The 103,203-nt window shown below is 47.0% G+C and overlaps 5 protein-coding genes across 9 annotated transcripts; 2 read left to right on the top strand and 3 right to left on the bottom strand.

Annotated features, from left to right (window-relative positions):
* The first annotated feature begins 11,958 nt into the window (after positions 1–11,958).
* On the top strand, positions 11,959–22,511 carry Slc16a5 (solute carrier family 16 member 5). 2 transcript variants are annotated; one of them, XM_034508112.2, is made up of 4 exons: positions 11,959–12,421; positions 15,264–15,407; positions 18,000–18,809; positions 20,627–22,511. In XM_034508112.2, exons 1-4 carry the CDS (start codon positions 12,223–12,225, stop codon positions 20,890–20,892), a joined length of 1,419 nt encoding a protein of 472 aa, XP_034364003.1. In that variant the 5' UTR covers positions 11,959–12,222; the 3' UTR covers positions 20,893–22,511. The 2 variants fall into 2 exon arrangements, with proteins under 2 accessions (XP_034364003.1, XP_076791596.1); XM_076935481.1 differs by lacking the exon at positions 18,000–18,809 and having other exon boundaries at positions 11,978–12,421; positions 20,627–22,501.
* A 1,092-nt stretch (positions 22,512–23,603) lies between these two features.
* On the top strand, positions 23,604–37,619 carry Armc7 (armadillo repeat containing 7). Of its 2 annotated transcripts, none has more exons than XM_076935483.1 (3): positions 23,604–23,996; positions 24,088–24,231; positions 24,564–25,132. In XM_076935483.1, exons 1-3 carry the CDS (start codon positions 23,906–23,908, stop codon positions 24,575–24,577), a joined length of 249 nt encoding a protein of 82 aa, XP_076791598.1. In that variant the 5' UTR covers positions 23,604–23,905; the 3' UTR covers positions 24,578–25,132. The 2 variants fall into 2 exon arrangements, with proteins under 2 accessions (XP_076791598.1, XP_034363510.1); XM_034507619.2 differs by lacking the exon at positions 24,564–25,132 and adding an exon at positions 35,857–37,619 and having other exon boundaries at positions 23,607–23,996.
* Positions 37,568–38,987, bottom strand: Nt5c (5', 3'-nucleotidase, cytosolic). 2 transcript variants are annotated; one of them, XM_034507618.2, is made up of 5 exons: positions 38,724–38,986; positions 38,424–38,524; positions 38,291–38,351; positions 38,004–38,118; positions 37,568–37,903 (listed from the first exon to the last, which is right to left on the bottom strand). In XM_034507618.2, exons 1-5 carry the CDS (start codon positions 38,901–38,903, stop codon positions 37,758–37,760), a joined length of 603 nt encoding a protein of 200 aa, XP_034363509.1. In that variant the 5' UTR covers positions 38,904–38,986; the 3' UTR covers positions 37,568–37,757. The 2 variants fall into 2 exon arrangements, with proteins under 2 accessions (XP_034363509.1, XP_076791597.1); XM_076935482.1 differs by having other exon boundaries at positions 37,761–37,929; positions 38,724–38,987.
* A 3,791-nt stretch (positions 38,988–42,778) lies between these two features.
* On the bottom strand, positions 42,779–59,890 carry Jpt1 (Jupiter microtubule associated homolog 1). Of its 2 annotated transcripts, XM_034508018.2 has the most exons (5): positions 59,701–59,888; positions 48,614–48,756; positions 47,739–47,836; positions 46,548–46,566; positions 42,779–43,712 (listed from the first exon to the last, which is right to left on the bottom strand). In XM_034508018.2, exons 1-5 carry the CDS (start codon positions 59,754–59,756, stop codon positions 43,564–43,566), a joined length of 465 nt encoding a protein of 154 aa, XP_034363909.1. In that variant the 5' UTR covers positions 59,757–59,888; the 3' UTR covers positions 42,779–43,563. The 2 variants fall into 2 exon arrangements, with proteins under 2 accessions (XP_034363909.1, XP_034363911.1); XM_034508020.2 differs by lacking the exon at positions 46,548–46,566 and having other exon boundaries at positions 59,701–59,890.
* A 7,579-nt stretch (positions 59,891–67,469) lies between these two features.
* Positions 67,470–80,240, bottom strand: Sumo2 (small ubiquitin like modifier 2). The gene is made up of 4 exons (XM_034507665.1): positions 80,058–80,240; positions 78,533–78,664; positions 74,765–74,836; positions 67,470–68,137 (listed from the first exon to the last, which is right to left on the bottom strand). Exons 1-4 carry the CDS (start codon positions 80,076–80,078, stop codon positions 68,075–68,077), a joined length of 288 nt encoding a protein of 95 aa, XP_034363556.1. The 5' UTR covers positions 80,079–80,240; the 3' UTR covers positions 67,470–68,074.
* Between the last annotated feature and the right edge of the window lie 22,963 nt (positions 80,241–103,203).

Raw genomic sequence — 103,203 nt, 5'->3', positions numbered from 1 at the left:
GCAGAGGCAGGCAGATCTCTGAGTTCGAGGCCAGCCCGGTCTACAGAGTGAGTTCCAGAACAGCTACACAGAGAAACCCTGTCTCGAAAATATAAATAAATAAATAAATAAATAAATAAATAAATAAATAAATAAATGGAAGGAGAGAACGTTTATCTGGGTGTGGAGGCACACACCCTTAATGCCAGCATTTGAGAGTAAGAGGCAGGTGGATTTCTGAGTTTGAGGTTAGCCCGGTCTATAGAGTGAGTTCCAGGCTACCCAGATCTACAGAATTAGACCTTGTTTTTTAAAAAGGGGGGAGGAGGAGGAAGAGGATGAGAGAGAGAGAGACAGAGACAGAGAGAGACAGAGACAGAGAGAGACAGAGAGACAGAGAAGAGAGAAAAATGTTAGCAACAATATAGCACAAAAAGGTCCCATCATTTGTCTCAATTATCCCATTGAAACAGCAACATTGGATATGGATGAGTGTAGCCTGTCTGGTCCTCCACAAGCCACCCAGCCATCCCTAGCTACCACCTGTGGACACTCTGGAGCTCCCATGGAGCAGCGGTGTACCTCCTGACCCCAGTAGGCTAGGCAAGGCAGGCTTGTCCTTGCCTGACTGGCAGGAATGGAAAATATTTGTGTGCCCTTGCTCAATGCACCTGCTGCTCAAGCTGGCTTCCCAGCTTGGTGCCAGGACTGTGACCCTTGCCTCTCCATTAGCTACACCTGATTGCAAACAAAAGCCCTGGGCTGGAGAGCCACTCTCCGGCACCTAGGAATTCTCTCTCTGGGAGAAGTGTACACAGTGGTTGCTTACTCCAAGGACATGGCTGATCCTTGTCACCTGCACTGTGGTGTCATGCACTCCTTCATTCACATTGGTGGCGTTCAGTTGCTCTGGCTTTGATACCTTCCAAAGACTCACAAGCACATGTCTGGGTGTCAGTCTCTAGGAACTCTGCCCCAGTCCTGCTGCGTTTGGTTTTAAGTGACTGAGACGGGTCACCTGCTTCAGCACCTTTCAACCTAATTGACACGCTAGCCTATGTCATTCCGATCTCCCAGAGCCACTGTTAGGAAGACAATGTTTCACCAGAGAGCTCGGCAAAGCCCCCATCCCAACCCAGAGGTCCCTGCTTGTCTTAGCCAGTGTTCTGCAGAATAACAGAATTTACAGAATGAATCTCACTTAAATAGATAAAAGGCGGATATATTAGAATGACGTATTGGCTGCAGACCAGCTAATACAACTGTGCTGTCTCGTCTTATGTCAACTAGACACACAAACTACAGGTATCTGAAAGAGGGGGATCTTAATTGAGAAAATACCTCCGTAAGATCTGGCCAGAAAGTATTTTCTTAATTAGTGATTGATGGGGGAGGGCCCAGCCCATTGTGGGTGGGGCCACCCCGGTGGTCCTGGGTTCTGTAAGAAAGCATGAGTAAGCCATGGGAGCAAGCCAGTAAGCAGCACCCTCCATGGCCTCTGCATCAGCTCCTGCCTCCAGGTCCCTGTCCTGCTTGATTGAGTTCCTGTCCTGACTTCCTTCAATGATAAGCAGTGATGTGGAAGTGTAAGCCGAATACACTCACTCTTTCCTTCTCAGTTTGTTTTTTAGTCATGGTGCTTTGTCACAGCAATAGAAACCCTAACAACGACAACCACAATGGCTGGCTGTGAACAGAGAGTCCACGAGTCCAGTAGTTGTTCAGTCCACAAGACTGGATGTCTCAGCTGGTCCTCAGCATACTCCAGCATCCTGATGCTGTAGGCTCTAAGGCGGTGGATCTCAAGCTCCCGGATGCTGTGAACCTTTAATACAGTTTCTCATGCTATGGTGCCCTCCAACCTTACAATTATTTCATTGATGCTTCATAACTAACTTTGCTACTGTTATGAATTGTAATGTAAATATCTGATATGCAGGATATCTGGTATTTCACCCCCAAAGGGATTAAGACCCACAGGTTGAGAACCGATGCTCTAATGCCAATGGAGGAGTGAGTGGACCTGCTAACAAGTCAAGGACAAACAGGCAAAGAGCAAAAGACCCTCTCTTTTGTCCATGTCCTTTGTCCTTTTCTAGGCTTTCAGAAGGGGACATGGCCCAGATTAAAGGCATATCTTCCCAGCACAAGATCCAGATTAAAGATATGTCTTTTTCCCAACTCAAAAGATCTGGATCAAAGATGTGTCTTTCTCTACACGCCCCAACCCCCCAAGATCCAGATTAGAAATGGATCTTCCTACTTCAAATTAAGCAAAAAGCCTTCAAGGGTGTGCCCTTTTTTTTTTTTTTTTTTTTTTTTTTTTGGATTTTGGTTAATTTAAGATGTAGTCAAGTTGACAACCAAGGATAGCCATCACACTGCTAAACTAACTTTAAAGATGTTTTTAGATTTACTGATTGAATGTGCATGAATGTTTTATCTGCATGTGTTTATGTGTACCACGAGGGTGCAGTAACTGTGAAGGCCAGAAGAGGGCACTGAGTCATGCAGAACTGAAGTCACAGTTGTGAATCACCACATGGGTGCTGGGAACTTGAACCCCAGTCCTCTGAAAGAGCGGCTAGTGCTCTTAACCACTAAGCCATCTCTGCAGACCCCAAACGACCTGAATTAACTTTTCCATAATTGTCATGTGAGCACAGTCCTATCTGGCCCAGTGAACTGAACATCACACGCTGCCTCTTCTTCTACCATTGTCTCCCAGTCCCTGGCATTCGTGGGGACCTCAGCTTTCAATAACCTACTTCTCCCAAGCCAGCCCATCAGAGAATTTCTTCATATTGCCCGAGTTTCTACAACCATTGTCTCAAGAAAGGATGGGTGGTTCTACCACCCAGTTCCTTTGCTTCTGCGCACTCAGCCTGAGTCCCCCAAACCCTTAGTCCACAACCTCACGCTTGAGGCTGTAAGATCTTTTCTGTTTACATACCTTCCTCAATCCCAGCAGTTTGCCATTGAGTGTTTCCTGCCATTAGTTGAGATCTCTGCCCACATGGTGAACCATGGATTTTTCTCCCCCCTCCTCTATTAAAGGTTGGACCTGAGAAGCATCTTCTACCACTTTTATTTTGTTTTTCCCTCCTCATTGTCTGACTCTTCCCATGGGTTCTGAGTTTTGTGTATGTGCATGTGCGTTCTTTTCTATATGCACACTATATAAGTGCAATGCCTGTGGAGGCCAGAAGAGGGTGTCAGACCCACAGGGGCTAGACTATACACGTGGTTGTGAGCCACCAATGAGTCGCTTGGAACCAAACTCAGGTCCTCTGTAAGAGCAGCAAATATTCTTAACCCCCAAGCTATCTCTCCAGCCTCAATAAATGTAATTTTTTAAAGTTAAAGTGGCTGCCATGCAGACAGAAGTCTGAGAGGAAGGGCCTCATTAACTCCAGGAGAAAGGACAAAGAAATACCCCCTGGGACAGGTGCAGAAGGGAGAGGTATACACATAAGGAATCACCCCTGAACCAGCCTCACCAAAGCCCAGACAGGCTGTGTTTCTGTTGTCTCAATAGAGGGTACTCTGAGCGAACTGGCGGTGGCGCAGCGACTAAAGCGTCAGCGTGCAGAGGGCAAGGCCCTCTGCCGTCTCTCTCTGTCTGCCCGAGCCAAGCGTTCGAATCCCGCTCCGTCCCGTTTGTCTCCGCCCCCGTCTCATGGGGTGGGGGGCGGGAATAGAGGGTACTCTGGATGCACCAGGAACTTCAGAGTCACAGAGGCTGTGAGCTGGGCTGACAAGCACAGAGGCAAGGAGCCCACCTGAGGTTTTCAAGTAACTAGAACATTTCCAAAGGACTTCAGGACCAAGGAATCCATCAGCCACCTGAAGAGACAGAACTCCGTTTTCTACCCCACCCATAAGCCAGAATGTACCTAGCCCTAGCACAGAACTCAGCTCCTGGTCCTTGTTACTGTCAGCCTCAATCCGGAGAGGCATCTTAGTTCAGGATAGGGAGAAGGCTGTCCAGAACTCTAGCCACTTCATCTTGATTAAAAGGAGGTTAAAGTTCAGGGTGGGGCTCCTCAGAGGACCTGGGTATCCTGAGAAAGCTGTAATTTTCCTGTAATTACAGCCTCCAGTCTCTGCTATATCTTCTATGGGACTAATAGGACCATTGGGCAAATCTTACTGAGAGTCCCATCTCTTCCTCTTAGCCATGTATCTGAGGAACCTCAGGGTAAGCTGGCTTTCGTCATATGAGAGCGGTCACAGTTAAAGATGAGGCAACATTACTGGCTTGGGAATTGTTGGCAAAACAAGAAAGCATGAGCCCCGAGGTGACCTCTAAGTAACAGTCTGCAGGCTGCATAAGGACAGCGACTCCCAGTCATCCAAAGCAAAGCTACCCCACTGGTGTGACACACCCCGCTAGTGTGACTTTAGCTAGCCCCCTGGTGTGAAGTTACCCCCACTGGTGTGACATTAGTGTCATTATAACTAGCCCCCTGGGGTGGAGCTACCCCTGCTGGTGTGAAGCTACACACTGCTGGTGTGAAGTGATGTCTTTTTGTGGGTTGGTTCATTTTTTTGTTTGTTTGTTTTTTCTTTGATGACTAAGGAGGATGAACATCTTTCTAAGCCTTTGTGGGACACTAATGTTGCTTCCGATGGCTCTCCACTCAAGTCTGAGGCCCTTTCTTTTGCTTCTTTGTTTCTTCCAGAGCTGAAGTTGTTAAGCCAGTGCTCCCAGAGCTAGGAGTGGGCCACCACATCTGCTTTGTCTCGTTTTTAAATAGGGCTATCTGTTTTTCTTCTACTGAGTTGGGAGAGTTCTTCATGTTTGTGAGTTTTGTTGAATTACTTCACTAATGTCTGTGTGCACGTTTGTGCATGCAGGTACAATATTCACATGTACCCCACATGTGGAGACCGGAGGTCAACTTTGGGTGCTCCTCAGAAATCACCCTTCTTTTGTGGAGTTTGTTTTTTCAAGATTTACTTTGGTGTGTATGTGTCTGTGTGTCTGTGTCTGTGTGTGTGTGTCTGTGTGCGTATGTGTGTTTGTGTGTGTTTGCGAGTGCGCAAGCCTGAGGAAGCTAGAAGAGGGTGTTGGTTGTCCTGGAGCTGTTGTGATGGATAGTTCTGAGCTGCCCAATGTCAATGCTGGGAACCAAACGAGTCCTCCGGAAGAGCAGCATGTGTCGGAGTTACAGAACAAGTTTGGGAAACAGTTCTCACTTCTCAGACCTGAGGTCGCAGGGTTCCCGTGTCAGACCTAAGAACGGAAGTTAGGTCAGCAGGCTAAGCAGCGCATTTTACCCTTGGAGCCATCTTAGCAGCCCAGAGAGCTATCGCTTCAGGGCTTTTCTCACTCTTACTCCTTGAGCCCCAAAGCCAGAAGAGAGAGACAAACAGAAGCCAAAGATGGTGCCTCCGGGGTATGTAAATTATATTGATATGCAAATGTGCTTGAATTGGACAGTCAACGTTACCTGGCTATTGCCCCCAAATCCCCATTAGACCAAATCTCCTCCAGAGAATCCCATCTGGACTTCCTGGGGTGGTTGGAAGGTAAATTCCATGCACTATAACATGTAGTCTGTCCTCCGCAGCAGGAGTCTCTGCCTGGCCCAGCCTCGTCAAAGGACTCTCCTTGCCTAACCCTCCACATAACTGATGTCCCTTCAGCAAGAGGGTGGGGCAGCTGGCAACAGGTTTACAGGAAGTGGAGCTGCCTCTAGTCTCCTTAAGCCTTAGGAGGGGTGAGTAGTGGAGGGTGAGTACTCTGCCTCCTGAGTATCCCTCCTACCTCGTAGAAAGTGGCTATCCCTGATAGTACAGTTGCAGGGGCCCTGCTGGTGGGTCTACAGAGTCCCTGCTTGACGTTGGAGACTTCAATAGAGGCAAAGAGTCTGGAAAGCCTTCTCCTAGGTCTGGCTTCCAAAGCCTGGGGTGCTTTGAGAACTGTAGCACTTTGAGAAGAGTATTCTCAAAGCAAGTCCCTGATCTCTGGGGATAAATAGTAAGGCGGGGCCTGCCTAGGATTGCAGAGCTGTACCCAGTGGAAATTCTGACCAGGTAAGAATATGCAGTAGAGGGCTGGAGAGATGGCTCAGCGATTAAGAGCACTGACTGCTCTTCCAGAGATCCTGAGTTCAAATCCCAGCAACCACATGGTAGCTTACAACTGTGACACCCTCACACTCAGACAAACACGCAGGCAAAACACCAATGCATGTGAAGCAAAAATAAAAGAATAAATTATTTTTAAAAATATGCAGTAGAAACCCCATTCTCCTGGAACAGCAGGAGAGGCCAGAAAGAGAGAAGGTCATGAAGTTGGGTGTGACGGCCATATTGTATGATACAGTGGCTTGAGCCTGGGCCTTGTCCTGGGGCACACCCGTTACACAAAGCATCATTTGTCTTCACTGTGAATGGCAGTACAGAGGCAGGAGGACTCTGCACCTCGCCTCTCACACACAGATGCCATCATCTACCTAGCACCACCCTGAGGAGCAAAGTAAAAAAAAAAAAATTATCTAAGTAGATGGAGGTGGGAAATAGCGCAGTGGGTAAAGTGCTTTCTGAGCAAGCACGAGGACCACAGTTCGAATCCCCAGAAACCCAGATAAATCCCAGGTTATCCTGGTGGCAACACCTGTAAGTATCCCCAAATATCCCCCGGGGGCAAGCTGGCCACCAAGAGTAACCTTATCAGTGAGCTCTGGGCCTGCTAAGCAGAGCCTGTCCCAGTGAATAAGGTGGAAAAGCCATAATCCTGACCTCACCCTCAGGCCTCCACACCACGTGTGCACCGGTACAAGTGCACCCAACACAAGTGTGCACTCACATGTAGAAAACGTGCATACAAACACGCACATCCTCCAGTAGCTCTAGCCCCTGGGGTTCTGGCATGGCTCTGAGGCCAGTGTCAGGCATCCCTGAGCGCTGATATTGACAACTCCCTCAGGCCAACCCTGTCCACACTTAAAGACAGTGAAAACAGGAGTCTTGATTCTGTTTCCCCAATTTTCCAGAGAGTATTCACCAGAGAGAGCCCATGATCTGTGAACATGAAAGGAAACCAGATCACCTTAAATCTCGGGCTCTTTTGTCCTGGAAAACACAGGTGGGCCACATTAATACTCTCTCTGTGCTCAGCCTAGGGCTTGTGGGGGGAAAGACACAGCCCCCCCCCCATGTTTAGATGGGGGTGGGAGGGGCAAGAGGAGCTAAAGAATGGGAGAATGACCCTTTCCAGTCAGGCAGGAAAACTGCTAATTTTTATTTTAAATTTATTTATTTATTCATTATTTGGGGAGGGTACACGTGTGTGTCCATGGCAGGAGGGTGGTAGTCGGACAGTTTTCAGGAGTCAATTCTTCCTTCTGTGGGGATCAAGCTCACGTGATCAGGTTTTTGCAGCAAACACTTTGTCCTACTGAGCCATCTAGCCAGCCGAAGACTGCTATTAGAGAGTATAACTGAGAAGAAGGGCTAGCCTAGGGTAGTGTTCAAAGTGCCCCCTAATGGTGTTGGCTGGAGTAAATCTTGAAAAACTGGTCAGAGTGGCTGGAGAGATGGCTTTGTCGGTTAAGAGATAATCCTTGTCACTGACAGATCTGAGGAAGGTGGGAACAGAATAAAGGTCACAGGCACCTGTACAAAGTCCCCCAATAAGGCCATCAAGGCATGAGAAGGACACTGAAACTGACTTCTCTACCTAGAAAGCTGGTCGAAGAAGAGCAAGAAGGAACAGGAACAAGTCAGTGAGGAGAGGGAACCGTGGAGAAAGGAAGGGTGTGAGAAAGGCCATATGCTAGGGAGAGAGCAGATCCGAAGGCTTGAAAGCTGGGTGATTTGAGGAGGCGGGGCTGGCCTTGGGGGAGGGTCTAGAAACCTGACCATGAGCAGATGGGATCCAGAAACACCCATGGCTTTTCTTTTTGTTTGTTTGGTTTTTTGTTTGTTTGTTTGTTTTTTGTTTTTCAAGACAGGGTTTCTCTGTGTAGTCCTGGCTGTCCTAGAACTCACTCTGTAGACCAGGCTGGCCTCGAACTCAGAAATCCGCCTGCCTCTGCCTCCCAAGTGCTGGGATTAAAGGCGTGCGCCACCACCGCCCGGCCACCCATGGCTTTTCTATTGGCTGTAAGAACTGAACTGAGAGAGGTCAGAACCAGTCTCCCGAGACAGTGGCCATCTAAGGTTCTCCCACCTCTGGGGCCAAGAGAAAGATAGACCAGGGACAACATTCATGCTAAATATCCCATACAGGGGTAGAGGAAGGAAGGAAGAGAAGCCTTCATCCTGCACAGAGCTTCACACACTCACCTGTACATCCTGAGCCCGTAATGGGTAGGATACCCATCTTGGCAGAGCCTCTGGGGTTCTCTGTGTAGGGAGGAGGTTTGGAGCCTGGAGGGAGACAGCTTAGGGCAGGTCCAGTTTAGGTTCATCATGAGCTGTTTCATCATGAGCTGTTGTGCTGTTGACATGGACCAATGTGTTTGCGTCTTCCCACATTGTCAGAAGGACACTACTATCAGCAGATTCACAAGCAGCACCAGTGTCACTGACTACTGCTGGTGGCACCTGGAGTCTAGACCATGCCCACTGTAAGTTCATCACACTTCTGCTTTTGAACTGGCTTGGGGACTACACACACACACACACACACACACACACACACGCGCGCGCTCAAGTGGGTGTTACAGGACAACTTGTAGGAGTCAGACCTTGCCCTCTGTTTTGTTTCGAGACAGAATCTCTCTTGTCATTTCTTCTGCTTCTCCACATGGTTCAGGTTAGCCGGTCCCCAAGCTTCTGCTTCTCACATCTGGTGCCAGCTTGAGTGCTGGGGTTACAGGTGTGTGCTGTCGGCTGGCATTTCAGTCCCATTGATTTATTTGTGTGTGTGTGCTTGGCAGAGATAACTTTTGAGAGTTCGTTCTCTGTTCGCTCCTTCTTCCGTATAGGTCCCAGGGGATTGAAGTCATTGCTATTGGCCACGAGTGCCTGTTACCCACTGAGCCATCTCATGGGGCCCAACATTCAGCTTTTTAGCTTTCTATGTGGCTTCTGTGGATCCAACCTCAGGTCATCCAGTTTGCATAGCAAACACCACACCCTCTGAGCCACCACCTCAATCCATGCCAGTCTATCGCTACCTGTAAGACTCCAATTAGGAGTCTTTAATCCCAGCACTTGGGAGCCAGAGGCAGGCAGATCTCTGAGTTCGAGGCTAGCCTGGTCCATAAATCGAGTTCCAGGACAGGGCTGCATGGAGACACCCTGTCTCAAGAAACAAAACCAAAAGACTCACGTTAGGGTGTGGGGAGAGGACTCAGCAGGTAAGAGCACTGGCTGCTCTTGCAGAGGACCCACATCAGGCAGCTCACAACTGTCTGTAACTCAAGCTCCAGGGAACCCAGTGCCTCCGGCCTCTATGTATATATACACATACTTAAAAAGCATGCAAAGAGGTCTTTTTTTTGGGGGGGGGGGACTCAAGTTGCACAGCATATTTTATATAGCACACAGGTCACAGACGGTATTGAAGAGAGAGAGTACACAGGGATCAGGAGTCACGGCACATAGCCAATAAAGCGGGGCAATGTACCAAGGATAAGGTTATTGCAGGCAATCAGCTATTGAGTCAGCAAATAGAGACAGAAAGGCAGAGTCTCTCTCTCTCTCTCTCTCTCTCTCTCTCTCTCTCTCTCTCTCTCTCTCACACACACACACACACACACACACACACAAGTGGGCATGGTAATGGAGTAATCAATGGTTGTCGGTTGTCAGGGGGACAGGTGACAGGCTGAGCTTAGTCACGGACAATCAGAGTTGGCCACCTGGCAATCTCTTGGGCAGAGGCTGTGAGATGCCCCTCAGAGGGTAAGTGAGAAGCTGTGTCCATGTCACACTTTCAGCCTGTTGCTCTCTTTAGGTGTCTTTGATGAGGCAGTTATACCATTCCTCGGTCTGGTGTGCCCAGGACTCCCAGAAGGTCACTTGTTGTGAGTAAGTCACTTAGGACCCCGTGCCTTACAGCGGTACTGGGCATAGATGAAAGTGTTCATGTGCGTCCGTGAGAGGCCTGAGCTGGGGAGCTCAGCGTGTGGGACACCAAGGCCAACATGGGCTACACAGTGAATTCTGGGTTATCCTGAGGTACAGAATAAGATCTTCTTCTACAATATAAACAAACAAGCAAACAAACAACAAAGCCAGGTGTGGTGATGCACACCTTTAATCCCAGCACTTGGGATGTAGAGGCAAATGGATCTCTGAGAGTCTGAGGCCAGCCTGGTCTTCAAAGCAAGTTCCAGACCAGTGAGGGATACTTAGTAGGATCTGTCTCAAAATGTAAAAAAGGGAGAAAAAAAAGAAACGAAAGAGACCTGGAGAGATGTCTCAGCAGTTAAGAGCACTGGCTGCTCTTTTAGAGAAGACAGGTTCAATTTCCAGTATTCACATGGTACCACACAACCTACTAGAACTCTAGCTCCAGGGGTTCAGACACCATCTTCCAGCCTTCAAGGGCAACCAGCGTGCAAGTGGTATGTGGACATACCCATAGGCAAAACACCCCACACACATAAAATAAAAATAAATTTTAGTAAGAGACCAAAAACAATGGCATACACAGACGCCAGCTCTGACCAGGGTGCTGAGTCATCCCAGCTTGGCGTTTTTTTTAGAAATCCTGCAGGTGCTGGTGACTGTGCCCAGAGCCTCATGCTGCCAGGCACATGCTGAACCCCTGAACTGTATCTCATCTCCAGACCCCACGTAGCAGTTTTACTCCAATTTTTGGTTCTATGCAAAACACAGAGCTCAGAGCAGGGCATGGTTTACATCTCTGTTTTAAAACTCCGGGGCCAGCTGGCACCCTGATGGTACGTGAGGCTGAGGTGGAAGGGTGTTCTTGAACAGGAAGTCCATAGCAACATAGCCAGACCCCAACACAAGAAAGAAAGAAAGAAAGAAAGAAAGAAAGAAAGAAGGAAAGAGAGAAAGAAAGAGAAAGAGGGATGGCTAGAGCCAAGGCAACAGAGGAAGAGAAAGAGACAGTTTCCTATTTCTTCAGTTTTTGAAGTTCCCAGATTCCAAAAATAAAAAGGGAGGGAGGGGTCTTCTGGGAACAGCAGCTGATGTGGTCTGTTGCTTAAACCTAGACAGTCTCTTTCCACTCACACCTGCCTACCACCCAGAGTTTGAAAGGCCAGGGAAACCTGGGAGCAGGAGAGTCAGAAAAGGAATGTCACTGGGGGCCGTGAGGGGGGACTTGAAACTGCTGAGGCTGCTGCATCAGCGGCTGGGTATGGGGTCTGGGTGGTGATATATCAAACTGAGATAGGCCTGGCTGTATCTGTATATATGTTGTGTGATTTCTGGGGGGTGGGGGGGTGTGGTAGATTGTGTGTGTGTGTGTGTGTGTGTGTGTGTGTGTGTGTTTGCGCGTGCGTGCGCATCAGTGAGGTGTATGTCTGTGTGTACTTTGGAATGAGTCTGTATGCCAGTGTGGGACTGTATATGTATCCATGCCTGTCTCCATATCTGTGTAAGTGTGTGGGGTGCTCAGAAAAAGTCCCTTGCAGCCAGCAGGATTCAGCATAACTGCGGAGCCCGACTCTTAATCTTCAACACCTTGTAAAAGGAGTGTTGTAAGGTGGTTTCAAAGAGCTCTTTCTGCAAGTCTGCAGGTCAGCTGTCCTTGCTGAGTTGGCGTGTGTGCCCTCTGCACCAGCTTGCTTGCTAGTGGTAAACTTAGCTTGATCTCCTGGTGTCAAGAAAGTTGGTGCTGGTATGCAGGCAGCTCATAATGGAAATTTGCAAACAGATCCATATCCACTTTGGGAGACACCAGAACTTTACAGGCCCATGGTCCGATCCTCCTGAAACAGTTATCAAGTGGTTTAGAAGGTTTTTGTCAGGTGATGCAATCACTACAGAGAGAATTCTGCTGCCCTACCTGTACCATTGGTCACTGCCCGCCCCACCCCTGCCACCTCCAGTCAGGCTGACCCTGAAAAGTGTAGTAAAGAAATGCCAAGGCCACTGTGAAGGCTTCTTGTCACCTCCCAGGGGGTGGTACCCCTCCTTGATACTTAGGGTTGGAGCATAAGGAAGAAGCAGTTTCAGTCACCCAGGCAGAGCGGCAGGTGAGCCGGAGGAGGGCTGGCAGCCCGCCAACCACAAGGGGCATTCTCTTCCCTTCCATGCTGCAGTCACAAAGTACCAGTAAGGCTGTGGCAATACCAGTAGCTGAGAATGCCCCGGGCCCTTGAACAAGCGGATGGCAGATGGGCCTGGGTAGTCCTGATAGCCTCCCTGGTGACCCAGGCCCTCACTGTGAGCTTCCCTTCCTGTGTCGGTGTCTTCTTCACTGATCTTCAGCGTGAGTTCCAGGCCAGCAACAGTGAGACCTCATGGTTTCCCTCCATCATGGGGGCCATGATCCATGGTGGGGGTGAGTAGCTTGAAGAGGGGGTGAGGGAAGAAGGGTCTGTTGGGGGGCTAGGGAGGGGCACAATCTTCCTGATCTTCCTGACTTTCCATGTCCCTCTCTCTGAGGCCATAGGCTTCACCTGGATGCAGTCCTAGGATTTACATAATTTGAGCAGGGCCCAGCCTACCTAGCTAGAATCCCAACTTCACTGAGTCCTGTCTGGAGGGGGGCTGTTTTGCATTAGGGATGGGAGACGGAGGGCCACCTGAGGCACAAAGCCAGTCCATGATCTCAGAGTACTCTTGGTGACTGAGCTGGAGCAGAGGCATTCAATAACACTCTTAGTGACAGCTTGAGTACTGGGACCGGCAGACCCGGGCTGGGCCATCTCCCAGGACTTTCTATCCTACACTAAGGAGGTAACAGCAAGCACCCTGTCCAGCTCCCGTGTTATATGGTGACAGGGACCTCATGGGTCTTGGAACTAGGAGGAGCTAGGAAATATATGGGCCTGCCAATTATTAGTATATTATGGATCTCCACCGTGGCTGGCTTCAGAATAGAAAAGGACAAGCCCAAAAGAGGGGACACAGGAAAAGCTCCATCTCCCCCTAAGGGTCCTCCACAGAGTCTGGAGCTCAGAGAGAAGCCAGATCTCATCCTGCCTTCTCCTTGTTGTCTACTACACCAGCTGGCTGGCACCAGCAAGCCCAATGATCAGAGGTCCAGGTCTGTGCCCTGAGTTGACAAATGACCTCTCCTTAGCACCTGGGAGATGACTCAGTTGACAGAGACCACAGATGGGGATCAATAAGAGAATAAGAGCCAGGAGCCAGAGCCAACTATCCGAAGGCCACACACACACACACACACACACACACACACACACACACACGCTTCTTTGGCTTGGCTGATCCCATTGACGAAGTTACTTTTGTACCATTCCCTAGTAGCATATTCCAGATACTTCTCTCACACCAGGAAAAAGGAAACTTGGGGGGAGGAGGATTGTCAGCCTCCATGGTGACCCAGGAATTGACCACCGGAAGTGTGGACTTAGGGTAAGAAGAAAAAGCCAAGCCTGGCTCAGAACGCGTGGCCTCTTGGTCTTCAGGGCTAGAGTACAGTGGGACTCTCAGAAGGAGCTGTCTCAGTGACCTACTGGAGACTAGGCATCCTGTAGAAACCCCAACTTACCAGGCAGCTTCGGGCTCACTACCCTGTTGTAGCGTTGTGAACATGTTTGGCCCACTGCTCACTGTTGGAGAGGGGAGGCCAGCAAGCACCAAGTGCAGCGCCCGCAGAGTCCCGGGAGGGGACTGAAGGCAGAGGGCACAGGTGGCTCAAGATCCCCACCCCAACTCCACTCCCTCCCTGTGACTCAGAGCTCTTCCCAAGGTCACCTTCCTGAGGTAGCTGAAGTCTCAGGGGTGGGGAAGTTGGCAGTCACACCCAACCAAAGGCTCCTTTCACTCTGCAGTAGCAAGAGCAGTGTTGGCAAGACTGCGTGTGTGCACCCGACAGTTATTCTCTTTCCCTTTGTTGTTCTCAGATCTACACTGGCTCACACACAGGGATCACACAGCACTTCCTCCCATCGAAGATATACATGCCCGCATGCTGTGTGTGCACACACTTTCTCTTCCCTCTGGCAAAATTACCCTGGGGAAACTCCATTGTATGTGTTTCCTGTGGCCAGGATGCTCACCCGTGAATGTGAGCCTGTGAGATATCTAGGAGCAGCTGGCCAGTCTGACTGGTTTCTACTTGCCAGAATATAAGGCTAGTGAGTAAGCCATTGGGGTGAGACAGGCCCTTCTCGACTCGGAGCCAAATGTTTAAGTATGGATTCAGGAAGCTTCAGGTTGGATTGCTTTGGTCATCTCCTTCCTTCCTTCCTTCCTTCCTTCCTTCCTTCCTTCCTTCCTTCCTTCCTTCCTTCCTTCTTTTTTCTCTGTTTTCTCCCCTCTGTATCTTTCAGACTCTCCCTCTTCCAGCCTCTGTCTCTGTATTTCTTACTCCCTCTCAGAATCTCTCTCTGTTGGATTCTTTCTCCCTCTCCCAATCTCTGTCACTCCTCTTAATCTGTCTCTCTCTCTGTGTGTCTCTGTCTCTGTCTCTGTCTCTCTCTGTCTCTGTCTCTCTCTGTCTCTGTCTCTCTGTCTCTCTGTCTCTCTGTCTCTCTGTCTCTCTCTCTCTCTCTCTCTCTCTCTCTCTCTCTCTCCAAAAGAGCCAAAGACCTAGGCCTAGCCTACATGCTGAACACACTCTCTACACCTAAGCTCCGTCTCCAATCCTAGGCGCAAGGATTGGGTGGTGGCTAGAACCAGCGAGCGAGGGAGCGGACACCCAGTCTGATGTTCTCCCTAACGCTCCAAAGGACAGAGCGAGGAGGTGATGAGTGGTCCAGGACCCAGGTCAAATGTGTGAGGTTGGAAGATTGTGGGGTGGGTAGAAGGGAGGGCTGAGATCAAATGTTCTAGGAGGTTCTCTCTGGAGCAAACCCCAAGCACCCGTGTGATGTTCACACAGATCGTGATCCCAAACTGCAATTGTTCTCAGCTTAGGTTAGTGAAGGGCTTGCTATGCCCTCCAGATGTCCTTATTATGGCTCTGCCACACGACAGCTAGTCCAACCATTCATTCTGTAGCAGAGGAAACTGAGGCAGAAATGAACATGAAGCTTGAAGCTTTGCTGGGACCACGTGGCCAGACTGTGGCAAGGTGGTGACCAGAAGCCATGCTAGCAGACTTGATATTCCTTAACCCCAACCCCCAACTAGTTCCTACGAGCACCCCTCCCCCACCCTACTGTGCCCTGACTCCACACCTCCTCACCCACTGCTACCTTTCTTGCCTACAGGACCCCTGTGCGGCTTCCTGGTCAAACGTTTCGGCTGCCGAGTGACCGTAATGCTGGGGGGTGTGCTGGCCAGCCTGGGCATGGTGGCCAGCACCTTCTCTGGCTCGCTCACCCAGCTCTTCCTCACCGCAGGACTGATCACAGGTAACCATCACTCTCTCCAAAGTGCCGGCTAGGTGGGACCGCTTATAGTCTAGAGAAGTTAGCCAGGTATATAAGAATGTTTAAATACTTGAGAGTATATGAGAGGCCAGGGCTGGGGATGTGACAGCCTTCGGCCCGAGAGAATGTCAACAGGTGTGAAAGGAGCCTTGAAGAGAGCTGCTCAGGGCTACATAATGAGGTCCTGTCTTGAGGATCCTTGTGAGTTGGAGGCCAGACTGGACTCCATGAGTTCCAAACCAGCTTGAGCTGTAAAATGAAACCCCGGCTCCAACAAACAAGCCAATGAGAAAGGCCTACTCACTGCATGGCCAGGGAGCAAGAGAGAGAAAAAACAGAGGGTCCCAATAGCCCTTGGAGGACATTGAGGATGTACACCACTGCCCCAAAGATCTCCCATTAAGCCTCAACTCTCTTTTATTTAATTAAAATACATATTTATTTTCATTTCATGTGTACCAGTATGTACGTCTGTACACCACCATGCAGGTGCTGGGGCTTGAGCCCAAGGCCTCTGGAAGAGCAGTTGGCGCTCTTAACCACTGAGTAATATCTCCAGTCCCTAGGCCCCATGCCTTAAAGTTTTCTCCCTGCCAATAGCTCTGTGCTAGGGACCAAGACTTCGCTATGAGACCTTCTGGTTGGTTGGTTGGTTGGGTTTTTTGTCTTTTTGTTTGATTGGTTGATTGGATGGATTCCTTGTTTGTTTGTTTGTTTGTTTGGTTTGTTCATTGGTTTGGTTTTGGGGGTTTTCAAGTCAGGGTTTCTCTGTGTAGCTCTATAGAACAGGCTGGCTTCAACTCAGAGATCCACTTGCCTCTGCTTGCCAGGTGCTGGGATTCAAGACATTTGCCACCATACCCAGGTACCATGAGAGCTTTTTAGAGAGACTTATTTAAAAACCACAGCAAACAAAACCTCTGGCGGGGACAGAATGAGGCTCTCCAAGGAAGAGTGGTCCGGGTGGAGGACATGGCACCCCTCACTGCTGGTTTGGAACTGGTTATGTAAACCAGGCTGGCCTCACATTCACAGAGCTGTGCCTGAATGGCCTCCTGGGTTCATTCGCCACCACAAAGCGCGTCCCAGGGAGAAAGTGCAGAGGGAGGCTTGAGGAGACAGACTGAAGGCCAGGAATAAGAAGTCGACCCCTGAAGGCATGGGTGGGCCACTGTCCTGATGGACGGCTGAGGGAGGAGTGAGGAAGGAGGTGTTGCAAAAGCCTAAGTGGACACCTCGAGGGCAGGGGAGTGACTGAACATACTGTAGTAGCTTAGAAGTGGGACACACACACAGGGGTGGGGTGGACAGGTGGGGACAGGGACACAGGACTCTTTGTTGGGAGTTTTTTCTCCAGCACTGACCACTGTGGGGCACAGAAGGCAAAGAAGACCCCTGTGAGACCCCTCTGGGGAGGTGGCATCTCAGCTAAGCATATTCCAGAGAGAAGACATGGCTCTGGTAAAAGTCACAAAGTATAAAGGCAGCTTGCTGTCCAGAGAAGGAGTTGATAGGACTTGATCCTGGTGATTGGCAAGGAGTGGACTGAGCCGGATTCCAGAGCTCAGGCCAAAGCCCGACCACAGTCTTACGGGTGTAGACAACACTTAGGATGTTTTTCAAATGTGACAGGAAGTCTTTGAGAGGCATTAGGATGATGTGTAAAATGTCAGTGTGAAGACCGAGATGGCTCACTGGCTCAGTGTGCACTGCTCTTGCAGAGGATCTGAGTTTGGTTCTTAGAACCCATGTAAAGTGGTTCACAACCACGGGTCAATCCAGCTCAGAGGCTCTGATTGCCTCTGACCTCTGAAGGCACTGAACTCGGGTGTATACACACACACACACACACACACACACACACATGTATACACACACATGCACATACACCTATGTGTACACACATATACACATGCATAGCTACATACACACACATAATTACAAATAAAAATAAATCTAGGGTCAGCAGTTAAGAGCACTTGTTGTTGCAAGAGGACCTGGGTTCAATTCCTGAGACCCACATGGTGGCTCACAACTATCTGCAACTCGAGTTCTAGAAGATCCTATGACTTCTTCTGATCTCCACGGGTATCAGATATGAACATGGTGCAAATACATACATGCAGGTGAAACACTTATACACATAAAATGAATAACTCTAAAAAAATCTTCTGAGACAAGTTCTCACTATGTAGCCCTGGCCGGCTTGGAACTCACTAGGAAGACCTGGGCTTGAATTATAGGCCTCTGCCCCCTGAGTTCTGGGATTACAGTCATTCAGCACCAGGCTCTAAGAGAGAGAGAGAAAGAGAGAGAGAGAGAGAGAGAGAGAGAGAGAGAGAGAGAGAGAGAGAGAGAGAGAGAAGGATTAAGATCTGTAGTGCTTGCAGAGGGAAGCCGGGAGGCAGACCTGGGTGAGACACTTACAGGGAGGTGCTCAGGTACCTTCCATCATGGAAACTTGGAAGTGTGTCTGTCCTGGAGCCGAAGGAGACATAAGCCAAGACCCCTACTCCATGTGGAGGAGGAAAGTCCTACAAAGTCCCTGAGCTGATATCCCCTCTCGCACTGCAGGCCTGGGCATGTGTTTCAGCTTCCAGTCAAGTATCACAGCAGTGGGCTTGTATTTTGTCCGCCACCGGCCACTAGCCAACGCATTGGCCTCCATAGGAATCTCCGTGGGCGTCACCCTCTGGCCGCTGCTGGCCCGATACCTTCTGGAAACCCTTGGCTGGAGGGGCGCCTTCCTCATCTTCGGTGGCATCTTTCTCCACTGTTGTGTATGTGGAGCCATCCTGAGGCCTGTTGCCACCAATGCGGTCCCTGAGCCCAAAGAAGATCCCCTTCTACCTCCCAAGACACCTAAACGCAGCTGCCTGGCAACGTGTGTCTCAACCATCCAGTACCACCTGGCCTTTGACATCCTTCGGCACAATATGGACTTCTGCATATACGTCACGGGCACGACATGGATGATCCTGGGTTTTCCACTGCCGCATATCTTTCTGGTGCCGTACGCTATGCATCATGGGGTGGATGAATATTGGGCAGCCATGCTCATGTCCACTGTCGGCTTCTGCAACATCTTCTTGCGGCCAGCGGCAGGACTGCTGGCAGGCAGGAAGAGCTTGGCTGCCTACCGGAAGTACCTGTTTGCCTTGATGATCCTCGTCAATGGGCTCACCAATCTAATTTGCACAGTGTCAGCAGACTTCCGGGTGCTCCTGGGCTATTCCCTGGTGTACAGCCTGTCCATGTGTGGAAATGGAATCCTCATCTTCCAGGTTCTAATGGACATTGTCCCGATGGATCGTTTCCCCAGTGCCCTGGGCCTCTTCACCATCCTGTGTGGTGTGGCTTCTCTCGTCTCTCCACCATTGGCTGGTGAGAGCCTGGAAGGGAAGGCAGCCAGGCATGCCCAAGAGGGGCCTATATAGGTTGGGCAAAGGAGACCATCTGGACAGATTTAAGCCCAGTATACTGTTGTCACAAGGGACTTGGAATCCCTGATCCTTCTCTTTCCCCCAACAGCTCAGTGACCATGCTACAGTGTGTTATTTGCCTGGCTCTCAAGGTATAAAAATATAAGCTTGGCCAGGCATGGAGGTACATGCCTGTAATTCAGCCAGTTGGGAAATGAAGGCAGGAAGCTCTTTGCCTACAAAGCAAGTTGGGAGCCAACCTGGGCTATATGAGACCCTGTCTCACTCTTGCCATCAGAGAGAAAGAGACAGAGGACACAGGCTCATTCCCAGTACCCACATGGTGGTTCACAACTGTTCACCACTCCAGCTCCCTGGAATATAACACTCTCTTCAGGCCTTCACAGTACACTTACCTACATGCAGGCAAATCGTATAAATAGAATAAATAAATCTTGTTTTAAGGGAGGGAGGGAGGGACTGGAGAGGTGGCTCAGAGGTTAATAGAACGCTTGCTCTTACAGAGGACCTGAGTTCAGTTCCTAACACCCACAGAGTGGCTCACAGCCATCTGTAACTCCAGTTTTAGAGGCACCGATGGCCACCTCTGGTCTCCGAGGGTACCACATACATGAAGATAAAAGACTCATACACTTAAGAATAAGATTTTTTTAAAGGCATGGGGGTGGGGAGGGAAGGAAGGAGAGAAAGAGAGAAAAGGTTCGCACTCCAGGCTACACAAATGTGTCAACTCCCTGTCGGGATCTCTGCTCCTGTCAGAGAAGCATGGTGGTAGGACACATTGGCCTTGTTGTGAGGATCTCAAGCAAAGAGCATGACTTGTGACAAGAGTTCTACCCGTGTTCACTGTAATCAACACTCTGACTCTCCTGCGAGTCCCAGGAAACTCACTATTCTTCCCTGAGCAAGAATGCCAACTGCAACATGCAGTAGAAAGCATGCAGTGTAACAATGCCCCCTCTCCACCCCCCCCCAGGCCAGTTACTGAGTGCATGCCACCAAAACTACACTGTTGAGGCTTACCTTCAGTGGGGTGGGGGTGGGGATGGATTTGTGCTAGGAAGGAAACAAGCAGAATTTGTAAGACCTGTAGGGGAAAGGCTACTGCATAGCAGAGAGAGGGACCTCCAGAGTGGGTGGGAGGAGTCTGGTGCTAGTGGGTGGTCAACAAGTAAGTGCTGTGGTGGTCACTCTGGTCAGACCTTGAAGCTCAGCTGTATGAGGGTTTGTTTGCTTGGTTGGTTGGTTTTTCAAGACAGGGTTTCTCTGTATAGACTAGGCTGTCCTCGAACTCATCAATCCACAGGCATCTGTCTCCTGAGTGCTGAGATTAAAGGTGTGCCCTCTCCCCTCAAATCTGTGAGCCTTCTTCCTAAATTTGGAGTTCCAGTTTCCAAGGAAACCCTGCAGACAAATGAGTCTCAAATTGTCCAGAAAGAGATAGGGTTAGGCCCTGAGGCAGGGTTAGGGTTGAGCAGACTGCTTGGATTCCACTAGCCCTTGTGTCTGTTTCCCCTGCCTCTAAGGGTAACAGGCTCTTAGGCTCTTTCCTGGGGAAGACATATGCCTAGGCCAGCAGCCAAATGTCTCCTCCCTCCTTTCACCCCACAAATATCTGTTGTGCACTTCCCAAGGGCCAGCCACAAGTTCCTACTGAGTGGAGATGAAACTAAAATCTCCGCCCTCCTCGAGTGCACAAGCTAGTTGGAGGAGCCCTTAGAGCTTGCACGGTGGGCTAACTTGTTCTCTGTCCTCCAGGTCTGCTGCTGGACAAGACCAACAACTTCAGCTATGTTTTCTACATGTCGAGCGGCTTCCTCGTCTCAGGCTCCCTTTTCTTGGGTGTGGGCTTCTATGCCGCAGAGAAGAAGAAGAAGAAGAAGTTGAAGTTGAAGCAAGATGGGCAAGCCAAGATGGAGGATGCCACCTCAGAAATTACCTCAATGCACGGTCTTACCTCAGAAGACAAGGACAGTGCCAAGAAGCAACCATACCCTGAAACCATCTATGTGACCAGTGTCTGAACTCCAGAGATCACATGTGACCTGCCTCTGAGCTCTGAAGTCAGCAGGGAAAACCTTCCTTCCAGGAAGCAGGATGTAGAAGTGGGCCTTCCTTGGGTCCCAAGAAGATTGGCCTGAGTCTTGCATGAAGCAGTCATTGCTAGCTACTCAGGGCTGGTTCCTCCCAGTTGTTCCTACAACCCAACACTCGGGCTGCTCATCCAGCCTTCCCATGTCAACTGTCTTTGTCCTTCTTGGCCTCAGACAATTTTGAAGAGTTTACCTTTTCTCCAAGAACTTACGCCTCTTCTCTTCCCAAATAACCAACCCTGATCCCCCTCAGGTCAGGAAGGTTAAGGGTGCTGATTCAAGAAGCCGAGTCTCATGCTAACTGGAGCCATAGCAGAGGCACAGATGAAGAACTGGGTTGAGAAGTTGACCTTGGTACAAGATTGGGACTAATCGGATGTTTGGGGGAATACTGGTCCGACACCTCTGCAGAGAGCAGGGAAAGAAACTTCTCTGCTGTCCTGGAAGGAGCCCTCTTTCTTGAGTCTCAGAAGTTATAAAGTCTGAAGAGTCTTCAGCCATTGAGCAGGGCCTGAGCCAGAGTCTTCCCTTTTACCTGACTCTGTATCCACACAGGGGAAGGAAGACCTTTGACTAACCAGGAGACAAGAAGACCAAGTAGGTAACTTAAGGAACATTATAAAAACTGGGCCTATATATGCAAACCATAGTCTCTGCTCTTGGCCTCCGAGGTTCCCCTTTCTCCAGGACCTGTTGGAGGTATCAACCCTGAGGCAGTAACTGGCTAAGTCAGCAGCTCCTGCTAGCCTGAGCCCATGGGCTGGAGCTATGTGTACATACACACTTCTGGTGTTGGACTCTGAGGTCATCACTTAAGGCTAGCTGTCATCAGCCCAGGCTTGTCCCAGCAGGGTACTCCAGGGAACGGGAAAGCAGTCTGTTTGAATTATATACAAAAACATTCCCTGCCACGGGTCATGAACTCTGGACTAATAAAAGAGGAAAACAGACCTGAGTAAATTTCCTCCATTCCCCCAGCCTGGCAGGAACTTCTTGGGCTTGTTTGTTGGTTCAGGCGCAACCAGGCTCCAGCAAGAAAGCCTTATCAGGAAAGAAATGATTTTATTTTCATGACTGACGCCAGCCTTCCTCCTCCACAAGACCATCTGGCATGAATAAGCATCATTTAGGATTATTCCTTCTAAGGTGCTGTCACGACTGCCCCCTAATGGTCAAAGGAAGTACTGCAGCAGTGCTTTTGGCTTTATGTTCACTGTCTCTAGACCTTGGGTGGAGATGGCTGAGTAGGTAAAGGTGCTTGTTGCCATGCCAACAACTTGAATTTGATTCCTGGGACTCACATGGAGGAGAGGTCCCAGTACCACAAGTTGTTCTGTGGCATACGTGCGTGCGCACACACACACACACACACACAAATAAATAAATGTAATTTTTAAAAAATTGGCCTGTATGAGACATCGTCTTCCAATTGAAAAGTCTTCCTCTATGTCTAATGTTCCCCACTTTTTTCCTTATCTCAACTCAGTACTGAGCTTAACCACCAGGCATAGTTTCTACTCTGAAGGGCAAATGCCAGGACCTAGTTTTCCTTTTAATGGAAAACAGAGTTGAGGCTAGCTAACAAGCCTACTTCCAGGAAAGACTCCAGGAAAAATAGAATCTGTGAACCTCCAGCTAGGGAATTTTCATCACACTTGCTCATTGGTAATAATGGCATTAATCTATAGACAACAAGTAATGAAGAAATGAGGGTCAGAATCTCCAGCCCCACCTATGCCCAGGAGTGCTGTAATCCCAGCTCTCTGGAGCCTCAGACTTGGCGACAACATGAAAGCAAGGTCTACCCCATTTGTGGCCCGGAACTGCTTTGGACCATCCCTGGAAGATTTTGAAGGGAATTCACAAAGTGTTTGTTCTGGAATCTCAAAGGTCTCCAGGTCTAGTCAAGTGCTTGACCATCTTAGCTGAGATGTAAGAAGCCAGGATAGAGAGGCTTCGTACAAGACCTAAAGGGCACAGAGTTCTCACAGAGCAACCTCGGTACTCAAGCATCTAAACCAAGGTTAAAACTCTTGCTCCGGGTTGATACTAGGCATGGATTAATCACAGGGACTTGAACCCTAGAGGTGGGGGCCAGGGAAAAGTGAAGTCCATAAACCATTCTGCTGTAATTCAAGCCCCTGATACCAAACATAGAGCTAAGTACATGACCCTTGACCCTTGCCCTAAAAAAACCCTTACTGCCTATATCCTCCATCTCCATGACAACATGGCAAAGCCGCCTCCCTCCCTGATGCTTAAGACCTTAAGATTTTGTTTTGGGTTTGACGGATGTTCTGTTTTGTTGACGGGGCCTTGTCATGTAGCGGTGGCTTGCCTTGTAGACTAGGCAGTTCTTATAAACTCCAAATTCTGGGATTAAATTATCACCATGTCTAGATGACCTTAAGATCCATCTGCCCTGCTGTCACTCCATCCATCTTTCTCTCCCTCCCTTTCTCCTCTTCCCCTCCTCTCTCCCTTCCTGAGTCCTTCCACACATCCCCGCGGCGGCGGCTGCGCGGTTAATGCCCAAAGCCTCCAGCTCTAGAAATCGGGAGGGGGGGGGCCCAGGAGGCGCCCAGTAACCACGCCCAATCCCGTCCTGGTCCTGCCCACTTTGTTTCCTGGGGCGGGGCTAGAGCGACTTCCTCCCAGAACCCGGAAGCGGTGTGGAGAGCACCGTGAGGGGTGTGCCTTCGGTTCCAAAATGCCACGGCTTGTCACCCAGGTTGAATTTTGGTTTCAAACCCGGCTCTGACAGGATCCTGAGACACCCTGGCCATCCCCACTGCGCATCCCCAGCCGCCACGCACTGCAGACTCGGATCTCAGGACAAGACTGAGTTTGCTGTCACTCTGTCGCCGCCCGGACAGGTCAGGATCCAGGCGAGGGTTTCGGCCTTGTGGCCTCTACCCGACCTCCCAACTCCGCCGCCCCAGCCATGGCACAGAAACCCAAGATAGACCCCCACGTCGGGCGGCTAGGCTACCTGCAGGCGCTGGTCACGGAGTTCCAGGAGACCGAGAGCCAAGGTGAGAGGTGTGGGGTGGGCACGAGGGACCGGGCAGGGCTCTGACGGCAGCAGCCGCACAGGCCCGACCCCAGCGCCGTTTCTCATTGCAGACGCCAAAGAGCAAGTCCTCGCCAACCTTGCCAACTTCGCTTATGACCCTGGCAACTATCAGTACCTACGGCAACTGCAAGTCCTGGACTTATTCCTCGATTCTCTGTCAGAAGAGAATGAAACCCTAATCAAGTTTGCTATCGGTAAGAGTTAGGCTCCCCCTCCATCCCCCACCCCCCCGCCGATATGGACTAGAGCGACTTAGAGAGTCAGGCATGATGCCATTCGCTTGTAAAACCAGCAATACGGAATGCTGAAACAGGAGGATTGCTGCGACTTGGGGGCCAGCCTGGGACACAGAGTAAGACACTGTCACTAACAAACTAGTCTTTGGGATGGGATCTCATCTGCTAGAGCAGACCTCCTGTGTGTGGACCACCTCCTCCTCCACACATTGTCCTGCTCACAGCTCATTCTGAACAAGTCTAGAAGTCTCTGCTAGCTTTTCTTTCCTTCTCTCTTTCGTTCCTCTTAGAAATGACATTATAATCAAGGAAATGGGCTGAAACCACTTTGAAAGAAGTTTGGAGCTTGCTCTTGTATCGTTTACTGTCGAGTGACGCAAAGGCGACTTGGAATCTGTAGCCTAGGACTTCTGCAACTGGATTATTTTTAAGGCCGTTTGAATTATTCAAGATAGATTCTTTTAAATTTGCTGTGTATGCGTGTGCTGGCGCGTGTGTGAGAATGAGTGTGAGCATGCACGTGCACCATGCTGTATGCATGAAGTTTTTCAAAAGTCAGTTCTCACTGAGTGGTACAGCGTGACACAAGCCTTTTATCCCAGCACTCGGAAGACAGAGGTAGGTGGAGCTTTCTGAGTTCCAGGCCAGCCTAGAGTAAGTACTGAGTTCTAGGCCATCTAGGGCTCCACAGTAAGATGCTGTCTCCAAAAAATAAAGTAGTAGTAATAGTTGTTGTTGTTGTGTTCTCCCCTTCCAGTTGCTAAGGCGAGATGTCTTGTGTCTTCAGAGGAGGGCATTGTACTCCATAGCTGGCCCATGAGCTTCCAGCTGATCCAATGTCCCATCTCTCCTAAGAGTGCTGGGGTTCCAGATGCTCACCGCTGCAACTGGTTTTCTTTCTTTATTTATTTATTTATTTATTTTTTTTTTTTTTTTTTTTTGGTTTTTCGAGACAGGGTTTCTCTGTGTAGCCCTTGGCTGTCCTGGAACTCACTCTGTAGACCAGGCTGGCCTCAAACTCAGAAATCCGCCTGCCTCTGCCTCCCAAGTGCTGGAATTAAAGGCCTGCGCCACCACCGCCCGGCGGGAAGAAGTTTAGAATTTAAGAACAAACTAATTCTTTCAGCACATATCTTTAAAAACTTTCCCCATATAGTAAGAAAGAAGCCCTAGGTACACTGAAAAAGAAACAGTCTGTAAGGATGACTTTAGGGCAGGAATGCAGCTCTGTGATGGGGTACCTGTGTTATGGTGCGTGTACCCCATGCCTAAGGCTCTGTGGGTCAGTCCTCAGCACTGGAAGAAGAGAATTCCAGTATCGTTTAATGTTTAGTTATGCAAATTTTCCTAACAATACCCTAAAAAACATTCTTTTTTATTAATGGGGAAGGACAGGGCATTTGAGGTCTCACAATGTAGCCCTGGCTGGTCTGAAACTTGTCTGCCTCGTGGGTGCTGGGATTAAAGGTTGTTCCACCATCCCTGGCTTTCAGAGGATAATTTGTAGAGTAAGTTCCTGTACCCTGTGGCTCCTAAGGATGGAATTCAAGTCATGAAGTTTGATGGCAAGTGCCTTTACCCATTGAACCATCTTGCAGGCCCAAAAGGACATTTTTTTGGTCATTGGTTTGTAACTATGATCCAATCCAGGACCTGCATATTTCATCTGACTATGTTCCTTAGAGAGACCTCTTTAGGAAGGTTTGTCTTAGTCAGGGTTTGTATTCCTGCACAAACATCATGACCAAGAAGCAAGTTGGGGAGAAAAGGGTTTATTCAGCTTACACTTCCACATTGCTGTTCATCACCAAAGGAAGTCAGGACTGGAACTCAAGCAGGGCAGGAAGCAGGAGCTGATACAGAGGCCATGGAGGGATGATACTTACTGGCTTGCTTCCCCTGGCTTGCTCAGCCTGCTTTATTATAGAACCCAGGACTACCAGCCCAGGATGGCACCACCCACAATGGGCCCTCTCTCCTTGATCACTAATTGAGAAAATGCCTTACAGCTGGATCTCATGGAGGCATTTTCTCCAGGGAGACTCCTTTCTCTGTGATAACTCCAGCTTGTGTCAAGTTGACACAAAACCAGCCAGAACAATGTTCCAAATAGACTTTTTGTTTTCTAACAAGTTGAGAAAACTTGAAGAGACTGGGAGTATGACTCAGTTAAGTGTGTGGTGGCCCGTGCCTGTAGTCCCAGCACGCAGGAGGGAGGGACAGGAGGACAAGGAGCTGGAGAGCACCTTCAGCCGAGGAGCTGATTCAAGCCTGAGCCACTCAAAACTTGTTCTCAGCAAAGAAGAAAAAAAAAACGAGAAAGTTCCAAAAATAAAGAGGTCCCACCCATTCACACTTTTTCCTATTCTTAACTCCTTGCGTTCTCTGCTTCACTGTAATTAATGAGCTGGTATGATAGGTCATCATTAACTCGTCTTTATATTATTCTTATGACCTTCATTTTTTTGTCCTAATACACTTTTTCTGGCCCAAGATCCCACATGACATACCTGGCTTGATCATCAGGCCTTATTTGGGTGTTTTTGTTGTTTCTGAGACAGGGTCTCACTGTAGCTCTGACTAACCTGAACTCATGTTAGGAACATTCAGTGCCAGTGTGACATATTTCTCTCGATTCTCCTTCATGACCTGGCTGAGCAATTGTTTGTCAGACATCTCCGTTATGAAGCTGCCCTCTCCCCTTCCATAGTATACTCTTGGGACAGAGTTTATTACATAAATTATCTTAAATCTCTTGAAACTTTTTTCACATTTGTTTAGTCTGTGTCTCTGTGTGTATTGTGTGTCTGTTATGTGTGTGTGATGACAGGAACATGGAGGCCTGGGTCAGCATGCAGGGGTTGGTTCTCTCCTTCACCATGTGGGATCAAGGAAGGAAGCTCAGGTTGTCGGACTCGGCAGCAAGGGTCCTTCCCCGTGAGCCTTCTCTGCAGCCCCTTCCATCTCCTTTAATCCTTATGTTTGGGAGATTCTGTGCCAGGAGAGATGTAAGCAAATATCTGCCTTCCCTGTAGGGCGTCAGCAGCAACCAGACTTAGATCCTACCAGAGTATATCTGTGTAACACTGATTTTATTGGGCCTGCTTACAGAACATAGCAGCTATACCACTAAAAAGCCTTGCCCCGTCACAAAGGGTGATTTTCCTCTAGTGGCATAGATGGAGCCCCTACCTTCCCCACCCCCACCCCAGTAACTTTTCACCAGTAAAACTGCAGCACCTCCATGGCCACAAGCAGTTAGTGCATGGTCATATACAACAACTGAGGTGCGGGGGGGTTGGAGGGGGTGTCCCCAGGAATCCAGAGAGGTCTGATGGCTCTCCTACCTCCTCCTGAGAGAGCATCAATAGTCAGCAAGTACAGTGGGCATGTCTCACTGTACTGATGAAAATGACAGCTCCGTGTGGTGTCATATGTCTTCAATCCCAGCGCTCAGGAGGCAAAAAGAAAATGTCGGCACGCTGTGCTGTGTGGAAGGTAATGATTACAGTCCCTTCATAGATGATCCATTGCTCCATAACGCTGATCACACCACATGGTCTACACCACAGCTGTAGGATGTCCCTCCTTCCTGTATGTCTCCTTGCTCTTAAAGGTATCACTTAGCTCAGGGCTTCTTAAACCTTTCTCACTCAGGAGCCTTTTTTGCATAAGAATAAAAATTGGCGGGGGTGGGGATGGGGGGGAATATAAAACAGGGTTTCTCTATGTAGCCCTAGCTGTCCTGAGATTCTCAGTGTAGACCAAGCTAGCATCAAACTTACAGAGATCCACCTGCTTCTATCCCAAGTACTGGGATTAAAGGTCTGTGCCACCACTACTTTCTGCCTGAGAAAACTGGACACACACACATAGCTATAAGTACACAAGTCAAACATAACAAGCCACAAATACAGCTCTGGCATTTAGGAGGTAGAGACAAGAGAGCCAAGACTCTTGGGTGATTTTCAACTGAGTAACAACTTTGAGACCAGCCTGAGTTACACCTCCCTGTCCAAGGGGGCAGGGATCTGGTATAGGTATAATTTTTCTGTTTATTAAGGACAGTACGTGTATTAATAAGACTGATTGTTCATTTTTCACACGCTCAAACCTGGCTGAATGTTTGATACTGTGGGGCATAGAAAGACCCTCCTCTGCCTTTCAGAGTTCTGATGGCTTTGATGTTACAAGTGCTGAGAACCCTGATTCACAGATACAAAGTAACAATGGTAGGTGTATGTTTAGGTTGGGTTTAAAGCTGTGCATGCACACCCAACTGGCCAGGTTTCAGGACCTCCGCCTGTGTTATAACCTCATGTATGATTTAGCTTGTCCTTCTGTCTCCTCCATTTCCTGTAACATAGAGACTCAGTTGAACAGCCTAACAGTTCAGTGACACTTTTTATCCCTGGATACATCACAGTTCGATTTAGAATTCTAAGAGACGCCCAGCTCTTCTCAATGTTCCTGGAATACAGGACTGGAATACAGAGCCTCCCATCTTTTCTCACAGTGAAGCAGCTCTGAGACCCATGGAAATCCTGGCTATGGCTGAGGGGCCAAGGCTTTAATTCTAGCACTTGGGAGATAGAGACAGGTGGATCTCTATGAGTTCAAGGCCAGCCAGGGCTGCATGGAGAAACCCTGTCTTGAAAAACCAAAAAGAAAAAGAAAAAATTCCAGTCTCCTCACCCTCCACAAGCAGCTGCTCTATTAAGTGCAGTGGTGAGGGAATTCACTGTAGGAGTCAGAACCCAGAAGAGGCTAGTGCCGCTGCAGGCTGAGGGATGGAGCCTCACGTGCAGGGGGAATGGTGGGGGCTGGGTGGGATCTAGGGGTCTTCAGAACATCCCTATGGGGCCCTCTATACCTGGGCTGAGGTTGGAGCCCAGTTGTCTAGATCTTACTGCCTGTAGCCTGTATCTCTGCTCTTCGAGAAGCATGTTATACTAGATAATCTAAAAAGTCTAAAAATTGGTCTTAGATTAGGATCATGAGTTCAAGGTCAACTTCAGCTATATAATGAGTTTAAAGTAAGCCTCAGTTTACAGGACCCTGTCTTAAAACCCTCTACAAGTGCATACCATTGGTCCCAACACTCAGGATGTAGAGCCAGAGGGATCTCTGTAAGTTCCAGGCTAGCTAGAGTCTACATAGTGAGTACTTTGTCTTTTTGTTGTTGTTGTTTGTTTGTTTGTTTTGTTGTTGTTGTTTTGTTTTGTTTTTCGAGACAGGGTTCCTCTGTGTAGCCCTGGCTGTCCTGGAACTCACTCTGTAGACCAGGCTGGCCTCGAACTCAGAAATCTGCCTGCCTCTGCCTCCAAGTGCTAGGATTAAAGGTGTGCGGCACCACTGCCCGGCGAGTACTTTGTCTTAAAAAAATAAAAAATAGGGGGCTGGAGAAATGGCTCAGCAGTTAAGAGCACTAACTGCTCTTTCAGAGGTCCTGAGTTCAATTCCCAGCAACCACATGGTGGCTCACAACCATCTGTAATGGAATCCAGTACCCTCTTCTGGTGTGTCTGAAGACAGCTACAGTGTACTCATATACATTAAATAAATTAATTAAATAAATAAAATAGCCAGATGGTTGTAGCATATGCCTTTATTCCTAGCACCTGGGAAACAGAAGCAGTCGGATTTTTGTGAGTTTGAGGCCAGCCTAGCCTACAGAGTGAGTTCCAGGACAGCCAAGGAAAACTCCTGTCTTAAAAAACCAAGTCTGCCCCAGTGTTTCCTTTTTCCTGTCCTGTCTTCACACAGTCTAAGTCTCTGGGGCATAGTGTTGATGTGATTGCTCTTGTATTTATCTTATGCAACTTAACAGGTCCCAGTGGGACCTAGATGCAGATTCGATGGCCACTGTCATTTCCCGACCTTGGACTGCCTCTGGCACTAAGAGGGGAGCACTGCCACACACCCGCTCTGCTGCTGAAAGCACTGGCCGCCTTGGAGCGTCTAGTCCTTGTGCCTGGTAGGGGTACTTAAGGGGGTGTCCCTGAGAAGCAGCCTGGCTGTGCCCATTTCTGCAGTTAGGAGCTTGCCTGTTGCACCTGGTGGTGCCCAAACCCAGGGTCATATTTACTCACAGAAGAACCAGCAGGCACTGGGCAGCCTCTTAGTCACGAGAAAGCTGTCCATGATGTGACTTTGGCTGAAAAGTGGATGGATTAGGAGGCACCGGCTCTAAAGCCAGGATCTCAGTAATACTCAATATCGAGTGAACAATAGTTAAAACATCCCGTGCACCTGTCATCCCAGGGCAACATGGAGATGCAGGGAGACCACAGGAGGACTTTGCTTCTCTGAAAACTGATTCTTAGGATGCCACTGGGCACTTGGCAGTTTTGTTGCTAAAGCAGGATCTGTTCCTCTGAGAAGTCAGGTTTAATTGGCTTCCTAGATCCTATAATACATATAACTGCCACCAGGTGGCAGCAGGGCTCAATGGCTAAGTCCCTACAGCCTCTTTGGAAAGCAGCAGTGTATTTCTCTTGTAATTAATGTCTTTGACATTTGATTTTCTTTTATTTATTGATTTATTTTATTTTTGTTTTATGTACATTGGTGTTTTTCCTACATGTACATCTGTGTGAAGGTGTTGGATCTCCCGGAACTGGAATTATAGACAGTTGTGAACTGCCATGTAGGTGCTGAATTGAACCGGGGTCCCCTTAAAGATCATCCAGTGCTCTTAAACCTCTGAGGCACCTCTCCAGCCCTGTCTTTTTTCTTTTCCAGTAAAGTATAGCACCATGGGTTCACAGTCCCAGCCACTTGGGAGTCCTAGGCAGAGTGTCTTCTAGCTTGATGTCAAGCAGGGTTATTTTAGGTATAACAGTTATGTGTGTTTTAATTATGTGACACACAGCTGACCAGTGTCACAGGATTACAGAATTCAAGAGAGAGATCCCAAAATGGTGGCTCATGATGTAATCCCAGCACTGAGAGACAGAGGCACAAGGATCTCCAGAAGTTCAAGACCAGCCTAGTCTACATGGGGGAATTCTATGCTCAAAAGCTACATGACAAGGAAGGCCTTGTCATGTGCATACATGCATACATACATGTATATTTTCCTCTTACTCATAGCTAGTGACAGCATTTTCAGGGTGCTGAAGTAAAACCCAAGAACAAATTAGTGCCCAGTGAAGCTTTTTGTGTATATTTTTTATTATAAAAAATGTATTACATTATGATTGTGCATGTGATGTGGAAGGGGTGTGTACACATGCATCCGGGGTCAGAGGACAACTTCATGGAATCAGCACTCTCCTCCCGCCCTTACGTGGGGTCCTGTGGTTGGACTTTGGTCACCAGGCATGCTCAGGTACCTTTACCTGCAATCTCACTGACATGTTTTTATTTTTGTTTTCATTTTCTTGTCTCTCTGTGTAGCCCTGCTTGTCCTGGAACTCACTCTGTAGACCAGGCTGGCCTTGAACTCAGAGATCTGTCTCCCAAGTGCTGGGATGAAAGTCATGCACTACCACCGCCTGACCTGTCCACCTTTTTTAACCCCCAGGAAATCCCTTTGAGAACCCTTGCCAGCACCAGCTCCTCCTTTGTGACTCCACGTCACCTGTTTCTCCAAGTCCGGTTCTTTCATCTCAGGTTCCATCTTTCAGGGGTTTCTATGGTTACTGGTATCCAGCAGAGCCCTGCCTTTGACTCTTGCCTCTAGCTCTTCAGCCCCCGACCCCCCCCATCTTTGTCTGTTCAAAGCAAATTCTTTAGCTAGTCAGGACTTGCTCTTCTCTCTTCTTTCTTTTTCGGTGGCACTAGGAATGAGCCCAGGAGCCTGCGCAGGCACCCACCACAGCCACGCCCAGTTCACCCTTTCTGTTTTGTAATGATCTTGTAAGTGGAGCATGATGGATGTACAGTAGACTGCACACAGTGGAGCATGATGGATGTACAGTAGACTGCACACAGTGGAGCATGATGGATGTACAGTAGACTGCACACAGTGGAGCATGATGGATGTACAGTAGACTGCACACAAGTGGCAGTCTAGTTAGTCCTTAGATTTGTTAAGATATGACCCCTACCTGTACCAGCAGCTCCTTGGTCAAGATGTGTCTTGTTTCTCCCACATGCCCCAGGCAAGCACGGCTCTTACCTTTGTTCCTATGGACTGCTTTTACCTGGTCTTGGTCTTTATTTAAGTGAGATCATGTAAGATCCATCCTAAAGCTAGCTTTTTAAAATAATTTTTTTAACTATTTATTTATTATATGTAAGTACACTGTCACTGTCTTCAGACACCCATAAGAGGGCATCAGATCTCATTACAGATGGTTGTGAGCCACCATGTGGTTGCTGGGATTTGAACTCATGACCTCTGGAAGAGCAGTCAGTGCTCTTAACCACTGAGCCATCTTACCAGCCCTTTAAAATACATTTTAAAATTTTAAAAATTCTTCTTTTATATATTCTCATCCCTAAGGCAGTTTTCGCTCCCTCCCCTCTCCCCTCTGTCCTCTCACCTTCCCACCACCCTTCTCTCCCTCCCCCTCCTGAGTCTGTCCCTCCCACCCTCTCTCCCAGATCTATCCCCCTCTATGCCTCCCTTCAGAAAAGAGCAGGCCTCCTAGGGACATCAACCAAACCTACAAACATAACACTGTATAACCAGCTACAGTAAGACCAGGCACGTAACATCACATCAAAGCTGGACAAAACAGCCAGCAGCAGGAAAAGGGTCCCGCAAGCAGGCAAGAGAGTCAGGGACAGCCCTGCTTCCACAGCTGGGATTCCCACAAGGACACCAAGCTACTCAGCCATAATATCTGCAAAGGACCTAGGTCAGACCTCTGTAGGCTCCCTAATGTCTACTCCCTCATGAGTCCTGGTCAGTTGATTCTGTGAGCCATGGTCTCCTGGCGTGCCCCTGAGCTCCACCTAATGTTCGGCTATGGGACCCTGCATCTGTTCCCTTCAGTTGCCAGATGAAGTCTCCTTGGTCTCTTTGATGGTGATTCCGCTAGGCTCCTGTCCCAGAGCATGCAGCAGGCAGGACAAACTGAAGGTTGAAGGTTTGGTGGCTGGGTTGGTGTCCCAGTCCCTCTCCTTGAGGCCTTGCCTGGTTACAGAAGTCAGGCTCTGTGTTGAGGAGACTTCGCCGCTAGGTTTCTCACCTAAATCCCTGAACTTCCCATAGCATTATATTTCCACCTTGCCCCTGAAATACCCTCCTCCAATTTCAGTCCTTTCTCCCAGTAGTTTCTCTCCTTCCATCCCCACTAAATCTGGATGTAGGGAGGCACGGTGGCAGAGGCATTTGGGAGGCAGAGGCAGATGAATCTCTATGAGCTCAAGGGCAGCCTGGTCTACATAGCAAGTTCCAGACCAGCTAGAGCTACCAGTGAGACCCTATCACCTACACCCACACACACAAATTAATTCTTTCTATGTGTGTTCTCGAGCATGGAGGCCAGGGGTGAATGCTGAGGGTTATCTTCTGTGGTTCTCCACTGTAGGTTTTAAAGATGGGGTCTCTCATTGAATCTGGGGCTCACCAAACACCCACACACTCCTGTCTCTCCCTGACAATGAACAAGTTACAGACCCACACAGTTATGTCAGGCTTATTTATATTGGTGCTAGGATCAAACTCAGCCAAGCACTTTAACAACTGAGCCATTTCCCAAACTCCAAAATTTATATTTTTGTTTTCTTTATCTTTAGAATTTCTAAAATATTTATTTTATGTATGTGTGTGTGTTTGTGTGTGGTGGAGGAGTGTGTGGGTCCATGTGGACACAGGTGCTGATGAAGGCCAGCAAAGGAAGAACAGTATGTGCCAAGCCTTCTCTCCAGTCCTCGTGGCTTTGTGTTTATTCATGTACCAGTCTGTCTGCGCGCGCGCACACACACACACACACACACACACGCACACGCACGCACGCACGCACGCACGCATGCGCACACATGCTCACGCCCCCTCCCCATGCCCACACATGCTTGAATGCAGATGTACACAGAAGCCAGAAGGGGGTTTAGTATCCCCTGAAGCTGGAATTCATGCTACCCACTGGGGGTCCCGAGGATCAAACTCAGGTCCTCTGCAAGGGCAGTACACACTCTTAGCTGTTGAGCCATTTTTCTAGCCTGGAGACATTATGTTTAAAGCTCTATATGACATTTTTCATCCAATAGGCTTGCTGTAATTTACTTATTGGATGGTTTGCTACTTACATTTAGCATGCCATGAAGCTTCTGGTTTCTCTTTCTTACTATCCTTTTGGGGGAGGGAGGATGCTGGGGATAGAAGTCAGGGTGGCTCGCACGCTGGGCAAGCGTTCTTCCACTGAGTAACCCTCAGTCCTGTGTTACTTTCCTCCACAGCTCTTCTCATTTAGGGGCGGACTGTTGGTTGGTTGGGTGGTTTGTTTTAGGTTTTGTTGTTGTTTTGAAACAGGGTTTCTCTGTGTAGCCCAGGCTGGCCTTGAACTCAGACATCTGCCTGCCTTTGCCTCCTGAGTGCTAAGATCAAAGGTGTTTGCCACCACTGCCCAGCTCCACAGCCCTTAGCTCTTCACAGCAGGCAGGCTCAGGGAGGTGGACTGAGGCAGGGACTCCGATGGGTCTGGTACTTGGTCTTGGTGCCCAGCCCATTCTTCTTGTCTTAGAAACTCTCTGTCCTTCTCCTGGGCCCTTACCCTATTTTTCATCTCCAATTGATGCTGTCAGCTAAGCAGAGGGGCCTAGAGCCCTGATGGCCAGAAACCAAGTCAGTGAGTACAGGAAGTAGTCTTCCTGCATTGAGGAGCCAGAGCGAAGCAGAGGGTTCCTCTTAGAAAAGGCCTAGGCTGGAGAAATGGCTCAGTGGTTAAGAGCTCTGACTGCTCTTCCAGAGGTCCTGAGTTCAATTCCCAGCAATCACATGGTGGCTCACAACCATCTGTAATGAGATCTGATGCCCTCTTCTGGTGTGTCTGAAGACAGCTACAGTGTGCTCATAGAAATAAAGTAAATAAATCTGAAAGCAAGAAAGAGCGAGCCTATAGGTCAGTGAGTTGAGGGGACCTAACCTGGAAGGATGGAGGGAGGGGTCTTACTCATCCTCCCTGTGCAGATGCAGGCTTTGGTTCTGGTGTCAGTGTTCTTGCCTGCATGTATGGACATGCACTACATGCATGCCTGACAGCCATGGAGACAAGAGGGCATTGGCACCCCTGGAACTGGAGTCCCAGGTTATTGTGAGGCACCCTGTGGGTGCTGGGAACAGAACTCAGGTCCTCTGGAGGAGCACCCAAAGCTCTTGCCCTCTGAGCTAGCTCGTGACAGTTCAGAGCCCTGGTCTCTTACTCTAGACTGTCCTCTCCAGAATTCTAGTAACATAGTAACAGTGAAGCATGGTGTTGTGTCCTTCCACTTGAAGATACAAATAGTGGTGGGCTGGACTTTGGAAGCCTTGGCCGAGGACTGGGGCTTGGTGACCTTGCAGTCCTTGTCCATGGGCAAACTTCTCCCCAGGTCTGAGTGTTTCCTCAACTCACTAGCCAGAGAGAAGCTGGGAGGGGGATGAGAGGAAGCTGGGACCCAAGCAGCCAGCTCATCTTTGCCTTTCTCCAGGGGGCCTCTGCAACCTGTGTCCTGACAAGGCCAACAAGGAGCACATCCTGCAGGCAGGAGGCATCCCACTCATCATCAACTGCCTGTCCAGTCCTAACGAGGAGACGGTGTTATCCGCTGTCACCACACTCATGTATCTCAACTCACCAGGCACCCGTGCCCATCCTGAACTGACCTCTCTGCCCGTGGTCCAGTGCATGCTGCGCTTTTCTCTCTCAGCCAACACAAGGCTCCGGAACCTGGCCCAGATATTCCTAGAGGACTTCTGCTCCCCAAGCCAGGTGGCTGAGGCCCACAGCCAGCAGGCCCATTCTGCCCTGGGCATCCCACTGCCAAAGACTGAGGCCCCACAGCAGCCCTGATCCAAAGATTCTTCAAGATCCTGCCACTTTCTGCCGAAGACTAGCCCTGGCACAGGCACAGGCAGCAGAAGGCCGATGGCATGCGGAGCCCATCCTGCCCACGTGGTGCCTGTTCAGCTGCACGCAGGTTGGCATGACAGGCATTTACATCTAGGAAAAGCAGCAGGCGTGACGAAGCCAGACTTGAGATGCTTAGAGAAAGCTGGTATGGCTTCCATGGACTGGCTCTCAATGAACTACTGACAGAGGACCACCTCTGGTGCCCCCAGTGCCCAGCTAATACCCTCATGTAAGAAGCTGTGCACCTGGGAGAGTGGCCAGTACCATAAGTGTCCAGAGTCATTTTGATGGCTAGAGATCAGTCAGCCTTCTTATCTGGGAAAATGCCGTGGGTTAACTCCTCCAGTGTTGAGGCTGAGTATCTGGGCATGGTAGCATTGACTCGGATAGCTCTGCAGACCCGAAACGACTGTCTGCACCACCCTGCTCTCTGCTAGGCTCCCTATGAGGGATGCAGAGGTGAAGTCTCTTCCCATGGGTGTCGCAGTTTAATGAGTGTTAACGAAAGGCCACTGGGCATCAGGAGCAAGGCCCTGCAGTGTGAGAGCTGAGTGTTCAGGGGCACACCTCGTCTCTCTGGGGAGGCCTACAGAGAGGATCCTGGGATATGGTTTGCCGGGCTGTGGACCTCTCATGTACCAGCTGCCAAGTATGGCCCCCTGTCCCTTCAGAAGAGTTGCTCTGGCCCCCTTTGCCTGTGAGTCGAATCTTCTGACACTTGGGTGGGTGCCCTGGACATGAACCCTTCATGGGCTATCCCAATCTACTTCTGCCATTCTCTCAGGAGCCAGGAACCTCCAGTAGGTGCTGTCAACCCCTTAGGACTTAGATACAGACCTTCAGTAAAGATACCTAGAAACCAGATGCCCGAGAACCTCTAATCTGATCCCTTGAGAGACAGAAGCAGGAGGATGGCAATGAGTCTGGTCCAGCCCACCTAGTGAGTTCCTGGCCAACTTGGGCCATGGAGTAAGATCCTGTCACAAAGGTCCTGTAACTGGTGATCCCGCCCTCCTCTGCCAATGAAAAGGGGGAAAAAAATGAAACTAGGGAAAAAGTGCAAAGAGTAGGCCTGATGAGAAGTTGGGGTTTAGGAAAAATGGGGGCCCTGATACTCAACATTGTCCTCCCTCAGAGAAGCAAGAGGGATGAGATCTTCAAGGACTGGAGGGGCTGGCTGTGCAGCCACGGGATGAAGGAAGGGGGGAGCCTCTATCACTGCGGCTGTCTCTCCCCCAGGAACTAGCCCTCTCCTGTCCCAGGAAAAGGGGCTTCAAAGAACCAAAGCCTTGTGTTTGGTTTTTATTTTTATTAAAAATCTCTTGATTTTTCTCACTGTTATCTATGTGTTAGCCTCGTTCCTTCTGGGTGCAGGCTTCACGGGAGGGGCCGGAAGGCAATTTGTTCAAGTGGCAGCTACAGTGGCTCCCTGAAAGTCACCTGTCCAGGCAGGGTCCTGCTGACCCACCTCAGGGTCCTTCACAGGCTGGCTCGCTTACTGTCTATGATTCCCCTCCAATTGTCACTCCAGGATAGCAGCCGTCTTCTTGTGGGGGGCAGGGCCAGGTGCTGATTGTGGCAGCAGGTGAATAAGATGTGCTCCCAGCTTGGGGTCTCCTCTAGACCTGGGGCAGCAAGGACAGCAGGCGCTCTGTAATCTGGTTATTTTTACTCCTCCCCCTTAATCCCAGCATGCCTGGAGGTTGTCAAGGTTACTGGCCCAACCTTGAATGTCGTCTTTGTCGTCAATAAGCAGGTCTCCCATGACCACGGTCTTGTCCCTAGTCAGGATAATCCGCTCCACAAACTGTGGCCCCAGGTTCTGCTCCACCCAGCGGTACTGTACAGGTGGGGAAAAAAGGTCAGCGGAGCTAGCTAGGCTCAGAATGCAAGATATAAGGCATGGGGGCTGAGCCCTCAAACGCACGGGACCGCCTTCACCCAGCCCCCATTTTCTGAAGCTTATTTTCTAAATCAAAATTGGAAAGCCAAATCTGCGCAGGCGCCAGCACCTTCTCGCCCACACAGTGGTCGTACTTCCGCAATGGGGTGGTACAGATGAAGACCTCGGTGCTGCGGAGAAGGGATGCAGTTAGGTCTGGGCACTGGCCGTCTTCCTGCCCGCCCCCTCCTCACCCTCCTTACTCTTGCATGTCGTTCATCTCTCGCAAAGCGTCCACGGCCCCGGGGATGGGTTCCAAGTTTAGGAAAAAGCCTGGAGCTTCATACACACTGACCAGTTTTTCCTGAAAGAGAGAGATCCGTGGTCCCGCTCCTGCCTTCCAGCAGGGGGAGCCCCAGAAAAGACCCACAAAAAAGATTCTGCAGGAGACCCTTTTCAGGCTTTCTGGTTTGAGGGTGAACTGTGGATTCACACAGCTTGGCGGCCTAGAAGAGAACACAAACTAGAACTCAAGACTAGAGGTTCCCCATCGGGTCTCCTACCTCCAGGTCCGGCCGCAGGGCTCGGTACTGCTCTTCGGCGAAGAAGCCGCGGCGCTGTTCCAGCGGCACGTGCGGGTCCCCGGGGAAGCGGCGGCGGAAACCCTGTAGGAGGGCAGACTCGAAGTCAGCTAGCACGCCGTCCATGTCCACCAGCACGCGCACCGGCCGCTTCGCTGCCATTGCCACGCCCGGGGTCTCCGAGGAACAAGGCGGCAGCAAGCACAGAGAATGCCAGACCCGGAAACTAGCTTCCGGGACAGGGGAAGGGGCGGGCCCGACTCTGTCATTTGCTTAGAGTGGCCAACGAGGTGCCCAGGATGGCGTTTCGTCCCTTATGGGGCTGCCCTCTCCTGTGCAGCATCAGAATCCCTCTCCCATGACCTCCAAGACCTGAAACACTTTGCAGTGGGGGACCCGCTTCGCTTGCTGCATGCATACTCTGCCTCTCCCATGCTTGTCCAGGCTGGAGGCTGACAGGATCAGGAGTCTCCCAGTTCAAGACATGAGAAGGACCCAACTGTGTGCGTGAGCTGGAGTCCCAAGAGACAGGACTCATAAGCCTGAGTAGGTTTGAAACAGTTTTGTTTCCAATCTGAGTCCACTACTTTTTCCCCATGGAACCGAGATCTCCCGTAGAATCGAAAGCTTTTATTTCCTTCTAGAAAATGTTAAACCTTGACACACACACAAACCTGTTCTTGTAGATGTCAGAGTCCATGGAAACATCACATCAATTTACCAACCTATAAATACAGATTTGAGTGAGTGAGCCCTCTTGCTGGCTAGTCTTCCCTATGTAATGACTCTTTTTTTTTTCTGGCTCGGGGTTTCTCCACGTATCCCTGGCTATCCTGAAACTGACTATGTGAACCAGGCTGGCTTCAAACTCCCAGAGATTTGCCTGCTTCTGCCTTCCACGTGCTGGGTTTAAAGGTGGACGCCGCTACATCCCGATATGACATAACTTCTAAACCATGACAGAAGTATGTCAAAATGGAGGCTGACACCTCTCACTTGAAGAAAAGCCAGTTTAAAACAAAGGAGTATACGGTGGCCCACATCTTTAATCCTAACACTTAGGAGGCAGAGGCAGGCAGACCTCTGAGTTCCAAGACAGCCAGAGCTACGTAGTGAAGACCCTATCTTAAATTTTAAAAACACAAAAAAAGCAAACAAAACCGGTAAAACAAACAACAAAAACATATCCTGGTAAGTTCTTACTTAGGGGCTGAATTTTCACTAAGCCAAGATAATTTTTACATAAACTGAGTAAAAAGGTTCATTTGCTGGTTTTTCTCTCCTGCCCTTTCAGTAACTTTTAAGAATATTTTGAGAATCCCATACATGTATACAATGTATTTTTACCCTATTTACCCCAGACTTCCCCCAACATCTACTGGACATCTCCCCTTATTTTTTTTGGAACAGGGTTTTATGCACCCAGGTTTGCTTCAAATTCACTACCTACCTGGGCTAACCACTAACTTCAGATGCTCCTGTCCCTACCTCAAGTGTGGGGGTTAAATGCATGCACCACCGCACACCACATTTTATAAAGATCTTATAAGTATTTTACCCATGTGCATGTATGTGCACCACATGCAAGCATGCAGAGGCCAGCAAGCTTGTGAGCTGCTACGTGGGTGCTGAGAACTGAACCTGGGTCTTCTGCAAGAGAGTGAATGTTGTTTTGAGGCAGGGTTCCTCTACATAGCCCTGGCTGTCCCGGATCTTCCTTGGTACACTAGGCTGGCCTCAAACTCAGAAGAGATCCACCTGCCTTTGCTTCCTGAATGCTCAGATTAAATGTGCGCTACCACTGCCTGGCCCAGCAAATGTTCTTAAGCACTGAGCAATCCTCCAAGCATACCAGCCCCAGTTGAAAAATGGTTTGAAGATGTGACTTTGCAGATTCTTTTCTAACCTGGGGTAATAAAACCCCATCCTGCAAATGTTTTCAGACAGGCCCCTAAAATCTGCTCCAATAACGTTGAGGCTGGTTAAACTGCCACTCCCTCAAAACACCTGCCACCAGGTGCTTATCTCTAAAATAAAAGTTAAGGCCAACCATCAAGTTAGAACACCAACTAGGGAACTCCCTTCCCAGGAGCCCCACCCTTGCTAAGAGGCTGAGAAAGATGGGCACAGGTTTACTCCCTGTGAGATTCATAGTAGAAAACCAGGCCTTTAAAAGCCATGACCCTATTCAGGAGGCTAGCCTGTTGCAGTTCACAGAAATGATTGTAGTCTACAGCTGTCAATCAAACATTATGTAAAATATTTTAGAACCTAGTTATGCCTTTTTTTAAAGATTTATGAGTAGTGTTCATCTCTTCAGCCACACTAGAAGAGGACATCAGATCCCATTACAAGTTGTGAGCCACCATGTAGTTGCTGGGAACTGAACTCTGGACCTCTGGAGAGCAGCTAGCACTTTTAACTGCTGAGCCATTGCTCCTCCCCAGCAGGAAGCAGTCTTAACTGCTAAGGCATCTCTCCAGCCCTGTAATCTCTGCTCTTAAAGATACACCTAGTAGTTCCAAGTTCTGGCTTTGCCAGGAAGTACTAGGCTCAAATGGCAGGCAAGGAGCTCGGTTTGTCAGAAACAGTGGACCTCCAGCCAGGTCTTAAAGCCAGATTTGGAAACCACATGACATTGCGATAGTTGATCTGAACCTTCCTGTCCATCCAGCCCAGAAAGTTTCCTGCTACCTCATTTGTGGGGCAGCCTGTTGTGGTTATGTGGACTCTCCCATTGTAGCCTGCATCATTAGAACATTAGCCATTGTGGATCTCAAGGTAGAAACCTACCTTGGTATTGGGGGTGGGAACACATGATGGGATGGGATGACAGTGAAGGTGACAAGGGTACAGAAAGGGCCTCCTCACAGAGAAGACTGGCTACAGGGGTTCAAAGTCAAGGGCCTCCTACATCCGCCCCGGCTCCAAGACTTTTTGGTTTTTTGAGATAGGGTTCTCTGTGTAGCCCTGGCTGTCCTGGAACTCACTCTGTAGACCAGGCTGGCCTCAAACTCAGAAATCCGCCTGCTTCTGCCTCCCAAGTGCCCGGCTCCAAGACTTAAATGTCTGTCTGATCCTACACAAAGTATCAGAGGTAGAAAAGCCCACGATGGCCAGCTATGGTGGTGTACAGCCCAGTACTACAGCCTGTGGAATGCTGACATTAAGTCACAGCAAGTCAAGAGCTATAGGGTGACAATCTGTCTCAAAAGAAAAAAAAAATGTAACCTGCATTTTCGAAGAAAATTTTACTTCCCCTTGGACTTTCATTACACTGTTCAACTTTGTTCTTTTATTTAAACAAAAATTTTTTAACTTTTTTTTTGTTTGTTTTTTGTTATTTTTTTTTCTGAGACAGGGTTTCTCAGTGTAGCCCTGGCTGTCCTGGAACTCACTCTGTAGACCAGGCTGGCCTCGAACTCAGAAATCCGCCTGCCTCTGCCTCCCAAGTGCTGGGATTAAAGGTGTGCGCCACCACTGACCAGCTTAACTTTTTATTATTTACCCAGACATTTGTGTCTTTAGGAGTGTATGCTGTGTATGAAGGGGGAGAGGGGCTAGAAGCGGGAGGGAGCTCCCACCTGGGCCTCCTGCTGGATTGCAAGCAGAAGCAAGCCACCTGGGTGCTGGGACTTTGAACTCTGGAGTCTCTGGAAGAGAATCGCAGGCACTCTAACCACTGGGCCATTTCTCCAGCCCCAGTAGCTCAACTCTAAATGGTTTATCCAAGTATCAAATGCCATTAGGTGGCATTGTCTCTAGGGAAGGTCCAGGATGGACACTTAAACACTGTCAGAGAGACAGGACGGAATGCAACTCCACTGGCATGCAGGAAACCATCCACCACCCTCAGTGGGTTCCCTCCCCAGCACTACATAAACTGGACATGGTGTACAGACCTATATACAGCACTTGAAGGTGGAATCAGGAGTCCAAGGGCAGCTTCAGCTACACAGTGGGTACTATGTCTCTGCCACACGCACTCGCGCGCGCACACAAACACTCTACCCCCCAAAAAAGACAGAACACAGTGCTTCAAAAGGTGAGCATTGTTTACTTTAAGCAACAGTCCAGGACTAAGAAGTACAAGTGTCAAGGACGAGACTTTCTTCATGGTCAAGCACCAGCATCATGCACATGGCAGCATTCTTCCGTTAGATCCCGGTGGGACCTGCACCTACAGCCCCACTCTGGGACAGCCTTGTGTGCTTCACCTCGCGATTCCAGGCAGCTTGCTTGTATACCTGAAGCCATCCTCTGCACTGGGTGTCTCTGCCCAGCAGCCGGCCAGTCACAGTGGCCACTGGCATCCTCGGTATGAAAGCAGCGCCTTTGCTTGGCAGGCAGCAGGATGTGAGGTGCAGCTGCTTTGATCACTCCACATGGCACAGGAGGCTGCACTTAGCAAAGGACACTGACGGTGGGGCCACAGCAAGGAGAGCAGAGTGGACAGCGGGGAGCAGGGGCTGCAGGGCAGAGCTTGTGGCTGCTGTCAGTCCCGTTACATTAAGCCAAGGACAGCGTCAAAAACCCTGGTACATGACAGTCTCTACACATCAGGAACCAGATCGTTTGTTCTTAAAAAACAGTCTACTACTCCAGACTACTACTAGAAAACACTCATGCCATGGCCCACAGACCCAGGAGTCAGACAGAAGAAAAAGGAAGAGAGAAAGCAGGGGAAAAAAAGACAGCAGTACATAAAGTGCTTCTCTTTTAATGAAACAAATCTGAAAGATGTACAGTCAGGCTCACGTTGTGCAGTTCACAAGCATGGAAAAAACAAACAAACAGAAGGACAGAGTTCCAACACAAGAAGCTAACCCAAGACCAGGCTGGACTTGCCGCCAGGGGGATTTCTCCTGGATGGTGCTGGGGCCGGAGCCACTGGGCTGGGCACAGGAGCAGCGGGCACCGGCTTCTCTTCCATCTGTGCCATGTTGGCTTGGAAGTCTGTGTCCACATTTTCTAGGAAGACAAAGTTTCAAAATGGTTCAAACAAATGGAAAAAAAAGATATCAACAGTCACCAATTGAGGTAATTGTACCCAGAAATGGAACCGGTCAGTGTGTTGCCTACTCGTTTTGTGTACATATGTGGTTTTCAAATTTATACAAACAGGCCAGGCATGGTAATACGTGTTTTAATTCCATGTGGTGGAGGCAGGAGAATCCAAAGTGCAAGGTCATACCTTGCTATACCAGCCAGGGTTACAGACTGACACTTTTTCTAAAAACAAACAATAAATAAAATATATGAACAGACTGTGTGTCTGCACTCCTCTGTACATGTGGAGGCCAGAGCACGATATGGCGTCTGTGCTGCTGCTTTTGACCTTCTTGCTTTTGGATGGGTCTCACAGATCCTCTTGTTCCCACCTTCCACAGCCCTGGGTGACAGGAGGATGTGGCCCTGCTCAGATTTTAATGGGTGATGGGTCAACTCAGACCCAGGAGCTGGCACAGCATCAAGAGCCTTGAACTTGTGACCTTCCTAATGTCTCCTAGATGGTGGGTTCTAGGATCATGCACCATATTGGCAACTCCATTTATGATTTTTTTTTTTTTTTTTTTTTTTTTGGTTTTTCAATACAGGGTTTCTCTGTGCAGCCCTGGATGTCCTGGAACTCACTCTGTAGACCAGGCTGGCCTTGAACTCAGAAATCCACCTGGCTCTGCCTCCAAAGTGCTAGGATTAAAGGCGTGCGCCACCACCACCCGGCTCCATTTATGAATCATGAACAATAGCCATGGAATGACAATTATTCAGCTACATGTAAAATCCAACCTAAAGCTTTTTTTCCCCCTAAAGTGAGAGAGAAAAAATCCCAAGTATCTAGCTACAATTCCGTTATGCAAGAAACAGGACCAGATATACAGTACCTGTTTTGTTTGGTTTGTTTTTTTGAGGTAGGGTTTCACCATGTAGCTGTGGCTGTTCTAGAACTCACTCAGCCCAGGACACTTAGAGATTGGCCTGCTTCTGCCTCTGTGCTGGAACTAACTGTGCATGTCCCCACCACCCTGTGCTTTTTCTTTTGAGACAAGGTACCTTTGGCTGTCCTGGAACTCACTATATGATGCATACCTTTAACCCTAGCACTCAGGAATCAGGGGGATGGATCTCTGTAGGCCATCTGGTCTGTAGTGAGTTCCAGGAGTGCCAAGGCTACATACAGAAACCCGTGTGACACGGGAAGTGGAGAGTAGATAATGTTCAAGGCCAGCCTGGGTTACCATAAGACATTGCCTCAGAAATAAAACAAATACCCAATCGATAGCGGCGCACGCCTTTGATCACAGGAAGACAGGCAGATCTCTGAGTTCCAGGCCAGTCTGGTCTACAGAGAGAGTTCCAGGACAGCCAGGACTACACAGAGAAACCCTGTCTCAAATAACCAAATATAAAATTACAAAAAAAAATCAAAGGAGGGGCCTGAGAGATGGCTTAGCAGTTTAGAGCAGCCCCATAATGGCTCACAACCATCTGTAATGGGATCTGAAGCTCTCTTCTGGCCTACAAGTGTACATGCAGATATAGAATACTCGTTTACATAAAATAAATAAATCAAGGAAGTCACAGAGCTGAATGTAGCCAGGTGTGGCAGTGCACACTGGAGACAGGTACAGTGTAGACGGCCACATTTGGAGCCAATCCCAAACTGACACCCAGTCCCAACATTATAAAAACAGGAAGCAGGGGAGCTGGAGAGAGGGCTCGATTTACAACACTGGCTGTTCTTCCGGCACAGCTCAGAGCAGCCCCCACATAGCTACTCACAACTGTCTCTTACCCCAGTTCCAGGGGATCAGGCCTCCCTGGACTACAAGTCCACACATAGTGAGAGCACAGCCATGCATGTTGGTAAAACACTCATATACATAAAATTAAAAATCATTTAAAAAATTAAAAATAGGAACTAAAAGCAAGCATATGGTGGCAATTTGAAATAAATACCAGTGTTCAAACTTGTAATTCTAAAGGGAAATACTTTTTTGTAACACTGAAGCTCAAACTCAGGGCCAGGGACATCAAACTCAACATTGTATATACTAACTTGCTATTTAGCCCATCAACAAGATAACTCAACAAGACACTGGTGCCTGAAAAGAAAAGAATGACTGCTAGTGAGAAGCTTCCAGTCACAACAGAAGAAACGTTAACTACCTCCATCCAGCCTGCAGGTCGGGAAGACTGCAGCCTACATGTCCTTTCTCCTAAGCACATGTCGGGTCTAGGTTTGTAAGGCTACTCACTTTCTGAGTCCAACACTCATGTGAGTGAGCCTCCAGACTCATCCTCCTGACCCCCACACCCACCTTTTATTTATTTATTTATTTTTTGAGACAGCATTTGACTATGTAGCCTGGCTAGCCTGGAACTAGGAGAGATCCTCCTGCCTGTCTCCCGAGTGTTAATATTAGTTTTTAATCACAGCACTCAGGACACAGAGGCAGGCAGATCTCTGTGAGGTCAAGGACAGCCTTGTCTACAAAGCAACTCTAGGTCAGCCAGAAGCTTGTTATATAGAGAAACCCTGTCTCAAAAAAAACAAAAAGAAATGAAGAAATAAAGACTAAAGACAGAGCTGGACAGTGGTGTTGCACGCACGCCTTTGATCCCAGCACTTGGGAGGCAGAGGCAGGTGGATTTCTGAGTTCAAGGCCAGCCTGGTCTACAGAGTGAGTTCCAGGACAGCCAGGATTGCACAGAGAAACCCTTTCTCGAAAAACCAAAAAAAAAAAAAAAAAAAAAAAGTTCAACAACAACCTTCAACAACAGTCAGCACTAAGATATACTCACCATGCATATCACCTTCTCCCTGAAAAAGAAAATTTCAGAATTAGTTCCTGTTTTAATTCTGCAACACATAAAACAATCATAGTTCAAAAGAAGCTAATTCATTTGAAATTAAATGTGGAACACTATTTTGGGCTGGATGGAATTAATCCCAGCACTTGGGAGGCAGAGGAAAGGGATCTCTGAGTTCAAGGCCAGCCTGGGCTACAGAGTGAGTTCTATGACAGCCAGAGCTACACAGAGAAACCCTGTCTCAAAAACAAAAACGAAAAAAAGAATTCTATTCTGGTAAATGCAGGACTGAGCAACAACCTCAGTGTTGCTATCTAGCTGTCCAGCACAATATCCAGCTCCAAAGCCAGTAAGTAACACAGGCAGGCAGGCAGACACAAAGACACAGACACACACACCCTGACCCAGAGGATCTTTTCTCACAAAGGGAATGGTGAGCCTCAGCTCCCCCTTTCTCCGTCCTTACCTGTGCAGCTGACCACTACACAGGCCCGGCTATCCCACAGCTGCTGAAAAGCCTCCCGACACCTAGAAGTTGATGCCTCAGGGTATTCTGAGGTAGTCAGGAAGACTTCCTCCCAGGTGAGCTCCCTCCCAGACATGCCCAGGGGCCTCAGTGGCAGCTGTCTGCAGGCATATCCCACTGTGACATCAGTGCTGCCAATTCCTGGAGTTTAACTCAATCAGACAATTGACAAGATACATGTTCAAAGGAAGGTGAGGGATTCGGAAGCCTAATGCTGAGAGACATCTGTTGGGTCAGGCTAACTCACTCATCTGACCTTCTGGCCTTCCTAAGGCTTTTTTTGTCCTTTCCTTTTTTTGAGGCAGATCTCATGTATCAACTCCCTGTGTAGCTGATCTTGCTGCCACAGGCTCCCAGACGCTGGGATTATAGGTGGGAGCCACCATACTGGTCTCATGGAGCAGTGCTGGGGGAGACCCAAGTCTTCTGGCAAGCTAGGAAAACACACATCAACTGAGCTCCACCTTCAGCCTACTTGTCTGGCTTTTTGTCTGACTTTACACCATAATTTTCATCACCACGACTGCTCAACGTTCTCTTAACAAGAACTGAGCTAGTAAAAAGAAAACTGAAAAAACACTTATTTAAAAAACAAGGGGGCATTTAAGCACAGAGCCCTTGGCTACTCCATGAGGCTATCTTGTTATCACACTGACCTTGAGGTCTAAGAAGTCTCCAGAGCTTGCTTCAGAAGAGTTACTTCTCTGTGTTCCAGGCGACTCCGAGTCTTCCCTGCCACCACTAGACTTGGCACCTAGAAACCAATATGTACAACAGTAAGGGGCTAGAGATGGCTCAGTGCTCTTGGCTGCTCTTCCAGAGGACCTGGGTTCAAGTCCCAGCACCCAAATGGCAGCTCACAACTGTAACTCCTGTTACAAGGATGTGTCAACCTCATACAGACATACATGCAGACAAAATACAAATGTACAAAAAATGAATTAAAAAAAAAAAAGAACACTGACTGACCCAGGTTCCATGTGGGTTCCTAGTACCCACATGGTACACATATACATGCATGTAGGCAAAACACTCATTACATGTAAAATTAATCATTAAAACAAACAAACAATTGTGTTTCCTATCACAAAATGAAAGAAGATACTTGAAAGGCATGCTAGCTGAAAGCTACTCCAGGACCACTCTGCCTCTGACCCTTACTCCAGCCTTCATGTAGACTCTCAAAAGTCCTGGGACTTACCCCAGAGCCCAGGAATTCCCAACCACCTTGCATGAGTCTACCAAGTACTGGATTACAGGCTGGGCCACCACACCCAGCCAGGATTGTATTTCTTGCTTGTTTGGGTTCAGCCTTTGTTAATCAGCACTATATCCAGCTGAATCGGTGACTTTAATAAGGACTGCCTGGTAAAACCAGTACCTGCTGACAGTGTGGTGGCGCATGCCTTTAATCTTAGCACTCAGAGAGCAAAGGCAGGCCAATCTGAACTTGAGGCTAGCCCAGTAGACAGGGTGAGATCTAGGGCTGCACAGAGACACCATGTCTTGAAACCAAAAGGCAAACAAGCACCTGCTGACTTGGCCCAAGATGGGGGGTTTTCTTCAGGTGTCCCAAAGATGCTAGAAGCCATCTTGTTCTTCCTCACAGGCTGTTCTGTTGGTTCATCAAAGCCTAATGAAAAATTGGACCCACCACCTGGAGGCCGCAAAACCCTAAAAACAATGGTAAAATGTTAACTTCAGATCACACCAGAACACTCCTTGGATAAATATTCCAAATACCTTCACTTCTCTGACCCTTCTCCCCTCCCCCAAGACTGCTGCTAACAAGGAGGACTTGAATCATCAGTTGCCAACCCATTGCTGGGCAGTCAGGGTACCAAGAGTGCTTTACCCATCTGCATTAAGGCCATCCATCACATCCAAAAGCTGCATCAGCTGAGTGTTTCCACAAGTAACAGACTCTGTGTCCCTTTGAGCAAGGATAAGAGGCAGAAGGAGCCTTGTCTCTCTGGATTTAGCTAAATATATTTGCAAAGAAATTCAGAACACTATCTTGTTATTACACCTGTAATCAGAATTTGGGATACTGAGGCAAAACTGCCAGTCTATGGACTACAACATCATAGCCACGCCAAAACAGAATGTCCATTTTTATTCTCAACTAAATGGAAGGAAAAAAAAAAAAGAATACAGATACAAAAGCAGCCTTGAGGGCATGCACTACTCAGCCTGCAAGACCTAAGGTGGATCCCAGCACCTATATGGTGGTTCACAACCACCTGTAACTTCAATTCTGGAGGCTCTGGCACTCTCTTCTGGCCTCTGCTGGTACTATACATTCATACCCAGGCAAAGCACTCATATACATATGTTAAACGATCTGGGACTGGTCTTTAATCCCGGCATTTGGGAGGCAGAGGATCTTTATGGGTTCAACAGCAGCCTAGCCTAGCCTAGGACTGGGTGTATCTACAGTTTCCAAGTCTATGGCTCAGCACCATACAGCAGCTTACAACCATCTGTAACTCCAATTCCGAACCTGATGCTCTCCCGCTGGCCTCCATGGGCACCAGGCAAGTACACAGTGCACATATGTGCATGCAGGCAGAACACAGACAGATAAATGCAATCTTTTTAAGAAATCAACACAAATGTTGTTGAAAAAAACCTGAGCATTCACTTTTCAGAAGAAAACTAGGTCCTATTACTCACTCATCTTTTACAAAAGTCAATTTAAAATTATCAGAACCTTAATGTAAGACCCATGAGTCCCAGGCTAGAAGCTCGGCACTGTGTGCTGCTCTTGTTCCTCGGTTTGGCTCCCAGCAACCATGCTTCGGCACAAACCACTTGTAATTCTAGCTCTGCACACTGCACTCACATGTACAGCACACAGATATAGACTTAATTAAAAATAATCTTAGCCAGGTGTGGCAGCATGTATGTGCCTTTAATCCGAACACTGGAGGCAGAGGCAGGCAGATCTCAGGAAGCAGAGTTCAAGACCAGCCTGGTGTGTGTATGGAGTTGCAATCTAACCAGGGATACACAGTGAGACTGTCTCAGAAAAATAATATACTTAAAAACACACTTGGCATGGTCTTGCTGAAGAGCCATCAGTACACTAGAGATGCATAAGCACCCATGTTTACTGCAGCCCTGTTCAGATGCCATAAAAAAGGCATGCAAAACACACTACATGGAGCTGCTGGAAGGGGGTGGTTCATGCTTTTAATTCCAGCGCTGAGGAGGCAGTCTGGGGGATCTCTGTGAGTTCGAGGCCAGCCTGTTCTACAAATAAGTTCCAGGACAGCCAGGGCTACACAGAGAAACGGTCTTGAAAATAAAAACAAGTGTCATGGTGCTTTAGTCAGCCACACAGAGGGCTGAGAGGGAGAGCTGCTGGAGCAGGCGAGTGCAGACTGGCTGCTGACTGAGACACAAAGGCAATATACAGTGCTAGTCCTCATTTATGGACCCTAGGTCACAGACACATAAAACTACATTTTACCATAAGAGCAGAAGGGAGGAGGGAGGAAAAGGAGACACACTAGAAGCACAAAATATACTTGTGAGGATCAAGGAACTCAAGGTCACCCTTGGCTACATGGCAAATTCAGACCGGCCTTGACTACATAAGACCCTGTCCCAAAAACCAAAAAGAAAAAAATCTGTCCTAATGAAACCCATTAGTATGTACAATAAGCACACTCCAACGTCTGTGCTTTGACCTGGTGGATGGAGGTGGCTCAGCAGTGAAGTGCACTCGCTGTTCCTGCAAGGACTCCAGCTCTGCTCAGTTTGGGTCTCACAGGTAGGTGGCTCCAGGACCATTCTTTTTGTTGTTTTGATTTCTGAGACAGGGTTTCTCCTTGTAGCCCTATGGTCCTGAAACTCAGTCTATAGCCCTGGGTGGCCTTGAACTCACACAGATCCCCCTACCTCCTGAGTGCTATGATTAAAGGTGTGGGCCATGTTTCACAGCCAGGCTTAACTCTAGTTAAGATCCGACTGCTTTCTGACCTCCAGAGGCACAGGCATGCATGTGGTGCACATATATACAGGCAAGGCACATAAAAATAAGTCTAAAAATTTTCTTTAAATTTAAATGTTTTTTTAAAAAAGACACAATTAAGTATGGAGCTCACACTGCTGATCCCAGCACTCAGGAATCTGAGGGAGGGAGATTTCTGCAGCTCCAGGCCAGTCAAGGCTACACTGATACCATCTCAAAATATCAAAAAATAAAGTGCATTTCCAAAAGTCTTTCTAGTTTGTTCATTTCTAACTGTAAAGCCAGACAGGTACAAATGTGCTATGACAAGAATCCTTTGACATTTGTCTTATAGCTTAATTAAGGTGTCCAATTTTTTAAAGCCATGTGTGCTTAGAGAGTTTGAATTACCAGAGCTTGCTGTGTCTGTTTTTGTTCCAGATCCTGCTTCTCTGACATGCCTATAATTCCAACATTTAAGAGGCCCAAAGAGAAGGACCACAGTTAAATTCAGGCCAACGTGGACTACTCAAACTGTGTAGAGGGAAGTTAGGAGGTGTGGCTGCGGCTGCACACACTGTGATCCCAGCCCTAGGGAAACAAGAAGGCAGCCTGATCTCCATGGGGGTGGGGGGGCGGGGTGAGAGACTTCCCAAGCCGGCCACAGAGCTAGAGAGCAGACAAAGGGGCGATAAAACAGAAGATAGCACCACGAGTATGCAGAATGCTCTCAAAGACACTAAAACAGCCAGGCAGTGGTGGTACACACCTTTAATCCCAGCACTTGGGAGGCAGAGGCAGGTGGATTTCTGAGTTAGAGGCCAGCCTGGTCTACAGAGTGAGTTCCAGGACAGCCAAGGCTATACAGAGAAACCCTGTCTCGAAGAAAAAGAAAAAAGACACTAAAAGGAAACACAAGAGAAAAACAAGAGTCTCAACCTCACAGCAGGACAGTGCGCCCGGCCTGCAGCCTCAGCTACTGGGAGACCAAGGAGGGAGAGTCCTGAGTGCGGAAGGTCGGTGCCACCTTGGACAGCAGATGGACAGTGTCATTAGCTGTGGCGTTTTGTGTGCCTCGGTGATGTCTGTGCTTCCTGGGACACAGCTCTCTCCCTATGGGAAGCCACAGAAGCACTGACAAGACAGGCGCTGTCACTACAATGTCCACTGCTGACACTGTGCTGGAGCTCTTTTTCTAAACAACCATAACTTTAAAAGCTATTCATTCTACCTGTGGGTGTTTAATCTGCATGTGTGTCTGTGCACCATGTGTGCCTGCTACAAGTGGAGGCCAAAGAGGTTGTGGCTCTCTCCTGGGACGGGAGTTTCAGACAGTTGTGAACCATATAGATGTTGGGAACCAAACCTGTAAAGGCAGCTAGAGCTCCTAAGGACTGAGCCATCTCTCCAGCCCCAAACAAACTTCTAAAAAATTCAGATGGTACCCCATCTACCTTAACACTTGCCACAAAGACAACATAGGAGTGGGAAGACAGCCTTTAATCCCAGCACTTGGGAGGCAGAGGCAGGCGGATCTCTGAGTTCGAGGCCAGCCTGGTCTACAGAGTGAGTTCCAGGACAGCCAGGGCTATACAGAGAAACCCTATCTCGAAAAACCAAAAAAAAAAAAAAAAAAAAAGAGTGGGAAGACAACACTGCAGAGCAGTTGTGCATAGTGGGGCATCATGGCGCCTTTGATCCCAGCACTCCAGAGGTCAGGGAGCTCTGAGAGGTCAGCCTAGTCTACATAGTGAAACCTTGTCCCAAAAGAAAAACAAACAAACAAAACCACTGGTAGAGCATTTGCCTAGTTTGTGTGAGGCTCTATGTTTAACCCCTGAAAACCAGAAATAGGAAAGAGAGAGAGAGAGAGAGAGAGAGAGAGAGAGAGAGAGAGAGAGAGAAAAGAAGAAGAAGAGGAGGAGGAGGAGGAGGAGGAGGAGGAGGAGGAGGAAGACAGGTGGAGGATGCTGTGAGGCCACATCCCTCTAATGCCAATCGCTGTGGGGCAGAAGCAGAGGAATTACAATTCAAGGTCTGCCCGGGCTTTATAAACATTAAACCAAAAAAAGAAGAGGCAAAAAGCTTCTGTTTCCTGACCCACTCTGGTGAGAGTTAAACCACAAGAGTTACATTACTTGAGAGAGGGTCACAGGTAGCCCAGGGGGGGTGAGAACTCATGGATTCTCTTGCCACAACCCCTGGCTTGGAATGTGCCTTTTGTCCAAGCTTCACCTGCAGCTGTGCACGGAGCAATGATGTCTCTGTAAAACCCAAGAGAGAGCTAGGTATAGCGGTGTAAGCACTCCAGAAACAGGCAGATCTGAGCCCTAGTCCAGCCTGGCCTACAGTTAGTTCCAGGGCAGCCAGGGCTACATAGAGAGCTCCTGCCTCAAGAAACAAAGACAAGTGAGCTTCTGATGGCTGAAACTGGAGGCTCCAGGAGGAGATGCACTGTAGTGGCCACCAAAGCCCTGCACCTTTCTCAGCTTACTCTTTACCTAATTATACCCTTCATGATAAACCCATAAATGTGGGAGGTTTCTCTGAATTTTATAGCAAATTAATTAAACCTAAGGGCAGGTTACAGGAATCCAACTTTGCAGCCAGTCTGCCAAAATCACAGAAAAAGAAGAGGAGGAGGGTAACCTAAAAGCCAGGCACTGTAATTCATGCTTGTAATCCCGGGAGGTGGGGTGCTAAGACAGAAGGACTGCTCTGAATCTGAAGTCAGCCTGGACTAAAGTGAACTCAAGGTTACCCCAGGCTAGAAACAAAATCCTGCTTTAAAAAAAGTTATTACCATTTGCCTAGCAGGTTCAATTCCCAAAACTGCATAAAGCAGGTGTGCAAGGCACCCTCCAGTGTGTGGGAGGCACTTATCTCCAGGTGTCCCAACTCAGTTGCATTAGAGGACACTAGCAGGTGCCCACTGCATGCAACAGGATCTCCTACCAATGTAGCATCTGCCACCATCGAGGCCCCATACCCCAAGTGACAGATGTCTGGTGTGGTTTGAAATCAGAGGAAAACACATGGCTGGATTTTCCCCCTCAGACTAGAAAACACATGAAGTTTAGAACAAAAGGGTTAATAGGGCAAAATGGTATAAAAATAAATAAAGGTACAAATTTGAACAAACTTTCTCAAATGAACAAAAACTCCTCCCCAGCCTCTTGGGTTCCAGGATTACGGGAGTGAGCCACCATGTCCAGCTTGGTACAAACTTTCTAAGGGACACACAGTGGGAGTAGTCTAACCTCTCTATGCTTCGGGTTTCTCCTCTATAAAATGAGGGCCCACAGTAGCTTCTGTCCCATCAGACTGTTATTAATAGGAACATCATACATATATATCATCTGGAACATGGCAATCATGTACACAAACTATTATTAAAACCATCTACATGACACCATGATGCTATCGGGTGTTCCCTCTCACTAATGGATTTCAGATGAATGACATCCTATTTTTCTGCATTGCTATTAACCAAAAAATTTTAAAGACTGCTTCTAGACTGGTTAGATGGGTGAAGGTGCTTGCTACTAAGCCTGACAACTGAGTTAGATCCCAGCAGCCCACAGTGAATGTTAAGAACCGACTCCTGACCTCCATACTCATGCCAGGGAGAATGCACATGCGCGCACACACTTAAGGCAAAGGGAGCAGAGAGATGGCTCAGTGGAGGACACAGGACCTGAGTGTAGTTCCCAACACCCGAGTCAGGCAGCTCACAACTCCCGCAACTTCTGCTGCAGGGGAGTCAATGCCCTCTTCTGGCCTCAAAGGCACCTGCACTCTCACACACACACACACACACACACACACACACACACACACACACACACATTTAAGAATAAACCTTTAAAAAAAAAAAAAAAAGATTGCTTCTGAGGTAGACAAGGGAACAGAGACAGGTCACCAAGTTGGAGACAGTGCTGGGCCACATACAGTAAAGGCTGGACTACAGAGTGAGATCTGAAATTCTTTTCCTCTCTACAGAGGATCTCACAGCACAGCCAGCCTGAGATTGCCATTCTACTTTCTCAGACTGATGTGTACCATCAACCTGGGAGACCAGAGTTACTTTTTTCAACACCACTTTCTGTCCTGTCTGCACTGGATCCCTTGACAGAAATCCTGGCTCCTCAGCTCCCTCAGGCTGGTTCCTGGCCTCAGTACTCAGGACACTGGCCCTTCTCACTGGACTCATGCACTGCCCATTTCTGCCTATTCTCAAACAAACCAAGACCCTTCCAGCTGCCTTCCTCTCCACTTCCTTCACTGTTGCAAGTCATCTCCACTTGGAGCCCTTCCTGGCCTATCTCCTCTGGCTCAGGCATGCTCCACCCTTCCCCTCAGTACCCTTTAATCTTCAGCTGATCTCTTAAACTCCACTTCCACACCCTACCCCTGCTTCCCCCATGAGCCCAGGACACAAATCACAGGGCGCACAGGCAGGTTAGATAGTGCTCCTGCTCCGGGCGAGGGAAGCCACAAGTACTCCTGGATCGTCTTCCTTAGTCTTCACTGCCCTGCAGCACACAGCGCGGACAAACGTAGTTGTCTGCAGTAAACCGGACTTATGGACTCTACAGCTTTACTGTCAGGATTTTCCCAGTCAGTCCATCTTGGTTTCCACAACCACTTCAACACAAACACTGCCCATAGTTTACTGCCTATGAAGCCAGGTGAGACCAAGGCAGGGTGCTGGGCTTGGGCTCTACTCTGTAGCTCACTGCCTGAGAATGGAGACTGAGCAGCTGCCCACTGACTTTACCACAGCCGGCCTAAAGTCCTCCAGCCTGGATTGACTTGTAGCAAGTGCTCCAAATCAATCAACAGGCAATCAAACAATAGCATGTTTGTCTTCAGGGCCAAACACATGGAATTTCCTTTAGGTTTTCTTGTTTTCTAGCCCTGGACTGCCTTCTCCCTAGACTGTGACATTAGTGTCTCACTCACTAAGATGCAATGCTCAGGCCTGGAGAGAGCTCACTGCTCCTGTAATTGGGCGTGTTCAGTTCATTGCACCCGTGCCAGGCAGCTCATAGCCACCTGTAACTCTCCAGGGGATTCAACACCTTCTGGACTCTGCAGGTACCCCTTCAACAAACAGATAATACAATAATCCACTCTTCTGCAGGAAGGAGAAGGGCTGAAGAGATGGCTTGGAGGTTAAGAACACTGCCTGGCTGCTCTTGCAGGACTCAGATCCAATCAATTCCCAGCATTACCATGTGGCTCACAACCACCTACAACTCCAGTTCCAAGGGATCTGACACCTTATTCTGGCCTCTGTGAGGACCAGGCACACATGCCGTTTCAGGCAAAACACTCATACACATAAAACAAAAATGAATATAAAATATATTTTTAAAAAAAGAAATGAGGGACACACAATGACATCAACTCAACAGGACTCAGCAGTAAGAATACCTGCTGCTCTTGCAGAGGACGGAGTTTAATCCTAACCCACATCATGTGGCTCGTAACTTCCTGTGACTCCAGAAGACTGGATGCTTCTGCCCTCACAGTATCTGCAACTCATGTACACATATCCATACTAAGACATACATACGCGTAACACTCTCCAGGCCTGAGCACTGCATCTTACTGAGTGAGACACCAATGTCACAGTCTAGAGAGAAGGCAGAGGCCTACAGAAGAAAGACAGTCCAGGGCTAGAAAACAAGAAAACCTTAAGTAACTCCATGTGTTTGTCCTTAAGGACAGCTGGCTATGATGACCCAGTTCCCCAGAGGCAGAGGCAAGTAGATCTCAATGAGTTCCAGCCCAGCAGCTGAGGCTACACAGTGAGATGCTATCTCAAAAACAAACAAAACGAAACAACAACAACAAAAAAAAAAACCTAAAACTATGTCTGCAAGTGCTTTTAATCTTGGCACTAAGGAGACTGAAGGAGGTCACAAGTTGGAGGCTAACCTGAGCTGGATACTAACAAAATTCAGGCCAGTGTAAAGTCGCATGGTTGAGATCCTGCACGCACAGACACACACACAAACCCCCAGCTCTATTCATTATATAAATAAAGATAAATGTGTTCTGATACATACTTTATAAAGACAATAATTATAATTTTTTTTGAGAACAGTATCACTACACAGCTGTAGCCAGCCTGGAGCTTGATTGAAGCCACCCTCCCACTTCTGCCTCCCTAGTGCTGGCTAACAGGCTCACAGCCTCCAGCCAGGTTCCCAGGTAATTAAGCTATTTAAATTACTACTAAAGGTATCTATAAGTTCTGGGGTGGTTTTTGGGGGGGAAAGGAAGTAGGGAGTGCTGGGATGGAGCCCAGGGTCTTGCCCAGGCTATGGACAAGATGTCACATCTCCAGCCTACAGGCTCTTACTGGGTAGGACTGGTTTACATTTTTACCTTAAATGACTGAAGACACTTGAAATATTAGACTCAAACCCAATGTGCTTCTTTGTCCTCCTTCACTCCCCAGGGAGGGAGGCTTTTATCACTAAGTGGAATTAAAAGCTCATGAAATTCTTCAGAACCCTAGCAGACTTGTAAATATGTTTTAGCCAAGAAAAAACAAGGGTGGGGGACCACTAGCACCCAGCTAGCTTACAAATCTGCCAAACCTGCCTAGTCCAACTTTTACTGGTCCTGTGGTAGCAGGTACTACCTCCCCAATGACGTCAGTGTTATAGAGACCATCTGAAACAGAGAGCGGTTCCCAGACAAAGGATCTGCTTGCAGACAAAGTACTTCAGCTGTGGTCTGGACTCTTTCTTTTTGAACCACATAGATAGTAACTGCTTCAGGGTTGCCGAGTTAAGACCCAAAAATGTTATAGCACAGACAGCAATTTAAAAAATAACTCCTTTCTTCCAATCCCAACTCCCATCACAGCACTCACCACTGAGGTTGCAGAGCAAGCAGCACATTACTGAGGAAAGGGGTGAACAGATTAGATTACAGAGAGTGGGGAGAACCTTAACTCTAACAGTGGAGGGCAAGCCATGGCAAGGGTGGCTGGAAACACTGTATTTGTTTCACGTGTCAAACATGCATCAAAAGGCCCTGGGCTCCGAAATGCTTTACAAAGCCTTGAGCTGAGCTTGACTCCCAAAAGATAAAACCCAGATTACACAGTATCTTTCCAGGAACCAGTGTCAGAACAGAAAAAGTTGGCCTCATCACACAAAACAAAAACCTAGGGCTCAATCTGTCCCTGTGTTCTTTGTAACAAATTACCTCATTTGAAGGATGGCAACAAGAGGGAGTGACCCAGTCTTCTAGGTCTACTCTCCAGTTCTGCCCCGCCCTGTAATCGCCTGCCCCTTCAGTTTCCTTCCATCTCACCAGTTCTTTTACTACTTCCTGAAACTGAAAGCAGCTGGTTCCTGCCCTAGGCTTCCTCATAAGACTACTCAAGGAGGTTGCTTTTTGTTAGCTAAGTTGTCAAGCCCCTGCAAGATACTGCTATTCCACGCTGTCTTCTTAGCCCCACAAAATGGCTCCCTTTTGTGCCACTTGGTCAGGACCCCAAGGCTTGGTCACACTCAACTGTGGGTCATCATCAATGGAAAACAGATGGCCATAGAACATGGAACCAAGCCCTTGGGAAGATCCAAGGGAAGCCTGAAAGCCAACTTAAGAGACTGTGTGCCACTAGCTGAGACGATGTGGATGGACTCCCTCCACAGAACACAATCCCTCCCACCAACTTAAGTGAGGGGTAGGAAAAGGGTCCCAGTCTAGACACACTGCTCCTCCCCAAAATGCAGTCTACTGGGTGGCAAGCAAGATCCCAGCTTACAGGAAGGGATACTACATAATACTGGCGAGACAATGGATGGCTCCCTAGCCCCGCCCAAGCACAGACAACCTCCTCCTCCAAGAGAAGTCTGCTCTGGGGTGAACTCATTCGGCCAAAGCCAATGGGAGAAGTAAAGAAGGTAGCATGGAAGGGCTGAGGTCCGAGGATCTGAGCGCAGAAAACCCACTTGAGCAGGCTCACGGCCCCGCGCACTCGGAGGTGGGCGTGGGGAGGGGGAGGAGACCCGATCTCTCCTTTGTTAGGCGCAGGCAGCACTTTGAGGACTCTGATCCAAGGCTGGAGAGGAGGGAGGGGATGACCAGCCCCGCCCTACCAGAGGTGCACCTGCTGCGCAGACCCGGACACCCGGCGGGTCACCAGGAGGAAAGGAGCCTGCAAACCAGCCGGATCACGGCTCAGATTTGCTCGCAGAGCCCAAGGCCGGGGCCAGCACACGCCCGAGTCAGAAGCGGGAGCGCATGGCTCTCATGTGGGACAATGGGCCCAGAACCCTGCAGACTCCCTGGGCTCCTGGGAGACCAAGCCCACCATCCTGGACCCGACCAGTGTCGCCGCGGGTGGCTGAAAGACGATTCTCCAGCACACTCTCACCGACTCCAAACTGGCGTATGGCAAAGGGCCGCCACCCACGGTCCCCTCAGCCATTGCTCCGGGGGAGAAATGAACAGAGTCGCCGATTGGGGCGGGGCCACAAGCCCAGGCAGTCCTGCCGCACAAAGCGGCGCCCACTCCTTACTCTGCCACCCTCCTCCGGGCGCGAGCGCGGTGCTCCCGGCCCGTTACCACCAACGCCCCGCGGCCCCCACAAGTCCTGGAGGGCTCGAGCCCTACCCCGTTGCCTTACCGGGAGCTGTTCCTGCTGTTAGGGTCCACACCCTTGAAGGTGGTGGTAGTGGTCATGGCGCCAAGGGGCGAGGTAAGCTGGCCCTGAAAACGCCGAGAGGGAACTGGGACTAACCGGCGTAGACGACTCCTCAAGGAAGACTAGCCGGGCTCCACGAGCTTCTGCCGCCGCGGGGCTCGCCGGATTCCCAATTTATAGGCCAGATTGGGCCCACCCTTCGCATGTCGCCATTGGACAGTTTAAAAGCATCTCTTCGTTTCTATTGGTTGCCTACAATGCTAATCATAGTTCGGCGTCAGGACGGGCTGCGCAGGCCACGGCTCGGCCTAAGCTCCGCCCCCTTCCTGTACAAGGACTGGCCGCTATGTTCTCCCCTCCTCCACGCCCTCGACAATCTGGTGGTGCTTCCAAGTGTTCACTGTCACTTTAAAAAGTTACTTGAGGGGCTGTCGAGGTGGCTCAGAAGGAAAAGCCCTTGCCGCCCAGCATGACAACCTGAATTCAATCTCCAGGACTCCAGGAGTATGAGAGACCCAACTCTTGAACCTCTGACCTCCAGGTGTGTGCACTGATTTACACACACGCGCGCGCGCTCGCGCACACACACACACACTACCTGGCTACCTAAATAAATAGTAAAAAGTTACCTCAGAGGGGTGTGTTGTCATTTCCCTGCAATGCCTTCACTTGGGAGACTGAAGCAGGAGGATCACTGAGTTGAAGCCAGCCTGGTCTAGACAGTGAGATCCTGTGTCGAAAAGAAAGGGGGGGGGGGGGGAGGGAGAGACAGAGAAGGAGGGAAGCAGAGAGGGAAGGGAGGAGGGAGAGGATGAAGCATATGCTAATACTGTAGAGGACCAAGGTTCAGTTCCCAGCACTCACAGGGCAGGGCAGCTCCAAACTGTATGTAGCTCTAGTTCCAGGGAACCTGGCCTGGGCACAGTTAAATGCAGGAACACACATATACACAAAATAAAGAAATCTTTTGCCCATCAGTGTGGCACATGCCTTTAATCCTTTAGTCCCAGCACCAACTCAGGAGGCAAAGACAGGTGGATCTCTGAGTTCCAGGCTAGCCAGAGCTACACAGAGAAACCCTGTTGAGGACAGAATCTTTTTTGTTGTTGTTGTTGTTTTGTTTGTTTGTTTTTCGAGACATGGTTTCTCTGTGTAGTCCTGGCTGTCCTGGAATTCACTCTATAGGCCAAACTGGCCTCAAACTCAGAAACCTGCCTGCCCCTGCCTCCCAAGTGCTGGGATTAAAGGCGTGCGCCACCACTGCCCAGCTACGACAATCTTCTTAAGGGTTGGAAGTTACTCCTATGACCTGATATTTAAAAAAAAAAAAAAAAAAAAAAAGGACCTACTATGAATCCCATTGGGACACCTAACAAAGCAATCTTAAAGACTCGTCAACAGAAAAAGTGCTGAAATTATGTGGGGGGGAGTTGGGGTTTTTTTTTGTTGTTGTTGTTGTTTTGTTTTGAGACAGGGTTTCTCTGTGTGGGGGTTTTGTTTTGATTTAAATGTTATGTTCTGGAATTCCCTTTGTAGATCAGGCTGCCTTTAAACTCAGAGGCCGGGCGGTGGTGGCTCACGCCTTTAATCCCAGCACTTGGGAGGCAGAGGCAGGCGGATTTCTGAGTTCGAGGCCAGCCTGGTCTACAGAGTGAGTTCCAGGACAGCCAGGGCTACACAGAGAAACCCTGCTCGAAAAAAAAAAAAAACAAAAAAACAAAAAATAAAAGCTCCAATGGGTGGCACACGAGCAGACCCAAGTGATGGTTTGTCCTCAGAAGCTGTTTTAAAGCTGGCTGACGTCTGGTGAAGGAATGGCCTCATCTCTAAGACCATCAGAGCTGCCGGAGGCTCGACAGCTGCTTCTAACTCTGAAGTCATGACTCTTCCACCTGTCTGGGTAAATTTATCCCTGCAACAAATGCAGGCAACACTTGGAGACTTGAAGGACTGTATAAAGATCGTAATAGGCAAGGCCTTAGGTAAAAGCATGTAGGCAGCTGAAGAGTGACCTTTTCTCATGACAAACCTAACCCCCTAAAAGTCATGTCTCCCCTCCTGTGTACCCTCAGTATTTCCATAAAACTCAGCAACATTCCTCTTCCTGTTGCCCCCTTCAGGCAATTGGTTAGTGTTTCCAGCAAACCAAAATACTCTCCCTCTGGGCTTTCACAGAAAACCAAAATACTCTCCCTTCTCTGTCCAAGTACAATCACGCACATCTGTGTCAACCCCATAAAGAATACTTCATGTGGCCAGGCGGTGGTGCCGCACACCTTTAATCCCAGCACTTGGGAGGCAGAGGCAGGCGGATTTCTGAGTTCGAGGCCAGCCTGGTCTACAGAGTGAGTTCCAGGACAGCCCAGGCTACGCAGAGAAACCCTGTCTTGAAAAAAAAAACAAAAAACAAAACAACAAGAATACTTCATGTCTAGGCTGGACTCTTTCCATCCTGTCTCCTGCATGGATGTTGGGATTAAAGAGGTGTACCACCCTATCAACTGGACATCCTGTGAGCAATGAAGAGTAATTACCACCTGCTTCTAGTGTTTTGAATGCCAAGGAATAAATAGGAAGAGTGTTTGTCCAGAGTCAGCCAAGATGGCTCAATGGGCAGAGACATCGCTACCATGCCTGAAGACTCAAGTTCAATCTCCAGGCATCAAATGTTGGAGAGAACCAACTCCCTGTGATTGTTCTCTGACCTTCATCCACAGGAATGTTCATGCATATAGCCACACATGTACACACATACACAGATAAGTAAATGTAAACTGGGCATTATGGCACACTTTAATCCCAGCACTCTGGAGGCGGAGGCAGGCAAATCTCTGAGTTCAAGGGCAGCCTGGTCTACAAAGCAAGTTCCAGGGCAGCCAGAGATACACAGAAAAACACTGTCTTGAAAAATAAATAAAGCCAGGCGGTGGTGCCGCACGCCTTTAATCCCAGCACTTGGGAGGCAGAGGCAGGTAAATTTCTGAGTTCAAGGCCAGCCTGGTCTACAGAGTGAGTTCCAGGACAGCCAGGGCTATACAGAGAAACCCTGTCTCAAATAAATAAATAAATAAATGTTGAAAAAAAATGTAGTGTTACAAAACCTGAGAGAACCCACACCTCAGGTCCTGGGTTCCACAGTGGGAAGAGAGGGCACCTGGGTGAGCTTGAACACTTGGAAAAGCAGTTTGGCTCTAGGGAAAACTGAACAGTTGCTGAGTTAGAAGTCATGAAGATCATAGCAACTGCCTGTTTTCCTCTTAACTCCTTGGTTATGGTGTGAAACAGAAACACGATGGGCTATAGAATGTAGTGGTTTTTAAAGTAATTACTATTATTATCATTATTATTATTATTTTGTTATTTAGTTTCGTAAGACTGGGTCTCACTATGTAGCTCAGACTCTCCTGGAACTCACTATGTGGACCAGACTGGCCTTGAACTTGAAGATCCTGCCTCTGCCTCTCCCTCTCTGGTACCATAAAGGCCTGGCTCTTAAAATAGTATTGTAAGCAGGGTGTGGTGGCAGAAGCTATGAAATGTATTTTTTCCTTTATTTTGTTTGTTTCCTTCTGAGACAGGGTTTCTCTGTGTAGTACAACCCTAGCCTCACACCCAGAGATCTGCCTACTTCTGCTTCCTGCATCCTGGGGTTAAAAGACTGTACAACCACCAGCAGCTTCTTTTTGGTTTTGTTTCTTTGAGACAGGGTTTTTCTGTGTTGCCCTGGCTATCCCGGAACTTGCTCTGTAGAGGAGGCTGGTTTGTGCCGTTTTTTTTCCAGACCGCTCTGGTGCTATTTACTTCTTGATCCACCCCTGAGGGTATCTCCTAAATGTGTCACTTGTTAACCTCCCTCCTCAAACTCATCCCACACATCACTGCTAGAGCCAAATTTAGTAGCCATCTGTCGGTCCTTTTCTTAGCTGTGTCTTCGCCAAAAGCAGAGATCAATGCTTTTAGGTACTGCCCCTGCTTCAACTATTTCCTCTGAAATGAGTCAATGGCAAACTCTGGCTATGAAAGCTGCAGGACATCGAGCACTGGTGGTACATGTTTGTGTAGTCCCAGAACTTGAGAGGTGGAGACAGGAGTTAAACGTCATCCAAAACAAACAGAACAAAACAACCAAGCCTTCCCTTCCCATCTCGCTGCCTGTCTATGGATGGATTTAGGCTTCTTTACAAAAATAAGGGTTCCTTTTTGAGACAGGGACCCATAGAATACAGGCTATAGACCCATAGAATAGTGTGCACCAGCACTGTCTGACAACCTTGGATTTTTGAGCCTCTTGCTTCCCAAGCTGGGACTTACTTATTCATCTCTCTAGCTATCTTTTTTTTTTTGTTGTTTGCTTGTTTTTTTTGTTTTTTCTAGACAGGGTTTCTCTGTGTAGCCCTGGCTGTCCTGGAACTCACTCTGTAGACCAGGCTGGCCATGAACTCAGAAATCCGCCTGCCTCTGCCTCCCAAGTGCTGGGATTAAAGGCATGTGCCACCACCGCCTGGCTCTATCTATCTATCTGTCTGTCTATCTATCTATCTATCTATATTTGATCTGTAAGTGTTTTTGTCTATGCAATACATGCATGTCTGGTGCCCAAAGAGATCAGAAGAGGAAGCTGATACTAAAACTGGAGTTACAGATGATTGTGGAAGCTGGGAGCTAAAGCCAGGTTTTCTAAAAGAGCAGTAAGTGAAAATAGGGATCAGAGAGAGGGCTCCGCAGTCAAGAACAGGCATTCTTGCAGAAGACCTAAGTTCTCCCAGCACCCATTTGGTGGCTCACAATCTTCTGTAACTACAATTCCAGGGATCCAGGGCTGCTTCTGTCTTCTACAGGCTCCTTCATGCATGTGGTGCACATACATGTACGAATGCACACACTCAAACACATTAAAAAAAAAAAAGTCAAGGCCAGATGACAGTGACATCCCATTTAATCCCTTTAATCCCAGCACTGTTTCAGGCCAGCCTGGTCTACAGAGTGAGTTCCAGGACTTCCAGGGCTACATAGAGCAACCCAGTCCTAAAAAAAAAAAAAACCAAAGAAATAAAAATAAATCATTAGCCAAAGACAAAACACACACACACACACACACACAAGGATTAGGATTTTTGGACTTTGAAGTTCCATAAAAGCTGCAAGAGCATACTACTAAATCTTACTAATTCCTAAAATGATCTTGTAGTTACATGTCACTGCTTACAGGGAAATAACACTCCACATTCCAAACAACAGATTAAATTCCAACCTGTTTCACTATGTTCTAATTATGTCTCACCCAAGGAGATCTTAATACCAGTCTCACCATAACACATGGCCTCCTGACATATAGAGCACCAACCTTCTGAGCCCCACCTCAAAAGTCAGAAAGCTAAAGCACCCTGTGGATACATCCTTGGCATCATCAGTCTGCCTATTCCTGCGATAAAGTCGGCTCCCTAAACAAAGGGCTTGCATTTTCTTGGCTAAACTAGAAGCTAGCAAGCTCCAGTGATCCTATCTCCAGCCCCCACCCCCCACCCCCAGGACACACACTGCTGGGGTTACAGGCATGTGTGGGACATTCAGCTTCTTGTTATGTGGACGCTGGGATTCAGACTCAGTTTTCATGGTTGTTCAGCAAGCCCTCTTACTGCAGAGCCATCTCTGAGTGCAAACGGGAAAACTTGAAAGAGCACATTACTGGAGCTACCCTCATCTCAACCTTTCAAGCTAAAAGAGCCAACCATGACTAGCATTCCCTTTGGTTCTCTTACAGCCTCTCTCACCAGAGGGCATTTCTCATTCTTGTTGGTAGCGCAACAATCAAGAAGTCTTTTGGGGTAAAGTGGCTCACACCTGTAATCTCAACTCATTCAAGGTTGAGGCAGTGTCCTGAGATTCAGGTTCTCCAGCTAGAAAGCTCTTTAAACTAGAAGGTAAGCAACTCAAAATAGCTTCAGGAAACCCCTGAAACTGACCAGATTCACTAGGCCCCTCCCTGCCAAAGTAAAGCAATGAAAGCTAAGAGTCCTCAGACTAGCTCTACCTGCAAAACGCAGCAAACAGCCCAGCTGCCTTCAAGAGGTGTAGATTGACAGGCATCTGGAAAGAACACTTGGAACCTGCAGGCAGGCTGTGCTGTGTGTGAGCTGCTCCACTATCCCAGGTTTGTGAGCTGGGATGGCCCTTGGTGATACAACTGTCTTTTAATCATTTCTGCTCCAGGAAGTAACCCCTCACCTATATTTCTGAAACTCACTCCCATAAAACTCAACCAGGTACACCAACTTGGACTTTGGTGGCTTCCATACTTTGCTCTATTGTGGGTTCCCTATCTCCCCACAAGTTTTGACACACATCAGGCACTCTTAGTTCAAGGGCAGCTCCTTTATACAGTATTCTCCATACCATCCAGGGTTACATGGTGGACACTGTCTCAACCCTCTCCCTCCCCCCAAAAAGAAATATATATGAACAGAAGATAGAAAGGGCTAGGAATACAGATCAGCTGATAGTTACTGGCATTTACTAAGTACTGGATTAAATAAATACCCAGCCTGCCTTGGACCAGTACCAAGTCTACAGTTTAATCTATAATGCTCTACAGGAAGACAAAAGCTCACTTGTGGTCATCATCGGCTACATAGTAAATCACAGACCAGCCTAGAATGTGAGTGATGTGTTTGAGACAGGATTGTACTGTGCTACCCAGTACAGCATCATCCAGGATGCTATGAACTTTGAATTCTTGGGTCTAAATTTCCATTGTCTAGTCAACAGAGGCTCAAACCTAGAAAGGCTCTCCTGTTCTAAGTACTCTACTGTAGATTTAATCCCCACCTCAGACTTAAAATGACACCAGTGATAATTTTTAGAAGGTGGTAAGATTATCACTGTCTACCTCTGTGCCCTCCTACCTACTCCCTGCCCCCACAGGGTGTGATGGTATAATCCTGGCAGTCCTAAGATTTGCATCCTATGTAGATCAGATCCACTTGTTTGCTGAGTGCTGACTACAGGTGCATTCAATTGTGCCTGGCAACACTTTTTCATGAAAATGGACTAGTGAGATGGCTCAGCAGGTAAGGACTCTTCGATCCCAGGAACCTACACAGAATAAAACACTGGCCAGTTGTCCTGACAGGTACACTGCAGCACAAGCACGCCTACTGTTTATGTACACACACAACAGTATATAATGTACTATTTAAGTAAAAACCAGACCAGGAATAGTGATGCATATCTTTAATCTCAGCGCTCAGCAGGCAGATGAGTGAGTTCTGAGCCAGCCTGGTCTACTGGTCTATAAAGCTTAATTTTTCTTGGCTTTACTTGATGTGTCTGTTTTGTGCATAGATTGTGTGTGCACTGCTTGTTTGGTCCTCAGAGGCCAGAGAAAGCTGTCAGAATTAGTGGTGAGTCCCAAAATGGGGGCTGGGAACCAAACCTGTGCTTAACTCCTAAGCCTTCCCTGCCCTTTATTTTATGGGATAAGAGCTCACTGTATTGCCCAGCTGGTCAGCAACACACCATGTAGACCAGGTTGCCTCTGAGCTATATGCCTGCCTCTGCTTCAGTTTTTTTTTTGAGACAGGGTTTATGTAGCTGTGGCTGTTGTAGAACTGTCTCTACAGACCAGGATAGCCTTAAATTCAGAAAGATGTACCTGCCCCTACTTCCCAGTGTTAGGATTAAATGTGTGAGCTAACACACCTGGACTTGAAACAACATTTCTATTTAATATGCTTCAGAATAAAGAGAACAGCTCATTTTAAACAAGAAGTTTATTTAAACAACAAGACACTTGACTTGAAGGGAAAACTATCTAGGATCATTTTGTTCAAGAGTAATTTATCCCTACTTAAAGACAGATTGCCCTACATGTAACAGCTACGTACAAAAAAGTTATAAAATTGTCCTTGGTTTTACAATGATAAATGAAAAACATTAAAATTCTCCAATCGAACAAGGTATGCAAGGATTTTGTGTTGTTGGGTTCTTTTGTTAAAACAGTGAGAGCAAAATAACTTACTGAAATATAAAGATAAGAGTTGAATGAGCATGCCACTAATGGAGAAGGGGGATATTTTCACAGACCCAGTACTTTCCCCCAGATCATCTCCATCCGATGTCAACCAAAACAGAACATTGGCCATTTAAGTTTAAAAAGGAAAAGAAAAAAGAGCAATATGCTTGTGCACATACACCAGTTACTTTATGTACAATAAAGAAATGGGGACAGGGAAATGAAAGAAGAGAGAAAACTATACTGTAGTAGTCAGGATGTGGCAGGACCAAATTGCAGTTTTCTAATTGAGAATGTATTCTTGGTCTATAACAAAATTCTGGAGTAAAGTAGCAGGTTCCCTCTTTAGTAGACACCTCCTGTCTGCTGCTGGAACACATCAATCGTATCTTCATCCTCCATTTCCAACTAGCACAGAAAAGAAAACAAATTTAAAACCAGTGCAGCAAAATTGTAAATGTCTAGTTTTCATATTAAATTTAAGCACATCCCATACCACTCCAGGCTTCACTATTATAGACGTCAGTTTCATGAAAACTGATAAGCATGTTAAAAACATCTCTAAAACCAGAGCACTGTGGAGCTCAAGAAAGGGAAATGAATACAGGGACAGCCCCAGGCTGGTCTTAAATGATGACAAACCTACCTTCAGTCTTCCAAGAACTGCACTTAAAACCAAAGTTTCCATTAGCCCAGCCATCCTCATCACACATGGAGAGACACACACACACACGCACACACGTCATCTCAGCACTCCAGGGAACTGCTAGACTGTGACACCAGCCTAGACTACAACATATGTGATAGCTAGTCTTAAAAAAAATTTTTCTTTAATTAGTAAGTTAAACATTAATATCAACTTTTAAAATAACGCACAATACCCTTAGGACATAACACATTTGGCAGGGCGGCGGTGGCGCACGCCTTTAATCCCAGCACTTGGGAGGCAGAGGCAGGTGGATTTCTGAGTTCGAGGCCAGCCTGGTCTACAGAGTGAGTTCCAGGACAGCCAGGGCTACACAGAGAAACCCTGTCTCAGGGAAAAAAAAAAAGAAAAAAGAAAAAAAAAAAGAAAACAAAAAACAAAAACCCACCCCCCCAAAAAAAACCCAAAACCAAAACAAACAAAAAAAGGATATAACACATTTGTTAAATAGCCTCAAAAGAAGTATTAGACCAAAATCAAATCCCAACCCCCCTCTTGCTTCAGTGTTTCTTAGAACACTGTAGTTGTATTCAGATACCCCATAAGAAAGCATCAGATCTCATTACAGATGGTTGTGAGCCACCATGTGGTTGCTGGGATTTGAACTCATGACCTCCAGAAGAGCAGTCAGTGCTCTTAACTGCTAAGCCATCATCTCACCAGCCCCCAAAATCAAATTTTTTAAATTATGGAGATCACCTGTTATTTAGAATAGCCTGATCAACATTCCAAGCTAGACAAGAATACAGTGAGACCACCTCAAAAAGCAAAAACCCCAAATTATACAATAAGAAATTGTATTATTGCATCTCTATTTGTCTTGAGACTCACTTTATAGGCCAGGCTGGTCTCAAACTCACATGGATCCACTGGCCCCTGCATTCACAGTGTAAGGTCTTAACACATACAGCACCACTGTAGAAAGTGAACTGGCTCTTTAAAAGGTTTTTTTTTAATAGCAAGCCAGGCGGCTCAGTGTGTTGTAGTGCTTGCCCTGCAAGTCCAACTACCTTATCCTGACTATGAGTTTAATTTTCCAGAACAATGTAAAGAGAATCGAAGCCTGAAATTATCCTGACCTCCTCCCCAATGCCCTACTCCTTGCCACACACATGCTTAAAAAAAAAAAAAAAAAAAGTTCAGTGGAGGTTGGTAATCCCAGCTTTTGGGAGGTACAGACAGGAAGATCAAGAACTTAGGAAAGTCTTCAACAAGACATGTTTGTGCCAGTCTGGGCTACACGAGCTGGTCTAGAGGGAGTGTTTAGGGGAATACATGGACATGTTATTTACTAAAACTTGTAAGAGATAAAAATCATATCCTTTGGACACCTCTAAAAAAGGAACTTACTTAGGCCACCATATTCGGTCTATAAGAAACTCTTCATTATCTCTACAATACTTAGCTAACCCTAACCCTGATTATAAAAAAAGAAACAGCTGCTAACATACTGACTTACCACAACTGTAGCATTCGCCATTTGAACCACACTGTGTGCCTGTACTCTGAGTACTAGGAAGGCTGAAGCAGAAGGACGGCAGATTTAGACTGGACTATGTAATAAGATAAAGGCAAGCTAACTATACAAGTAGACCCTATCTCCAAAATGGTGGGCTGGTAAGAAGATGGCTGAGTGAGGAGAGGTGCTTGATCTCAAGTCTGAGAACCCGAGTTGTATCCCTGAAGAGAAAAACAAGCCCCCCAAATCACTCTAGGAACACAAACGCTCAGTAGACCAGGCTGGCTTTGAACTCACAGGAGCTCCCCCTCAGAGCTCTGCCTGGGATTAAAGCTATGTACCACCACTACAGGGCCACAAGTTTTTTGTTTATAGCTCTGGCCATCCCTGAACTTGCTCAGTAGAGCAGGCTGACCTTGAACTCAAGAGGTTCACCTGCCTTTGCCTCACAAAGATGTGACCCACCATTGTCCTGCAACAGCTTTCAATTCTAGGAACAAAAATTGAAGTTTTCTAAAATTTTATGATGGCAGAACAGAACAATTCTAAATTGAATTTCAAATTAAACTTGAAAATTTCACAATGTTCCAGGATAATAGATCAGTTTTGCCTTCCTACAAGAAAACATAGCACCTCCTTATGGTTAAAACACCTAACTGGGGGGCTGGAGAGATGGCTCAGTGGTTAAGAGCACTGACTGCACTTCCAGAGGTCCTGAGTTCAATTCTCAGCAACCACATGGTGGCTCACAACCATCTGTAATGAGATCTGATGCCCTCTTCTTGTGTGTCTGAAGACAGCTACAGTGTACTCATATACATACAATAAATAAATCTAAAAAAAAAAAAAAAAAAACCCACCTAACTGGAGACTTCCACTAGTGAGAAATCCTTCAGCATTCTCCCTTGACTACAGCTTGAATATGGTAAGTCTACCTGTAAAAATCAAACCTCACCAACTACGTTCCTAACATATTTAGCACTCTCCACTATTTTCATTAAAAAAATTATATGTGCATAATTTGGGTCTGGGGCGAATTTGAAACAGGGCTTCTGTGTAGCTCTGGCCATCTTGGAACTCCCCGTGTATATTGGATTAGCCTCAAATTTGCCTGTCTCCACTCTCAAAGTGCTAGGACAGGTGTTTACCACCATGGCCAGCTCAGAGCTCAGAATCAAAGCTTTTGTCAACATGTATGTATATACATCATTATTCAAGTACAGATGTATGTGTGCAATCATGTGGGTGATGAGAAAGGAACCCTAGGTCTCTTAAACAATAGCCATGGTTCTTTGTTTTTTTTTTTTGTTTGTTTGTTTGTTTTGTTTTTTTCCAAGACAGGGTCTCTCTGTGTAGCCCTGGCTGTCCTGGAACTCACTCTGTAGACCAGGCTGGCCTGGAAGAACACAGAAATCCGCCTGCCTCTGCCTCCCAAGTGCTGGGATTAAAGGCGTGCACCACCACTGCCCGGCTAGCCATGGTTCTTAAATGCTATAATTCACCTACCTTTTTTAAACATTTATTCATGTATGAGTGTTCTGTGTGCATACACGGTGCAGGCCACAAGAAAGTATCAGATCCCATTACAGATGGTTGTGAGCCATCCTGTGATTGCTGGGAATGAAATTAAGGACCTCTGGAAGAGCAGCTAGTATTCCTAAACCCCCGAGCCAACTCTCTAGTTCCAACACTCCATTTTTAATTTATCCATGATTTATTTATTTTTATTTTATATGCTGCTGAGCTATCTTTCTGTTCTCCCCCCCAGCCCCCATTTAAATAATAATAATGACTCATTTTATGTGCATGACTTTTTTCCTACATGTGTATGCACTACAAGGGAACCTGGTGTCCACTGTAGACAGGACAGCATTAGATTATATGTAACTAGAGCTATAAAAGGATTGCCAAAGCAACCCCTCTGGTGTCCTGTGCAAGATCAACAAGTACTCTTACTGCTGAGCCACTGCTTCAGCCCACTCCCCTCTAGTTGTTTTATGTGTGTATGTGTGTATGGGGAGCAGGGGATAGGTTGAAACAGGGGCATGTTTAAATAAACAAACAAAAGTGAAAAGCCCAAAAGATCAAAGTTAAGTTTCTACTCTCACAGACTTAGGCGATGTAAGGTTTTGCAGTGGTGAAGTAGTTCAAACATTCATGAGGCAGAGGTTCGAATGCCAGTTCCAGGTCATCCAAGGCTACACAAAGAAAAACTATTTTAAGAGGAAAATTTTTTTTCAGTGAACCAAAGTTCCTTTTCCCTCCAGTTGTAAAGGGAAGCTTTAGAGGAAAAGGACACAATGCTTTACATAGACAACCATACACTGCACAATTACGGGGGGAAGGGAGGGGACCTGCAATGCTATCAAAAAATTAGGGATGATTAGAGCATTACCTTTTAATAGTTCATGTCTTTACAAACCTGCATATACATAGTCAAATCCAGCTAACAAGAGCAATAGGGGACAGACCGAGCCAAGAATAGATGAAAACCGAGCTGGAGAGGTGGTTTAGTGGTTAAGAGCACTTGCTGCTCTTAAGGGGACCCAAGTTCATTTCTCAGCATCCACGTCAGGCAGTTCACAACCATCTGCAAACTCCATCCCAGGGTATCTGACACCTTCTGGCCTCCAGGGGCATCTGCACTCATGTACATCCCCAGACATATAGTTTAAAATAAAAACTAAAAATATCCCCACAAGCATAGATTTAAAATTTCACTTTAATATAGGAACTAAGAACGGGCAGGCTCAACATCCACCTGGCCATGAAGAACTCTTCTAGGCCTGGTAATCCTAAACTGTACAAGTATTTTAGCAGCAAAGAACAAAAACAAACAAGGAAACAAAATACACTCTAAATAAACACAATCAAGTTTTACTTATCAACAAAAAATCCTTTTTTGTTGTTTTGTATTTTGAGACACAGTTCTCTGTGTAGCTCTGGTTGTCTTAGAGCTTGATCTGTAGACCAGGCTGGCCTCAAACTCAGAGATCTCAGACTACCTCTGCTGTGATTAAAGGTGTACACCAGCACCGCCCTGGCCAAACCATTTTAATTAGAAAAATTGAATCAAATAACTGAATGGCTATTACACAGTAGTAGCTGGTTAACTAAAAGCCATTGCACGTTCTGAATAGATTTCTATTCCTTCCTTTTCCTTTTGGCCTATTTCACAGCTTTGCTCTCTGCAAAAACAGTTCTCAAAACAAGCAGGAATGCTGTGATAGTTCTCGCTCAACATGTCCGAAGCCTTGGGTTCAATCCCCAACACCAAACACATAGAAAATGAGGCTGTAGGCCTGTTATCTCTGCTTTCAGAAAGGAGAAGCAGGACAATCAGTAGTCCCAATGCTGTCCTAAGCTATATGAGTTCCAGGTCAGCTTGGGACAGAGACTGTCTGAAAACAAAACAACCATGTATTAAAATGGCAATGACAGGCTGCAGAGATGTCTCAGAGGTTAAGCTGCTCCTGCAGAGGACAAAGGTTCAACTCCCAGCACCAACATGGCAGTGCACAAATCCATAACTCTGTTCTGGGATCCAACGCCCTTTTTTCTGACTGCCTCAGACACTAAGCACATACATGGTATATACACATGTGCATGCAGGCAAAATACTCAACACATAAAATAAGTTCTTGAAAAAAGGAGAACATATAAAATCAATGAATGCTTTAAAAAGGAGTGGGGTAAAAATAACACAATGGAAGTCATCATTTGGTACAATAATTAAAAGAAAAAAGCTGTAATTCAGCATTCCAACACTGAACTCATAAACAAAGCTGCTTTAGAAATAATCCCAGCACCTGGGAGGCAGATATAGAGACAGGAAGATTTTTTTTTCCCCCAAGACAGGGTTTCTCTGTGTAGCCCTGGCTGTCCTTGAACTCAGAAACCCACCTGCCTCTGCCTGTATGGAGATTAAAGGCATGTGCCATCACTGCCCAGGGAGGCAGGAAGATCTTAGTTCTAGGCCCGCCTACTCTAGAGCTCCAGAGCTCCAAGGCAGCAGGGGTTACACAGAAAAAAATCAAAAACAAAACTGAAAAAACAAAGACAAACCAAAGCTGGATAGACTACTAATAGTAGATAACAGTACTTGCTTAGCAAATAAGAACCTGAATTTGGATTCCCAAAACAGAGACTGGAGGTTCAGTGACAGTTAAATGGAGTCAATCTGTAGCAGGATACTTATTCTGCTACATCGTATTTGCAGGGGAGCTAGGTGATTAGGCAGTAGAAGAGGTGGTGGAGCTGGGAGAAGAAGATAGGAAGAGGAGGGGAGAAAAAGAGGAATGGGAGGAGAAGGAGGCTATTAGCCATAGAGAACCATAGACAGGTCTGAAGCTGTCCTGGGTAGCAACTTCTATCAAAAGGTTAGATACTGGGTAACAACTCTAATTATGTGGGCATCTTGTTGATTGAGCAGTTCTGAATATATAAATCCTTTAGATAATCATTAAGCTTTAAGAGTCTCATTTCTACCAGGTCCTGTGAGGATGACAGGTATTGCCTGGGGTTCAGCCGAGCTTTGTGGATGCATCGTGGGGGATTGGCAGAGCCATCCTCCATGTTGGCATCTACTGGGTGCAACGCATCTAGCTAGCCGGAGGCCTGGTCAGAGCTGAGGAGCAAGGGGAACATGGTGGCTGCCTGGGAACAAGCTGGACTGGGTGCCATTTTCTAAATATTACCCCTACACCAACCTCCAGGTTCAGCAACAGATCTCAAAAGATTAAAGCTTATAGAAATAGAGCAGGACACCTGATGTCCTCACTAGCCTCTGCACACACACAAATGCCCATTCGTAAACACTTGCAAACATACACATAAAACAGAATTTTCCTAAAAGCAGAGAAAATTTTACCTGTGCAGGTGTGTCTGTTTCGTTGATTGGTTGCCCATCAAACCGGAATCTGATCTGCCTCATTGACAAACCCTAACAAGAGATTAAAAGCAAATAGCATATGACGACTAAAAACTCATTCTTTTTGTATTCATAAAATTACCAATATGCTAACATTTTCTATACAGATAAACATTTTGTTTCTTATTGACCCAATTTCAAAACCAAGATGGCACACATATGCTTCTAACAGTACCAACACTGGGAATTATCAAATATGAGACTAGCATAGGATACAGGAGATCAATCTGAAAATAAAACACCAAACAAAATGGGGAAATTAAGGCATTTAATTTTTTTAAACTAAATTTTCAAAATGGTATTTACTTTTACAGCACCTCTCAATACTTGTAATACGTCAAGAAGTCAACGTACCCCATGGCTTCTATCCATCATTATTAACACAGATAAGAAGATCATAAGTAAAGATCATATCTGGTGATAGATCTAACAATAATACCACGGATCCCAATGTTTTGGCTTCAACAGTGCAGAATGGGGATTTCAGAAACACTTCTAGAGGTAAGCAACCCAGTTCAATCCCTGGATGGAACGAACTGACTCCAAGTTAGGGATGTGGTGTCCTACAGTCCCAGCACTGGGGACACAGAAGCAGGATGATCTAGCCTGGTCTATAGATAAGAGTTCCAGGACATCCAGGGCTACACAGAGAAACCCTGACTGAAAAACTATTAAAATAAATAAATAAAAAGCAAACTAAAAGAGCGAGATTGGACAAGCTGGGGTCTGCTGGGATGCAGAGTCTAGACAGAAGGAAACGAAGCTCAGCTCACTGTTAGATGTGAACACAGAAGCCCTTCCATCATGAGCATTAGAAACCAAATCAAAAAACAAGACAGTTTAATTGTAAAGCCTTGATTGACTTGGAACCAATCACCAGATCGGTTCTACAACTCTTTGGGTGTTCTGATTTTTTGGTGGTAAGGACTGAAGCTGAGGCGTCATGCCTGTTGGACAAGCATTCTGTCTTATCTCCAGCACCACAAATTAGACTTTTGATAGCACGAGTATAGTGGAGAATGACATTTTACTTCCTAACCCAGTCTGCACCTCTCTAGTGCTGCTAGGTCAAATTTGTTCAGTGCTGGAGACCATTATAAGGCAACCCTAACAACAGACTCCAGGGCGACCCCTCATTAAAAAAAAGTGATTTTTTATTTTGTATGCATTGTATTTTGCCTGCATATGTCTGTGTGATGGTGTCAGATCTGCTACTGGAGTTACAGAAAGCTGACATATGGTGTTGGGAACTAAACCCAGGTCCTCTGGAGGAACCACCAGTGCTCTTATACACTGAGTTTGCCCTTTTTTATTTTCTTTTCTCTCTTTTTTTTTTTTTTTTTTTTTTTTGCTTTTTTGCTTTTGAAAAACAGTTTCTTTGTGAAGCCCTGGCTATCTTGGACTTGCTCTATAGACCAGGCTGGCCTTGTCACAGAAATTCACCTGCCTCTGCCTCTCAAGTCCTAGGAAAAGAAAGCAAGGCCGGACAGTGGTGGCGCATGCCTTCTGTCTCGAAAAACCAAACAACAAAAAAGAAACCAAAAAAGGTGTCGGGGTAGGCTTGGGGTGAGAATCTTAAATTTACTAAACCTAGGCTACACAGAGAAACCCTGTCTTGAAAAACAAAACAAAACAAAATCCTAGACACAGGACTTTCAACAATTCAACATTATACAGTGGAGGCCAGATGGGGCTATGCAACCTACCCTCAACAAATGAAAATATAAATAATTTAGAAAATTAAGATTTTCTCCAGAAACCTGTAGGTGATGAATGTTCAATGGAAGATGCCACCTAATAAACCCTCATACCCACCTCTCACTGAGAACAGAATCCTGGGCCTCCCCACGGTGGGCAAATGCTGGACTATGCCTATCCCCAGCCTAATACCTAAATTGTACTAAGTGCCTGTGTGGAAGCATGGCGAGCACTGGGAAACAGATCATCAGTAGACTGCTTGCCTAGCATGTGAGACTCCAGTCTTGTTATATGTGAGAGGCAAATGGACCATAGTACAAGAGTGGAGCCAGTTCCCAGGCCAATTTCAACTCTTAAGTCAGTGGTTCTCTCCTACTGTGGGTTTCAGGGACTGAATACCAACAGGCTTGCAGAGCCACCTCAAAAAGCCCCTTTCCCAAATTTCTTTATTGACTAATTCTTTAGGCAGGTTATTTCACCAAAAGTTAAGAATATAAAATGTGCAATGAGCTGGTGTGGCAATGCACAACTTTGATCCCAGTATCTGGGAGGCAGAGACAAGTAGATCTCTGTTTCAGGCCAGACATGAATAAAATGAATGTTAACACAGAAACTTAAAACAACCAATCTGGAAGCAGTTTTTTATTGCATTAAAGGGGGGCATAAAACAGAAAATATGATGGCCCATACCTATAACCCTAGCACTGGAGTACAGACTTCAAGGCCAATCTGACCACAAATAAGGCTGTCTTGAAAACCAAAATGAGCCGGTTAGGGTGGCACACGCCTTTAGTCCCAACACTTGGGAGGCAGAAGCAGGCGGATTTCTGAGTTCGAGGCCAGCCTGGTCTACAGAGTGAGTTCCAAGACAGCCAGGGCTACACAGAGAAACCCTGTCTCGAACAACAATAACAAAACGAAAACCAAAATGAATTCCACAATTTTCACATCTTAGAAAACAAGAAAAATCCTACTTCTGCTATTACTACAGCTAATGAACCAGTGTGGGAAACTAAGCTATCATCTTTAAAGTTGCCCTTGCTTTATTAACTTAGCATTGCAAGGGAAGCTCTAACAAATCTCACACTGACTTTCCAGATTTGTCCAAATCAAGAGAATGAACCTGGCTTGCTCTCCCAGTGATGAGGAGTAAAAGGCTGGAGGACTGCCTGAGTTCAAGGCCAGTTTAGTCTATATAGCATGCTCTAGGCAGACAGAGCACCACAGGAAGACCCTGTTTCAGAGGAAAACAAAGACAAAATCCCAACACCCACATCAAAGAGAATTGTCTCTTTCCTCCTGACACCTCTAAGAGTTTTCCTTATAATAGAAAAGGAAAGTGTTCATGCTTTACTCAAAAATGATTAACATTTCCTAACCTCTGGGGTTGGGTAACTTCCTCAAGATACACAAATCTGGCTTGACATACACCATACTATGACTTCTACAATTACTGGGGGGAAAAAAATTGGGGGTGGAGGGTGGGCTAGCTAGAATTGACATGCTTCAGAAGAACTGCAATACCCAAACTGAAATTGGCTAAAATTCTCTCTCTCTTGAGACAGGGTGTGTTTTTGTGGGTAGCCCTGGCTGCTCTAGAACTAGCTCTGCAGACTAGGCTGGCCTGGAACTCAGAGATCCACCTGCTTCTGCCTACAGAACTGGGAATAAAGGTGTCTACCACCACACCCAAATATTTTGACAGAATGCATTGTCTAAATAATAAAAGGGAAAAACAACAACAACAACAAACAAAAAACCCAAACACCAATCCACTTTTTCCCTCATGAAAGTACAGTTGTATCTCCTTGGGAACTTGTAGTCTTATTGATCTAAAGAGGTGTTACTGGCTTAGCACAAGTATCGTAATACTAAACCTCCCTGCAAAGTGTACAATATAATCACATGCACCTTAACAAAAATAGCCATGCAATACTGTGATAGTATATTTTCTATTCCTAATTCGGTTGTCTAAACGATTAAGTGGAAGTACACTTATCAATTCCTCACCTGCCGTTCACAATAGGCTTTCATTAGTTTACTAAGTGGTGTATGCCTCTTAATCTTAAACTGCACCACAGAACCATCCTGTCCCGCCACCTTCAAATTAATATGATCGTTGTTCTCAGTCTTGACTCCTTCCTGTTGAAAGAAAAATAAGAGTGTAATTTGGAAGATGTGAAACACAAACATCTTTAAAGCTGCAGCAAGCCCAAACGCTTCAGAATCAACAGGTTTCTCTCATTCTCTCAAACAGCACACAGCTGTTTCCAGCCGCTGATCTGAAAGATGAGAAACCCTGCAGGAAGCGTTACAGGGCTGTTACAGAAACACTGATACTAGCAACGGCAACAATACACTTACAAGCTCGTCCCCTTGACTGTAATGCTTTTGAGGCTAAATTTTCTAAAACGGCATTATTTCCTGTCACCGCCAAAATCTGTTGTTTCTCATAAACACTTTTCAAAGCGTTATAAACACAACTACTAGAGTGGGGGTGGGTGGAAAAACCATACCTTGTATTTCAAAATTCACTGCTACCTTCTTGATAAAGTTAGCAAACTCTGGTCAATGATCACATCAAATGAACATATCTTTTAAAAAAACAAAAACACTCTCAACTGAGGGATATCCGGATTCTCCTTTTTTACATGGGCAGATTAACGTTCGACTCTATAAACTGCTTCATTTTTTAGTTCAGAGCTTATTTTCGCCCTCTCCTTTGCTGTCAAGGCTCGAATACAATCTTCGTGCAAGTCTTCCCGTACACTGCGACCCAAACCGCACGCAGTTCAACAAAATCAAATGTTTACGTCCAAGGATTCTTCCATCCTGTGTCCTCCTCGAAACAGAATCGGGACCAGAGGGTGCCCTGGAGACTGATGCTCATCCAGTCGTCCGGAGCCAAGTGTCCCCGTGCCTCCGAAGGCCCGTCCTCAAGTTGAGCCCATGTCTCTGCTCGCACCTAAGCCTCCAACCACAACAAGCCACATGGTTCCCGCCAGGGTGCGGGTTTCTGGGCGCCCGGCGGAGCGACGCTGCCCCTCCCCCGCGGGCCCCTCGGGCCTGGAGCGAGACCTACTCCGGAATCCCCCATTCGGGGTTGCCCGAGCACACCCCATTGATCCGGCGCGGCCCCCGCCCCGAGAGGGAAACCCCGGGCCCCGGGCACCACTCCCGCCGCCGCCGCCGATCCGGGCCCCGCGCGCCCAACGCTCTCATCACACGCGCCGGGCGCCGCCGAGGACCCAGCGCGGGGCCGCCCGGGCCGCGGGCTCCCGCGATGCGCCGCCCGCCTCGCGCCGCGCGCGCTCCGAGGGCCTGGGGGCGGGGGAGGGCGGCGGGCCTCCTCGGGCGCGGGCGGGAGGAAGAGAGCTAGAGAGGAAAATGGCGCGGAGCGCCGGGCCTGAGCCGCGGCTGGCCCCGTGGGGGGCCCCGGGCAGGCAGGGAAGCCCGCGGCGGGCTTCGGCCGGACCCCGGGCCGCGCCACCCACCGGACGGCACGGCGAGGCGCACACGGCCGCCCGGAGCTCACCTTGGGTTTCTCGTCAGCCATGGCGAGCGCCGGAGTCTCCTCAGCTGCCGCTTCACAAAAGAGGCACCAGGTCCGCACTGAAGGAGCACACAAGCAGCACCAGGAGCGGCAGAAGAAGGAGGCGGCAGCGGTGGACGAGGCAGAGGGCGCGCGCACGTCGTGCGCTCCCTCCCCCCGCCCTGCGTGCGCGAGCACGAGTGGCCGGGGCTTCTCATTGGCTGTCGCTTCGCGGGAGCGCGCAACGCTTACATAACCACCCCTCCTCCCCCCCCACGGCCCGCGCCTCCGCCGCCTGGGCCAGACGCCCGCCAGGTCGGCGGGAAGAGGCGCGGACACGCGCACCAATCCCGCCGCGGGGGCGCGCCTGGCTCTGGGCGGGGCTGTATTGTCCTCCTTCGGTGGTGGAGCATAATCAAAATGGCTTCCAGCTGGTCCTCGGCGAGGACGGGAAGGCTCGTGGCCTTAGACGTGAGGTGAGCCTAGGTCGAGAAAGAAAGACCAACTCCACGTGGAAGGGGGCACCTACATCAAAACAGCAGCATCAGGTTCTGAGAAAAACAACTGTTCAGTAGGACAAATGCAACAACCCCCTGCACATCAAACTTCCCAGTCCCTTCGTCCTTCTTCATCAAACAGCTGGTAGCCTCAAATTCAAATCTCTTCCAACCTGTTGGTAACCCTACTGTAGCTGAGGAAAAAAATGTTCTTGTATCCACTCAAGGAACCCCTCGCTTGTGGCCTGTCTCTCAACTTCAAGAGAACACTGTCCATCAGGGGAACCGACCCAACAACATAGAGCTCGCGAGCCAGCCAATCGTTTTGTCCCTTTATCCAGTACAAACAGGAGTAGAATCCTCCCAGGAAAATCCTGCCCTCTGTGCTGTGGATCCCATCCTGTGCCTCTCACTTGGTTTTTCTATTTCCTGTACCCCTGTGTTTTCTTCTACTTCTGCATTACCACAGAGGGGGGGATGTCGCATCACTATTACATTACCACCATAATGTTCCTCCTTGGCCAAACAGCTTGAAAAGATGCCCATGGCAGCTGCCTCCACCCCCTCAACTCCCACTCACTCCTCAATCCACTGCAATCTGCTGCTGTCCTCATAGCTGCACTAAAACTCTTCACAAGGTCACCTTTGCTGAATCCAGTAACGTGCTCCGTTTCCCACCCCTATCGAACTCCCTTCGACTTTGCAGAAAACAGGTTTTTTTCTGTCTCCTTAGGCCTGTAGCACATCGTAATATTTTTCTTTATTAAACTTACTGTTTCTTGGAGTTTTAGTACAGACTTTTTAAAATTAGTCTACTTCCTCTACAGGGATATATGAATCCGTTCCAATATCATCTATTTTCTAAACTCAGATTTTCTAACGTTTAAAAAAAAATCCTTCTTGCATATCTGTGGTGGCATAGGTATTTAATCCCAGCAGATTAGGGAGGAAGAGCAGGTTAGTGTTTGAGCTCAAGGCCGGCCTGGTCTACAGATTTAGGTTCCAGGAAAACTAGGGCTCCACAAAGAAACTCTGTCTTGAAAAAACAAAAACAAACAAACAAACAAATAAATAAATAATTTTAAAATGTCCTTTTGGGCGGGGCCTAGTGGCACAAGTCGTTTTAATCCCTACACTAGGGAGGGGAGATAAGCAGATCTGCATTCCTGATAGGCAGACAGCCAAGGCTACGCAGTGAGACCCCGTCTTTTTTTTTTTTTTTTTTTTTAATTTAGTATAGGTAGGGCCAATGTGCGTACATGCCATGGAAGGGGCCCCATGTGGAGGTCAGAAGACAACTTGTAGAAACTGGTTTTCTCGTTCCATCTTGTTGGTTCTAAAGATTGAAGTCCCCTTATTAGGCTTTGCAGCAAGCCCCTCTACACAAGGAGCCATCCCACCAGCCCCAAAGCTACGGCTTCTAAACAGCTCTATTCGAATGTCCCTATGCACATCTAACTTAGTAGATCCTAATGAACTAAAATGCTTCATTTTCCCGGGCGGTGGTACCACACACACCTTCAATCCCAGCGCTCAGGAGGCAGTGACAGGCGGGTCTCTGTTCCAGGACTACACAGAAAAGCCCTGTCCCGGATTTGGTTTAGTGCTTTGCATTATGGGTTCCCAAATTCCCACGAGAATCCCTCACGTGAGAAACCGAGGGTCCCCGCCCCCAGCTGGCTCTGATTGGTGAATATAGTTGCTGGCAGCCAATGGCTGTGGAGAGAGACAGAGGATTCCCAGGCAAAGATAAGGGGAAGGACAAAGAGAGAGAATCGTCATGCCCGGGAAGAAATAGGATCCAGGATTGAGGGTTGCGGAATGGAAAGCAAGCAGCTGGGAAAGAATGGCCCCAGGGGGTACCCCCCCATTGAGTCTAGGGTAACAAAGATGGAAAATAGGTTTTAATAATTCAGGAATATGGGGGGGGGGACGTTAGTAACGTGGAAGTTTGGGAGTGGCCCAACCATTGAGCTGATTAAGGCATATTAAATATAAGGCTTGGTGTGGGTGTCTTTCTTTCAAGAATCCACGACACTGAGGCGGTAGGGAGGAACTCCTGCCACCAGCCTCCGGGAAGATTAGCTATCACAACAAAACCCTTTCTTGGAACACCAACAAAACAAAAAACTTCACTTTAGACAGTTCTGGGTGTCCTAACCTTTAATCCCAGCATTCACAAAGCAGAGGCAGGAGAATCTCTGTGAATTAGATGCCAGCCTGGTCTACTGGTCTATATAACATGTTCCAAGTCAGCAAGAGGTACAGTGAGAGCCAGGCAATGACGGTGCATGACTTCAGTGCCAGCACTTAGAAGGCAGAAGCAGGCAGATCTCTGAGTACAAGGCCAGCCTGGTCTACAGGGCTATACGGAGAAACCCCGACTTAAAAAAAGTTAATGTCTATTTACACACACACACACACACACACACACACACAGCATAGTATATACTATATACCTATATACTATTCTATATATAGTACTATATTATACGTCTAATAACTCACAGTCATGGGGTCGGGGGTAGAAGTGAAGATCACTAACAATTGTCTGGTGCTTGCTTTGTACCAGCCACCAAGAGGGTCTTTATGAATGTTTTCATTTTGTTGTTATCTTTCGAGACAAGGTTTTTGTTGTTTTTAATATGAGTACACTGTCAATCTCTCCAGACACACCAGAAGAGGGCATCGGATCCCATTACGGATGGGTGGTTGTGAGCCACCATGTGGTTGCTGAGAATTAAACTCAGGACCTCTGGAAGAGCAGTCAGTGCTCCTAATCACAGAGCCATCTTACCAGCTCCCTAGACAGGATTCTTTTATGTAGCCCTGGCTAACCTAGAGAACAGAGTGTTCTCAGACTCAGAGATCGGCTTGCCCCTGTTTCTGCCTCCCAAGTGCTGGGATTAAAGACACAGACATCTTTTCCTGAAACATCCAAGTGGGCAAAGTAAATGTTTGCTTCTGGGTCTTGAAAATGTAAATACTTTGTGCAGTAGCATGGATCCTGCAGGAAGTGAAGATGGTGGGTACCTGACAGGTACTGGGAAAGGGAAGACGGTTCCCTGCTCTTTGAGGTTCTACTAAGCTTCAGGCTTTTGACCACTAAACATACCATCTTGTAGAGCTTTGGGGACAAATGATGGTTAACTCACCTTTATTAGCACACAAAGATTGTTTAAATGCTACCATCAGGGAGACAGGAATCTCTTTATAATATACTCACTCTCCCACCAAGGTTGTGCTAAACTACAAAATCACCTTCAGGCAGAGAAGGAGTTTATATAAAATGCATATTCAGCCAGGCAGTGGTGGCACACACCTTTAATCCCAGCACTTGGGAGGCAGAGACAGGCAGATTTCAGAGTTCGAGGCCAGCCTGGTCTACAGAGTGAGTTCCAGGACAGCCTGGGCTACAGAGAAAACCTGTCTCAACCCCCCCCCAATAATAATAATAATAAATAAAATGAGTATTCAAATGTGTGAGCCACACATACAAAAGCACATGAGAATTTTGCAAAATGGGTTTAGGGAATTACTGAAATCACAGAGAGGCTGGAGAGGTGGCTCACTGATAAAGGGCTCCAGCATCCAAAGGACCCAGGTTCAATTAGAAGTACCCACATGGTCCGTAACCCCAGACCTAAGAGGGATCAGCAATGTCTTCCGGCCTCAGAGGGTATTGCATGCACTTTGTGCACGGCATCTATGCAGGCAGAGCACATAAGCTAATCACACACACACACACACACACACACACACACACACAAAGCGTGGACACACAGTGAAGTCGTGTAATCCCAGGTACTTGGAAGGATGCCAGAGAACCACATGCTTGAGGCCTGCTTCTGCTACACATGAGTTTAAGGCCATTCTAGGTAACTCAGAGACCGCCTAGCTCAAAAATGAAAAAGAAAGAAAAAGAGAAGGAGGAAACAAGGTTGGGGAGGAGAGTCTGTCATAGGCCCTATGCCTAGGGAGTAGTCCACAGCACCAAAAAATAACATACTGAAAAAGCTCTGATGTAATAATATCTACACAAAGCCAGGCAGTGGTGGCACAACCCTTTAATCCCAGCACTTAGGAGGCAGAGGCAGGCGGATTTCTGAGTTCAAGGCCAGCCCAGCCTGGTCTACAGAGTGAGTTCCAGGACAGCCAGGGCTACACAGAGAAACCCTGTCTCAAGAAGAAAGAAAGATAGATAGAAAGAGAGAGAGAGAGAGAGAGATAGAGAGAGAGAGAGAGAGAGAGAGGATATCTACAAAAGACCAGAGAGATGGCACAGCAGGTAAAGGCACCTGTCACTATGCCTGGTGGCCCAATTTCTACAGCGTCCATCTGGTGGAAGGAGAGAACCAATTCCTACAAGTTGTGCCAAAGCACATGTGTGAACTGCCCAAATAATAAATAGATAAAAATAAATAAATAAAACAAAACAAGGCTTGAGAGTGCTATGAAGTATAACACGGTTGTGGGGGCGCGGATATCTTTGGTGGGCCAGAGCCAAAGTGTACCCTGGAGAAATTATGCCATGCAACAGATCTGATGTAAAGAGAGGTTCAGTGAGGGAGAACAGAGGAGTGAGGGCCTGGGGAAAAGGTAGAGGCAGACAAGTGGACTACAGACAGACAGGGAGAGAACCATGAGGGAGGAGAGAGGGAGGGGGGCACACAAAGAACAGAGAGAGAGAGAGAGCTGGGGTGGCCCTTATTTATTTGCAGCACACAACTGGTGTACCTAGCGGCTGAGGGGGCAGGTGATGACATAAGCAGTTGCTATGTCCCTGAGAGAAGACCCGTGGAATTGCCGTTATACTGATAGTCCTCCCCTTTTGACTAATTAAAAGTGAGGAAGGGGTGATGGGGGAGGAATAAGGGTGTTGTGTTCTTTAGACTGCTCCTTCCCACCTGAGGGTGTCAACATCTTTGGGAACCCTAAGGATTTGGGATGCAAGCCATGTTCCAGGAGTGCTGGCTGTTTCACTTGCTGTCCAGGCTCTGTGGGACCAGCTCTGTGGGACCATCTGAGGCTAGCCACTTTGGTCTGTGGGACCGTCTGAGGCTAGCCACTTTGGAGCTGTACTGGATGCAGATTTTGAGGAAACACCTGGACTTGGCAGGATGCTGGATGTATACATATGTACATACATACATACATTCATACATACATTCATTCATTCATACATACATACACACACACATACATACATACATACATACATAGGGGCAGAGATAAAGTTAGGTCATTAGAAAGAAAAGAATTTTTCCTGTGTATATATTGAAAACTTTTAGGCCCATGGTCTTGGCAGTTGGGAGAGGGGAGTCCCAAAGCCAGGGAAAGGGGGAAGAGTCCCACCCCCAGAATAGGCAATAAGCAGGAAACTTTAGGCTATTCATTGACAGCCTTATCTCGAGTCCACTTAACCCATAAGAAGTGGTTTCAAGTTGATTCCCTGAAGCTTACAAAAATCTAGGTTCACAGAAAGGGATAAGATTCAGATGTCACAGTCACCATTGTTTGTAATCTGAGACGGGATAGACTCGCAGAGGCTTGCGAAATGATTTTGGGTTCAAATATGAATACTCTTTAAGGTGAGCTCTGGGAAGACAGAAACCTTCCATGGAACAGAAGGGGCAAACGCTCACTTGATCTTGATTTTCAGACCATGAAAAAGGCGTTTCTTCCCCCTATCGGGAGTCTGGATTATATGAATTTAGCACACTGAGAAGCACTTTTAAGCTATACTTAGGGATGGGAGCCCATGTCCACTTTCTGCTCTCAGCATTGGGACTCCTGGCTTGACCCCCTGCAGGTCCTGAGCCTGCTCCCATAGCTTCTGTGAGAGTTCTATGGTGCCATGTCTACACCCAAGTCAAGTCTAAGTCTCCCACTGCTTTTGTGCTTGTCAGTCTCAATTCCTCTGAGGCTCAGCCTGTCACCTTCTGGGAAAGTGACAAGGCAGCACTGGAAAGACCTTAAATCACTGTATCGCCATTTAACCTTTCCCTGCCCCCAGCCTTCACAATTTGCACTTACCAACCTCGAAACATCTTCTTAGATCCTAAAACATTTCCCTGAACCCTCACAACTTAAGCTTCTGTATCCTCAGACTTTAAATAAACTACACTTTTTTTTTTCTTCTCCAATTATTCACCAAGAGACATGGGTAGTTGATTATTGGGAGCAGTCACAGTTAATACCTTTATATAAAGGAATAATAAAAAGTTACTTTGAGACCTGTTTTCTGAGTGTGGTAACAAGGTAAACTGTGTTTAGACTTACTGGTAGCTCTAGGAGAGTGAGGCTTGAGGCCTGATCTTTTACACATGAGGAGGACAGAGAAGGCAGCTGAAACATTGATCTCTGCTGTTAAGCTGATAAATCTTTCACTAGTCCAGTCTTCAAACCCATCAGAGGCCTGAGAAGGATAAATTCCACACGAGTAATCGGGAAGTGTGAACCAAGCAGCTCGTCCCCAAAGAACTATTGCTGAACAGGTCCACTTCCTCCATATCCTACTGACTTTTCTCTTCGACTACCTCTGCTGGGTGGTGGGCTAGAGGAAAGGTTGAACCCGTATTAAAAGTAGGTTGCAAAAACTTTATAGCTAAAAGGAGGCTTAATAAGATTCGTTTCCGCAATTAATTTTAATTGCCTTAGTTCTTAGCATGACTACAAGTATTGTTCCGAACACATTGAAGAATTTGAGGACTCAGTCCCCACAGTTCAATAGTTGCCTCTTTTTGGAGAGGGGTGAGCAGTTTAGACAATGGAGATATTTCCTCAGTTTGGGAAAGCACAGACCCCAGTGCTACCACATCCTAGTTACAAAGGAATTCAGATAAGTACCATTTTCATTGTAATGCCGTCCCTATCGTGGTTAAGCCTGTGAAGAACTCTGAACAGATCCATCCGTCATTGTAAAGGCGCCCTTATGACTAGAGGGTATTGGCAATGTCTGAGTATAAGTTCTCCGTGCCTCGTAAAATGTCCAGGTTTGTTTGTTATTCTCTGTATATGGAAAGCATTTGCAATAGAACCCAACAGGCAAATGTTGGTTGACTCCTTTTTTTCAATTCACTAATTAATATGATACCCATAATAAGGGTATCGTTTGGTTCAATACTGGTCACGGTTGCATGAATGGAGAAGAGCTTACCAGTGGCCAAAAAGCTGTTCTTTGTTCCTGTCCCCATATAAAATTAGTTGCCTTTCTAGTAACCCTAGAGAGGGTTTTTGTACTAATCTGTAAATATGTGATTTCTCTAATTGCAAGTTAGGAGATGAATCTGAGTCCTGTCCCTAGGTGGAGGGGTCAAAGGCATGTATCCCCAGCACCCTGTTACTGTGACTCTAGAATTTAGAGAGACCCACTGGAACTAAAGGTACAGGCCACCACCACCCTGCTCAAATATTTTATCTAAGTTCCAAATTACTCCAAACTCTTAGAGATTTAGAAAACAAGTTTGAATTATAGTAACCTTTTGAATTTACATTTTAAATTTGTGTGGTTTTAATACCAAACAATAAAAATATCTTTTTTTTTTTTTTTTGGTTTTTCAAGACAGGGTTTCTCTGTGTAGTCCTGGCTGTCCTGGAACTCACTCTGTAGACCAGGCTGGCCTCAAACTCAGAAATCGAACTCAGACACGTGGTTTAGGAAAACCAATTTTTATTTCATTCCGGTAAGGGAAGTATGTCCTTGCTAAATTATAATTTTAAAATATTAAGAGTGCCTTTGGGGGGCTGGAGAGATGGCTCAGAGGTTAAAAGCACTGACTGTTCTTCCAGAGGTCCTGAGTTCAATTCCAAGCAACCACATGGTGGCTCACAGTCATCTGAAATGGGATCTGATGCCCTCTTCTGGTATGTCTGAAGACAGCTACAGCGTACAGTGTACAGTGTACAGTGTACAGTTATACATTAAATAAATAAATAATTCTTAAAAAACAAAACAAAACAACAACAACAAAAAAAAACCAGAGTGCCTTTGGTTTCAACCTGAGCATCTATGACTGTTCTTGATAATACCTTTACCTTTTAATGTTTTTCTCAGAAGCATCTTTATTTTATGGTTTGTTTCTGAGATTGGAGGAATGTTAATCTGAGTTTTCCATTGCTGCAACAAATCATGTCCCCATGGTTGCGTTAGCCACATATAGCTTTAATTTTCCTATTTGTCCTTCTGGCCCCATATACTTGGCCCACCTTGTACTTTGTTTTACCTGAGATAACGCTCCAATCCCTAGAAGCTGAATATTTACCTCCTGAAGAGGCCAATCTGGATGCCAAGATTTTGGTGAAATTATTGTTACATCTGCTCCTGTGCTTACCAAACCTTCAATTCCGATGCCATTTATTTGTATTTTTAGCTTTGGTCTCTAATCATCTATTTTTTTATTTATTTATTTATTTATTTTTGGTTTTTCGAGACAGGGTTTCTCTGTGTAGTCCTGGCTGTCCTGGAACTCACTCTGTAGACCAGGTTGGCCTCAAACTCAGAAATCTGCCTGCCTCTGCCTCCCAAGTGCTGGGATTAAAGGCGTGCACCACCACCGCCCAGCTCTAATCATCTATAGCAGTTGGCCAAATTACTTGTTTTCTGATCCTTCCTGCATTTTTGTTTTATCTATTGAAGCTGTTTTGTCCTCAGTTACATTCAGAGCAGTGCTGTTTTTAACAACAGACATTAAATCTTTTAATTGCTTTGTGGATGAGTGTCTTGGTTAGAGTTTTACTGTGTGAGCAGACACCATGACCAAGGCAACTCTTATAAAGGACAACCTTTAATTGGGGCTGGCTCACAGGTTCAGAAGTTCAGTTCATCATCATCAAGGTGGGAGCATGGCAGTGTCCAGGCAGGCATGGTGCAGGAGCTGCTGAGAGTTTCAAAGGCAAACAGGAGAAGCCTTGCTTCCAGGCCTATAGGACAAGGATATTAAAGCCCATATGACACACCTATTCCAACAAAGCCACACCTTCTAACAGTGGTACTCCCTGAGCCAAACATATTCGAACCACCACAAAGAGCTCCTAAGATGCTGACAGAGAATGACTTAATCAAATTTGATATTGGGGCCTGTGAGAGCCCCCCTAGGGCATATCCTGACAGCAAAGAGTTACCTTGCCTATTCCTTATTGATCTGCATTTATTAATTCAGTGCAGGCCTTTGCCATGCCTTCTGTATACTCCAGAACACTGGGGCTTTCTTTTTTGTTGTTGTTTTGTTTTGTTTTGTTTTGTTTTGCTTTGTTTTTCAGGACAGTGTTTCTCTGTGTGGTCCTGGCTGTCCTGGAACTCACTCTGTAGAACAGGCTGGCCTCGGACTCAGAAATCCACCTGCCTCTGCCTCCCAAGTGCTGGGATTAAAGGCATGCACCACTACTGCCCGGCAACTGGGGCCTTCTTTTTGGATTACCTCAAAAACACATTGTTTCTAGGAATGCCTTGACTACAATCCCTTGCTTACCACAATTAAAGCATCTGTCATTTTGATTTTTCTTAAAGCTTTTAGAAATTATTTTTATCAGAGTAGCATCATAAATGTGAGATCAAATATCAGCTGTGTTTCTAATCCATTCATCTATTGGCACTGATCTTGCCTTTAAAGGCCTAATTGTTAGAGGATGGTTTTGTGCACTGTGTACTCAGGTGCTGATTTCTATGCCCAGACATCTGATTGTAGTTCAGAGGATGGCATGGTCAAGCGTTTCCAGTCTCAGTGTTACATAGAAATTGTTTTCCATCACCTCTAATTGGTTAATAAAGAGCTGATCAGCCAATTACCTGGGCAAAAGAGATAAGAGCAGTATTTCTGCTCTCAGTCAGGGGGTCCCAAGAAAGAACAGAGAGAAGGGAAACAGTAGGAGAGGAGAGAAATGAAGTGAGAGACCATAGAGAGGGATCAGGAGGATTTGCCATGAAGTCATAAATGAGAGAGCAACCACGAGGACACACATGGACCAGAGTGAGACAGGGCAAGAACAGATGACAAGTAATGGGGTGGGGCGTATTGCTGGGTAGTAGCAGCCTAGTCAAGTTAAAATAGCTCAGAACTTGCTCAGTGAATTGCTTGCAGCTTGTTAATTAAAAATACCAGGTCTTTATGTCATTTATTTGGGAGCCAAAATGGGCTAGAGCAGGCATACAAATGCTCTGCAGTTATTTGGGAGCAAAGAAAGCCCCCTCAAATTACTTTTATACCTAATCATCCTCTTATATCCTGAATTAGCATTTTCCAAAGCCAAAGATTCAATTAATATTTGCCTGACTTCTGAATCTGATACTATTCTATTTATAGATGAAGTTAATAGTTGCAGAAAAAAAATCAATGAAGGCTTTTTGGGGGCCTTGTATAATTTTAGTAAATGACTGAGATCTGTTTCCTGATTTTTCAACCTGGTCCCAAGCATTTAAAGCTGCTGAATGACATAGCACCAAATGTGATACTCACATTCAAGCTGTCTTTGTAATTCAGCATATTGACCTCTACCTAGCAGCTGATCTTTGGAAATATTAATACCTCTAGCCCTATTTCATTGTTCTATGGCCCTAGCTTCCTCTTTCCACCATGTTCTCCAGTCTAACTGAGGACAAGTTTCCAATATTGCTGTTGCCAAATCTTTTCAGTCTTGGGGGATAATTCTGACCTGAGTTACCCATAAATTTAGTATCTACTTCACATAAGGTGAATGCATACCTGTGGGGCTGTGAGAGGCAGCTGGGTACCTGGTCAAGTAGGCCTTGAACCCTGGAGACCCTCCAGGGATGGTAGGAGTTCAGCCTTGCTCCTGGGCCCCTGGCTCCTTTCACATGGCTACAGCCCCTCCTAATGACAGGTTTGTGGACATCAGTCACTTAGCACAAGTAAAGGATGTGATGACACAGGCCACAGAGCCTCAATACATCTCCATATTAATAAGACACCTAAAGGGCAGAGGGCATAGCCAATTAAGCATTTCTTCCCAGACCCTCCTCCTTGCAAAAGGTATTTAACCTCAGGTCCACCCTGAGAATACGGAGTATAATTTCATCTATTTTCCACCAGGACAATAAACATTTTAAGACCATGGACTACCTCTCCTCTTTGAGACCTGCTGTGAGGAACCGTGGAGAAGGTCTTCAACTACCAAGCCGCCTTATAACCTACTGAAGATGACCTCTCTACATTCCAGCCATGGAGGCCACCAACTTAAACAGGTAAGCCAAGCCAGCCATGACTCAGCCAAGTGAGTCACTGTGACCAAGAGTCTCATCCCTGCAGGATGCGACTGGAGCCTGTCTCCCTCGCCCCTTTGGCTGCAGGTTGATCCAGTTCATTTCCCCCTCCTCTTCTTGGCCCTTCCATGGCCTCTCAGCTGTGCCTGAAAGCCCAAGGGCTGAGAACCAGTTGATTTCTGGCCACCTTGACCCGGGGACCCCCAACCCAAGAGCTCTGGCCCCCGCAGGACCTCAGACTGTGTTCCTTTCACCCACTGAACGGAGGCCTGGGGCTTCTCACAGCCTGATGTCTGCCTGGTGCAGCATGGAGTGAACACAGTCAAATTCCTGCTCCTCTGCCTCCCTGAGCTGGGGCCCCAGCCACTGGGGGAGGCAGACATGAGACCCACTATTCAACCCAACAGAATCCATGCCCACCCATGCACCACAGCCCAACACATACCATATGAAATAATAGCTTCTTTATGTCTCCTCAAATCTGTATGTCTATATTATTCTATTTAATTTCATTATAACCTTGGTGGAGTCTAGCCTCCAATGGTTGGTCTTGTATAGATAAACTGGATAAACCAAGGTTGGTTTTCAAAGAACCTAGGGCTGCCCCTCTTCAGTTTCATCATGTGGTGGCACGGTAGGCTTTTGTCTAAAGTCCTCTGTCTGCTTCTGAGTATTTTTATTATTTTCATCTCTAAGCTCTTCTAAGGCTTGTATCTTATTAATCCACTTTTCAAGTTAGGCACAAAAAAGCCTACCGTGGCTACTGAGGATTAAAAAATGAATTACAAAACTGATTGTAATTATGATCGATATTATGTCAATCTCGGTTATATCATCTACCTTTTAATTTTCTACATCTATTTTCAAGTCATCCAAAGTAGCATTTTAGGGTCCTAATGCCCAGTATTATATTTCCCATCCTTAATATGGGGGGAGTTTTTTCCTTTTAATATTACTTACCTCTGTGAAAGCCAAGTTTTTCTTCTATTCTGAAGCTCCTGGAATAATGACTCTGCTACTTAAAATATATTTACAAACTCCTTGGCCTTAAGCTCTGGTTTATTCTCCAACTAGCTCATACATTAATATCCCATTTATTCTGATCTAAGTTCTTCCACATGGCAGGTTACCTCTGCTCAGGTTCTATGCATCCTCCTTCAGGTTCCAGGAGCCAAATCGTCCTGCGCCTGGTTCTATCCCAGAATCCTTTCTCCTACCAGATGTCCCATCTTCTATCCTATGCTTTCCTAGAGACCATCGGTGTTTTATCAACAAGCCATGGGTCTGTACCATACACAAGATATTCTCTCTACACAAGTCTCTCTTTGGGGTCTTCTCAGGTGTCTTACCAAATTTTCTCAGTTTGTCCACAGCTACCATGATTTCTCTGTCCCCGTGGTGATGCTATGTGTTGAAGCACAAAATGTTGTTTTTTTAAACAAAATCTCAATCATTCAGTTTTACCAATGAAGACTTGGGAACCGGATGCTGGGGTGAAAGCCTGCTAGCTTAGAAAGCCAGAGGAAGCACCCACCTGACCTTCCTCCTCAGCCAATTCTCAGAAGCAATCCCATCTCTCACACTGTCTCAAAAAACCTCCTTCAAACTGAATTATTTGTAGGTGATTCACTACCAACATGCATTTCTTAATTATCCTCAACAGTTTACAGTAGTAGCTTTCATAAGACCAGGACTTCGGGTTTAGCCTGTTAGGTTTTGAGCCTCAAAAAAAATCATGATTCTGAACTCAAGCTCTTCTAGTATCAGAATAAAGCTTTTATCATAGACATAGTCTGTGGAGAGATCGGCAACATTACCAATCCTACTATATTTCCCTACTGTAGGCCACTGTAGTTTCTGTATGGCTGAGTTTACCCAAATAGCTAAAGCTTAAAAGCCAGAGAAGCTACACAAGTATTAGTGTGAACCTGAGTACACCCTAGGACTCTATAGATCTTAATTAACAAATATACTTTACAAAACATATGCTGTTACTTACCTAAATTTTCTAGCAGCTTGGTGTTGAGCAATTAGCAAAGATATAAGTAATTAGACATGCAGTTTTCTAAAAGATTTATTCACTTATTTATTTAATGTATATATTAGTACACTGTTGCTCTCTTCAGACACACCAGAAGAGGGCATCAGACCCCATTGCAGATGGTTGTGAGCCACTATGTGGTTGCTGGGAATTGAACTCGGGACCTCTGGAAGAGCAGTCAGTGCTCTTAACCACTGAGCCATCTCTCCAGCCCTAGACATACATCTTAAATTAGCTTTTGTTAATCTAAATAGACCTTTATAACCTTGAAATTTCATCATCATATACAGAATATTTTAAACTAGATTTGAATCATGTATTAGGTATGTTGTAGCAAATATAACCTTGAACTTCTATCATCATACAAAAATCCATACCAATTTAAAATATTTGAGGCTTGTTTCTCTCCTAGTCTAAAAGGAGATACAATAACAAAATAAGGGTTTGGTAGAAGTGAGAAGATTTACAGCTGTTGCTTTATACCATATGGTCGTCTTAAGATGGTGTGATGGTTTGTACATGAACATATGCTTGGTCTAGGGAGTGGCACTATTAGAAGGTGTGGCCTTGTTGGAGTAGGTGTGTCACTGTGAACGTGGACTTAAGATCCTCATCCTAGCTGCCTGGAAGTCAGTCAGTCTTCTCATAGTAGTCTTCATATGAAGATGTAGAACTCTCAGCTCTGCTTGCACCATGACTGCCTGGATGCTGCCACGCTCCTGCCTTGATGATTATAGACTGAACCTCTGAACCCATAAGCCAGCCCCAATTAAAGGTCCTTATGAGAGTTGCCTTGGTCATGGTGTCTGTTCACAGCAGTAAAACGCTTAAGACACCAGTGAAATCACAAGGCAGGCTGCAAGCCATGTGGCCATTTACATCCTGGTGAGGTCACCAATGGAGATAGATGAAGGAGAGCCACATGGATGCAGTTTAAACACATTTGTGTTACAAACTTACAGGCAAAACATTTACACACTGTGGGGATGGAGACCAGACAGAAACAAACAGGGCTTGGAGCTAGGAAAAAGGATCAAAGAAGGGAATAAGTTTTCATGTTCCCCTGATGGTTTATGCTGTATACTGAGGCCAGGTTCAAAAAGTGTAGAAGCTAGGCATACCAGGACGAATTTCCATGGGTGAGGAGAGCAGTCCCAGGCCTGAGTCTGAGGCATTCCAGAGACACAGGGGAGACAGAACTGAGAATGCACAAGCCATCTGGTGAATCCTCATCCATAGACAGGGGCCAATGCTAAAACTGTAAGCAGCCAGTTTACCTAGTACCAGGATTTTTAAGAGGAAGCCAAGCTGGGCGGTGGTGGCGCACGCCTTTAATCCCAGCACTTGAGAGGCAGAGGCAGGTGGATTTCTGAGTTCGAGGCCAGCCTGGTCTACAGAGTGAGTTCCAGGACAGCCAGGACTACACGGAGAAACCCTGACTCGAAAAACCAAAAAAAAAAAAAAAAGAGAGAGAGAGAGAAGCCAAGCAGGGGCTGGAGAGATGGCTCAGTGATTAAGTGCTCTGCCAGAGGTCCTGAGTTCAATTCCCAGCAACCACATGGTGGCTCACAACCATCTGTAATGAGATCCAATGCACTCTTCTAGTGTGTGTCTGAAGACAGCTGCAGTATACTCATATAAACAAGAAAATAAATAAATCTTAGAGTTGAAGAGAGAACTTACCAGCTGTCATTGTTGGGTGGAATGCTCAGCCTTCAGCGGACCAGAAAGCAGATCTGTTGCAGGTGTATCGAGCAGGTGGGATGCCAGTGCCATTAGATACCACGAGGTCTCAGCCCAAATGTTAGGAAATATATGTAGCAAGGGTTATCTTTGCCCGGCCCATGCCAACGTGTCCCCCTGAGAAATTATGTCAGATCTGATGTAAAAGAGGTTCACTGGGGGAGAGGAGTGGTATGAAGACCTGGTAGAGACAGACAAGTGAACTGTAGACAGGCAGACAGACAGACACTAGAGAGAGAGCCATAGGGCGGAAGGGAGGGAGGGAGGGAGGGGTTGAGAGAGGGAGGGGGAGGGAGGGAAGGAGAAAGGGGAGAGGGAGAGACAGAGAGGTGTGCATGTGCGGCAGTGATGGCAGCAGTTCCTAGGTCCCTGAGAGCAGGCCAGTGGAATTGCCTGGAGTATCAACAGGCAGTGGTGTCACTCATCTTTAATCCCAGCAGAGACAGGTGGATCTACAAGGCAAGTTCTAGGCCAGCCGGATCTACAACTCGAGTTGCTAGACAACACAGAGAAACCTGCCTTGCAAAACCAAAATAAAAAATAAAACAACAACAAAAACAACACAATTCAGGGCTACAGAGACTACAGCGATGAAGTGGCGATTAAAAATGCCGGTGTCCTTGCAGAGGACTGGAGTTCAGTACCTGGCTCATCATCCCTTGTAACTCCAGCTCCAGGAGAATCTAACAAATACTCCAGAAAAAGGACAGACAGTAAGTTAAGACAGAGAAGAAGCAGCTGACATTAACTAAGTGATTACCAAGTTAGGAGCTAGCTACTTCCTTAGGCCTCTATGAGACTTATGTTCACAGAGAGGTTGCACAACTTGTCCACCACCCTGAAGTGGTGGCCTTGTGACCCTGTGACCTTGTGACCCAGACCCCAGACCTTAATTTCCATAGAAGGCCGCAGAGGAACAAAAATAAAAAGGTCAACTGGTGCTGGGCGGTGGTGGCACACGCCTTTAATCCCAGCGCTTGGGAGGCAGAGGCAGGCGGATTTCTGAGTTCAAGGCCAGCCTGGTCTACAGAGTGAGTTCCAGGATGGCCAGGGCTATACAGAGAAACCCTGTCTTGAAAAACAAAATAAAATAAAATGAAATGATAAAAGAAACTAAAAGAAGACTAGGAATGTAACTTGATAGAGTATATGGCCAGCCTGCGCTAAACTCTGGGTTTGGTCATCTGAATAACCTGCACATCATACACCTTTAATGCCCGAACTTCAGAGAAAAGAACATGTGGATTTATGTGAGTTCCAGGCCAGTTTGAGCTACACAGTGAGATTCTGTTTCAGAAGAAAGTAAATTTTAAGGTCAGCCTTGGCCATATAACAAGTTTGTACGAGATCAGCACCATAGGCACCAGTCGTTTCCCACCAGTTAATACAGGTTATGGATCAAGAGACGCGATTAGTGAGAGCTGGATATGGGGGTACATAGCTGTAAGCCAGCACTCAGAAAGCTGAGGCCTGATTAAGGACAGCAAGGTTGTGGGCAGCCTGGGCAACATAGCAAGACCCTCTAAACCAGACCCTGGCACAAACACTTAAAAAGGAGGAAATTAAGGGACTATCTGCTCTATCTGCATGTACACCTGCAGGCCAGAAGAGGGCAGCAGATCCCATTACAGTTGTGAGCCACGTTGTGGTTACTGGGACCTGAACTCAGAACCTCTGGAAGAGCAGCCAATTGTCTCAACTGCTGAGCCATCTCTCCAGGCCTTGTGGCTCTTTTTAAAAATTTATAATATTTATTCATTTTTTGTTTCATGTGTATGTTCAATACCACATGCATACAGTGCCCTTGGAGGCCAGAACAGCACATGGATTCCCCTGGAACTGTAGTTACAGGTAGCTGTGAGCTGCCATACGGGTTGCTAGGAATTGAGCATGGGTCCTCTGAAAGAGCAGTCAGTGTCTTAACAGCTGAGCCATCTCTCCAGTTCTATTTGTTGCTCTTATAGAGAACTGAGGTTCAGTTCCCAGTACCTACATGATAGCTCACAACCATCTATAAGTCTGTTTCCTGAGGAGCAGACAGTCTCTTTTGACCTCCCTAGGCACCAGGCATGAAAGCTAACTTTATTTTATTTTTATTTATTTAATGTATGTGTGCTCTGCTGCATATACATCCGCCTGCCTGAAGAGGGCATCAGATCCCATTACAGATAGTTGTGAGTCACCATGTGGTTGCCGGGAATTGAACTCATGACCTCTGGAAGAGCAGCCAGTGCTCTTAGCTGCTGAGCCATCTCACCAGCCCGAAAGTTAACTTTCATACATAAAATATATTTTAAAACACATACACACACACACACAAGCACACACACAGACACACACATGCACACACAGACACACACAAGCACAGACACACACGCACGCACACACATGCAGACACAGACTCACACAGAGAGGAACGAATACATACACATTCAGAGGAATGAATGAGAACGGCGTTGCATAGTAAAAGTTTTTATTACTAGAGATTACCTGGAACCTGAGCAAGACAGATCTAATTCTTCTGAGACCCTTATTATCAATAATTGTCCAGGTATGGTGCTGTGTTGTATACTTACAACGTTAGCACTGAAGAGGAAATCTGAGGTGGAGGATCTGGGTCTGAGGCCAATATGAGCTATGTAGTTAGTCTGAAGCCAATCTGGGATATGTAGAAAGGATCTGGTTCTCTAAACTCATGCATACACACATATACACATACATACATACATACATACGCACATACACACATACACACATACATACTGCATACACACATATATATCCATGCATACACATATGCATGTATGCATGCATACTACACAGATACACACATACATACACAACATAAATACACATACACACATGCATACATGCATAACACATGCATGCACACATACATGCATGCATGCATGCATACATACAATGAAAGGTGATTTAATGAATTACAGAGTCATTTATTGTAGTGACAGTTTTGAAAATTCTGGAATTTTGTTTCTTAAAAAAACACAGAAATCTTACAAGAAGATGTTTTTGTTTTAATTCCACCTGTGAACTGTGGGCCGCTTAAGACGGTTCGCAGCAGCTGACTATGAACTGTGGGGCTGCTTAGGACGGTCCGCAGCAGTTGAGTGTGAACTGTGGGCCGCTTAGGACGGTCTGTAGCAGCTGACTATGATTTGCCCCATGCTCTAGCAAAGGCGTGGTGTTGCCAGCTGCAGATAATCTCTGTGATTGTGTGACAATTTGGAATTCAGGGAGCTTGTGAGAGGCTTTGTTCAGGGGGGTTGGCTACCATTTGTTAGTAGTCATGCTCAACAAAGAAACAAGAAGAAAATTTAGATGTAGGGATGTCTATCTCTCTCTCCTCCATCCCTTTTTCTATCCTATCTAGTGACAGGGGGTGAAAATGGAGAGATTTAAGTGTGGGAAAAAGAAGAACCCACAAAGTAGAAAAGACTAGCTACAATTTATATTCCATGGCGGGGGGGGGGGGGGGGAGGGGAGGGAGGGGGAGGGGGAAGGAAAAGGGAGGGGGAGGGAAAAGGGAGGGGGAGGGGAGGGGGGGAGGGAGAGGGGGAGAGAGAGGAGAGGGGGAGGGGGAGAGAGGGAGGAGAGGGGGAGGGGGAGGGGGAGGGGGAGGGGAGGGGGAGGGGGAGGGGGAGGGGGAGGGGGAGGGGGAGGGGGAGAGGGAGAGGGAGAGGGAGAGAGGGAGAGGGAGAGGGAGGGGTAGAGGGCGAACTTACTCTGTAGACCAACCTTTCTGTAGTAGACCAGTCTACTCTGTAAACTAGCCTGAAATTCAGAGATTTCCCCTGGCTTTGCCTCCTGTCTTGAGAGCTGGAATTAAAGCTGCACACTGTTTTTTTTTTGTTTTTGTTTTAAAAAGGTTTATTCATTTATCGTGTATAAAATAGCCTCCCTGCAGCACCTACACCTGCACACCAGAAGAGGACACCAAACCCCATTACAGATGGTCGTGAGCTGCCATGTGGTTGCCAGGAATTGAACTCAGGACCTTTGGAAGAACAGTTGATGTTCTTAAAACACAGAGCCAATTCTCCACTCACTAGTATATACTGTTATACCTGGTCCATTTAGAGGTTTCAAACACCTTCCAGCTTTCTACCTGGGTCATTACAAGAGATGGAAAACCTAAGATTCTGACATCTGTCAGCAGAAAGAACCAAGCTTATAGCCATTTAAATGCAACAGCTGGGAGGCTGGAGAGAAACGACTCTGAGGTCAAGAGTACATTCGGCTCTTACAGAGGACCTGGGTTCAGTTCCCAGCACCCACATCAGGCAGCTCACAAACAACCTGTAAGAAAAGAAAAGGAATCTCAATTAATTGAATACTTTAGTTTTATTTTTTGACTTTTGTATGTGTGTATCTGTGTGTGGTTTGTGCACATGAGTACAGGTGCCTTCAAAGACCAAAAATACTCTTCTGATGACCTGTAGCTGGAGTTATGGAGGGACGTGGGGGCTGGGAACCCGATCTGGTTTTCTGGACGAGCAGTATGTGCTCTTGGCTGAAGACCTCTCTCTCCAGCTCCCCAAACAGCAGTGTTTAAACCAAATATTCATTGGCTGGATACATATGGTGGCGTATGCATGTGATCCCTGTACATGCTACGACTTTCAGGCTAGCCTGGGCTTCATAGAATGATTGTGTCTCAAAATAGAAAGGAATGTTGGCAAAATGGTTCAGTGGGTAAAGGCACTTGCTACCAAGCCTGACAACCTGAGTTAGATCCCCAAGACCCGGTGTTAGGAGAGAAATGACCCCCAAAGCTGCCCTTGGATGTCCACATACATGCCTCCCTCCATACACACCCCCGCCGCCAAATAAAAACCAAGCTGGCAAGGTGGTGGTGCCTCTTTTCAGTCCCTGTACTTGGGAGGCAGGTGGATTTCCTAGTTTGAGGCTATCCTGATCTAAAGAGTGAGTTCCAGGACAGCCAGAGCTACACAGAGAAATCCTGAGTCCAACAAACAAACAAACAAACAAACAAAAATCAACATCAACAACAAAAATCAAAACAGAGGAAGACTGGAGAGATGGTTCTGTATTTGTCTTTGAGAGTGTCTGTTGCTCTAGAGGAGGATCTGGATTTGCTTTCTGGTGCCCATAACCATCTGTAACTCCAGTTCTGGGGAATCTGACATTTGCTTAGGGTCTGGGAAGGCAACAGGCACACACTAAGTACACATACATGGATGCAGGCAAAATACACATACACATAAAATAATGTAAATCTAAAACTAGGCAAAAATGGGGGTAGGGATCAAATGTGGGTGGCGAGCAAACCATCTACCTGGCTGTGGACTGCACACATGTCATTCCAGGACTTTCTAGGTGCAGAGAGTGATCAAGTATTCAAGGTCACCTTTAATCCCAGCACTGGGGGTGGGGGGCGGGGAAGAGGCATCTGGGTCTCCATAAGTTCAAGGCCAGCCTTCTCTACACAGTAAGGTCCAGGACAGCTAAGGTTATCTAGAAAGACTCTGTCCCTGTTTCTATCTCTGTCTGTCTGTCTGTCTGTCTGTCTGTCTGTCTGTCTTGTCTGTCTCTCTCTGTCTCTGTCTTTCTCTCTATCTCTCTCTGTCTCTTTGTCTCTCTGTCTCCCTGTCTCTCTCTGTCTTTCCATCTGTATCTCTGTCTATATATATATCTTTCCCTTTCTTTCTTTCTTTCTTTCTTTCTTTCTTTCTTTCTTTCTTTCTTGTTTTGTTTTTCAAGATAGGATTTCTCAGTATAACCAGCCCTGACTGTCCTGGACTTGCTTTGTAGACAGGGCTGGCATTGAACTCACAGACATCTGCTTACCTCTGCCTCCCAAGTGTTGGGATCAAAGGCCTGTGCCATTGTGCCCAGCTCTTTTTGTTATTTTAAGGATGCTGTGTGTGTGTGTGTGTGTGTGTGTGTGTGTGTGTGTGTGTGTATGCACATAAGTACAAGTACCCACAGAGGTCCAAGGTGTCAGATTCCCCAAAGAGTTGTGTTTGCAGGCAGTTGTAAGCCATATGATGTGGGTGTGCAAGGGATCAAACTCAGGTCCTCAGGAAGTGCAATGTGCGCTCTTAATCAGAGTCATCTCTCTAGCCCCAAACACCCTGTTTCAAAACACCAAAACCAATCTCCCCTCAAAAAACTGAGTTCAAGGTCAGACTGGGCAAGGTAGCCCACACCTTTAATCTCAGCACAAGGGAGGCAAAGGCAAATGGATCTGTGTGAGTTCAAGGTCACCTTGGTGTACCCACTGAGTTCCTGAAATATAGAGAAAGACCCGGTCTGGAGAAAAAGGAGGCGAGGGAGCACTGGACCTGGAGAGACGACTCAGAGGTTGAGGGAGCACTGGCCCTGGAGAGAAGACTCAGAGGTTGAGGGAGCACTGGCCCTGGAGAGAAGACTCAGAGGTCGAGGGAGCACCGGCCCTGGAGAGATGACTCAGAGGTCGAGGGAGCACGGCCCTGGAGAGATGACTCAGAAGTCGAGGGAGCACCGGACCTGGAGAGATGACTCAGAGGTTGAGACCAGAGCTGCTCTTACATAGGACTCAGGTTTACTTCCGTACCCGAATCAGAAGGTTCCCAAATGTCTGTAATTCCAGTCTGTGAGAATCCAACAAGCATGTGGTGCACATACATACATGCAGGTACCCAAACATACATAGAACATAAAAAGTAAATCTTTTTTTGGGTTGGGTGGTGGTGGCTCGTTTCTTTGATCTCAGGGCTAGGAAGGCAGAAGGAGTTCACTTTTTGTGAGTTCTAGGCAGTCTCAGTCTACACAGTGAATTTCAGGCCAGCCAGGGCTACAAAGGAATTCCCTGTCTTAAAAACAAAACAAAGACAACAAAAACAACTATTCAGTCCAAAGTATCAATACTGCATAACTGAGAAAATTTCATTTTATTCTTTTGTTTTACACAGACACAGACACACACAGACACACACACATGCACGCACGCACACACACATGCATGCTCACACACACACACGCATACACACACAGACACACACACACATACACACACACACATCCCACCATGATTCAAGTAGGACAGGTTGAAAAAAATTAAAATAACAAGTAAATCTTTTTTTGGGTTGGGTGGTGGTGGCATAGTCCTTTAATCCCAGCACTAAGAAGGCAGAAGCAGGCAGATCTTTGAGTTTGAGGCCAGCCTGGTCTACAGAGTGAGTTCCAGGACAGCTAAGGGCTACACAGAGAAACCCTGACTCAAAAACAAAACAAAACACCCCAAAATTCAATTAACTTTGTACAGCTTGCTTATTTTTAACTTTTAGTTTTTAGAGACATAGTTTTGTTGGACCTGAACTCATGGCAATCCTCTTGCCTCAGCCTTTCAAATTCTGGAATTTCAAGGTATCAACATACTCTGCTGACAACTTTTGAAAAAAGATTTACTTATTTATTTTATATGAGTGCAATGTAGCTGCTGTCTTCAGACACACCAGAAGAAGGCATCAGAGCCCATTACAGATGGTTGTGAGCCACCATGTGGTTGCTGGGAATTGAACTCAGGACCTCTGGAAGAGCAGTCAGTGCTCTTAACCGCTGAACCATCTCTCCAGCCACTCTGCTAATTTTCTTTTTAACAAGAGGAGAAAAATGAGCCAAATTTAT

This window comes from Arvicanthis niloticus, chromosome 6 (genome assembly GCF_011762505.2).
Source record: "Arvicanthis niloticus isolate mArvNil1 chromosome 6, mArvNil1.pat.X, whole genome shotgun sequence".
In the NCBI taxonomy this organism is placed as follows: Eukaryota; Metazoa; Chordata; class Mammalia; order Rodentia; family Muridae; genus Arvicanthis; species Arvicanthis niloticus.
Note: the sequence above shows the minus strand (reverse complement) of the source record. Positions and strands in the feature narration are given on the sequence as shown.

Excerpts from the sequence above, each read along its gene's own strand:
- Slc16a5 (XM_034508112.2), top strand. The coding sequence starts at position 12,223 with ATGCCCCGGGCCCTTGAACAAGCGGATGGCAGATGGGCCTGGGTAGTC. Across the intron at positions 12,422-15,263 it reads GGCCATGATCCATGGTGGGG|GACCCCTGTGCGGCTTCCTG; the intron begins GTGAGTAGCTTG and ends TCTTGCCTACAG. Across the intron at positions 15,408-17,999 it reads CACCGCAGGACTGATCACAG|GCCTGGGCATGTGTTTCAGC; the intron begins GTAACCATCACT and ends CTCGCACTGCAG.
- Armc7 (XM_034507619.2), top strand. The coding sequence starts at position 23,906 with ATGGCACAGAAACCCAAGATAGACCCCCACGTCGGGCGGCTAGGCTAC. Across the intron at positions 23,997-24,087 it reads CCAGGAGACCGAGAGCCAAG|ACGCCAAAGAGCAAGTCCTC; the intron begins GTGAGAGGTGTG and ends TTCTCATTGCAG. Across the intron at positions 24,232-35,856 it reads CCTAATCAAGTTTGCTATCG|GGGGCCTCTGCAACCTGTGT; the intron begins GTAAGAGTTAGG and ends GCCTTTCTCCAG.
- Nt5c (XM_034507618.2), bottom strand. The coding sequence starts at position 38,903 with ATGGCAGCGAAGCGGCCGGTGCGCGTGCTGGTGGACATGGACGGCGTG. Across the intron at positions 38,525-38,723 it reads CCCTGCGGCCGGACCTGGAG|GAAAAACTGGTCAGTGTGTA; the intron begins GTAGGAGACCCG and ends TCTCTCTTTCAG. Across the intron at positions 38,119-38,290 it reads ACCACTGTGTGGGCGAGAAG|TACCGCTGGGTGGAGCAGAA; the intron begins GTGCTGGCGCCT and ends CCACCTGTACAG.
- Jpt1 (XM_034508020.2), bottom strand. The coding sequence starts at position 59,756 with ATGACCACTACCACCACCTTCAAGGGTGTGGACCCTAACAGCAGGAAC. Across the intron at positions 47,837-48,613 it reads ATCTTGGGCCAAGTCAGCAG|GTGCCAAGTCTAGTGGTGGC; the intron begins GTGCTTGTTTGC and ends ATTGGTTTCTAG. Across the intron at positions 43,713-47,738 it reads GAGACTTCTTAGACCTCAAG|AAAATGTGGACACAGACTTC; the intron begins GTCAGTGTGATA and ends TTGTCTTCCTAG.
- Sumo2 (XM_034507665.1), bottom strand. The coding sequence starts at position 80,078 with ATGGCTGACGAGAAACCCAAG. Across the intron at positions 78,665-80,057 it reads TGGCTGACGAGAAACCCAAG|GAAGGAGTCAAGACTGAGAA; the intron begins GTGAGCTCCGGG and ends TTCTTTCAACAG. Across the intron at positions 74,837-78,532 it reads AAGCCTATTGTGAACGGCAG|GGTTTGTCAATGAGGCAGAT; the intron begins GTGAGGAATTGA and ends ATCTCTTGTTAG.